The following is a 144,179-nucleotide window of genomic DNA, read 5'->3' as shown; positions in this document are numbered from 1 at the left end:
AGTCTATGTTGTTCATGAATGTATACCATGTAGCCATTCTCAAGAGATGCACAGATATAGATTTGGTGCTGACTGAAGTATAAAGGGAAGCTAGTCCTCAATAACAGTGTCTTCTGAACAATTATTGTTTAGCAATAAAGTTTGAGAGTAAAGGCAACTGTGTTACTAACGTTATGAATTTTGAACATGTTCTTGGTATGCTGAGAATTCTATGTTTTAAAATATGGACATTAATATATTTTTGCAGACATGATTGTAAAAATAAATTGATTATCATCAGTACTACTTGTTACCAAGCAATTCGAACAAGTGAAAAAAGATGAACGCATGGACTTGGTCAAGTCAAATGTACACATGTATAAAGAAGGTAGCATTTGAGTGGCACAATGACAGGACATTGTGTCTGCGAAATAAGAATTGTATATTATGGAAACCTACCTCTTCAAACGATATTAGGGGTAGAAAAACCAATTAAAAAATAACACAGATCTGCCTCTTCAACAACAATCAATTTTAATTGATATCAGTAGCTTGTAAAACGTTTTGACACATAGGCATGAAAAATACAGAAAAAAATACATACTTTTAATATTTTAAATGTATAAAATATCAACAAGGGTATAAACAAATACTTAATGCATCACTGTAGTAAACCAGCATTCTATAAATAAATCGTTATGCTTTAGGGCGTCTACAGTCCTCTCTATATATTTTATCACAGTGTGAAACACAACTGGACGGATTTTCACACAAATAAAATCAATAGGTGATAGATCCATGGAATGGGATTTGGCTACATAATGCTATGATAATGTATTGCATACCAGTAAAAAATCATATATATAAGAATCACATTTAAATAATTTACTTAAGATCTTCGAAAATCAGATCAATTCCGGTCAATTTACCTTAAGCAAAATCACTACTAAAACAGTCACAAGGAAAATCAGATCAATTCCGGTCAATTGACCTTAATCAAAATCACTACTAAAAAAGTCACAATTTGTAGAGAAAAATTCAAAACTCTCTAGCAAAGTCGCACTACATTGGTCTTTGTCATTTAATACGGCCATATAGTGGCAGTCAGTCCGCGCAGAGCCCACCTCATGGGCGGAATTCCCTCCTTCTTAATGTCGATTTCCATGATGGGGTCACGTGGGGCAATTCTGGACGCATACAAGGGACACTGGAAGGAAGGCTCCTGTAGGGCTGGTTTCTCATTGACTGGGTAGCACTGGAGATGGAGGACGGGGAGAGGGGCGTATCCCTGGCGTGAGGCCTGGTCCTAGAACTCATTGGTCGTCTTCTCGATGGAGCACCCCAATAGGTGGATTCCGTGGATGTAGACACCCTCTGGTGGGGGTTGGAGGAGCTATTAAAACAAGAACGTTAAAGTGGCTATTTATATTGATTTATATACCAGTACATGAATAAAACTTTCCTTGAGTAACATAGTCAGACAAATCAGTACTCTTTGAATCCCTTTTACCAAAGCAGTTACTGTTTTAAATTGACCTAAAGGATGCAAATTGTCCATTCATTTCCTAGAGCACTATTTGTGCTCTCATACTGATCAAATATACTTACATGTCCAAAGTCTCTGAATGTGGTGTCGGTTTGGAAGGTGAACTGTTCAAAGTTGCCTGACCTGTCCCCACAGTAGTTCTTAATGGCCTCCTGCTTCAGCAAAGCTAGGAGTCCTCTAGGATTGAAGAACGCTCCTAGCCAGTAGGCTGGCATTGCTTTTCTACCCTATAAACATTGAAATTAAAATTATGTTAAATAGAAATACATCTTGAATTGCAGTCATTGTCGCTAACTTAAACAACTTTAAATGTTGATATGGTTCCGATATTTCCAACCCCTCGACTTAAAAGTAAAATAACATTAGCCAATGAAATATTGGTAAATGTTAACACAAGCGGTGATATGTTTATTGCTCTGTACACTTAGTCTATAAGTTCTGCATATACTCTTATAATAAATTCATGCTTATAGCAGAGTTAGTTTCAATCCAGAAGTTTGGCTCAGAATATTTTTTTTAAAAATTTCAGTCATGATGACTTGCCATCCCTAGCACTTTTCTATAACAGTGATTTAATGTAAATAAAAGAGTAGTTTTTTTTACCATGCTGAGGATTTTTTCAAAGTGTTTCCAGCGGTCCTCCAGATCTCGGAGCCACTGGGCGGCATTGTAGGTATAGGGTGGTGCTGTGGTGCCGGTCATCTTACACCAGACCCTTGGAATCCTCAGGTGGTACAGGTCGTCCGCGGCGGACAGGTAATGGTCATTCAACTGGTCACCCATCACGTTGTTCTCACAGGCATTCCTTATTGTCTTGAAACCACAGCAGTTTTTTCGTAAAAATATGTTTGTTTTGAAGTAGGTATTTTCATATTTTCACAACTGAACATTTCATTGTATGGTCACGCTTTGAAGTTTAGAAACTTTAGGAAATATTTAAATTTAAGATCAAATTTGAAATTTAGATTTAAAGACTCTGTAATGAAAATATAAGCTTACTGTGAGGGTGTTTCTGACTTCAGTCAACAGTTGATGTAGAATCTCGCACTCCTTCATGATGAAGTCATTGAAGATCGGGTAGTCTCCTGGCAGCTTACGGATTTTCTCCACAACAAACTCGCGGAAAGACTGGAAGGATGAAATTATTTATATATATTTAAATAAATGTCTAATATTTCCTAGATATTAAACCAAGAAGATAATGCATGGTTATCTTGTACTAAGCAGTTTCATCATTATTATTGTTACTATATAATGATTAACAGATTTCTAAATTCTTGTCATCATTTGTCATTTTAACATATTAGATTCTAATTGTGTGTCCCTATAGATTTTAGGACAAAAAAGAAATGGTAACTTCAGAACAAGGAAAAGTATCGAAAATCAAATAGAAAGGTTGAACATTAATGTACTCCGATCCCTTGTCTATTGAGTACCTTGCTACTGTTGCCGATTTTGGGGGTTTTCTGCAGCAGGTCGTTGCAGATCTGCCACAGCTCTACGTCCTTGAAGCGGATTTTGTGGGTGGCATAGCTGGCGGTGGAGAAGACCCCCTGGTGAACCACGGATGGGTTGTTACTAGTTTTACTGATTCCTGCCTGGGCTGGGCCTGAAAATTGAAAGGTTAATCTTCATGAAAAACTCGTATTGTAAACTAAGTACTGTATTTTCCTTGTTTTAATGTTAGTATACTTAGTAATTGATTCTATGATTCTGCCATTTTTTTTATCATGTAGAATCCTAAAATATCTACCGGTAATTGCAAGTGCCAAACATTTTTGTAATGCAATATATATAGTTCACAACTGTCAGAAAAACTAAAGCCAGATTAAAAAAAGCTGTGTAGGGCATTTCTGGAAATTTTATGCATATGTCAATTCCTTCCTCAAATTAACAGAATCTAAATAGGAATTTATAGAACATGAGTACATGTACTTCAGATGCAGCACAGAACAAATAGTCCTTCACAATGTCTGGCAGATAAATCAAATAAACATGATAACTTACCGTCGAACGGGGTGGGTGGTCGCGGGAACATCTTGTGGGACAGGGTCAGCGTAGAGGGCATGCTGTCGAACACCTTGTTCAGCCGCGTGAACACGTACTGGTCATCTCCAAGCAGGGTCTGTCAGGGGAAAAAAAGCCATTTTTATTTCATTGCATGGTCAACTGCAGCTACATCAAACATTTGCTGCACAGCTTTTATTCTTTTTTTATTTCAGATGAATAATTGTCCTAATGAGGGCTATAGAGTCTATGTAAGTGCATTGAAATATGATATATGAAACATAATTTCAAAACACACTTTGCATAATATCTTTAATAGCTTTAATGCCTACTATATATCAAAATGTATACCATTAAATAAAATCATAGTGCTTTTAATGCAATGAAAAAAAAAAAATTTTAAAAAGCAGGTGACCACAATTGTGCATATTTATTATTTATACACTTTACACTGGAGAGAGAGAGAGAGAGAGAGAAAGAGAGAGAGAGAGAGAGAAATAAAGGAGACAGAGAGGGAAAGAAATAAAGAGAAAGAGAAGTAATTTTATCTTAAATTTGGACTCAATGAAAGTTAAATTCATCTAGTGTATAATTTTCATCCAAAATGCAAATTGTACTTGTCCGATATACATGTACATGTATTAAATAAATATAATTTTGTATGCTAATTTAAAAACACAATAAATACCCTTCATCCAATGAGTAAAATTGATGAAATCTTCATACATTAATTTTTCTATTAATTATAATCCTCTCCCTTAATCCTGTACCCAAATATAAATATTGAACATGAGAGCTATAATTAAAATACAAATTTACATATATTGACAGTTAATTACATACATAAATATAAACTGTTTAATCCGATGTACCATGATCTTCACCTCGCTAAAAATGCACAAAATTTAATTCCTAATCTATAACAATTTAATCTACAACTCGATCCTTTCATCGTGACAATCCTCGGGTTTGAGTACACAAACTTCCTCAATGTGAACTACACCTGGGTTGCCGAGGATGAAACTATGTACGCTACATTAGGAACTCTACATCATTTCTAAGTGTGATTGCATTCCTATAGATGAGTGTTCTAGAACACAACTCTCTGATTAAACTAGTAACTAAGGACTGCAAAGTCTACGAGGGTGTTTCTTGGAAAAGCCTAGGTGGGGTTACCTCTATTGGATGCGGGCCGCCCTGATATTGCAGCGTTCAAATAGACACAAAAATTTTCAAGTCAACAAAAACTCATTTCTATAAATGTATGTCTCCCAATTACCAGTGCATTGACAAAATTCTAAAATTTTCATTGATGGTAACTAAGATGGATTTTTCCCCCTATTCAAGCTAGCAATTTTTTTTTTACATTTATAAAAAGGATATTTCAAAAAGGAAAAAATGTACAAAATCTACATAAAAATAAGGGCACTAAACTTTTTGAACTACTGAATAGATTCAAATTTCAACTTGAAAATGAAATTATGGTACACATTGTATATGTACAAATACATGTACATATGTATGAAAAATTTAAGACAGATTGGAAAGGAACTCCATTAAATATACCTGGTCCAGTAATACAGTCAAGTGACATCAAAATGGCTATTAAAATTGTGAGCTTAAATATATAATTCCAAGCAAGTTGCATGCATTTAGCAGCCATAGTGATATACTGCAAGGAATAATTACACTGAGTGAGGCTTGTGTGATATATCAAAAACATTAATTTGTAATGATATATATATATATATATATATATATATATATATATATATATATATATATATATATATATATATATATATATATATATATATATATATATATATATATATTAAGTTAAACTCAGCTACAGTAGTCAGCAAGTAATATAGTAGCTCTGGGACCCAATCACTCCAAGACTGGCAGGCAGAGGATTACTGTGTTTGACATAAAAAGCAGATCAGTCAGCTGATATGTGAGACATAGAGGAATAAACTGTTTGCCTTTTGGTTGTATTTTTTCTCGAAAATGGGGGGTGGGGGTTGGGAGGGGGGGGGGGCTTAAATAGAAACATAGATTTTGGAAAATGGCTCTTGGAAAGAACCTCATGTACTCATGTGTTTCTGACATGACAGCTTAGATGAAAAGTTTAAATAATTATTTAACAAAGATAAAATGAAAAACAAAAATGTTTTACACATGAATACATTTTGTAATAAAAAAGAAATGGGATTGGGGTGGGAAATTTACTAGGATCACAGCATGAAGATTTTTTTTTTAATATAAAGTCTGTATATTCCCATTTTTCATGCAAAAATATGAAAATTCTAAGTGTTCACTGTTCATGCATTTTTTACCTATAACCAAATTGCAGGACTAGGAGGTATTAAATTTCTAAAAACTTTGGTATACTTCTAAATATAAAAAGTGCACAGACCCCTACCTTTCTTTTGAACTACAGGATTCAAATTCATAAAAATTAAAATATCCCCCGAAAAAATATTCTCTCTACTTGACATGTACATTGTACAAAATCAAAGTATAATTTAACGACAATTAAAAAAAAATCTCTCCAAATTCAGAATATCAATAATCTAATTTTACATTTCAATGAAACCATGTTCTATAAGTGAGAGGAAAAAAAATGAATAAAAGATCAGAGTCCAGTTGAAGGGATTCTAAATTTGCTGGATTAAGCTATGTTCTGGTTTCACCCATTGTGTAAAAAAATATCAACATGAGGTGATGAGTTAAGGGGAGTTAATCGTAGTAGTCACATGTTAAGAATTATTTTGGCTATGGTCACACTTTTTTGCACACTGTTATTTTGCCTACCGCACTAAGTTCATCCTGTTAGGCAAGGAAAAAAGACAAACAAATGAAAAAAAAATCATTCAATTCGATAAAAAAGCATAGAAAAAATTGCATTTCATAATTAATCAATACAATTAGCTCTACGTAATCTAAAAATTTAAAAAGTTAAATTTTTAGTGTCTTCTAAAAAAAAAATTTACTTACAAATTAGTATCATTTTTCAATTTTTATTTTTAGCTATGCTTATTTTCTTAAATAATTTCAATTCTGTGCACAGCTTGCAGGATAAAATGTACAAGTATGCATTAATAATAGACAAACCGTATTAATCAAACTCACAAGTGACTGTCGAAAATGAAATGAAATTTTTCCGATCTCAATGAAATAAAAAGTTAAACTATCTCTGGACAAAATTTGGATGAACGTATTTTCAAACAACAATTGTCTGGGTCTATAGATTAGTTCATTTCCCTCCACACCCCCCCCCCCCCAGTATAAACATAAAGGAAGATATATATAGATATATGTCAACAGAGCACCATGAAATAGCTGCTAGCCCCAACTAGAAGAGCTAGCCCCATTATTTCCACTGAATAATTGTCGAAAGAGTGAAAATGTTCGAAAGTGACTGATATGCAAACAGGCCAAAAACTGAATTAGTGATGAATAATTAGGGCGCATGACTTACCACGATGGTCTGGTGGATGTGACAGCCCTCGGGAACGTCCAGATTGTGATTCGGAGCGCTTTCTAGTGCCTGGATCAGGGTGTTCAGCCGAACGTTCGGATTAAAGAAAGCTTGTGGATGACGGTACTTCACTGCAACGATATGAATCAATTCATGATTACGTTAACAGCAGAAAAAGAAAATTCAAGAGGCAATGTGTCTGCTATCAAAAGATTAACTTAAAGGATCATGCACTGATTCAAAAATAGAATTACGGTAATAGAAATAAACATTTAAAACATCAATAAAGTTTTGTACATATGACAGCCACAGCCAAACAATACTAGCATTCTGGATGCAGACTGGCAGACAAATACTCAAGACTAATTTAAGGAGGCTGGCTAGTCAAAAATCAACCATTAGATTTGCCTTAAACTTTGACATACTATAATTTTGGCCATAAGATATCATTTAGTGAAGGAAAATTAAAAAAAATTAGCTTTTAAATATTTTCTATATTAATTTTCATACAGAATTCTTTTTCTTTAGGAGATTAAAATAGTCTAAAAAGGCCACAACCATCGAGCCTTCTTAAATAGCTTCATATAGGCAGGTCGTTAATTAAATTTATTGATAAACAATACAAAAGAACTTACGTCCTTTGACCCCAAAGTCCCTCTTGAGGGCCCCCGAGGACAGCCAGAAGTCCACCATAGCACACAGACTCTGCTGGTCGTAGAAGTCCGTCACATGACTGCCGTACACGATCTGTCTACGCGAAATGAATGATAAAAAAATTGCATGGGAAAAGCACACACAAAATTATTCTAGCGGCAAACTATATTCCATTGAGTAAGTAAACACACACAAATGTTCTTGTTCATGTAAATTCACAGACAGACTCTAATGCAATGGATAGGATTTAAAAACTACTGCAAAATATTATGGCCTTGCAGGGATTAACAATTTAAGGTTTACCATTAAATGTAAATTAAAAAGTCTCTTTCTAAATAAGCTCTACTGATCAACTGATAAACAATCAATCTTATAAAATTCATGTTTATCTAAGCTGGATCGAGAAAAAGTGGCTACCAACCTCAGCGACCATGTATCTGATGCCGTTGTAGGTGACAGAGCGAGAATTCCGGGAGCCGTCGGGCGCCACTGAGGTCAGTGGTTCCTTGAACTCATTCTGAACGATGGCAAGTGCCTCCTGTAAAAAGTTAAACAGTAAAATGTAAAACAACCTTGTTCTACAAAACAAATTAATCAATTATGAAAGAATATCCTCTCAAGAAATAAATTCACAGATGCTTGATAACCATTTTTTCTTTTGCCTATTTTTTTTGGTTTGCAAGAAAATTAAAACATGCCAGCTTGCGACCATTTATCAGTCTACCTGCCTTGTCGGTAAATTGGGAATAAAACAGCTGGCATTAGCAGTAGATGTCATTTCTGACAGTTGATCTCATACCTGACAGTTGATGTCTTACCTGTAGACAGCTGTAGCCAATGTTGAAGAAGTCCTGGGGACAGTTCCAGCCCCCCTGTCCAAACCTTGCCCTCAGCTGGATGGCTGCGTGGAGGAAGCACAGATTGTGCAGCATCACTGGCCACTCTGGGCGTGACGACTGTTTGAGTATGTCAGGCTCAAACCAGGAGAATGACCGAATCATGCTGTCCTTCATCACCTGTCAAGGTCAACCATGAAAGGTCAAGGTCAAATATGAAATTTATCATACATATATTACTGTACTTCATTATTTTTTAATCTAACACCTAGTTTTCATTGATTTCATTTTTGATTGAACTTGATTGACAAAATCAACTGTTTTTGATAAAGTAAGAAACATGTTTGGCCACACTTAAAATAGGACCATTCCCCACTATATTATGCACCCTTAAAACTCTGAATTTTGCATAAAGAGCCTAAAATTGATCTCCATGAATAAAAAATAAACCAAAGTATCATATTTATCATAATTTATATTTATTGTATCCTTAGGTTCAATCATAATTGAAAACTTCTGAAAATTAACAAAAATCATTATCAGTTGATTCCTGAGAACTTTAGGCAACTGTACCTTTGGTGTATCAACCACAGCCTTGATGGAGTTCTGGAGCAGTCTGACTGGGATGACCTCGGGGTCGGCCTGACAAGCCACCCACAGGCGGAATCCCTCGGGGTTGGGCTTCTCCACCAGGAATGACTCGAGATTGTTCAGGACGTTAGGCGCATTGTAGGCATTATGGAGGTACACCCAGGATCCCTGGAAGACAGGTTAAATATAGTGTCAATGTTAACTCAAGATTTTTAATGATGTTTTCATTGTGTAAAATACAGTGAACAAAATTTGGAATTTGTCCTTTCCTAGGCTAGGAAAGGACAGCCTGCGTTAAACCACTGCCCTGATCGGCAAGCACTGTCAATTAAGTATGAAAGTGGCAATCAGAAATCTAAGAGCTAATGACTTTCATTCATTTATCAAGAATTATAAACTTTAAATACCTAACAGGCAAATCAGAATGGAGCTAACATCAAAACTTTCAAACTGCCAACAACTAATGCTGAGTAGTGAATATGAAAGTTCAAATTGTTAACAATGAATTTCAAAGTCCAAACTGTGTCAGCATAATTTATTGAAATACACAGACAAGACACCCCGCCCCCTTACCTCTACGATGGCCTTCCTGATGGTTTTCCTGACCTTGCTGCGCGTGGCCTGGGAGTTGTCCGTGATGGTGACCATCAGTCGTGGTGCCTGTCGCCGCCCGGAGAAGTCAAGGAAGCGGCTCTGGGCGGCCTCTGCCTCGAAGGAGTAGAGCAGGAGGATGGGGAGGGAGAGGGTGGAGGGGGGGACAGGGGCGCTCTGTTTGTACATCACCGACAGGTCCAGTCCCATGTCACCATAGTACCTGTCACAGGTGTGAGACAGAAAACTCGTTGATTCCAGGCATTTTCATATTTTGTAAAATTTTAATCAATATTTAGTGCAATACAAGGCATTTTTTTTAATCTTGATTTTTTTTCTTTCCTGAAATAAGAAATGGATTCAATATTATTTAGATACAAAAATTAGTGTACCGGTGTCTTATAATACGGGTCTATTTTCTTTTTTATATTGAAAGAAAACATTGATCAAGTTTGCAATTAATCTCATGTACATGCATGTACACCATTGTAAATCAGATAGTTACATGTATGTTAACCAGTCTTTATTTCTGTGCAAGGAATTTTCACAATTTCATAAAATTCATGAAATGCGTCGCAAATATTTCTGATTGTAAAGAAGTCCTTAAATGCCCTAGCTTTTTAAAGCTTTAATTCTACTAATAAAGGTTCTGAAAATAAGTCACAACAAATCAGTTTGTCACTTGTAAATTGTAAAATAAAGTTGTCATGAATAAAACTTGGTTTACAGTATTATAGATCTGTTTGAAATGTAGCACTGATCCATTATACATATATTAAATCAATTTACCATTCCAAAAAATTGACTTCATTTAAGAGATCATCAATTATCAGGTTGATTAATACAGACAATTATTATAGTGAATGCATGTGCATGTACAGCAGCGTAAAGATGACAGTTAATTTATGTTAACATTGTACACAGTGCCACCTAGCAGGCCCGAGTGTTTGTAGATTTCTAAAAATTCCCCCACCACCCGTCTCTCTGTACTTTGTGGTTTGAATCACCCTACTAAGTTTTTTATCTAATTATTTTCGCATTCAATGAACTGATCATCAACATCACAAAATCTAAAGCACACATTTCCAGGAAAGGATTTCATATATAGCCACAAAGGAAGGAACTGCACTTTTGGGATTTTAAATTGTATTCAATTTGTAAAAATCCAATAAAAGCAATTAAATAGGTATATGTACACATTCAAAACTAAGCTGCAAGCAATTGAATTTGGAATTCAAATTTTTTACCTTAACATTGAAATAATTTAAGAATATATAAAACACATAATTTAAAAATATAAAACACATAAATTTCTCAGGAGATTATCTGAATCCTAAAGTCACTCAAAACACAAATCTACTCAAAAGTTTTCTAGCTTCAAGCTAAACAGTACGTAAAATCAAATCATTTACATTAACCCTGTAAAAAAAACAAGACTTTAATGCAACAGCAGACACGAGACAGATGCTATGCATTCTGGGAAGACAGTGTATTTTTTTTCTGGAGGGGCACTGTGGCTGCCCCTCCCATGCATCACACACCCAGCTTACCCCGTGTAATCCTGCTCTGGGCCCTGGAGAATGCTGATGAAAATAGCACAGGAATTAATCAATGATGAAGCTAATTATTAGTAAGCTATTAATATATCTTCCTGTTCACTCTCTCTCTCTCTCTCTCTCTCTCTCTCTCTCTCTCTCTCTCTCTCTCTCTCTCTCTCTCCACTGACAAAACAGCCAAAGTCTACAGATCTTTCTCTTCTTCTCTTCTCTCCACTTTGCTCTTTAAAATACAATACTTTAAGAACAGCATGACAACTAATTTTTATACTCTTCTATTATTTTTTTCCATGTCCATGCCTGTCAATTTTAATATGTTCTTGATCTTTATTTCAGTAATAATCCCAATATCTGAGGCTGTACGCCATATATTTACAATATGTTGTTATTGACAAAATTCTCAACATTTGTTTTAATTTTACAACATATACCGTAAATTCCTAATTAAATGCCAGGAATTAATATCCGGGTAAAATCACAAGAAGTATCCTTCGCAGATTTTAAAATCTCGCCATTACATGTAATTTCTGAGAGTTGAAAACTATAAGAAATAAGGTGAAAAGTTCCACGTTCGCGATTTAATATTCTCCCGATTGAAATTTGATACACACCAGCGGGATCGCAGAATTAAGAACTCGCGTAATATAAGGAATTTACAGTATCACAAACCATGCACAAAACCACTTAAAAACAGTTAAACCTTACTCAGGGGACCAACAGAGAAAATAAATCGTACAGCACAAAAATAAAAAAATCAAATTTGTGAGCATCACCCAAAAGTCTCTTCAACATTTTGTATTAAGACACTGGGGTCAATAAAACTTAACTGATAGAGCCAGTCTTCACCTCACTTTCCTCCACCCAAATATCTAACACGGTGTTAATGTTAAATCACCTACCCACTAAAGTCCTTCTTTAAACTTACATTAGACCAGATGAAAGTGCAGACACAGTGATCTTAATATAGGAATACAAAATATAGACCACTTGTTAAAGGTTTAATAGGCAGATAGATCTTTCTTTGTTTTGTTTTTTTTTTTGGGGGGGGAGGGGTTGGGGTTGAGTTGTTAGGTATAAAATGCTGAAATTTATTTTACAAGCATCTTGAAGGGAAAATTTTTTTTATTGTTCGTAGAATTTTCTTTTAGTTAAGAGGTTAATGGGGAAGGAGGGGTGGGGCTCAAATAGGGGGGGGGGTGAAAATTTTTAAAGCATATAAATTTATATAATTTTATATGGTGAGGTTACTTGACTATATATTGTAAAGCAATATAAAAAATGCATTCATATATATGTGAATTAAAAGTGAAAAAAAATAAAATAACTGTGAAACATATCAGAGAAATTAATGAGGATTCGATCATGCCCAATGTGGCGGCAACTTACTTCTTGCCGAGCACCCTGTGTATGAATACGGTGGAGGCCTGCATTAGACGGTCGCTCCTGACCGCACGCACCACCAGCAGACGCTTTATGGGGGCGAAGTCCTTGCTGTCCATCTTATCGGGGAGGGGCATGTTCTCCGGCTCCTTCTCTACGTTATCACACAGCATCCTCCACTCCATCTCGCGGCCATCTTTAGGCATGCGTTCGAATTTCTCCTGGAACCACTCGAAGTGCGTGGCGAGAACCTGGAGGTTGTGGAACTGGTCGTCGTGCATCCAGTCGAACGGCTTCTTCATCTGGACAATCTTGCTGTCTGGGGGTTGGGTGAAGCCAAGTTTAGTCATGACAACCGCGCTGTAGTTTGGAGAGACCAGGAATTCTCGCTCACCCGGTCCTATGTTACCAAGGGAATCCTCAACCTAAGATTGTAAAAATCAAAATTAAAAAAAAAAAATTGGATAACTAATGATGAAAAATCAGATAATCTTTTTTCCTAACATCAAAGATTACACTCAATTTTTGAAAAAATAAAAGTTTTGATGGAATCCTTCCCTAAATCTATCCTATTAGAATTGTAAATATCTTGCCATCCACCAGGGTTTAATTTTTAATGTGCTATTTCTTATAAATTTTTATTGACAATAGAAATGCTTATTACAGCTGGTTACCTCAATAGCCAGCAGCAGGGTGAATATGAATCTGTCTCTCTCCAACAGGCCCCGGGCGAATGTAGTGTACGCCATGTGTGTGATCTTCTCTAGAGTTTCCTCTGCTCTCTGAGCCCTAAAAAATTGAATATAACCATTATAGAATTGTAAAATGTGTGATGCAATATGATTCACCAATCTTTGGAACCCGCAAATAATTGCTAATAATTTTTTCGACGTCTATGGGTGCGTTGATTATTTCATTGATTTCTTAATATTATATGAATGTAAATAATAAAGATTATGTTTCATAATCCCTTGAGTATGGTAGCTATTGGTGATGCATGCCCATGAAATCAATGAAAGATAAATCATCACAAATGTCAACAATTTCACAAAGGGGTATATATTCTTTCATATTGTGCGATAAGTATTCACAACAATGAACATCAAAGTATCAAAATGTTCTTAATATGTACAGATCAACTAATCCTTGTGCAGTCAAAATGTACATGCAAATAGCTTCTCAAAGGGGGAAATTATTAGGGAATTATTGTGAAAAGTTTAGTATACTTTTGTTTAAATTTTTAAAGTCTTAGAGTTGATTTGTACATCAAATTTTTGTTCAAATCTACGGTACATGTAACTTTTGCAGATTAAATGTAAACATTAATTTTTGTCAGAAATGAATTACATGTTATTTTGAACATGCCAAATTGCATGCATTGCTAATTATGAACAATGAATACACATCTTGATAATTAACAATGAGTAGCACTCACTCAAAGCCCAGAACCAGCCACCTAGTGTTAGATAGTGGAGGGAGGGAATGACTGTTAGTAACGGATAGGGAACTATTGGCATGCACATATGTGACAATAAAAAAAAGGAATTATTCACCCAGAAATCTATTTTTAAAGATTATGCAAAAGCTAGGATTGATTTAATTTTCTCATATCATTGATTTGGTTTTTAAAAAAAGGCAAAATCAATTTTTCGAAGTTTTTAGAAAATCTTAATGATTATTATTACTGTGGATTAGAATTCTTAATTTCTCAAAATTAAACCACAAAACGAAATCAATGAACTTTTGTAAAAAAAAATAATAAAAGTTTTCAGAATCTGTAACATTCTGTAAATTAAATAACCTTACAAACAACCTTACAAAGACAACATTTCTCAAATTTTAATCAATATTGTATGAAACAAATTTTTAATTTAATTTCAAAGTAGAAAATTCATCGGGAAAATATGAGTTTATTTTCTCCTCCAATCAAAGAATTTTTTCATTTATTTTGAAGTTTTTGAGAAGATAAGCTCCGTTTTACCTATCCAGTGTTTTGTCGTACTGTTTTTTTAGTTCGGCCAGTTTTTTGGTGGCGGGGAGTTCGTTCATCAGTCGGATGTCGCTGGACAGACTCTCCAACATGGACTTCTCTAGTTTCTCCATCAGCTCCAAGTTCTCTTTCCTCTCCTGTAAAATAAACAAAAGGAATACATGAATTTCACTTTAAAAATCATTTCAATCACAACCATAAAATCTCAAATGATATTTCTTTCTCCCTCCCTGTCTCTACAATATAAATCTAGTATGTTACTAATTAAAAGTTGATCAGCTCCATGTTCCTGAACAGTTTGTTTCTAGGCATGTGCAGGCCATGGAACTCACACACCTACATGAAGAACTCGCCCATTCTCTTCCTGTTAAATGTAAAAATTTACCACAATTTACATTGTTGACAATTTTCAAAATTTCAGTAATGGCAGCAGACATTTCAAAGAATTAAATTTTACCTGCTGTATGACTTTACTGAAAATTTCATTATTTGATAATCTTTTTCTCATATTCCTTAAAAATTAAGAACGACTCTTTAGGAAGTAGCATTAAAATTAGAATTAAATTGAGGAGGCGTTTAGAACAAGACAAGTACTAAATATTCCTTATTTTATGCAAGTACTTAATCAAATCGCGAGATAATAAAATTGTAAACACCAAGTTTTTTTTATCATAGTTCTCTTTAGTTTATATTATTATGTGTCCAACAAATAAATAAAATCCGCAAGTTGTATTTCATGCGATTTAACGCGGATAAATGGGAATCTACAGTATGTAGCGTACCTGACGTCGATACTGGCGGGTCGGCAGTATGCCAGGAAGACTGAGGCGGTCACACAGTTGGCCACCAACATATCGTTACAGTCATTCTCCGTCACATGCTTCCTCCACGGCGCCTCCTGGGGCTTTAGACTGCAAAAAAGAAAAAGGCTCTCTCAGAAATGAACAAATTATTAAAACAGTGTAAAATATACTACATCACATTTACTACCATCCATTCAAATTTTTGTTAAATTGATTACAATACGAATCCCCAATATTAAAGTTTTAGAATTATTTGAAGTGATTTCAAGATGAATTAACAGCTTTCATCCTCTTCTTCCTATTTTCATAGAAAATGAAAAAAAAATTATGCTTATCTTTTAATATTGACAGAGATCTTAAAAATTGTTACCTGTCGACCATTTCTGTTGCGGCTTTGAGTCGTTCGTTCATGGACTGTAGCTCCATCTCCAGGGAGTCCTTCTCCACCACCGATTGGTCGAACTGTTTGTGGAGGCTGTTCACCGTGTCCTGTAGGCCGGGCAGGTCTGACTCTACATAGTCAGGCTCTGGCTCAGGGGTGGGGGAACGCTCCTCCCTCACCTAAAAGTAGGTCAGTGAAGTAGGTCAAACATAGAATAATAAAAAATTGTAATACATCTGATTCAAAACAAAGCCAAGCTGGAGAGAGAAGTGGCTGATTTGTTGTCCGGACTGACTATGAAGCTTCACCATCCGGCTGGATCTGGTCTAGAGGAATTCAAAGCTGACGAATCAAAACTCGATGAAGGCAAGAAAAAAGAACCAAGCCCAGAGCAAGAGGACAAAAAGGAGACCTGTGATGAGAATCCAGATTCATCCACAAGTATCCTGACATCAGACAGTGCCATCATATCTGCCAATAGCTCGCCTAGTCACGATCTCTGTGTGGAGGAGATGGAGAAGTTGAACTTGCGTGTGAATCAAGACCTTAGTTCAGCAGAGGAAGGGATATGAAGTCCAGAGGAGTACCTGTCCATGTTACAACAGGTGCTTCCAAACGTTACTTCCATCACCAAGCTCAAACATGGCCAACATGAGGATGTTGTACAGTGTGGAGTGGTGTCATTCATCACCCACACAAAGTGGCCTCCAGAGAACGGGGCGTCAATGAGGGAGGGTGCCATCCAGGTCATGTGTAGGTCAGCTGCTGAGGTTGTGAACGTGTGTGATTTGTCTGTAGCTGAGAATGTGGAGTTTCCTTGTAAGCTTCACACAGAGGAGGAGAATGATGTATGTGTGTGGCTGTCTGGTGAAGTAGTGGAGGAAGAGTGTACAGATCAGGATGAGTCTTGTTTCTCCAAGGATGATCTGGATTTACAGGAGGTGGGTATGAATAGGACAGAGGATCAACATAACTATTGTCTGAGTCAGAGTGATAGAGCAAGGTTGATCAGAGGTACACGTGATGGAAATATTCCTCGGGGATCTGTGACCAATGTTACAAAGAAACGCAAAGTCTTCTGTTTCTAAAAGTCTTGAAAATGAAGCACAAGTTTTCAAGTTCAAATTGTCTAAAACGTTGTCAAAATCTGAAGAGAAGCTGAAACATGCTGTAAACCTCCATGGAACAATAATACCAAAATGGATCATGGGAAATCTGGAATCCAGAATCCCCAAAGCCTACAAGAGCAAAACAGGCAGTCAGTCTAGTTTAAAACAGACACAGGATAAACCCAAGTCTTTGGAAACAAAGACTGAAAAGATTAACAAAGAAATGGATAGTGAAGTCTGCTCTGGCTATTCACTTTAAGGAATTGGGAATGATAAGAAACATCATTGTGCCAATAACAAGAGTACAAGTACAATAGAAGATGTAAAATCAAAGGGAATTCATCAGAAACATCAGTCTGCAACTCAGAGATCGGACAGCTAAAAAAACAAAGAAACCCAGAGCAAGCCCAGAAAGTGTTGTCTGAAATCGAGATGGGTAGATATCAAATGGATCAAGTGGAGAAAGCTGAAGGCTCCAAAGCAGACCCCAGTGTGCCACCAAGTGGATAAGTGGAGAACAAACAACCCAGGGCTGCAGACTCAGCCAAAGCTACACCCTGGAAGAGCAACAACGCCAAAAGGGCAAAGGTCGACAGAAATATCGTGTGTTAAATACTGAAGAAGCATATTTCAATTGTTATTGTGTATTATTTATGATTTTGAACGACTTTTCAATCCTTTTTTCAATCAGTATTATGCATAATAGATTCAGGGACAACATTGTATGAATACAAGTTTTTGTAGAAAGTTTTTTTTAGTAGTAAAATTAGTTTTTGCAAAAAAGTTGTTTGATTTTTTATGGGATTTACTTGGTGAAATTCATCTGATGTGAGGAAATGGAGGTAACATTGATACATGTATAAGCAATGTTTGAGAGCTTTTATTTGGGTGTATGAGCACAACTTCTTTTGAGTTTCAGGGCAATTCTTGACATTGAAATAGCGCATTGTAATACTGTAAGTTCCGTATTAAACGTGAGGAATGAATATCCGCGTTGATTTTAACAAATGACTATTTTTTAAGCACAGTTCGAACTATGAAATTTTAGCACATAAAATGGTGCTAGTGATTTTATTGTTACAATGTACTCGTGTAAAATAAGAAATCTACACTATTGAAATATATTGTGCTATGTATTCTATAAGGACTATATGACAAAAAGCAGCTTCAGATAATTAAAAGAACATCCCTAAATGGCATGCACATTGTATAGTAAGAATTAGGTACGCCTTCCGAATACACGCTAAATTGTTGAAAAATGATTTCCACCAAAAAATTATACGCACATACAGAAGTTGTTTTTTCAAAACAAAAAATAATGTCATGTTTTCATCAAGTTAAGTTTTCATTTTGATTAATCTTTTTTAAATAAAATAATGTTGAATCTGTTTTACATATGAAAATATATAAATTTTATTTTCAGATATATCAAGAGTAACGCCAATTTAAGACAGACTTGGGTTCGTTTCAGTTAATAATTTTACAGCCAGGCGTTTTACACTACAGTGAAAAAAAGATAAATTGAATCAGTCAAAACTAATGTGAAAGATAAGCTCTGTATAGTAAGGAAATCTGAACCTCTAGGAAATTATTGGGGGTCAAGTTAAGGTCAGACGACATGTTCCTTAATTTTATATAACATTTTCCAGGAATTGTTAATTGTTTACTACTACTTTGATAAGCTTTCTTGAAAAAAATTAGGATACCTTACCAGACATCTCTGCAAAATACTAGCGTATGCAATTTCCTATATAATCTTGTTGAAAATACACTGGAATTGCTGATATAAATTTAAATAAATATACAGCACAGCAAAATCCACAATATTAGAACTCTATCTCGGCCGGGGTCGGGCTTTGAACTCAGGCCTCTAGAATTTACGCTCCTGCCAGTGAGCGGCCACCGCTCTAACCACTCGGCCATCTAGGGATACATCCATTTATAAGTAAATTTTAATCAGTTCGCAAATAACTTAAAAATAATATTTTTTTGGAAGTCTTTTTTTGCGAGGATATACAAAAAGTTGCTCAAGGAACGTGTCGTCTTTCCTCAATGATATAAAAAATCACCGCTTCAACAACATTTATTTTTTTTATTGGAATCGGTATAGCTTGTAAATCTTATGACACGAAGGCAGAAAAATACATATATATATACATGTACTTTCAATATTTGAAATGTATAAATTATCAAAAATGGTGTAAACAAATACTTAATGCATTACTGTCAATGAAGTCCAACATTCTATTAATAAATCGTTATGTGTTATGGAGTATTTAAAATCTTTATCACAGTGTGAAAACACAACTCGACGGATCTTTGGAATGGCGATACAATGTACTGCATACCAGTTAAAAATTAATGCATGAATAATATATATGATATTGATGAAAAAATATTAGTATTCTTTAAATGTTTCATAGGACAGTTGTAGTGTTCCACATACTTTTATCTACCTGTGTAAAAGCTCGTTTAACCTACTCGAAGATTTTCTAAGGCTAAAAATAAAACACAAAAATCCCCAGCAATGGATTACTATAACGGGACAGAATAAAGGTAAGTTAGATTTTGTTGTTGAACAGAAACCTGTACGGTTCAAATTGTATTTTACTGCAATGAAAACAAACATGAAATATCGTACAAAAATATTTTAATTTTCAGTAAAATGGCTATTCAGAAGATATCTGAGTCGGTGTATATGGGAATGTGTCTCGAGATGGGGACCCCACAACAGGTGGCCTCCAGGAGAGATATACGGGACATTGTTGAGATGTTGAAGTATAACAAAATGTTAAATAGACCGTTCACAGTGATGCTCAGTGGGAGTGAGAGAGAGGGGTTCAGATTGAGTGGATCAGACCTGGACTACATGCGTTGGCAAAATAACCACCGAGTGATCTGGTACTTCTTTCAGGTACAGTTTTACAACACACAAGAACATGCACTGATTCTCTGTGACAGTTCTAAGAGTCCACCAGGATTCACTTTACTATGGTTACCATTAGAAACAGCTAACAGTAGAGTGATGTCAGCGTGTGTAAGGATGAATGGAATGCTCTATATATCAAGTTCAAAGTACAGAGAGGTCACGTGTTCTATTATTCTCTCTGATTCTACGCAACACGGACCATGTAGCAGTGGTTTATATGGTGGTGAATTAAAATACGACCATGCCCATTGCTTTGTCAGTGATTTCTGGCCTCCGTCTGCCTCCTCATGGATAGACAGGTGTCACTCATGGCCCCCACGTCAAGTTGTAAGCGAAATTATTAGAAATGGATGTCACTTTGTAGCAATAGGACACAAACTAGGAAACCATGCAGACAACGAATGGAGAATTTCTTTTTCTCGGGCGGAATACAAACTTGTGTATTCGATGAATCACACACAATTCTTAACATATGGATTGCTAAAACTATTCTTAAAGAAAATCATTAACAATGGATTAAGAGATGGAGATAAACTACTGTGTTCCTATCACATAAAAACTGCTGTTTTCTGGTCTATTCAACAAAATGCTCTACCTCACTGGCATCCAAAAAATCTCCTGCACGGTTTCTGGGTATGCTTTAAACTTCTACTTAAATGGGTGTACGAGGGAAATTGTCCTAATTTTTTTATCCCAGAGAATAACATGTTTCTGAGCAATATCTATGGTGAAGCACAAAGGATGTTGTTCACGCAATTGTATAAATTGTATGAGAAGGGCATAACATTGCTTCTACACAGTCCGTCCATCAATTCCTACATCATTAATGTTCTGTGTAATCCCAGACTCACAATCTGTACCGTTGAACACACTCTGATCTCTGAGGTTGAAGTTGATATGGATATTTTTTATGAAATGGGTTCTATTGATTCAATAGGCCGAGTAGAACTACGGATATGCAGAAAGTATCTACATGCTGTGGAAGAGTCAATAAGTTTACCCCTGACACAGTATCACATTGTTATGTTACAGAAACTTACAGCCACTATCTTTCAGTGCACTGCATTTATATTACACCGCATGTACACTTGCACGTGTACAGGTTCAAACAAACAGTTGTATATTGTAGAGAAAATGGCTTGTAACATGCTGAAAATAGCTGCTAGGTTTGGGTGTGTGTCTGATATGTTATACATTGCCATGTATTATTACAAAACATGCAAATACAGGGAAGCTTTATCAGTAATAGATATTACAAAGGTCAAGTTAGATCAGCCATATCTTATGTATCAGATTCATGTAGACAGAGATAGGTATATTGAGGCTGTAGGGGGGCAATCATTATCTACGAAGTTGAGACAAGCTGTAGCACAGGATATCCAACTTGACGTTGATATCTTTGATATCGATAAACTAAAACCAGAACAACAGTCTAGTAATCAACACAACGAGCCTATCTTGATAATCCCACCCCTCGTACTGTTGTATATGTTAGAGTTATTGTGCTCTAGACATGTTGGCACAATGAGAAAACAGAGAGCTTTAGATGATCTACAGGTCCTCGCCCACCATGATCAGGGACAGTTAGTACCTGCACACCTCAAAGACATCTACTGGGAGATCCTGGGGATATGTCAACAGATCACAGGGAACCCCCAGGCTGCCCTGTACTCATACCAACAGTCACTCAGACAAGATCCATACAATAGAATACAAACTGCTACCAGACAGAGAATTCAGAATCTACATATATGAACTTACTGACAAGCCCATAAAAAATTGCATGTCAAAATCTGACATTGTTAGTCGTATTTGTTCTAGTCATATTTGTAAAGTGGTGCATGTGAAGGGGAAGTGTTGCACCTATAAAATCTACTTAGAAAGTATAACCATGTAAATATGTGTATATTTAACTTAGTTTAGTTAAAAATTATTGGTCATTTTAGTCAAATTTGTTAACTGCACATCCCGTTTTTACAAAAAGATTACTTGTATACCGGTAATATGTTATGATTATTTCAACCTGATTAAAAATAAACAAAATTAACTAAATGAGTGTCATTTTTGAATACAGTGTGCTGTCTAATTCATTACAATGTAATTTGTTATAATTTTACAAGCATTTGTCAGATGACAATTTTGCATAGTATTACATGACTTTTCCCATTTACCAGAACTAAAATCATATATGGAAGATGAAAGATACATCAGGATGAGCAATGCATAATCATAATGGAATCATTGTTGTCAAAGAATAGTCTCTCCGTTGTATAGATGATTTACCAATGAAAGTGTAATAGAATAGGAAGAATGGCCACAAGTAGACTCGAACCCAAGACTCTTCTCTCCGATTGTTTAGATGGGTTACCAATGATATGTTGTAAACGACTGTATACCATGTTGCCATTCTCAAGAGATGCACATACATAGATTTGGTGCTGACTGAAGTATAAAGGGAACCTAGTGTAGTTTCTGGTCATCAATAACAGCGCCTTCTGAACAATTATAGGCTATAAAGTTTGAGAGTAAAGGCAGCTGTCTTACTAATGTTATGAATTTTGAACGTATTCTTGATATGCTGAGAAATCTATGTTTTAAAATATGGACATTAATACATTTTTTCAGACATAATTCTAAAAATAAATTGATTATCATCAGCACTGCTTGGTACCATGCATTTCGAACAAGTGAAAACAGATGAAAGATATTGACTTGGTCAAGAGGCAAATGTATACATGTATAAAGAAGGTGGCATTTGAGTGGCACAATGACAGGACATTGTGTCTGGGAAATAAGAATTGTATATTATGGAAAACTACCTCGTAAAATGATATTAGGGGTATAAAAACCATTTAAAAAATAACACAGATCTGCCTCTTCAACAACATTCAATTTTAATTGAAATCAGTTGCTTGTAAACCTTTTGACACGTACGCATGAAAAATACAGAAAAAATTTAAATACTTTCTATATTTTAAATATATAAAATATCAACAATGGTATAAACAAATACTTAATGCATCACTGTCAAGGAAAACCAACATTCTATAAATAAATCGCTAGGCTTTAGGGAGTCTACAGTCCTCCCTATATATTTTATCACAGTGTGAAACACAACTGGACGGATTTTCACATAAACAAAATTAATAGGCGATAAAACCATGGAATGGGATTTGGCTACATAATGCTATGATAATGTATTGCATACCAGTTAAAAAAAACATATATAAGAATCACATTTAAATAATATAAAACCATCAACAGTTTTTTACTAAAGATCTCGGAAAATCAGATCTATACCAGTCAATTAACTTTAATCAAAACCACTACTAAAACATTCACAATTTATAGAGAGAAAATTCAAAACTCTCCAGCAAAGTCACACTACATTGTTCTTTGTCATTTAATACGGCCATATAGTGGCAGTCAGTCCGCGCAGAGCCCACCTCATGGGCGGAATTCCCTCCTTCTTAATGTCGATTTCCATGATTGGGTCACGTGGGGAAATTCTGGACGCATACAAGGGACACTGGAAGGAGGGCTCCTGTAGGGCCGGCTTCTCGTTGACTGGGTAGCACTGGAGATGGAGGACGGGGAGAGGGGCGTATCCCTGGCGTGAGGCCTGGTCCTGGAACTCATTGGTCGTCTTCTCAATGGAGCAGCCCCATAGGTGGATTCCGTGGATGTAGACACCCTCTGGTGGAGGTTGAAGTAGCTATAATGAAACAAGAAAGTTAAAGTGGCTATTTATATTGATATATACACTAGTACATGAATAACATTTTCCTTCAATAACATAGTCAGACAAATCAGTACTTTCTGAATCCCTTTTACCAAAGCAACTACTGTAAAAATGACCTAAGGATGCAAATTGTCCATTCATTTCCTAGAACACTATTTGTGCTCTCATACTGATCAAATATACTTACATGCCCAAAGTCTCTGAATGTGGTGTCGGTTTGAAAGGTGAACTGTTCAAAGTTGCCTGACCTGTCCCCACAGTAGTTCTTGATGGCCTCCTGCTTCAGCAAAGCTAAGAGTCCTCTAGGATTGAAAAAAGCTCCTAGCCAGTAGGCTGGCATTGCTTTTCTACCCTATAAACATTGAAATCAAAATTATGTTTAATAGAAATCCATCTTGAATTGCAGTCATTATCGCTAACTTTAAATGTTTATATGGTTCCGATATTTCCAACCCCTCGCATTAAAAGTAAAATAACATTAGCCAATGAAATATTGGTAAATGTTAACACAGGCGGTGATATGTTTATTGCTCTGTACACTTAGTCTATAAGTACTGCATATACTCTTATAATAAATTCATGTTTATAGCAGAGTCAGTTTCAATCCAGAAGATTGGCTCACAATATTTTTTTTAAAAATTACAGTCATGATGACTTGTGATCGGTCATCCCTAGCACTTTTCTATAACCGTGATTTAATGTAAATAAAAGAGTAGTTTTTTTTACCATGCTGAGGATTTTTTCAAAGTGTTTCCAGCGGTCCTCCAGATCTCGGAGCCACTGGGCGGCATTGTAGGTGTAGGGTGGTGCTGTGGTGCCGGTCATCTTACACCAGATCCTTGGAATCCTCAGGTGGTACAGGTCATCAGCGGCGGACAGGTAGTGGTCACTCAACTGGTCACCCATCACGTTGTTCTCACAGGCGTTCCTTATTGTCTGAAAACCACAGCAGTTTTTTCGTAAGAAAATATGTTTAATTGTTTTGAAGTAGGTATTTTCATATTTTCACAACTGAACATTTCATTGTATGGTCACGCTTTGAAGTTTAGAAACTTTAGGAAATATTTAAATTTAAGATCAAATTTGAAATTTAGATTTAAAGACTCCGTAATGAAAATAAAAACTTACTGTGAGGGTGTTTCTGACTTCAGTCAACAGTTGATGTAGAATCTCGCACTCCTTCATGATGAAGTCATTAAAGATGGGGTAGTCTCCTGGCAGCTTACGGATTTTCTCCACAACAAACTCGCGGAAAGACTGGAAGAATGAAATTATTTATATATATTTAAATAAATGTCAAATATTTCCTAGATATTGAACCAAGAAGATAATACATGGTTATCTTGTTCTAAGCAGTTTCATCATTATTACTGTTACTGTATAATGATTAACAGATTTCTAAATTCTTGTCACCATTTGTCATTTTAACATATTAGATTTTAATTGTGTGTCCCTATAGATTTTAGGACAAAAATGAAATGGTAACTTCAGAACAAGGAAAAGTATTGAAAATCAAATAGAAAGGTTTAACATTAATGTACTCCGACCCCTTGTCTAATGAGTACCTTGCTACTGTTGCCGATTTTGGGCGTTTTCTGCAGCAGGTCGTTGCAGATCTGCCACAGCTCCACGTCCTTGAAGCGGATTTTGTGGGTGGCGTAGCTGGCGGTGGAGAAGACCCCCTGGTGAACCACGGATGGGTTATTACTAGTCTTACTGATTCCTGCCTGGGCTGGGCCTGAAAATTGAAAGGTTAATCTTCATGAAAAACTCGTATTGTAAACTAAGTACTGTATTTTCCTTGTTTTAATGTGAGTACTTAGTAATTGATTCTATGATTCTGCAATTTTTTTTATCATGCAGAATCCTAAAATATCTATCGGTAATTGCAAGTGCCAAACATTTTTGTAATGCAATATATATAGTTCACAACTGTCAGAAAAACTAAAGCCAGATTTAAAAAAATCTGTGCAGGGCATTTCTGGAAATTTTATGCAGATGTCAATTCCTTCCTCAAATTAACGGAATCTAAATAGGAATTTATAGAACATGAGTACATGTACTTCAGATGCAGCACAGAACAAATAGTCCTTCACAATGTCTGGCAGATTAATCAAATAAACATGATAACTTACCGTCGAACGGGGTGGGTGGTCGCGGGAACATCTTGTGGGACAGGGTCAGCGTAGAGGGCATGCTGTCGAACACCTTGTTCAGCCGCGTGAACACGTACTGGTCATCTCCAAGCAGGGTCTGTCAGGGAAAAAAACCCATTTTTATTTCATTGCATGGTCAGCTGCTGCTACATCAAACATTTGCTGCACAGCTTTTATTCTTTTTCATTTCAGATGAATAATTGTCCTAATGAGGGCTATAGAGTCTATGTAAGTGCATTGAAATATGATATATGAAACATAATTTCAAAACACACTTTGCATAATATCTTTGATAGCTTTAATGCCTACTATATATCAAAATGTATACCATTAAATAAAATCATAGTGCTTTTAATGCTATGAAAAAAAAAGTTTTAAAAAAGCAGGTGACCACAATTGTGCATATTTATTATTTATACACTTCACACTGGAGAGAGAGAGAGAGAGAGAGAGAGAGAAATAAATAAATGAGACAGAGATGGAAAGAAATAAAGAGAAAGAGAGAGAGAAGTAATTTTATCTTAAATTTGGACTCAACGAAAGTTAAATTCATCTAGTATATAATTTTCATCCAAAATGCATACTAAACTTGTCCGATATACATGTACATGTATTAATATAATTTTGTATGCTAATCTACAAACACAATAAATACCCTTCAACCAATGATTAAAATTGATTAAATCTTCATACATTAATTTTTCTATTAATTATAACCCTCTCCCTTAATCCTGTACCCAAATATAAATCTTGAACATGAGCTATAATTCAAACACAATTTTACATATATTGACAGTTAATTACATAACATTTTATATAAACTGTTTAATCCGATGTACCATAATCTTCACCTCGCAAAAAATGCACATAACTTAATTCCTAATCTATAACAATTTAATCTATATAACTCGATCCTTTCATCGTCGCAATCCACGGTTTTGAGTACACAAACTCCCTTGATGTGAATCACACCTGAGTTGCCGACGATGAAACTATGTATGCTACATTAGGAACTCTACATCATTTCTAAGTGTGATTGCCTTCCTATAGATGAGTGTTCTAGAACACAACTCTCTGATTAAACTAGTAACTAAGGACTGCAAAGTCTACAAGGGTGGTTCTTGGAAAAGCCTAGATGGGGTTACCTCTATTGGATGCGGGCCGCCCTGATATTGCAGCGTTCAAATAGACACAGAAAATTTCAAGTCGACAAAAACTCATTTCTATAAATGTATGTCTCCTAATTACCAGTGCATTGACAAAATTCTAAAATTTTCATTGATCGTAACTAAGATGGATTCCCTATTCAAGCTAGCAATTTTTTTTACATTTATAAAAAGGATATTTCAAAAAGAATAAAAAATGTACTAAATCTACATAAAAATAAGGGCACTAAACTTTTTGAACTACTGAATAGATTTAAATTTCAACTTGAAAATGAAATTCTGGTATCTGCACATATAGATATACATGCATGTACATATGTATAAAAAATTTCAGACAGATGGAAAAGGAACTCCATTAAATATAATACAGTCAATTTAGTGACATCGAAATGGCTATTAACTTGTGAGCTTAAATATTTATATAATTCCAAGCAAGTTGCATACATTTAGCAGCCATAGTGATATACTGCAAGGAATAATTACACTGAGTGCGGCTTGTGTGATATATCAAAAACATTAATTTGTAATGATATATATTTATATATATTTAAAGTGAAAATCAGCTACAGTAGTTAGCAAGTAATATAGTAGCTCTGGGACCCAATCACTCCAAGACTGGCAGGCAGAGGATAACACTGTGTTTGACATAAAAAGCAGATCAGTCAGCTGATATGTGAGACATAGAGGAATAAACTGTTTGCCTTTTGGTTGTATTTTTTCTCGAAAATGGGGGGTGGGGGTTTGGGGGGGGGCTTAAATAGAAACATAGATTTTGGAAAATGGCTCTTGGAAAGAACCTCATGTACTCATGTGTTTCTGACATGACAGCTTAGATGAAAAGTTTAAATAATTATTTAACAAAGATAAAATGAAAAACAAAAATGTTTTACACATGAATACATTTTGTAATAAAAAAGAAATGGGATTGGGGTGGGAAATTTACTAGGATCACAGCATGAAGATTTTTTTTTTTTAAATATAAAGCCTGTATATTTCCATTTTTCATGCAAAAATATGAAAATTCTAAGTGTTCACTGTTCATGCATTTTTTAACGATAATCAAATTGCAGGACTAGGAGCAATTAAATTTCTAAAAACTTTGGTATACTTCTAAATATAAAAAGTGCACAGACCCCTACCTTTCTTTTGAACTACAGGATTCAAATTCATAAAAATTAAAATATCCCCCGAAAAAAATATTCTCTCTACTTGACATGTACATTGTACAAAATTAAAGTAAAATTTAACGATAATCTAAAAAAAAAAAACTCTCCAAATTCAGAATATCAATAATCTAATTTTACATTTCAATGAAACCATGTTCTATAAGTGAGAGGAAAAAAATGAATAAAAGATCAGAGTCCAGTTGAAGGGATTCTAAATTTGCTGGATTAAGCTATGTTCTGGTTTCACCCATTGTGTAAAAAAAATATCAACATGAGGTGATGAGTTAAGGGGAGTTAATCGTAGTAGTCACATGTTAAGAATTATTTTGGCTATGGTCACACTTTTTTGCACACTGTTATTTTGCCTACCGCACTAAGTTCATCCTGTTAGGCAAGGAAAAAAGACAAACAAATGAAAAAAAAAAATCATTCAATTCGATAAAAAAGCATAGAAAAATTTGCATTTCATAATTAACTAATATAATTAGCTCTACGTAATTTTAAAATTTGAAAAGTAAAAATTTTAGTGTTTACAAATTAGTATCATTTTTCAATTTTTATTTTTAGCTATGCTTATTTTCTTAAATAATTTCAATTCTGTGCACAGCTTGCAGGATAAAATGTACAAGTATGCATTAATAATAGACAAACCGTATTAATCAAACTCACAAGTGACTGTCGAAAATGAAATGAAATTTTTCCAATCTCAAATGAAATAAAAAGTTAAAGTGTCTCTGTACCAAATTTGGATGAACATATTTTTTAACAACAATTTTTCTGGGTCACTCTATAGATTAGTTCATTCCCCCCTCCCCCAATATAACAAAAAGGAAGATATATATTGATATACATCAACAGAGCACCATGAAATAGCTAGCCCCAACTAAAAGAGCTAGCCCCAATAGTTCCACTGAATAATTGTCGAAAGAGTGAAAATGTTCGAAAGTGACTGATATGCAAACAGGCCAAAAACTGAATTAGTGATGAATATTTACGGCGCATGACTTACCACGATGGTCTGGTGGATGTGACAGCCCTCGGGAACGTCCAGATTGTGATTCGGAGCGCTATCTAGTGCCTGGATCAGGGTGTTCAGCCGAACGTTTGGATTAAAGAAAGCTTGTGGATGACGGTACTTCACTGCAACGATATAAATCAATTCATGATTACGTTAACAGCAGAAAAAAAAATTCAAGAGGCAATGTATCAGTTATCAGACTAACTTAAAGGACCACACAGAAATAGAATCACAGTACTCAATAAAAATAAACATTTAAAACAACCAATAAGTTTTGTACAGACGACAGCGGCAGCGAAACAGTACTAGCATTCCAGATGCAGACAGGCAGACAAATACTCAAGACTTATTTTAACGAGTCTGGGTAGTCAATTAAATTTTTTGATAAACAATACAAAAGAACTTACGTCCTTTGACCTCGAAGTCCCTCTTGAGGGCCCCTGAGGACAGCCAGAAGTCCACCATAGCACACAGACTCTGCTGGTCGTAGAAGTCCGTCACATGACTGCCGTACACGATCTGTCAACGCAAAATGAATGATAAAAAATTGCATGGGAAAAGCACACACAAAATTATTCTGGTGGTAAACTATATTCCATTGAGTAAATACACACAAATGTTCTTGTTCATGTAAATTCTAAGAGAGATTCTAATGCAATGGACAAGATTTTAAAACTAAAGCAAAATATCATGGCCTTGCAGGGATTAACAATTTAAGGTCTACCATTAAATGTAAATTAAAAAGTCTCTTTCTTAATAAGCTCTACTGATCAACTGATAAACAATCAATCTTATAAAATTCATGTTTATCTAAGATGGATCAAGAAAAAGTGGCTACCAACCTCAGCGACCATGTATCTGATGCCGTTGTAGGAGACGGAGCGAGAATTCTGGGAGCCGTCGGGCGCCACTGAGGTCAGTGGTTCCTTGAACTCATTCTGAACTATGGCAAGTGCCTCCTGTAAAAAAATTAAACAGTAAAATGTAAAACAACCTTGTTCTACAAAACAAATCAATCAATTATGAAAGAATATCCTCTCAAGATATAAATTCATATAAATTGCTTGATAACCATTTTTTCTGGTTTGCAAGAAAATTAAAACATGCCAGCATGTCACCATTTATTAGTCTACCTGCCTTGTCAGTAAATTGGGAATAAAACAGCTGGCATGAGTAGTTGATGTTATATCTGACAGTTGATCTCATACCTGACAGTTGATGTCTTACCTGTAGACAGCTGTAGCCGATGTTGAAGAAGTCCTGGGGACAGTTCCAGCCCCCCTGTCCAAACCTGGCCCTCAGCTGGATGGCTGCGTGGAGGAAGCACATATTGTGCAGCATCACTGGCCACTCTGGGCGTGAAGACTGTTTGAGTATGTCAGGCTCAAACCAGGAGAACGACCGAATCATGCTGTCCTTCATCACCTGTCAAGGTCAACCATGAAAGGTCAAGGTCAGATTTGAAATTAATCATACGTATTTTACTGTACTTCATTATTTTTTATCTAACACCTTATTTTCACTGATTTTATTTTTGATTGAACTTGATTCACAAAATCAGCTGTTTGTGGAAGTTAGAAACATGTTTGGCCACACTAAAAATAGGACCATTCCCCACTATTTCATAATGCATCCTTAAAACTCTTAATTTTGCAAAAAGAGCCTAAAATTATTCTCCATGAATATAAAATTAACCAAAGTATCATATTTATCACAATTAATATTCATTGTATCCTTAGGTTCAATCAAATTTGAAAACTTCTAAAAATTAACAAGATCATTATCAGTTGATTCCTGAGAACTTAAGGCAACTGTACCTTTGGTGTATCAACCACAGCCTTGATGGAGTTCTGGAGCAGTCTGACTGGGATGACCTCGGGGTCGGCCTGACACGCCACCCACAGGCGGAATCCCTCGGGGTTGGGCTTCTCCACCAGGAATGACTCGAGACTGTTCAGGACGTTGGGCGCATTGTGAGCATTATGGAGGTACACCCAGGATCCCTGGAAGACAAGTTAAATATAGATTCAATGTTTACTCAAGATTTTTAATGTTGTTTTCATTGTGTAAAATACAGTGAACAAAACTTGGAATTTGTCATTTCCTAAGGACAGCCTGCGTTAACCCACTGCCCTGATCGGCAAGCACTGTCAATTCAGTATAAAAGTGGCAATCATAAATCAAGAACTAATGACTTTCATTCATTTATCAAGAACTATAAACTTTAAATTCCTAACAGGCAAATCAGAATGGAGTATAAATAACATCAAAACTGTTCAAACTGACTTCAACTAATGCTGAGTTGTGAATATGAAAGTTCAAATTGTTAACAACTAGACTTTGACCCGTGCGTGCACGGGTTGACATTGCATATCAGACATTTACGAAATAGGTACATCGACACACCTTAGTATTGACATTTACATAACACCGCTATAAGCCTACAATAATGCTATTAATTTCACTACACTTTCCTTAGTTTGTAATCTAACTGTGTCTCGGGAAAGGGCCTCACCACAGTTAGAATGCCTCCCTTATGTACATGTACCCGTAATGTAGCAGAAAATTGCAGAATCGCTCCGGAACGATTTTGCAGAAAGTTAATGAAGTTGCCTTGAAAATAACAGTCAAATTCATCACAAAGAACCTTTTTGAGACTTCAAATACCTTTCAGCTAAACATTTTAATCCATAGAATGGAAGAATTCAACGCTTTTTCACCAAAGTACACGTAGTTTCTTTGTAAAACTGTGTCCGTATGACATTATTCATTTTTACGATAAAACATATTCCATCTTCACTCTCCTAACAAATATAATGTAACTTTTTTGCATGAAATCAAATATTTTTCGTCATCACGAAGACAAAAGTAAGTACTTAGTTGAAATGTATATTTGTTATTTTATACTTTCTTTCATAAGAAATGATTAATATATAATTATGAACAGAATATATAGCAAAAGTCCAATGAAAATTTACGCGTATTTGTGTTATCATTTCTGAGTTTATTCATGCAGATGTGATATTGTGGAAACATAAACTAAAGACCCCGTTAACGTGAATGTATTGCGCAAGCGCAAGATTGTAAAATCCAAAAAATCCAGGTGATTTCCGGGATTTTTTGAGCAATTTTTGTTGATAATTAATTAGCGAAGCGTAACTGAGAAAAAATAAAAACAAATTGGTAATCTTCAAGTCCCAATGATGTTTAAAATATGTAAAACAAAAGACAGTATTCTTCCGATTTCTCGGTATTAAAGACAAAAAATTCGAGTCTGTTATTTTAATATAGTAGTATAGATGAATTTCAAAGTCCAAACTGTTTCAGCATAATTTATTGAAATACACCGACAAGACACCCTGTCCCCTTACCTCTGCGATGGCCTTCCTGATGGTTTTCCTGACCTTGCTGCGCGTGGCCTGGGAGTTGTCCGTGATGGTGACCATCAGTCGCGGTGCCTGTCGCCGCCCGGAGAAGTCCAGAAAACGGCTCTGGGCGGCCTTTGCCTCGAAGGAGTAGAGCAGGAGGATGGGGAGGGAGAGGGTGGAGGGGGGGACAGGGGCGCTCTGTTTGTACATCACCGACAGGTCCAGTCCCATGTCACCATAGTACCTGTCACAGGTGCGAGACAGAAAGCTCGTTAATTCCAGGTATTTTAATTTTAATCAATAATTATCACAATACAAGGCATTTTTTTATGCTTGATTTTTTTTCTTTCCTGAAATAAGAAATGGATTCAATATTATAGATACAAAAATTAATGTACCGGTGTCATATAATACCGGTCTATTTTTTTTTTAATCTTAAAAGAAAAACATTGCTCAAGTTTGCAAATATTCTTATGTACATGCATGTACACCATTGTAAATTAGATACATGTATGTAAACCAATCTTTATTTGTGTGCAAGGAATTTTCACAATTCTAAAATTCATGAAATGCATCGCAAATATTTCTGATTGTAAAGAAGTCCTTAAATGCCCTAGCTTTGTAAAGCTTTTCTACTTTTAAATTAAGGCTCTGAAAATAGGTCGCCAAAAATCAGTTTGTCACTTGTAAATTGTAAATAAAGTTGTCATAAATAAAAATTGGTTTAAAGTATATTATAGATCTGTTTGAAATGTAGCACTGATCAATACATATATTAAATCAATTTACCATTCCAAAAAATTGACTTCATTTAAGAGATCATCAATTATCAGGTTGATTAATACAGACAATTATTATAGTGAATGCATGTGCATGTACAGCAACGTAAAGATGATAGTTAATTTATGTTAAAATTGTACACAGTGCCACCTAGCAGGCCCGAGTGTTTGTAGATTTATAGAAATTCCCCCACCACCCGTCTCTCTGTACTTTGTGGTTTGAATCACCCTACTAAGTTTTTTATTTAATTATTTTCGCATTCAATGATCTGATCATCAACATCACAATATCTAAAGCACACATTTCCAGGAAAGGATTTTATATATAGCCACAAAGGAAGGAACTGCACTTTTGGGATTTTAAATTGTATTCAATTTGTAAAAATCCAATAAAAGCAAATAGGTATATGTACAGTACAGCTCACGAGTATCCCGACACCCACCGTGTAAAAAACACGGTGGGAAACGGTCTGTGTCGCACCGTGTACACGGTGTGACACCGTGTATGTGTATTGGAAAATTCAAGAAAAAGCACCGCGTCGCACCGTGGCCGCCTGTGTAACTCCTTGGCCACTGTGTTACTCCTTGGATATCGTTACCTGAGACGTTGATAGAAATAGCGTATGTTCAGAAATAAAGAAATTATGGCTAAACAAGGGTTGAAACATATTTATCCTTTTCATATTAAAAAAAAAAGAATGTCGACTTAAGTTGCACGGACCCAGAAAGTTGTCGAGGCTGTCAACGTGAAGTTAATTTTTTGTGATCTGAAAACTCGACGTAAATGGATACCTTTTAATTCATTTGTTCTTAAATAAATTGAAATAAATTCACCAAAAATATTTAATAATCAATTAATATAATCAAAATTCAAATCAATTAAATTCATCTTGTGTTTTTTTTTCTAAACACACGTGATGTTGTAACTGACGATCCTATTAAAATGTCGGGAGTTTAAACGTCTTATTTCTGTTATCTGTAAACACTTTCTGATTTATAAATTAATTTACAGCCTTACTTTTAACCAATTAAAAATGAGAAATGAAAACATTTCAGATCATGTTTTTCTAAAAACATGTGCTGTTGATGTGCTGTACTAAATAACAACCCCATATTACCGGTGACTAAAATAATTTGGACTTCAGCTATTAATGTAGCAATAAATAAACAAAAAATCACTTTTATATTATAAATAAATACATGTACAAACTCTTTTTAAATTATATTCAAGCATTGTACATGTATTAAAAATATACCCGCATTTCATAAAATAATTTTCAACTTTATTTCCGTATAGCTCGTAATTGCCTCGTGATTTCACATGGAAAAATCACTCGTGCGATGTACGGAAGCTGATCAGATACACAGCATTGTCTTTCATCTTGGGTTCTATACACAACAGGTGTTATTGTCTGTCTTGTTAGGTGTCATTGGAATTTACAACTATCTGTGTGTATATTTGGACGTCTGAACAGGTGTATTCGAGATGCCGTTATTCACACCTTTCCGCGAACACCTGTTTGGTAACTCATCACAACCCGTCGTGTGTATGGTCTGAATAAATCTTACTTCTACTTTGTTAGTTCAATGATTTTTCCTAATCTCTAACAAACAAAAAAATTGTCTGTAGATATGTACACAAACAACTACACGTAAGACTATCGGCGCGTGGATCCGGGGAACAGTTCAGCAACTCTATAAATGCGGGAATTTCACAAAGTATTAACTTGCGATAAGAAATTATTTACCGGGTACACATACATGTATGTTCAAAAAAACCTGATTGATTAAAAAGATGAATGAGATAATACCGATAACTTTTTGCAAGCATTTATAATAAACACAACTTTATTGATGTGAAATAGCGTCGAAATTTTAACGAAAAATCTTATTACATCGTGAACTTTACAAACTTTTAGTCATTGTGTTGAAATCGTTATTAAAGCCATGGATCTAAAATAAATGAATTAAATTCATACAAATAGAATTCAAAAAAAGTTGCACAAAAGTACACACACAGAGAGAGAGAGAGAGAGAGAGAGAGAGAGAGAGAGAGAGAGAGAGAGAGAGAGAGAGAGAGATTTTACAACGTAATATTCCTCCCCTCATGCATGCAGTATAAGAATGAAGAAACTAAACATTTCAAACACTGAATACGTCATTGTTAAACATTTTTCTATTTTGCGGACTTAAAAAAACAATAGAACGACATTTTTTCCATATCATGGAAGGAGCACGTGGTCTATCTCGCGGGCTGATTTGATTGACAGGGATAGCACGTGGACCCTGACTGCATATATTCTATCGCAATTTTAGGGAAAATGGTTCAATACAATGGAAACTATAAATCTAACTTATTACACTGAATTACAAGTAAAATGTACTTAAATTAAACTCATACTGGTATTCTCTCTCTCTCTCTCTCTCTCTCTCTCTCTCTCTCTCTCTCTCTCTCTCTCTCTCTCTTATGACGATCATTAAACAATCAAACAGTAATTATTGCAATACTGAGAGTAGTTTCTTGGAACACAAATAATTTCTAAACTCAAGTTGCTATAAAGATAAAATAAAATTTTTTTCAAGAACCGATCCACGGATTCTTAGCGCAATGAATATGTACCGTGCGGTACTACACGGACAGGTACATCACACATATGTATAAAAGAAAGAAAATTTGAAAATATATTAGATATAAAGCTGTATAATTATATTATTTAGAGAAAGTGCATTTGTTTTCAACAACCAGTTAGATTTGTTATCGTTAAATAGAGTATAAGTGAGAAAAGATCACAGTTATGGTTCTATGCACTATTGAAACTGCCAAACTACAGTAACTACGATTACTACTACGTTTAAAAACGGACTGAAACAAAAACTTATAGAACCGTTTATTTGAATTTTAAAAAGGAAAAGAAAGTGTTAGTGTTTTAATTGATCAAACCTTTATGTGGGCGATATCGATTTTTGATAATAACAAAAATCAACCGTGTCAATCGCATACGTCAGAAAATCGCGTGCATAAAAATTTTATTTATTTCTATTTCTTTGTCTTTTTCTTTGATTCTCTTACGTACATCAATAGATATTTTATTCTTTATAAGTTTTATTCCTAAATCCACCTTTTTTCACAGGTAAATACTGCGTGTTACACCGTGTTACTGTCTGTGTTGCATCGCGTTGCACCGTGTAGCACCGTGTTTTTTCTCGTTCTGTGGCCGTAACAGAGAACAATAGATCAAAGGTACCGACACTTCCACGCTCAGCGTGGACTTTCAAACACGGTGGTCGGTGTTTTTGTCGGGATACTCGTGAGCTGTACTGTATACATTCAAAACTAAGCTGCAAGCAATTGAATTTGGAATTCAAATTTTTTTCCATAAAATTGAAATAATTTAAGAATATATAAAACACATATTTTAAAAATATAAAACACAAAAATTTCTCAGGAGATTATCTGAATCCTAAAGTCACTCAAAACACAAATCTACTCAAAAGTTTTCTAGCTTCAAGCTATACAGTACGTTAAATCAAATCATTTACATTAACCCTGTAAAAAAAACAAGACTTTAATGCAACAGCAGACACGAGACAGATGCTATGCATTCTGGGAAGACAGTGTATTTTTTTTTCTGGAGGGGCACTGTGGCTGCCCCTCCCATGCATCACACACCCAGCTTACCCCGTGTAATCCTGCTCTGGGCCCTGGAGAATGCTGATGAAAATAGCACAGGAATTAATCAATGATGAAGGTAATTAGTAGGCTATTAATATATCTTCCTGTTCTCTCTCTCTCTCTCTCTCTCTCTCTCTCTTTCACCTCTCTCTCTCTCTCTCTTTCACCTCTCTCCCTCTCTTTCACCTCTCTCTCTCTCTCTCTCTCTCTCTCTCTCTCTCTCTCTCTCTCTCTCAATACAATACTTTAAGAACAGCATGACAACTAATTTTTCTACTGTTCTATTATTATTTTTCCATGTCCATGCTTGTCAATTTTAAGGTACTTCACTACACCGAGACTTATACTTTTTAAGACACTACGTCACAAGATGGCGATTTCAATGTATTGTTAAACTGTTTGTATCAATCGATTCAGATGTATATCGTCATAGCTCAGTGGTTAAAGTATCAGGCTTGTGAACCGCAGGTCATGAGTTCGAATCCACATGGGGCTTTTGTTAATGTTTACTGAATGAAATTTTTGAAAATATCATTTTTTAACTAAACTTGCACATTTTTTCGCCTATTTGACATATATACTTCTTATCCTTCATGCTTTCTATCATAATCAAGTAATTGTCTGCTGATTTGAGAAACTTTTTCAAGGTGTAGTGAGGCACCTTAATATGTTCTTGATCTTTATTTCAGTAATAACCCAAATATATGGGGCTGTACGCCATACAAGTACAATATGTTGTTATTGACAAAATTCTCGACATTTGTTTTAATATTACAACTTATACTGTAAATTCCTAATTAATCCGCGTAAAATCACGAGAAGCATCCTTCGCAGATTTTAAAATCTCGCCATTATTTTCTGAGAGTTGAAAACTATATGAAATAAGGAGAAAAGTTCCACGTTTGCGATTTTATATTCTCTCGATTTGATACACACCAGCGGGATCGCAGGATTGAGTACTCACGTAATATAAGGAATTTACAGTATCACAAACCATGCACACAACCACTTAAAAACAGTTAAACCCTACTCAGGGGACCAACAGAGAAAATAAATCGTACAGCACAAAAATAAAAAAAATCAAATTTGTGAGCATCACCCAAAAGTCTCTTCAACATTTTGTATTAAGACACTGGGGTCAATAAAACTTCACTGATAGAGCCAGTCTTCAACTCACTTTCCTCCACCCAAATATCTAACACGGTGTTAATGTTAAATCACCTACCCACTATAGTCCTTCTTTAAATTTACATTAGACCAGCTGAAAGTGCAGACAAAGTTATCAAAATATAGGAATACAAAATATAGACCACTTGTTAAAAGTTTAACAGGCAGTTAGATCTTCCTTTCTTTTTTTTTTTGGGGGGGGGGGGGGTAGGGGGTTGAGTTGTTAGGTATAAAATGTTGAAATTTATTTTACAAGCATCTTGAAGGGAAATTTTTTTTTACTGGCAGTAGAATTTTCTTTTGGTTAAGAGGTTAATAGGGAAGAAGGGGTGGGCTCAAATAGTGGGGTGAAAATTTTTAAAGCATATAAATATATATACAAGTTTATATGGTGAGGTTACTTGACTATATATTGTAAAGCAATATAAAAAATGCATTCATATATATGTGAATTAATAGTGAAAAAAAAAACAACGAAAAAAAATAAAATAACTGTGAAACATCATAGAAATTAATGAGGATTTGATCATGCCCAATGTGGCGGCAACTTACTTCTTGCCGAGCACCCTGTGTATGAATACGGTGGAGGCCTGCATTAGACGGTCGCTCCTGACCGCACGCACCACCAGCAGCCGCTTCATGGGGGCGAAGTCCTTGCTGTCCATCTTGTCGGGGAGGGGCATGTTCTCCGGCTCCTTCTCTACGTTATCACACAGCATCCTCCACTCCATCTCGCGGCCATCTTTAGGCATGCGTTCGAATTTCTCCTGGAACCACTCGAAGTGCGTGGCGAGAACCTGGAGGTTGTGGAACTGGTCGTCGTGCATCCAGTCGAACGGCTTCTTCATCTGGACAATCTTGCTGTCTGGGGGTTGGGTGAAGCCAAGTTTAGTCATGACTACTGCGCTGTAGTTTGGAGAGACCAGGAATTCTCGCTCACCCGGTCCTATGTTACCAAGAGAATCCTCAACCTAAGATTGAAAAAATCAACATTATCCAACCAAAAAAATGGATGATTTATTTAATGATGAAAAATCAGATAATCTTTTTTCCATACATCAAACATTACACTAAAATTTTGAAAAAATAAAAGTTTGGATGGAATCCTTTCCCAAGCCTTTTTCAATGGGAATTGTAAATATCCCACCATCCACCAGAATTTTATCTTTTATGTGCTATTTCTTATATATATTTAAATAGAAATGCTTATTACAGCTGGTTACCTCAATAGCCAGCAGCAGGGTGAATATGAATCTGTCTCTCTCCAACAGACCCCGGGCAAATGTAGTGTACGCCATGTGTGTGATCTTCTCCAGAGTTTCCTCTGCTCTCTGAGCTCTGAAAAATTGAAAATAACCATTATAAAATTGTAAAATGTGTGATGCAATATGATTCACCAATCTTTGGAACCCGCAAAAATAATTGCTTATAATTTTTTCGATGTCCATAGGTACGTCGATTATTTCATTCTTAATATTACATGAATGTAACGAATAAAGAATCATAATCTGTTGAATATGGTAGTTATTGGTGATGCATGCCACGAATGTCAACAATTTCACTAAGGGGGTATATTCTAACATATTGTGTGATAAGTATAATTCACAACAATGAACATTAAAATATCAAAATGTTCTTAATATTTATGTACAGATCAACTAATCCTCGTGCAGTCAAAATGTACATGCAAATAGCTTCTCAATGGGGGATCTTATTAGGGATCTTAATTAATGTTATAAGTTTAGTATACTTTTGTTTAAAATCTAAGTCTAAGAGTTGATTTGTACATCAATTTTTTTTTCAAATCTACGGTACATGTAACTTTTGCAGATTACATGTAAACATAAATTTTTGGCAGAAAGAAATTGCACGTGTTATTTTGAACATGCCAAATTGCATGCATTGTTATTATAAACAATGAATACATATCTTGATAATTAACAATGAGTAGCACTCACTCAAAGCCCAGAACCAGCCACCTAGTGTTGGATAATGGATGGAGGGGTTGACTATGATATGAATAGGGAACTATTGGCATGCACATGTATATGTGACAAGGAATAAACAGAATCATTCACCCAGAAATATATTTTAAAGATTAATTTGGTTTTTAAGAAGGGGAAAATCAATTTTTCAAAGTTTTTTGAAAATCTTAATTGATTATTATTACTGTGGACTAGAAAATTAAACCCCAAACAAAATCAATGAACCTTAAATGAAATTAAAAGTTTTCAGAATCTGTAACATTCTGTAAATTAAATATTTTAATTTCTGCAGCTATTAACTTAAATCACTGGTGGTCAATTTTCAAACAAATTGTAAAACATAGAAAAATTTAATTATTTAATTAATTCACACTCAGCAGATTGACCTACCTCTCAGAGTGGGCAATGGCGGAGTCGTAGAGCTGCTGGAACTGATGGTAGGAGACCTGGTATAGAGGGTTCACCTCGCGTAAGTACTGCATCACATGGAAGCACACTGCTCCCCTCCGTGCAAACTCGCGCGACAACTCTCGGTTCCTGGTGTTTGTGGCCTCGTTAGACTCGACTCGCTCTTGGCTGAAAAATGTTAAATTCTCGTTGATGAATTTGCCTTTTAAAAACCCTTCTGACTGATATTTCAATAGAAGCAGTCTCAGAGAAATAAACAAAAAATTTAAATTCTTATAGTTGATTTGTACATCAAATTTTTGTTCAAATCTACATGTAACTTTTGCAGATTACATGTAAACATAAATTTTTGGCAGAAATGAATTGCATGTTATTTTGAACATGCCAAATTGCATGCATTGTTAATTAAGAACAATGAACCTTACAAAGACAAAATTCCTTGAATTTTAAACAATATTGAATGAATAAACATAAAATTCAGTTTAACAGAAGAAAACTAATTGTAAAAAAATATAGTTTAAATTTCTTTTCTTTTCGAATCAAAGAATTTTTTTCATTTACTTTCATTGGAGTTTCAGACTTCACATACATTTAAGAGAAGATAAGCCGTTATTACCTATCCAGTGTTTCGTCGTACTGTTTTTTGAGCTCGGCCAGTTTTTTGGTGGCGGGGAGTTCGTTCATCAGTCGGATGTCGCTGGACAGACTCTCCAACATGGACTTCTCTAGTTTCTCCATCAGCTCCAAGTTCTCTTTCCTCTCCTGTAAAATAAACAAATGGAATATATGAATTTCACTTTAAAAATCATTTCAATCACAACCAATAAAATTTAAAAGGATATTTCTTTCTCCCTCCCTGTCTCTACAGTATAAATCTAGTAAGTTACTTATTAAAAGTTTTAAAAGTTTCTAAATCTGATAAACAAATGATTTTCCAAATAGATTTTCCCTCCAGTTCTTTTTTTTTGAATGAAATCCCATCCAGTTTACCTGAAACATGGACACCCTTTCTTCCTCCAGTTTGGATTTTTCCTGGAAGATGAATCTGTCCAGCAGAGTTTCCTCGATGTCCGCGCGGGATCGCTGGAAGAAAATGACCGAGGTGTACGCCGCGAGATGTGGTGGTACAATGTGTGGCTCCACCGTTATGTGCAGGAACAGGCGGAAACGTGGATTACACTCCACTTTATGATCTTCCACCTAAAACAGAATAAATAATGGAAAAATTCAATCATTCTCGTTAATATTTTACTTTGGCCAATAATTACTCCATATTCTTTTTTTTTAATCTTTTTTTTTTCGGAGTCCATTATATTTTTAAAATTAAAAACTTTGACTTAAAGGTAGGATTTTTTCATGTTCGATAAGGATAATGACAAAAAACCCTAACATAATTAAAACGCATTTTATAGTTTAACATGGATGAGCAGATTTCCTCCATAATTATGTACATGTTGTGAATAAACTAATACTTGTTTGATAGACTTACAGTGATCTTGAACTTGAGTTTGCCGTTGATAAACTGTTTACAGCTCTGGATGGCGTCACGGAACCGCTTGTCCTTGGCCAGCTGTTTGGTGTCGCAGTCGGTCACCAGAAGGGGGCAGCCCTCCGCTAGACAGTTCTCAAACTGAGACCGAATCTCCTACAAACACGGAGTAACAACAGATAATGACCCCCCAAACTGAGATTGAATCTATTACATGTACATATGTTAAATATACATGTAGGTCTTAAGAGTTACACATCCTGAACCTAAACTTTCAACTAGTATTGTGACTTTTTAATCAATAAAGCATTTTGAATATCAGGAATATAGGCTGATCAATAAATTCATCCTTTTTGCCACAGAAACACTTAGCAGTACAAACTTTTAGAACTTGCTACACTTACATGTCTTACAGTGAATTCAGTTTACGGTAACTTTTCTGGATCTAGACCCCCTTTTGTACTTACAGAGTACTTGACCTCCACGAGTCCGGTGTTTCCAAAGAAGTTCCGGAGCGAGAGAGAGAGAGAGAGAGAGAGAGAGAGAGAGAGAGAGAGAAATGGAAAGAGAGAAATGCATAAAGACAGAGACAAGGAATTATAGTCAAATTACACAACTAGTCGAAAAATCCAATTTTTTAAAGAAATTGACAGTTGCTACGGTAACTTACAGGTTTGTACTGGAAGGTGATCAGCTCCATGTTCCTGAACAGTTTGTTCCTGGGCATGGGCAGGCCATGGAACTCACACACCTGCATGAAGAACTCGCCCATTCTCTTCCTGTTAAATGTAAAAATTTACCACAATTTACATTTTTGACAATTTTCAAAATTTCAGTGGTGGCAGCAGTCATTTTAAAGAATTAAATTTTACCTGCTGTATGACTTTACTGAAAATTTCATAATTTGATAATCTTTTTCTCATATTCCTTAAAAATTCAGAAAGACTCTTTAGGAAGTAGCATTACAATTAGAAGTAAATTGAGGAGGCGTTTAGAACAAGACAAGTACTAAAAATTCCTTATTTTATGCAAGTACTTAATCCCGCAATTCAACAGTTTTGCATCAAATCGCGAGATAATAAAATTGTAAACACCAAGTTTTTTATCATAGTTCTCTTTAGTTTATAATATTATGTGTCCAAAGAATAAATAAAATCCGCAAGATGTATTTCATGCGATTTAACGCGGATAAATATGAATCTACAGTATGTAGCGTACCTGACGTCGATACTGGCGGGTCCGCAGTATGCCAGGAAGGCTTAGACGGTCACACAGTTGGCCACCAACATCTCGTTACAGTCATTCTCCTTCACATGCTTCATCCACGGCGCCTCCTGGGGCTTTAGACTGGAAAAAAGAAAAAGGCTCTCTCAGAAATGAACAAATTATTAAAACAGTGTAAAATATACTACATCACATTTACTACAATCCATTCAAATTTTTGTTAAATTGATTACAATACAAATCCCCAATATTAAAGTTTTAGAATTATTTGAAGTGATTTCAAGATGAATTAACAGCTTTCATCCTCTTCCTATTTTCATAGAAAATGAAAAAAAATTCTGTTTATCTTTTAATATTGACAGAGATCTTAAAAATTGTTACCTGTCGACCATTTCTGTGGCGGCTTTGAGTCGTTCATTCATGGACTGTAGCTCCATCTCCAGGGAGTGTTTCTCCACCACCGATTGGTCGAACTGTTTCTGGAGGCTGTTCACCGTGTCCTGTAGGCCGGGCAGGTCTGACTCTACATAGTCAGGCTCTGGCTCAGGGGTTGGGGATCGCTCTTCCCTCACCTAAAAGTAGGTCAGTGAAGTAGGTCAAACATAGAATAATAAAAAATTGTAATACATCTGATTCAAAACAAAGCCAAGCTGGAGAGAGAAGTGGCTGATTTGTTGTCCGGACTGACTATGAAGGTTCACCATCCGGTTGGATCTGGTCTAGAGGAATTCAAAGCTGACGAATCAAAACTCGATGAAGGCAAGAAAAAAGAACCAAGCCCAGAGCAAGAGAACAAAAAGGAGACCTGTGGTGAGAATCCAGGTTCATCCACAAGTATCCAGACATCAGACAGTGCCTTCATATCTTCCAATAGCTCGCCTTGTCACGATCTCTGTGTGGAGGAGATGGAGAAGTTGAACTTGTGTGTGAAGCAAGACCTTAGTTCAGCAGAGGAAGGGAGATGTAGTCCAGAGGAGTACCTGTCCATGTTACAACAGGTGCTTCCAAACGTTACTTCCATCACCAAGCTCAAACCTGGCCAGCAGAAAGATGGTGTACAGTGTGGAGTGGTGTCATCCAGCACCCACACAGAATGGCTTCCAGAGAACGGGGCGTTAATGAGGGAGGATGCCACCCAGGTCATGTGTAGGTCAGCTTCTGAGGTGGTGAATGTGTGTGATTTGTCTGTAGCTGAGAATGTGGAGTTTCATTGTAAGCTTCACACAGAGGAGGAGAATGATGTATGTGTGGGACAGTCTGGTGAGGTATTAGAGGAAGAGTGTACAGATCAGGATGAGTCGTGTCTCTCCAAGGATGATCTGATTTGGAGGACGTGGGTATGAATAGAGCAGAAGATCAACATAACTATTGTCTGAGTCAGAGTGATGGAGCAAGGTTGATCAGAGGTACACATGATGGAAATATTTCTCGGGGATCTGTGACCAGTACTACAAAGACACGCTGTAACTCTGCAAAGTCTTCTGTTTCCAAGAGTCTTGAAAACGAAGCACAATTTACCAAGCTTAAGTTGTCCAAAACATTGTCGAAATCGGAAGTGAAGCTGAAGCATGCTGTAAAACCTCCATGGAACAGTAATACCAAAGTGGATCATGGGAAAGCGGGAAGTGTTACACACTCCAGAATCCCCAAAGCCTGCAAGAGCAAGACAGGCAGTCAGTCTAGTTTAAAACAGACACAGGATAAGTCCAAGTCTTTGGAAACAAAGACAGAAAAGATTAACAAAGAAATGGAAGGCGAAGTCTGCTCTGGTGATTCTCTTCAAGAAATTGGGAATGGTAAGAAATATGATCGTGTCAATAACAAAAGTACAAGTACAATAGAAGATATCAAATCAAATGAAAGTAATCAGAAACATCAGTCTGTAGCTCAGAGATCGGACAGCTCAGAAAAACGAAAAAACCCAGAGCAAGCCCAGAAAGTGTTGTCTGAAATCGAAAAAGGTAGATGTCAAATGGATCAAGTGGAGAAAGCTGAAGGTGCCAAAGCAGACTCCAGTGTGCAATCCGTCCCAACAAGTGGAGGAGTGGAGAACAAAGGACCCAATGCTGCAGACTCCACCAAAGTTCCACCCAAGTGGAAGAGCAAGAACGCAAAAAAGGGCAAAGGTCGGCAGAAGAATCGTTGGTGAAATAGTGGAGAAACATACATTTCGGTTGTTATTGTGTATTATTTATGATTTTGAACGACTTTTCAACCCTTTTTTCAATCAGTATTATGCATAATAGATTCAGGGACAATTTTGTATGAAATCAAGTTTTTGTAGAAAGTTTTTTTTGGTTAGTAAAATTAGTTTTTGGAAAAATGTTGTTTGATTTTTTATGGTATTTACATGGGGAAATTCGTCTGATGTGAGGAAATGGAGGCAACTTTGTTACATGTATAAGCAATGTTTGAGAGCTTTTATGTGGGTGTATGAGCACAACTTCTTTTGAGTGTCAGAGCAATTCGTGCCATTGAAAAAGCACATTGTACATGTAATACAGTAACTGTAAATTCCTTATTAAGGACACAGGAGACGTTCCTCAATTTTATATAATTTTCCTTTATTTATTATCCCTTATTAATTAACATTTAAACTTGTTACTTCCCAAAACTTCAGGGTACATTACCAGGCTTTTTTCGGAGCTAGAATATTTAGAATTTTCCATAAAATAGCATGCAAAATGCATTTTAATGCTTATTAATAGTCATATTATATATTTTCAATTGAACACTTTGTATTTTAATTTAAAAAGTATCATATAACATGAAAACATAATTATGTGATTACTTAGTGGAAATCTTCAAATTGTGGAGATGGGAAAAAATATGATATATTTTGAAGATATGTCGCGTCTGAACTTAAACGTGAGGAATGAATATCCGCGTAGATTTTAACATCTCACTTTTTTAGCACAGTTTGAACTATGAAATTTAACCCCCCCCCCAAAAAAGTGCTAGTCATTTTATTGTTACAATGTACTCGTGTAAATAAGAAATTTTACACAATTGAAATATATTCTGCTATGTTGTATTCTATAAAGACTTTTTGACAGAAAGCAGCTTCAATTCAGATACCGGTAATTAAAAGAACATACCATGGCATGCACATTGTATAGTAAGAAGTACGCCTTCCGAATACACGCTAAATTGTTGAAAATTGATTTCCACCAAAAACTTATACGCACATACAGAAGTTGTCTTTCAAAACCAGAAATACTGTCATGTTTTCATGTAGTTAAGTTTGGATTTTGATTAATTTTTTTTTAAATACTGTAGAATAATGTTGAAGTTGTTTTACATAATTTATGCAAGTAGATAAGTTTATTTTCATTATTATATATCAAAAGTAACGCCAATTTAAAACTGACTTGGATCCGTTTCAGTTAATGATCTAACAGTCAGGCGTTTTACACTAAAGTGAATAAAAGATAAATTGAATCAGTCAAAACTAATGTGAAAGATAAGCTTTGTATAGTAAGGCAATCTGAACCTCTAGGACAGTATTGCGGGTCAAGTTAATAACGACAAAAATCACCACTTCAACAACATTTAATTTTTTATTGAAATCAGCATAGCTTGTAAATCTTATGACACGTAGGCAGAAAAATACATATACATGTACTTTAAATATTTGAAATATAAAAAATATCAACAAGGGTGTAAACAAATACTTAATGCATTGCTGTCAGTGAAGGCCAACATTCTATAAATAAATCGTTATGTGTTGGGGAGTATCTAAATCCTTTAAATAAAAGAGTGAAAACACAACTGGACGGATTTTTTGAATGGCTACATAATGCTATGATACAATGTTTTGCATACCAGTAAAAAATCAATGCATAAATAATAAATATAAAATTATATGATATTGATGAAGAAATATTAGTATTAAATAAATGTTACATAGGACAGTCCTAGTGTTCCACATACTTTTATTTCTACCTGTGCAAAAGCTCATTCAATCTATTCGGGGATTTTCTAAGGCTAAAAATAAAACACAAAAATCCCCAGCAATGGACGACTATAACGGGACAGAAAAAAGGTAAGTAGACATTGTTGTTAAACAGATACCTGTACGGATTTAAATTGTATTTTACTGCAATGAAAACAAACACGAAATATCGTACTAAAATACTTCAATTTTCAGTAAAATGGCTATTCAGAAGATATCTGAGTCGGTGTATATGGGAATGTGTCTTGAGATGGGGACCCCACAACAAGTGGCCTCCAGGAGAGATATACGGGACATTGCAGAGATGTTGAGAAACAACGAAATGTTAAATAGACCGTTCACAGTAATGCTCAGTGGGAGTGGCAGAGAGGGGTTCAGATTGAGTGGATCAGACGTGGACTACATGTGTTGGCAAAATAACCACCGAGTGATCTGGGACTTCTCTCAGGTACAGTTTTACAGCACACAAGAACATGCAATGATTCTCTGTGACAGTTCTGAGAGTCCACCAGGATTCACTTTACTATGGCTACCATTAGAAAGAGCTAGTCATGGAGTGATATCAGCGTGTGTAAGGATGCATGGAATGCTTTATATATCAAGTTCAAAGTACAGAGAGGTGACATGTTCTATGATTCTCTCTGATTCTACACCACACGGACCATGTAGTAGTGGATTATATAATGGTTAATTAGAATACGATGCTGCCCATTGCTTTGTCAGTGATTTCTGGCCTCCGTCTGCCTCCTCATGGATAGATAGGTGTCACGCATGGCCCCCACCTCATGTTGTAGACGATATAATTAGAAATGGGTGTCACTTTGTAGCTATAGGACACAAATCGGGAAATCATACGGACAACGAATGGAGAATTTCCTTTTCTCGGGCGGAATACAAACTTGTGTATTCAATGAATCACACACAATTCTTAACATATGGATTGCTAAAACTATTCTTAAAGGAAATCATTAACAATGGATTAAGAGATGGAGATAAACTACTGTGTTCCTATCACATAAACACTGCTGTTTTCTGGGCTATTCAACAAAATGCTCTACCTCACTGGCATCCAAACAATCTCCTGCTCGGTTTCTGGGTCTGCTTTAAACTTCTCCTTAAATGGGTGTACGAGGGAAATTGTCCTAATTTTTTTATTCCAGAAAACAACATGTTTCTGAACAATACATATGGTGATGCACAAAGGACATTATTTAAGGAAGGAGTCTTCTCGTTATCAAACATACTTCTTATAATAAGAAATTCATGAAATTTTGACAGAGTCAAACGGATCATATTACAAAATGATTCTATCAGTTTTATCAAATTTGACCTTTTTGTTTTCGCCTAAGAGCAGGTCAAGGTCACTACCTTTTTCCTCAACGTAAAGGATGATGAAAACAAGTGTAGCTCTTTGTAGTTCTGTAGTCATTCATTTAAGATATGAAGATTCTATTCTTCAATGAAATGATAGAATATTGGAATGTCTATCAGCTTATTCTACTAAATTGGAATAACTATTTATACTAAAACTGATATTGCTTAGCCCGCATTTCCTCTAATTTTCTTAAATTTTAATGGAATTTTTATTATTTTTTCATGCTTCCAATAATAAAATATTTATTATTTTTATGTATAATAAAGACTTTATTAAAAGATATAAATTGACAGAAAAGCTAATATATTGACCATTTAATAAGAGAGAAAAACTTATTTTAGTGATTTTTTCACAAAAATCAGTGTATAGAAGGGCATTTTAAAAAGCCTATAAAAATGTAGTTTGATAGGCAAATCATATCTTAAACACATATTCTGAAACCCAAGAATCATATCATTAGTTTACATTAGTGAAAAAATCCAACATTAATGTTATTATTTTTAAAATGCTAAACCGGACTCATTAATCTGCAGCAATTCTGAATTGCGCAATATATGATATTTTCCTACGCCAATATTACGCCAAAAATATAGTCCTTGTTAGATTCTAAACTTTGATTACTTTTTCTATGCCAAGTTGTTCGATAATAAAAAAAGAAAGAAAAATACTCTATTATAATTTCCTTTCATCTTGATTAAATGAACAATTAATCAATTTTACGTTTGACAAGTCGAAAACCATAAAAGACTCCTTCCTTAAGCAGCTTTATAGATTGTATGAGAAGGGTATAGCATTGCTTCTACACAGTCCCTCCATCAGTTCCTACATCATTAATGTTTTGTGTAATCCCAAACTCACTATTTGTACCGTTGAACACTCTCTGATCTCTGAGGTTGAACGTGATACGGATATTTTTAATGAAATCTTTAGTAATGATGCAACAGGCCCAGTAGACCTACGGATATGCAGAAATTACCTACATGTTGTGGAACAGTCAATAGGTTTACCCCTGACACAGTATCACATTGTCATGTTACAGAAACTTACAGCCACCGTCCTTCAATGTATTGCGTTTATATTACACAACTTGTACACTAACACAGGTTTAAACAAACAGTTGTATATTGTAGATAAAATGGCTTGTCACATGCTGAAAATAGCTGCTAGGTTTGGGTGTGTGTCTGATATGTTATACATTGCCGTGTATTATTACAAAACATTCAGATACAAGGAAGCTTTGTCAGTTATAGATATCACAAAGGTCAGGCTAGCACAGCCATATATGATGTATGATAGACATGTAGACAGAGAGAGGTATACCGAGGCTGTAGGGGGACAGTCCTTGTCTACAAAGATGAGACAGGCTGTAGCACAGGATATCACATTTAACAATGATATCTTTTATATCAATGAAATAATGCCAGAACAACATTCTAGTAAACACAATTGGCCTTTCTTGTCTATTCCACCCCTCGTAGTGTTGTATATGCTAGAGTTTTTGTGCTCTAGACATGTCGACACAATGAGAGCACAGAGAGCTTTAGATGATCTACAGATCCTAGTTCACCATGATCAGGGACAGTTAATACCTGTATTATGCAGAGACGTCTCCTGGGAGATCCTAGGGATCTGTCAACAGATCACAGGGGACCTTCAGGGTGCTTTGTTCTTATACCAACAGTCACTAAGACAGAATTCATTCCATAAAATACAAACTGCTACCAGACAGAGACATTTATGAACTTACTGACAAGCAATTATGAAAAAAAATGCATGTCAAAATCTGACATTGTTAATCGTATTTGTTCTGGTCTTAATTTGTAAAGTTGTGTATGTGTAGGGGAGATGTTGCACTTATGAAATCAACTTATAACCATGTAGATACGTGTATATTTATCTTTTATTGGTTATATTAGTCAAAATTGTAAAACTAACATCCCGATTTTTACAAAAGATGATTTATATATGTAAGTTATAATTATTTCAACGTAGTTAGAAATAAACAGTTTACTAAATTAGTGTCTCAATTTTAAATATACACTTGTAATATGCTGCCTAATTCATTACAATGTAATTTGTTGTAATTTTACAAGCATTGGTCAGATGCCGATTTTGCATACATGCCTTTTTCTAGTTTGTTCTCGACCCTCCCATTTATCCAACATATTTAAGATCATGAAATAAACGTTTTTTAAATGATGCACACTTATATAAGTGGGGCTATATAGGTTGGGTGGGGGCATTCAGCGTGCCCCCTCCCCTAGAAATGTTTAAATAGACGTAAATTAAACTCTTTTTCGCAGGTTGTGAGTCTTATTACTAATCAATTCTTTCAAAACCTATGAAATGTTTCTACATAAGATAGATTTTTAGAAGAAAGAAGAAAACCCTTTGCTGTAATCATGTTTAAGTTAGAAAACCCATTTCATTCATGCTCTCCAATGGTTCAAATGTGACCAAGCAACCACCTTGGAGTTTTCAGATTATGGTCTTGTGATAAAACTGGCATGTTTAATTTTTTTTTTAAACTGTATTTACATCATTCAACAAGACTTTATTTTGTTAGAAGCTGTTTATTTAGATCCATTTTCAAAGGTATAAGGATCTCTGCAAAGTAGAAGCTTTTGTTGGGTTTTCGATCGATTGATTGTTATTCGATCAATTTTTAAATATAATCACGACAATAAATATCACAAAAGTCTAGCTTTGAAGACTTCATTTTTACCTGCTAGCCTTTTTACCATACAAAATCTCTAGGATCCAGAACTTCTGCCTACGATCTTCCACTGTCAATGGATGTAAATATAATTCGTGTACATTAGTTGTCCTTCAATTAATACCAGAACTAAAATCATATGTGGAAGATGAAGGTTACATTGGGACGAACAATGCATAATGGAATCATTGTTATCAAAGAATAGTCTCTCCGCTCTATAGATGGGTTACCAATAAAAGTGTAATAGAATAGGAAGAATGGCCACACTTAGGCTCAAACCCAGGATTCTTCTCTCCGATTGTTTAGATGGGTTACCAATGCTGGTATGTTGTTTATGACTGTATACTAGTGCCATGTTGCCATTCTCAAAGATGCACAGACATGGATTTGGTGCTGACTGAAGTATAAAGGGAACCTAGTGTAATTTCTGGTCATCAATAACAGCGTCTTCTGAACAAGTATTGTTTAGCTATAAAGTTTGAGAGTAAAGGCAACTGTCTTACTAATGTTATGAATTTTGAACGTATTCTTGATATGCTGAGAATTCTTTGTTATAATATATAGACATTAATATATTTTTGCAAACATGATTCTAAAAATAAATTGATTATCATCAGTTCTGCTTGGTACCAAGCATTTCGAACATGTGAAAAAAGACGAAAGACATTGACTTGGTCAAGAGGCAAATGTATACATGTATAAAGAAGGTAGCAATTGAGTGGCACAATGACAAGACATTGTGTCTGGGGAATAAGAATTGTATATTATTGAAATCTACCACTTAAAATGATAACATGGGTAGAAGAACCAATTAGAAAATAACACAGATCTGCCTCTTCAACAACATTCAATTTTAATTGAAATCAGTAGCTTGTAAAACTTTTGACACATAGGCATGAAAAATACAGAAAAAATATACATACTTTTAATATTTTAAATATATAAAATATCAACAAGGGTATAAACAAATACTTAATGCATCACTGTCAAGGAAAACCAACGTTCTATAAATAAATCGCTAGGCTTTAGGGAGTCTACAGTCCTCCCTATATATTTTATCACAGTGTGAAACACAACTGGACGGATTTTCACACAAACAAAATTAATAGGCGATAAAACCATGGAATGGGATTTGGCTACATAATGCTATGATAATGTATTGCATACCAGTTAAAAAAAACATATATAAGAATCACATTTAAATAATATAAAACCATCAACAGTTTTTTACTAAAGATCTTGGAAAATCAGATCTATACCAGTCAATTAACTTTAATCAAAACCACTACTAAAACAGTCACAATTTATAGAGAGAAAATTCAAAACTCTCCAGCAAAGCCACACTACATTGTTCTTTGTCGTTTAATACGGCCATATAGTGGCAGTCAGTCCGCGCAGAGCCCACCTCATGGGCGGAATTCCCTCCTTCTTGATGTCGATTTCCATGATGGGGTCACGTGGGGCAATTCTGGATGCATACAAGGGACATTGGAAGGAGGGCTCCTGTAGGGCTGGCTTCTCGTTGACTGGGTAGCACTGGAGATGGAGGACAGGGAGAGGGGCGTATCCCTGGCGCGAGGCCTGGTCCTGGAACTCATTGGTCGTCTTCTCGATGGAGCAGCCCCATAGGTGGATTCCGTGGATGTAGACACCCTCTGGTGGAGGTTGGAGGAGCTATTAAACAAGAACATTTAAGTGGCTATTTTTATTGATCTATATACCAGTACATAAATAAAATTTTCCTTGAATATCATAGTCAGACAAACCAGTACTTTATGAATCCCTTTTATTAAAGCAGCTACTGTTATGAAACGACCTTAGTATGCAAATTGTCCATTCATTTCCTAGAGCACTAGTTGTGCTCTCATACAGATCAAATGTACTTACATGTCCAAAGTCTCTGAATGTGGTGTCAGTCTGGAAGGTGAACTGTTCAAAGTTGCCTGACCTGTCCCCACAGTAGTTCTTGATAGCCTCCTGCTTCAGCAAAGCTAGGAGTCCTCTAGGATTGAAAAACGATCCTAGCCAGTAGGCTGGCATTGCCTTTCTACCCTATAAACATTGAAATCAAAATAATGTTAAATAGAAATAAATCTTGAATTGCAGTCATTGATGCTAATAACTTTAACTGTTTATGTACATGGTTCCAATTTTTCCAACCCCTGCTCACGCATTAAAAGTAAAATAACATTAGCCAATAAAATACCAGTAAATGTTAACACAGGCGAAGGTGATATACTAACTGCTGTGTAAACTAAAAGAACTGCATATACCCGTACTCTTATAATGATTTCATCCCTAATTATAGTCAGTTTCAATCCTCTAGCATGGCACAAAATGATTTTTGAAATACTTACAGTCTTGATGAATTGTATTGGTCATCCCTAGCACTTTGCTAGAACAGTGTTTTAATATAAATAAAAGAGGAGTTTTTTTACCATGCTGAGGATTTTCTCAAAGTGTTTCCAGCGGTCCTCCAGGTCGCGGAGCCACTGGGCGGCGTTGTAGGTGTAGGGTGGTGCCGTGGTGCCGGTCATCTTACACCAGATCCTGGGAATCCTCAGGTGGTACAGGTCGTCCGCGGCAGAAAGATAGTGGTCACTCAACTGGTCACCCATTACATTGTTCTCACAGGCGTTTCTTATTGTCTGAAAACCACAGCAGTTTTTTTCGTAACAAAATATGTTTATCCATGTTTCGAAAATCTTATTGCGACAGCTTGTTACCTGAAGCTATATTTAGTAACAGGTAATTTCCGTTCAAACACAGGTGTAGGCGAAATAATGGGAAAAGGCGCTATACCTCTTTACACAATTGAAATATATCCTGCTATATATTCTATAAAGACTTTTTGACAGAAAGCAGCTTCAGATAATTAAAAGAATATCCCTAAATGGCACATTGTGAAGTGAGGAGTACGCCTTCCAAATCCACGCTAAATTGTTGAAAAATGATTTCCACCCAAAAGGTATCTACGCACATACAGAGGTTGACTTTCAAAACCAGAAATACTGTCATGTTTTCATTAAGGACGTTGGATCCTGCGATTAAAAGTCTTAAGTTTTTTTCTAAAGTATTTTTTAAATATCTACACACATATCTAAACCAAAATTCAAAACAAAATTTTGGGGTCTATATGCTCCTTTCGGTGCTACGGTGTATTTAATATGACCTTTCTGCACTGAGAATGCAAATTGCACATAAATCGCTTTTCCCTCTATAATTTTTTATCGAAATGAACCATGGTATCAAATACAAATTTACATTATTTAGAATTAATAAAATTAAAATTGTCGTAATGAAAAAGTTTGCATTTTTTCACCTTATTGATATTTTGACCTTTTTGCACTGAAAAAATACTATTTTTATTCATAAACGATTCAACATGCAATTAAATAATTTAAAAGTCTCAAACTTTTTCTCAAACTATGACAGACTTGTCAAAAGAAACTTAAATATTCAGAAAATAAAACCAAAAGTATGGGTCTATGATGTAAATTTTGAGATATGGCATGAAATAAGATAATTTTAGGGGGAAATTGGAGTTGAATTTTTCTTTACTTTTATGAAATATCACTTAAACATGCCAATATATGTCGATAGAAATATTAAAATATTGTTGAAATATGTTCTTTGAAACAATACGAAGATACCCCAATGCATAAACTATCTGAAAATAAGAAAGCTAAAATTACGGTACTCTAAAACAACTGAGTTATGAAAAATGTTCATTTTCTTCTTAAAAACCTTCCGCCACAAAATATAGTCCCTTACTACACTCTCTAAATATGGAATTTTTTCTTCACTATTTTATTCAATAGAGTTTATTTGGCATTGTAAAAAAGGAATTTACAAGTAGAATTCATATATGACACAGAATTTCCAGACTAAAGGTAACACAAAATGGTTACCCAAAATCAGAGGATCGAACCTCTTTAAGTTAAGGTAGTCCTATACTCGGCACTAAATGGGCTCAATCATTAAAAGGTTAGCTTGAAATGATAAATATACATTCTAGCAATACAGATACAAAAGAAAATATGTATGTTTACATGCTAGTTTGTTTGTTATCACCTCTCAGACGGGTGTACCCCCTTGCACAAATTATTGACAATTATGAAATTTGCCAGACGTCCGTTTTTCGTAAAAATAATTACCAATTTTGGGAAAATTAGAACTGAACATACAACATAGAGTATTAATATTTATTTAAGCCATATCTCATCAATAATTTTGCGCAAATTTTTGTATGTGAGTACGCTTTATGGACTTGATGTATCAAAATAGAATACAAAAAATGCAATGCTAGTATCGCGTTTTGTATTTTTTTTTTTTACTATTTTATGGACTCAAACTTAAATTCATGGTGTTTATTCTGTAGATTGACATCTTAGAAAAAAAGATTTGGTAAAATAAATTATATTTTGACGGATTACTTTTCACGCTATAAGCTCTAAACCAAGTAGGCCCTGACGAAAAAATCCGGAAAAATCGCATTTTGCTACTGTTTTCTGCCTAGATCTGTCAACAATGTTAGATATCATTTAAACATCAATTAATTGACGATTGATTAAATTCGAAATAGCTTCTGTCTCTTAATTTAAACCGGTTTAAGTAAAAGAAAAAGAAGGGGGGGAGGGGGTCAAAACAAAGAAGATATAAGCATACCTGAGATCCTGGTTAATCAGAAACTTCGTTTTTCATTTTACTTTAACAGAATCGAGTTTCTCAACATTAATCATTTCTGTCTCTCATAGAATACATATATTACCGTTCTAATTGCTTATTATTGCCATTGTTTGCGATGTAGAGCAAAATCAATACCGGGTATCAAAAACGCTTTGTAAAAGTCAAACCAATATTGTAAAATCCGTATTATGACGTAGTGCGATACTCGGACTACTTTAAATTGAATTTTGATTATTATTTTTTATATACTGTAGTTTTACATATGCAAATAGATAAATTTTATTTTCAGAAATATATCAAAAGTAACGCCAATTTAAAACTGACTTGGGTCCGTTTTAGTTAATGATCTTACAGTCAAGCCTTTTACACTAGAGTGACAAAAACATGGATTGAATCAGTCAAAACTATAATGTGAAAGATAAGCTTTGTAAAGTAAGGCAATCTGAACCTCTAGGAAAGTATTGGGGGTCAAGTTAATAACAACAAAAATCACCATTTTAAAACAATATTTAATTTTTATTGAAATCAGTATAGCTTGTAAATCTTTTGACACGTAGGCAAAAAAATACATATACATGTACTTTCAATATTTGAAATGTATAAAATATCGAAAAGGATAAAAACAAATACTCAATGCATTACTGTCAATGAAGTACAACATTCTATAAATAAATCGTTATGTGTTGGGGAGTATTAAATCTTAATCACAGTGTGAAAACACAACTGGACGGATTTTCACATATAAATCTTTGGAATGGTTACATAATGCTATGATACATTGTGCTGCATACCAGTTAAAAATTAATGCATAAATAATATATATGATATTGATGAAAAAATATTAGTATTCTTTAAATGTTACATAGGACAGTTGTAGTGTTCCACATACTTTCATTTCTACCTGTGTAAAATCTCGTTTAACCTACTCGGTGATTTTCTAAGGCTAAAAATAAAACACAAAAATCCCCAGCAATGGACGACTTTTAGTATAACGGGGCAGAGTAAAGGTAAGTTAGACGTTGTTGAACAGAAACCTGTACGGATTGAAATTGTATTTTTACTGCAATGAAAACAAACACGAAATATCGTACATAAATACTTCAATTTTCAGTAAAAAAAAAATGGCTACCCAGAAGATATCTGAGTCGGTGTATATGGGAATGTGTCTCGAGATAGGAACCCCACAACAGGTGGCCTCCAGGAGAGATATACGGGACATTGCAGAGATGTTGATGTTCAGCGAGATGTTAAATAGACGGTTCACAGTGATGCTAAGTGGGAGTCGTAGAGAAGGATTCAGATTGAGTGGATCTGACCTGGACTACATGCGTTGGCCAAATAACCACCGAGTGATCTGGGACTTCTCTCAGTGTCAGTTTTACAACACACAAGAACACGCACTGATTCTCTGTGACAGTTCTGAGAGTCCACCAGGATTCACTTTACTATGGTTACCATTAGAAAGAGCGAACAGTAGAGTGATGTCAGCGTGTGTTAGGATGAATGGAATGCTCTATATATCAAGTTCAAAGTACAGAGAGGTCACGTGTTGTATTATTTTCTCTGATTCTACACCACACGGACCATGTAGCAGTGGATTATATAATGGTGAATTAGAATACGATGCTGCCCATTGCTTTATCAGTGATTTCTGGCCTTCGTCTGCCTCCTCATGGAAAGACAGATGCCACTCATGGCCCCCACGTCAAGTTGTAAACGAAATCATTAGAAATGGATGTCACTTTGTAGCAATAGGACACAAATCGGGAAATCATGCGGACAACGAATGGAGAATTTCCTTTTCTCGGGCGGAATACAAACTTGTGTATTCGATGAATCACACACAATTCTTAACATATGGATTGCTAAAACTATTCTTAAAGGAAATCATTAACAATGGATTAAGAGTTGGAGATAAACTACTGTGTTCCTATCACATAAAAACTGCTGTTTTCTGGGCTATTCAACAAAATGCTCTACCTCACTGGCATCCAAAAAATCTCCTGGTCGGTTTCTGGGTCTGTTTTAAACTTCTCCTTAAATGGGTATACGAGGGAAATTGTCCTAATTTTTTTATTCCAGAAAACAACATGTTTCTGAACAATATCTATGGTGAAGCACAAAGGACATTATTCACGCAACTGTATATATTGTATGAGAAGGGCATAGCATTACTTCTACATAGTCCCTCCATCAATTCCTACATTATTAATGTTTTGTGTAATCCCAGACTCACAATCTGTACCGTTGAACACACTCTGATCTCTGAGGTTGAACTTGATACGAATATTTTTAATGAAATATTTATTAATGAGTCAATACGCTCAGTAGACCTACGGATATGCAGAAAGTATCTACATGCTGTGGAAGAGTCAATAGGTTTACCCCTGACACAGTATCACAATGTCATGTTACGGAAACTTACAGCCACCATCCTTCAACGTACTGCGTTTATGTTACACAACTTGTACACTAACACAGGTTCAAACAAACAGTTGTATATTGTAGAGAAAATGGCTTGTCACATGCTGAAAATAGCAGCTAGGTTTGGGTTTGTGTCTGATATGTTATACATTGCCATGTATTATTACAAAACATTCAGATACAGGGTAGCTTTATCAGTTATAGATATCACAAAGGTCAAGTTAGCACAGCCATATCTGATGTATAGGAGTCGCGTAGACAGAGAGAGGTATATTGAGGCTGTAGGGGGACAGTCCTTGTCTACAAAAATGAGACAGGCTGTAGCACATGATATCAGACTTGACAATGAAATCTTTTATATCGATGAATTAATACCAGAACAACAGTCTAGTAAACAAAACAATGAGCCTTTCTTGATTATCCCACCCCTGGTACTGTTGTATATGTTAGAGTGTTTGTGCTCCAGACACGTTAACACACTGAGAGCACAGATAGCTTTAGATGATCTACAGGTCCTAGCCCACCATGATCAGGGACAGTTAGTACCTGCACACCTCAAAAACATCTCCTGGGAGATCCTGGGGATCTGTCAACAGATCGCAGAGAACCTCCAGGCTGCCCTGTACTCATACCAACAGTCACTCAGACAATATCCATACCAAAAAATTAAAACAGCTACTAGACAGAGAATTCAGGATCTACATTTATGAACTCACTGACAATTAAGGAGTATGGAATTCCTGTATTTCAAACACTGACATTGTTAATTGTGTTTGTTCTGGTTGGTTTTCTCTAAGGTTGTCTTGTGTCTGTGTAAAGGGGGGGGGGGGTTACACTTATGATTTGTATAACCCAATAAATAAGTGTATATTTATCTTAGTCTAATACAAATTTATTTGTTAATTTAATCAATATTGTAAACCTAAAATTTACCAGACAGAGAATTCAGGATCTACTGTAACATTAATTTTATGAACTTACTGACGAGAACGTATATATATATATAAAATGGCATGTCAAAATCTGACATTGTTAATCGTATTTGTTCTGGTCATTTTTTGCTAAGTTGTGTATGTGTAGGGGAGGTGTTGCACTTATGAAATCTACGTTTGATGTATAATCATGGAGATACGTGTATATTTATCTTTAGTTTGTATAGTTAACATTTATTGTTTATTTTAGTCAAAATTGTAAAACTAACATTCCAAGATGATTTATATATATACGTTATAATTATTTCAACGAAGTCAAAAATAAACACAATTAACTAAATCGGTATCTCAATCTTAAATATAATATGCTGCCTAATTCATTACAATGTAATTTGTTATAATTTTACAAGCATTTGTCAGATGCCAATTTTGCATACATGACTTATCCAAGTTTGTTCTCGACACTCTCGTTTGTCCAACATATTCAAAATCATGAAATAAACGTCTTTTAAATGATGCATACTTATATATGTAGGGGTATTTAGGGTGAGTGGGGGCATTCAGCTCGCCCTCTCCCCTAAAAATGTCAAAATAAAGTTATATCATAATCTTTTTGGCTGCTTGTGAGTCTTACTAATCAATTTTTTCAAAACCTACGAGATTTTTCTACATGACAGATTTTAACGGTATATTAAGAAAAAAAACCGTTGCTTTAATGATGTAACGTTTAAGTTAGAAAACCCATTTCATTCACGCTCCCCATGGATTCAAATGTCACCAAGCAACCACCTTGGAGTATTAAGATAAGGTCTTGTGATACAACTGGCATGTGTTTATTATTAATATAAAAAAACTTCATTTACATCATTCAACAAGATTTTATTTTCTCTAAAAGCTGTTTATTTAGATCCCTTTTCAAAGGTAAAAGGATCTCTGCAAAGTAGAAGCTTTTGTTGGATGTACTGCATAGATCTATAAACCTTTAAAAAACTTGTAATTCGATCATTTCTTAAATACTATCCTGACAAGAAATATCACAAAAGTCTAGCTTTGAATACTTCAATTTTATCATACAAAACCTCTAGAATTCAGAACTTCTGCCTACGATCTTCCACTGCTAATGGATGTAAATTTAATTCGTTTACAGTAGTTGTCCTTCGATTAATACCAGAACTAAATTTGTTTGTGGAAGATAAAGGATACATTGGGACGAAAAATGCATAATGGAATCATTGTTGTCAAAGAATAGTCTCTCCGTTGTATAGATGGTTTACCAATGAAAGGGCAATAGAATAGGAAGAATGACCACAAGTAGGCTAGAACCCAGGATTCTTCTCTACGATTGTTTAGATGAGTAACCAATGATGGTATGTTGTACATGAATGTATACCATGTAGCCATTCTCAAGAGATGCACAGACATAGATTTGGTGCTGACGGAAGTATAAAAGGAACCTAGTGTAATTTCTGGTCATCAATAACAGCGTCTTCTGAACTATTATTGTTTAGCTATAAAGTTTGAGAGTAAAGGCAGCTGTCCTACTAACGTTATGAATTTTGAACATATTCTTGATATGCTGAGAATTCTATGTTTAAATATGGACATTTATATATCTTGGCAGACATACCCCCCTCCCCCCGGTAATTCTAAAAATAAATTGATTATCATCAGTACTGCTTGGTACAAAGAATTTCGAACAAGTGAAAAAAGATGAAATACATTGACTTGGTCATGTGGCAAATTCATACATGATTGTATCAAGAAGATAGCATTTAAGTGGCACAATGACAGGACATTGTGTCTGGGAAATAAGAAATGTATATTATGGAAATCTTCCTCTTCAAACGAAATTAGGGGTAGAAGAACCAATTAAAAAATAACACAGATCTGCCTCTTCAACAACATTCAATTTTAATTGAAATCAGTAGCTTGTAAAACTTTTGACATGTACGGTACGCATGAAAAATACAGAAAAAAATATATATACTTTCAATATTTTAAATATATAAAATATCAACAAGGGTATAAACAAATACTTAATGCATCACTGTCAAGGAAAACCAACATTCTTTAAATAAATCGTTAGGCTTTAGGGAGTCTACAGTCCTCCCTATATATTTTATCACAGTGTGAAACACAACTGGACGGATTTTCACACAAACAAAATTAATAGGTGATAGATCCATGGAATGAGATTTGGCTACATAATGCTAAGATAATGTATTGCATACCAGTTAAAAAAACACATATATAAGAATCACATTTATATAATATAAAACCATTAACAGTTTTTTACTAAAGATCAGATCTATACCAGTCAATTAACTTTAATCAAAACCACTACTAAAACATTCACAATTGATAGAGAGAAAATTCAAAACTCTCCAGCAAAGTCACACTACATTGTTCTTTGTCATTTAATACGGCCATGCAGTGGCAGTCAGTCCGCCGGAGCGCACCTCATGTGTGGAATTCCCCCCTTCTTAATGTCGATTTCCATGATGGGGTCACATGTGGCGATTTTTGGCAACGTACAGGGGGCACTGCAAGAAGAGCTTCTGTAGGGCTAGCTTCTCGTTGATTGGGTAGCACTGGAGATGGAGGACGGGTAGAGGGGCGTATCCCTGGCGCGAGGCCTGGTCCTGGAACTCATTGGTCGTCTTCTCAGTGGAGCAGCCCCACAGGTGAATTCCGTATGTGGCGTCGGTCTGGAAGGTGAACTGTTCAAAGTTGGCTGATATGTCCCCACAGTAGTTCTTGATGGCCTCCTGCTTCAGCAAAGCTAGGAGTCCTCACATTCATACTATGTTTAGAATATTAACTAGTACTAACTGTACATGTGATTAAGGTTAAGTGCACTACATTTTCAATTACTAAATAACAGTAATTTTTACTTGAAAAATGAATTTCTGGTACCTGGCTTGTGCATATAAGCGTGTACATATATGAAAAATATTAGACAACTGCATGAAAAAGGAAATTCATTTATACCATACTGAATCCGATAAATTAAAATTGGCCATTTGTGAGCTTTAAAAGCTGATTTTAAGCATGTTACCTGCATTAATCAGCCATTACGATATACTGCAATAATAAAATGTATATAATATAAGAATCAACTTTTAAAGCCTAGTCAGCAAGTAATATTAACTTATATATGTAGTAGGTACATGTATTACATGTGTAATTTGTAATTGTCAGTAAAGGCAATATTAAAATGTAAGACATGCTTTTTCATTCTTATTTGCTTTGCCCAGCCGTCTATGAGTTTAAACAACCTTATAAATTTTCGAAATCAATCCGTAAACACCCCGATAAGTAATTCTATTGATATATGACAATTTGTGAAAAAATTCCACGGTGTCTGTTCCAGAAAATGTCAGCTCGACGCCCATGGGGCCGTTCTGGCCTTTGGTTCTTATCATAAGATTAAAAAAAAATGATTTTTCTAGCCGACCACGGTGGAACAATAGCGATACAGTGTGGAAATTTAAAGTGCATGTTGATAAATGTTATTGATTTTCTATCGTTACATATACATTTTCGGATAGTCAAAGTTAATGTTGTTTTTAGTCCTATTCACACAAAGTATGATTTTCATCGATAAGGTCGATATATCTTGTACGAAGTATAATAAAATACCTATTTTTTGCATTCCAATTCACTTTTAGTTAGGTAATTTTTTTTATTATAATATCGGATTTACTATGTCCATTTAAAGTGAGAAGTGTGCTAGTCATCTATCTGACTTATTAGCATGACGTGCATAATCTTAATTACACGCAAGTGTTTAAGGACGAATGAAAAAAATATTCCATCGTTGTTATTGATAACTATCTATTGTATGTAATAGACCTTTGATCACAATGTTATTTTTCATTTTTAAACAAGTAGGTTATTCACCTATTTTTGCGTCAATGGCCGTTATATTTGAAAAAATTAAGTAATATATCTCTTAAAACTTTACATTATGATTGAGATTTTCTTAGTTGTAAAAAGATAACAAATAATCAAGCTATTCGGAAAATGAGGCACATTGAATAAATGACGGTTGGCACTGGATATATACAAAGCATTCAGTGTTCAGAGACAATTTCTCAAAATATTCCAGTTTGAATTTCCTCCGTCAGATTTCAAATCCCTAACCTTTTTGAATGAATTTAACAAAACCTTTAATGATGATAATGCAAAAACATTTTATTTAAAAGTAGTTAACTACAATGTACTTGTATCGCGCTCATTCTGCTGACATAAAATCTAAATGAAGTCAATTATCAACATTTTGAGATACGGTGGCTTTTATCTATTAAGCATTTTTCAATAGTTTGCATTTTGTGCCATACGATTATATCAATGAACAAGTGATATTAAACGAACACAAAATATGCAAAAATATATAGACTAACAAATGAAATCTTAATTTTTTATATTATAAATATTAAAAACATGTTTTAAAAAATGTTAAAAAGACAAAATCTGAGAAATTAAGCCGAATTTCCTGTGTTTTGCTACAAGTCCATTTTCGTTTGAGCCTAATTCCGTAATACATTCAAACTATCGAATGTTATATTTATAATAATTTACTTCATAAATACTTTTTGTATGTTTTGTGCTTTTAAGCAATTTTCAATTATTGCATTGTGTGCCATACGATTATATTAATGAACAAGTGATATTAAACGAACACAAAATATGCAAAAATATATAGACTAACAAATGAAATCTTATAACTTTTTATATTATAAATATTAAAAACATGTCTTAAAAAACGTTAAAAAGACAAAATCTGAGAAATTAAGCCGAATTTCCTGTGTTTTGCCACAAGTCCATTTTCGTTTGAGCCTAATTCCGTAATACATTCAAACCATCGAATTTTATATTAATAATATTTTACTTCATAAATACTTTTTGTATGTTTTGTGACAAAGTTTACTCATGACAATGAACTTTATAACAATTAGATTTTGACAACTCAAACCCCGAGTAAACGAGATCCTTTTTAAAATGATACATATGATGGTATATACATCTACAAAGGCTGATTTATTATTATAAATAGCACTAGTTTTAATCTCAAGCAAACAATTAATTTTTATATACGAAACTTGATTTCCTGAATCATAAACAGTCGAAGAAGTTTCCAGACAAACGGTGCTTTGTTGGACTAATAGTTTATTCCCAGTATACCTATGTGAGCAATTTATTTTCGCCGTGTAAATAAAGGCTTAAGCTTTGGAAGACATATCAAAAGGCAAGGAGAAAAGAAAGTATGTAGAGGTTTCGAATTAAAAGCCACTGAAAAGGTATGTCACGGGATTTAAACATTCACAATGACGTAACATTTTATTAATATTTTACGAATTCTTTTAAAAATCAATGTGAACTCTATTGATTTACCTATAATTAAAACAAACGTTTACTGCCGTGATGTTGCTAAACATTGTTAATTTTGGGATTTAAAATTTTTTTTCCATTATTTTGGGACAAAAAGTTGAAATGTCAACCTTCCATAGTAATACATAATATATTTAGTAATATTAAAGTATCATCAGTATATTAAAAAAGTTTCAGTGTTAAATAAATGCTGTACCTGTGTAAAATCTCTTTTAATCTAATAGGGGTTTTCCAAAAATAAAAATAAATCACAAAAATCCCCAACAATGGATAACTCTAACAGAGCAGAGCAAAAGTAAGTTGAACTTTGTAAAACACAAAAAATTAATACGTATTAAAATTGTATTTTATTGCAATGAGAACAGACATAAAGAATGATACTAAATACATTTTACTTTCGGTAGGATGGCTGTTCAGAATATATCTGAGTCAGTGTATGTAGGAATGTGTCTCAAGATAGGGACCCCAAAACAGGTGGCATCCAGGAGAGATATAATGGACACTTTTGAGATGTTGGTAAACAACGAAACGTTGAATAACGCGATCACAGTGATAAAGAGTGGAAGTTATAGAGAGGGATTTAGATTAAGTGGATCAGACCAAGACTGTATGTGTTGGCCCAATAACCACCGCGTGATTTGGAACTTCTCCCAGGTACAGTTTTACAACACATAAGAACACGCGTTGATTCTCTGTGACACTTCAGAGAGTCCACCAGGATTTACTTTACTCTATTTACCATTAAAAAGAACTAGTCGTAGAGTGATGTCAGCGTGTGTAAGAATGAATGGATGGCACTTTATATCAAGTTCAAAGTACAGAGAGGTCACATGTTCTTTAGTTATATCTGGTTCTACCATCCATGGACCTTGTAGCAGTGGGACATTTTGTGGCGTAATAGAATACGATGATGCCCATTGTTTCGTCAGTGATTTCTGGCCTCCATCTGCCTCCTCGTGGATCGACAGATGTCATTCATGGCCCTCATCTCATGTTGTCAACGACATCGTCAAAAATGGATGTCACTTTGTAGCAATAGGACACAAACTTGGAAGTCATACAAACAACGAATGGAGAATTTCTTTTTCTCAGGCGGAATACAAACTTGTGTCTTCAATGAATCACACACAATTTTTAACATATGGATTGCTTAAATTGTTTTTAAAGGAAATTATTAACAATGGGTTAAGAGATGAAGAAAAACTACTGTGCTCCTATCACATTAAAACTGCTGTTTTCTTGGCGATTCAACAAAATGCTCTTCCTAACTGGCAACCAAAACATCTCCTGGTCGGTTTCTGGGTCTGCTTTAAACTTCTCATTAAATGGGTGTACGAGGGTGTGTGTCCCAACTTTTTTATTCCTGAAAACAACATGTTTCTGAGCAATATCTATGGAGGAGCACGAACGAAGTTATTCACGCGACTGTATAGGTTGTACGAGAATGGCATAACATTACTGTTACACAGTTCCTCCATCAGGTCCTACATCATTAATGTTCTTTGTAATCCTAGACTTACAATTTGTACTGAAGAACACACTCTGATATCTGAGGTTGAATTTGATAACAATGTTTTAATGAGATGTCTAGGCATGATTCAATAGACCCACGGGTATTAAAGAAATACTTCCATGCATTAGAACTGTTGATAAGTTTACCTCAGACACAGTATCAGAAGGTCATGTTACAGAAACTTACAGCCACCGTCCTCCAGAGTACCGCATTTGTATTACACAACATGTACACTAACACAGGCTCTAACAAACAGCTGTATATTGTTGACAAAATAGCCTGTCATTTTCTAAAATTAGCAGCTAAGTTTGGGTTAATTTCTGATATGTTATACATTGCAATGTATTATTATAAGACATTGCGGTACAACAATGCTTTATTAGTAATAGATTTAACAAAGGTCAAGTTCGCACAGCCATATCTAATGTATGAGAGACATGTAGACAGAGAGAGGTATACTGAGGCTGTAGGAGGGCATTCCTTGTCTACAAAGATGAGACAGGCTGTAGCACAGGATATCACGCTTGACAATTATTTTTTTTACATCGATGAATTAATGCAAGAACAACAGTCTAGTAAGCTAAACAATTGGCCTTCATTGCACATTCCACCCCTCGTACTTTTGTATATGCTAGAGTTTTTGTGCTTAAGACATGTCGACACAACGAGAGCTAAGCAAGCCTTAGATGATCTTCAAGTTCTAGTGCATTATGATCAAGGGGACTTAGTACCAGTATATCTTAGAGATATTCCCTGGGAGATCCTGGGGATATGTCAACAGATCTCAGGGAACCTCCAGGCTGCCCTGTACTCTTACACACAGTCCCTCAGACAAAATCCGTTCCATAAAATACAAACCGCTACCAGACAGAGAATTCAGGACTTACATATATGAACTCAATGTTGTATAAAAGTCGTCAATGTCAAACACTGATATGTTAATTTTATTTGATCTGATTTTCTATAAACTTGTCCTGTGCTTATGAGTGTAGAATAGGGTTTAAACTTATGATTTCTACAGATATATGTATATTTATCTTACTTTGGTTAAAACTTCTTTGCTAATTTAGTCAAAATTGTTACCCTATTGAAAATTCCATTTTAAAAATGATGATTTGAATATGTTGTGATTATTTTAGCGTGGTTAAATAAACGCAATTTACTGAATTGGTGACTCAATTTTTGATACAGTCTGATGCTTAATTCATTACTATGTAATTTATTTAAATGGTCTTACAACCATCTGTCAGGTGCCAGTTTTGCATACATGACTTTTGCCAGTTTGTTCTTGACCCTCACTCTCATTTATTTACACATACCCTAAAATCTTCAAAATAAGCTTATTTTAACATTTGGTAAGAACGTAGGGGCTTATTTTCAAAATTGTCTTATTTGCAAGTCATAGCTTATTATCAATGCAACAATTCCGATCATAATCACGGCTTATTATTAAAACAGTATAAATAGGAACTGATCAATTGTGAATTATTTGACTGTTCCAAAAATGTTTTATCCAGATTAACACCGTAAGAGTAAAATGAATAGTGGTTAGTGTTAATAATTCAATTTTATTTTATGTATTGGAATAGTTATGCACTCTGACCACTGAACCTTGCATCTGTCAAGATGTAGCAAATATCAAATATCGCCATTACGTAACCAGGCACTTGTTGACTCATCGCGTTATCAATGTTTGTTGAAAGCTGACATGAATCAATAAATACGCATTATTTCCCTTTTATCTCCGACTAAAAGGGAGTCGTTTTTTTGTGCAAACAAAAAAAATTTGTTTGCACACACCTTTGCAGTTATGAGACTATATCTTTCAAAAATAAGGATTTAATGATTATATTTACATTTTTTACATTCTTGCCTTGTACGCAAATGCGAATTATACCTCAAAATTACTGTACTATCCTATGGGTAAGTTTAAATTAATGGAAGAGCCACTGTAACAGCCACAAGCGTGATTTTCGCTTGTGACGTTGTATTTATCAGCGTTCAACGTTTGTGACGTCACAATTAAAGTGCAGAGGAACCTTTATACAGTACCTTATTATAACATACAATTTTAGTAATCCTTTCTGACAAGACTTTAAAGGGACATGTTCACGATTCTGGTCAAAATTTTTTTTTCCGATTTTAATGTTTACAATGCTTCTGGCATTTTTAATAGGCAACAAAATTTTTAGCGTCATTCGTTGAGTTATAAGCGAGTTACAACGCTTTCAATTCTTTGCACAGCTTTGTTAACATTTTAAAAGTTGAAGTGAAAATTCCAGTTTTAGACCTAAAATGAATGTGTTAAACGTTAGAAACGTTTTTTTATGCTTAAAAGAAATAAGAAGATAAACAAATCAGCTTGAAAAAGATTTTTTACTGGTATATCGAACCTAAATTTGTAAACAAAAACAGGGCACAAGCCTTGTTTACATGACAAAGAATTGTGAACCCTGTATTTTGCTTCTAATTCTAAGGCTGACTCTTAAATTTCATTTATTCCATAGAAATGAAATCTGAAAGCATTGTAAATGATAAACACAAAAAAAGAAAATTTGACAAAATCGTGACCATGCCTCTTTAAAATGAATAAGAAGATAGACAAATGAGCTCGAAAAAGATTTTTACTGAGCAGTATATTGAACCTATTTAAACAGATACGGGGTTCAGTCCTTGTTTACATGACAAAGAATTATGAGGCTTGTATCTTTCTTATAATTCTATTACTGACTCTTAAATTTTTTTCAGTCATTGGTAAGCATTCCTAAAACATAGTAAATAATAAAAACAGAAAAATAGAATTTGACCAAAACGTGACCATGTCCTTTCAAGTTAAATTGCTTTACTATTTTAATATTAATGAAGTGAAGATATATATTTCATTTCACCTGTCTCTTTGTCAAGTTGCCAACTAAAACATTTGCGACACGTAATGTATTCTTTACATTTGGCCATGTAATGGCTTAAAGATGGAGATCAATAGAGGTCAAAGGTCACTGTCAATGATAGAGGTTAAAGGTCAACTCTGCCTATCTGAACTTTGCCATGAAAACAGTAATCTTGCTATTCAGTTTGTTTACTGTTCAAAATTGCATGCTTTGGTTGGGTTTTGTTAAAACAGTTGAAATAAGAAATTTTTTGTATGATATCATAGATATGATGAGATTTGTGTCCTTTTAATTTCAGTCATTTGCCAAGACTTGGAAGCAACAGTTCCAAAGAAAAGAAAAAATGGCAGAGTAGAAATGAAAAGTATGTATTACTGAAAATATAACCTTTTTTAAAAAAAAAATATTATTAGTTATCCAGGTCCAATGAAGGGTGAATGGGAAATCACCCGGTGTTGTAGCAGTCCTCGGGGTGTATGGAATTTAACATGGGGCAAATCCCCGTACAACCTTGAACCTGGCTAACAAATTTATTTCCTATGTTATACAAATTGTAAAATGACAATGTTTTACCAGTGCTTTGCAACTTGAAAATCTGGTCTAAAGATCACTCAGAATAAAGATAAATACATCTTATAGCATGTGCTATATTTTATTGATTAATCATTATAAACAATGTATTTCAATTCAGTTGTTAAACATGAATTTTTACACCCATTTTAAAACAGTTCTTTTTTCAAAAAGATTTTCAATTAGTTTGTAAATGATGTTAACGGAAACAAAAACTTATTGATATTAATTAAAATTTGATAAAAATTATTTATTTATACAATAGAATAGGGATTTTGATAAATTATTTACTAGTATTCATTTACTTCATCTAACGTTACATTTTTTTTGCGACGTCACCTTTTATTTACACATGGCTTCAGCAGGTGGTACAGAAATTTACACCCAACTTGTTAACCAATCAGATCTTGCGTTACAAGTGACATAGGAAATAATATTACATGTTTATCTCCATATGCATTGGATACCACTCGTGTAATAAATTTTGATATTCCATTCAGTATTCTTACTAAATGTTACGTCATAGCTAAACATTATATATGTTTAGGTGTTTGATTGACGTATGAAAAAAAATCAATTCAATTAATAATTGTAGAGTTGTGAAGCATTTAATGCTGTTTAATTATTTTTTCATGAATTAATTAAAATGTGATTAAAAATGAAATGTTTGTTTGTTAATCTTTAAGGAATTTTTTTCCATGCGTAAAATTGTTCTTTTCTTGTACTATATGTGTTGTGCAGCTCACAGTTATAATTTCTTCAGGAAAGATTGAGGTTTTAAAAAAAAAACCTAGTTAAACGTGATAAAAAGAATCTCTCATGATTTGCAGTGGTATAGGATTTTTATCTAACTTTTTGTGTGTTTTCTTTTACTCTGCGATAGAAAACACGAAACTTGTTGGATAAAAATCATCTACCATTGCAAATCACGAGAGATCCTGTATATAATGGTGGTGACTTTAGCAAATTTCAGTAAAAATGGTCTTTCCACAATATAAAAATATTGTTTTAAACAATTATTTTGTAGAAGATGGCAGAAAGAGTCTAGTGGCATGTGTCGAGATGTTCGACTGAAAAATGATCCATCAATAGAAGTGGTCAGAGAAAACGCTGCTGACAACAAGGTTGATGGGGATTATCAAAATGGCGGGGACTCTCATAGTGAAAAAGAGGAGGTCAATGCCATTTCAGAGGGGGTTAAGGAAGGAAAAGTTGAACTTGGAGATGGTGAAGAAAGTGAAGAAAAATGTAGTGCTCAGTTGGAAGAACCATCAAATAAGGACAAAAATAGTGAAAGGGAGACAGACAGTGCTAAAGAGAATGGTGCTTAACTTCACAAGGAACATAAAACCGGGGACAGTTTAAGTGAGAAAGAAAGAAATGAAAGAAGAGATAAACCCAAAGAAATTCCTAAAGCAAAAGCAAAAAAAGAGAATTGCAAACAAAGCCATGAGGAGGATGAGATAGGAGGTGGTGTTTGTGATAAGCAGTTGGAGTTTGCGAGGCCCAGGAAGAAGTTGTCTCCGTGTAAGAAAGGGAAGACTGAAAGCTAGGGAGATAGATACTACTGTAGCAAGAAGGGAAGGAGTGGAGACGGACAAAATGGACTCTGGTTCCCATCATGGAAGAGAGAGAAGAAAGTCAGACTTGTACGACAAGAGAAAGGATCGGCTAGATGACAGTGTGGCAAGGGATTCCAAGAAACCCAAAACAGAACAGGATTCTACTGAAGGAAAGTTGGAGCAGGGAGATGAAGAAAGTAAGGTGGAGAATCAAGTTCTGGCCAAGGAAGTGGAAGAGTATGCTAAATAAATCATTCAGTCCAGCATCAATGCACTTTCTCTTGAGGAGAGCTCCGTTTCAGCTGAAACAAAGTTAGCTGATCAGAAAGATGCAGGTGTAGATGAACCTGTGATTAACACAGTGCCAAACCTTTCAGAATTGTGTAGGAGTTCAAAAGTGTCTTCAGAAGAAGGAAAACTCAGGATTGAAAAAGAAACTTATGACGAATGCTGCGAACCACCCAGTTCTGATTATGTGTCTGCTTCAGTTATACCTGAGACAGATGTCCCACAGGCTTTGTTTGATTGCAAGGCAGAAAATATGGTTTCCAGTCTTTCAAGATTTTCAGAAGCAGACACTGATGGTAGTCGGTTTCTAAGGAAAGATTCAGGAAAGGAAATGCTGACCTCTGCTTTTGAGTCTTCACCTATAGAGGCAAAAATTGTAGGCTCACCATCATCAGAGAAGGAAAAATGTGACGTTTTTGAGGAGAGTGATGATGACATTAAAACAGAGAATTTTATTGAGCCTGAAGTGAGCAGCCTTCCGGGAGCTTTGTTGGTAAGTCCTGACTGTGTGATGACGCCAAAGTTTGAAGTTCCCCCAAACACCCCAGCATCTGGATATGCAGAAAAACTTCAGCCGTCGATGGTAAAGAACATAAATCTGATTCAAAACAAAGCCAAACTGGAGAAAGAAGTGGCTGATTTGTTGTCCGGACTGACTATGAAGCTTCACCATCCGGTTGGATCTGGTCTAGAGGAATTTAAATCTGAGGAATCAAAACTTGATGAAGGCAAGAAAAAAGAATCAAGCCCAGAGCAAAAGGACAAAAAGGAGACCTCTGATGAGAATCCAGATTCATCCACAAGTATCCAGACATCAGACAGTGCCATCATATCTGCCAATAGCTCGCCTAGTCACGATCTCTGTGTGGAGGAGATCGCGGGCATGTTAAGGCTTCCCGATGCGATATGTAGAAAGTCACTTGTCTGTACTTCATACGATATGACGTCATAATTAACTTTGACGTCACGATCTGCATTCCTGTCGATAGTTCTCAGGGAATGTATCTTAACGTTAAAAGTGAATTATATCAAACCAGTATAATACCGCATGTTTCCTTTATATAGATGTTGCAGTTAATTCTAGACGTACAGAATTCATTCATACTAAAAACCAGTATCAAATAATCGGCAGTTTTAAAGCTTCGTTTTAAGTTAAAGACTATTTATAAACTAGTGGTTTGGAGACTCTCCCTGCTACGTGTAAACAACTGAATGAAGAAATTTTAATGCATGTAAAACCAGCTTGGCGCAGGTGAAAGATCAACACAATTTTAGAATATTTTACGTAAAATTGGTAGAGAATATAAGTACCAATGTGAATCGTGCTGCGGAAACCTACGGATTTACCCCATTTTTTTGTAAATCGCTTTTGATTAGTAAAAATGTGCATTATTTTGATGATTTTGTGGAATGTTTCAGCAATATCTTCTATAAACGAAATATCTATTTCTTTCCCAAGCAAGAACTTCAAAGTTTATGACTTAACAAAGGATTTTTCTTAAAAATATGTATGATTTAATGTCATTAATCACCTGCGCCGATGCGTTTTAACTAGATCATTTGCAATATTAGGATTCGCCTGTCACGTGATTACGAAGTACATATGACGTCACAAAAATGCATCAAATATAATGTTTAACATCGATGTCAATAAATGTAACATAGATGTAAAGAAATACTCCCGGTAAAATTATTTTTGCCATGATTCAAATAATATCGTTTTCCAGCCGTATTTTAGCATCGGGACGCCTTAACAATGCTGCGATGGAGAAGTTAGACCTGTGTGTGAAGCAAGACCTCAGCTTAGCAGAGGAAGGGAGATGTAGTCCAGAGGAGTACCTGTCCATGTTACAACAGGTGCTTCCAAACGTTACTTCCATCACCAAGCTCAAACCTGGCCAGCAGGAGGATGGTGTACAGTGTGGAGTGGTGTCATCCAGCACCCACACAGAGTGGCCTCCAGAGAACGGGGTGTCAATGAGAGAGGGTGCCACCCAGGTCATGTGTAGGTCAGCTGCTGAGGTGGTGAACATGTGTGATTTGTCTGTAGCTGAGAATGTGGAGTTTCCTTGTAAGCTTCACACAGAGGAGGAGAATGATGTATGTGTGAGACAGTCTGGTGAAGTAGTGGAGGAAGAGTGTACAGATCAGGATGAGTCTTGTTTCTCCAAGGATGATCTGGATTTGGAGGACGTGGGTATGAATAGAGCAGGGGATCAACATAACTACTGTCTGAGTCAAAGTGATGGAGCAAGGTTGATCAGATATACACATGGAAATATTCCTCAGGGATCTGTGACCAGTGCTACTAAGAAACGCTGTAACTCTGCAAAGTCTTCTGTTTCTAAGAGTCTTGAAAACGAAGCACAATTTACCAAGCTTAAGTTGTCCAAAACATTGTCGAAATCAGAAGAGAAGCTGAAGCATGCTTTGAAACCTCCATGGAACAGTAATACCAAAGTGGATCATGGGAAAGCGGGAAGTGTTACTCCATCCAGAATCCCCAAAGCCTGCAAGAGCAAGACAGGCAGTCATTCTAGTTTAAAACAGACACAGGATAAGTCCAAGTCTTTGGAAACAAAGACAGAAAAGATTGATAAAGAAATTGCTGGTGAAGTCTGCTCTGGTGATTCACTTCAAGAAGTTGGGAATGATAAGAAACATCATCGAGCCAGTAACAAGAGTACAAGTACAATGGATGATGTCAAATCAAAGGATGTTCATCAGAAACATCAGTCTGTAGCTCGGAGATCGGACAGCTCAGAAAAAAGAAAAAACCCAGAGCAAGCCCAGAAAGTGTTGTCTGAAATCGAGAAAGGTAGATGTCAAATGGATCAAGTTGAGAAAGCTGAAAGCGCCAAAGGAGACTCCAGTGTGCAACCCGTTCCAACAAGTGGAGGAGTGGAGAACAAAGAACCCAATGCTGCAGACTCCACCAAAGCTCCACCCAAGTGGAAGAGCAAGAACGCCAAAAAGGGTAAAGGTCGACAGAAAAATCGTTGGTGAAATTGTGGAGAAACATATTTCAGTTGTTATTGTGTATTATTTATGATTTTGAACGACTTTTCAACTTTTTTTTTCAATCAGTATTATGCATAATAGATTCAGGGACAATTTTGTATGAATACAAGTTTTTGTAGAATTTTTTTTTTGGTTATTAAAATTAGCTTTTCAAATATGTTGTTTGATTTTTTATGGCGTCGAGCGAAGCTCGAAAGCCATCTAGGGATCGAACGTCCGGAAGTTTGCAAATTTTTAAGGAGCCAAACAACTCAAATAAGTGCAAAGTTTTCTTATGTGTTTGAAGAAAAATAGATGACATACTTCAACTTCGAGCAGAACTGTACGTCAACAAAACGAGTTGGCAGATACGAAATGGTTGATGTCTTTGAAAATGTTCATATTTTATTGTAAACAGTATGTCTGGGTTTCAGCGGACGAATACACTTGCACGGAGACACATGCGATAGTTAGGCCTACATACTCAATTTGGTTATGAAATATACCAGCCTGCAAAACAGATTATTTTGTATCCATATCGAATATTGACAATGAACAAAAGTTTGATCTTTTAGAAACAAAACTTCATACATTGAACGATAAGTATATCTACAACCAAGAGTTATTTTTAACCAACTTGTGAACTACTTTCACTTTGTAAACAACGTGAATAGGTGCCTTTTCTTTCTACCCCTGATCTTTTCGGCCCGTGTCATTTGGACCCATGTGCATTTTAAATCATTGATAATAAGAGACAATGTGTTTATCAGCAGTAATCAAATTACAATATATAGAATTAAACACAATGATAATTTAAATATTTAATTCTATATGAATAGAGAGAAAAAATCTAAAAAAAATTTAACTCCTAAGATATTTCTAAACTTAGATTTTTAATTGTCCCCCGCCGCGACGCGGTGCGGGGACATAGAAATGCCGGGCGTCCGTCCGTGTGTCCGTCCGTTACACTTTTTTGTAAGCGCTCTCATGCCAACAAATTTTGACGGATTTTCATTAAATTTATACCAAATGTTTATACCTCTAATACCTTGGTCAAGTTCGAAAATCAGCATTGGTCAATACTTTTTGTTGGAGTTATGGGACTTTGACCACAATAATGACTCCGTTTCATCCTAAAATTGACCTTGTAAGCGCTCTCATGCCAACAAATTTTGACGGATTTTCATTAAATTTATACCAAATGTTTATACCACTAATACTTTGGTCAAGTTCGAAAATCAGCATTGGTCGATACTTTTTGTTGGAGTTATGGGACTTTGACCACAATAATGACTCCGTTTTATGCAAAAGTTGACCTTGTAGGCGCTCTCATGCCTACAAATTTTGACGGATTTTCATTAAATTTAAACCAAATGTTTATACCACTAATACCTTGGTCAAGTTCCTAAATCAGCCTTGGTCGATAGACTCGATACTAGTATACTGCTTGACCGGCGGGGGACCCAGGAATTCTATTCTTGTTAACATTCAAATTTTTTTTAAGAATTCGGTGTGACAATTTGTAATGAATTGTAATTTAATTAGTTATGTGATAAAAAACACAATTTTTTTTTATTTTTGAAAGTTGACTAATGTATTTGTCTTTATATTTGTTTTTAGAAAGTGAGTATAATTGATACCAATTTCTAAATGAATGGTCAATAACCAAATCAGAATGATTTTTGAAAATATTAAAGAAATCACACTTAATTTTAATATTTGTATTATTTTTGTTGACTGCGTAAAATCTATATTAACGTCATTTTTGTTAAATTGACCGCCCAACTCAATTTTTATAAAATTAATCTCCAGAAAACAACAAGAAAAGTTGGTCTCGTGTTAAGTACACACATTACTAAGAGTTACAATATCAAACTTTGTTAATCTACAGTACCTAAGTGTACATTTGATCAATGAAGGAGAACCATAAATAACACAAATAAAAAATATATGCATTTTTGTAATAGTGGAGATTATTTTGACTTAAAAAAAATTATTTAGATTTTTATTCTTCAAATTAACTTTAACTCGACACCATTGTGGCCCTTCAGGCCTTTGATTATGGTACATGTTTTTACTTGGTGAAATTCATCTGATGTGAGGAAATTGAGGCAACTTTGATACACGTATAAGCAATGATTGAGAGCTTTTATATGGGTGTATGAGCACAACTTCTTTTGAGTTTCAGGGCAATTCTTGACATTGAAATAGCGCATTCTAATACTGTAAGTTCCGTATTTAACGTGAGGAATATCCGCGTTGATTTTAACAAATGACTATTTTTTAAGCACAGTTCGAGCTATGAAATTTTAGCACATAAAATGGTGCTAGTGATTTTATTGTTACAATGTACTCGTGTAAAATAAGAAATCTACACTATTGAAATATATTGTGCTATGTATTCTATAAGGACTATATGACAAAAAGCAGCTTCAGATAATTAAAAGAACATCCCTAATGGCACGTACATTGTATAGTAAGAATTAGGTATGCCTTCCGAATACACGCTAAATTGTTGAAAAATGATTTCCACCAAAAAATTATACGCACATACAGAAGTTGTTTTTCAAGACCAGAAATAATGTCATGTTTTCATCAAGTTAAGTTTTCATTTTGATTAATTTTTTTTAAATAAAATAATGTTGAAGCTGTTTTACATATGAAAATAGATAAATTTTATTTTCAGATATATCAAGAGTAACGCCAATTTAAGACAGACTTGGGTGTGTTTCAGTTAATGATTTTACAGCCAGGCGTTTTACACTAGTGAAAAAAGAAAATTTGAATCAGTCAAAACTAATGTGAAAGATAAGCTCTGTATAGTAAGGAAATCTGAACCTCTAGGAAAGTATTGGGGGTCAAGTTAAGGTCAGACGACATGTTCCTTAATTTTATATAACATTTTCCAGGAATTGTTAATTGTTTACTACTACTTTGATAAGCTTTCTTGCAAAAAATTAGGATACCTTACCAGACATATATGCAAAATACTCGCGTATGCAATTTCCTGTATAATCTTGTTGAAAATACACTGGAATTGCTGATATAAAAATAAATAGATATACAGCACAGCAAAATCCACTATATTAGAACTCTATCTCGACCGGGGTCGGGCTTTGAACTCAGGACCTCTAGAATTTACGCTCCTGTCAGTGAGCGGCCACCGCTCTAACCACTTGGCCATCTAGGGATACATTTATAAGTAAATTTTAATCAGTTCGAAAATAACTTAAAAATATTTTTTTTGGAAGTCTTTTTTGCGAGGATATACAAAAAGATGCTCGAGGAACGTGTCGTCTGACCTTAGAGATATAAAAAATCACCGCTTCAACAACATTTAAAGAGACAGTACGGCGTATCTTATCGAAAAACCGACTTGAGAAAATTTTCCAATCGGGTTCGGTATTTTTGTACTACTCATGAATGTATAAACTTTCAGAAAATTACAAAGTTCTCCATGCAATAAATCTAATTATTTCATTAAAATTAATAATTACGTATAACCTATCACATAAATACATCGCAACGTGTTCGGGGTTCAGCCTTCTATACTATTACGCATGCGTATTTACTGTAAACAAAACACATGCAGGGCTCGCGAAAAATCTCCTGGACAGGTTTGTTGATAAAAATATGTCTTTCCTACTTCTCATAGGTAATAACTGTTCAAAGTTTTTTAAACAACCACATTTATTATTTTGTAAGCATGTATTTTTCGTGTTTATCATAGGAGTTGCTACAACCTAAATCTATTTTTATAAATGAGGCCCCTTGAGGGGTTATTTGACATATTTATGTCTATTCATTTTAAAATGAACCTAAATTGGTAAACCATTTATAAATTATCGAGTAAGTAAGGATGTGTTTCATTTAGAGAATCGCTTAAACCTCGTTTTCCATGATGACCGTAGTGGGACGAAGATCTTGTAGTTTTCAGCACGTGTCAATTACTGTCAATCAAAGTCCACGTGGTACAAATAAACGATATAAGATTATTCCGGTTTGTACGGCCCTTGAATTTCCGGAAGCTCATAATTACGTTATTTAAATATGTGAAAGGGATTTTCATGTATTTCAACTATTACAAGAAACGTTATTTTTTATTTTCTACGGATACAATAGGTAAATCTGAAGTTATTTACACATGTGTTTTCAGCTGTACTGTCTCTTTAAATTTTTTTTATTGAAATCAGTATAGCTTGTAAATCTTATGTCACGAAGGCAGAAAAATACATATATATATACATGTACTTTCAATATTTGAAATGTATAAATTATCAAAAATGGTGTAAACAAATACTTCATGCATTACTGTCAATGAAGTCCAACATTCTATTAATAAATCGTTATGTGTTAGGGAGTATTTAAAATCTTTATCACAGTGTAAAAACACAACTCGACGGATTTTCACAGATAAATCTTTGGAATGGCGATACAGTGTACTGCATACCAGTTAAAAATTAATGCATAAATAATATATATGATATTGATGAAGAAATATTAGTATTCTTTAAATGTTTCATAGGACAGTTGTAGTGTTCCACATACTTTTATCTACCTGTGTAAAATCTCGTTTAACCTACTCGGGGATTTTCTAAGGCTAAAAATAAAACACAAAAATCCCCAGCAATGGACGACTATAACGGGGCAGAATAAAGGTAAGTTAGACATTGTTGTTGAACAGAAATCTGTACGGATTTAAATTGTACTTTACTGAAAGAAAACAAACATGAAATATCGTACAAAAATACTTAAATTTTAGGTAACATGGCTATTCAGAAGATATCTGAGTCGGTCTATATGGGAATGTGTCTCAAGATAGGGACCCCCCAACAGGTGGCCGCTAGGAGAGATATAGTGGACATTGTAGAGATGTTGGAGTCCAAAGAAATATTAAATGGACCGATCACAGTGATGCTGAGTGGGAGTCATAGAGAAGGAATGAGATTGAGTGGATCAGACGTAGACATCATGCGTTGGCCAAATAACCACCGAGTGATCTGGGACTTCTCTCAGTGTCAGTTTTACAACACACAAGAACATGCAATGATTCTCTGTGACAGTTCTGAGAGTCCACCAGGATTCACTTTACTATGGTTACCATTAGAAAGAGCGAACAGTACAGTGGCGTCAGCGTGTGTAAGGATGAATGGAATGCTCTATATATCAAGTTCAAAGTACAGAGAGGTCACGTGTTCTATTATTTTCTCTGATTCTACACCACACGGACCATGTAGTAGTGGATCATATTGTAGTGTGGAATACGATCATGCCTATTGCTTTGTCAGTGATTTCTGGCCTCCGTCTGCCTCCTCATGGATAGATAGGTGTCACGCATGGCCCCCACCTCATGTTGTAAATGATATTATTAGAAATGGGTGTCACTTTGTAGCAATAGGACACAAATCGGGAAATCATACGGACAACGAATGGAGAATTTCCTTTTCTCGGGCGGAATACAAACTTGTGTATTCAATGAATCACACACAATTCTTAACATATGGGTTGCTAAAACTATTCTTAAAGGAAATCATTAACAAAGGATTAAGAGATGGAGATAAACTACTGTGTTCCTATCACATGAAAACGGCTGTTTTCTGGGCTATTCAACAAAATGCTCTACCTCACTGGCATCCAAAAAATTTCCTGGTCGGTTTCTGGGTCTGCTTTAAACTTCTCCTTAAATGGGTATACGAGGGAAATTGTCCTAATTTTTTTATTCCAGAAAACAACATGTTTCTGAACAATATCTATGGTGAAGCACAAATGACATTATTCACGCAACTGTATATATTGTATGAGAAGGGCATAGCATTACTTCTACATAGTCCCTCCATCAATTCCTACATTATTAATGTTTTGTGTAATCCCAGACTCACAATTTGTACTGATGAACATACTCTGATCTCTGAGGTTGAACTTGATATGGATATTTTTAATGAAATGTTTAGTAATGCTTCAACAGGCTCAGTAGACCTACGGATATGCAGAAAGTATCTACATGCTGTGGAACAGTCAATAGGTTTACCCCTGACACAGTATCACAATGTCATGTTACGGAAACTTACAGCCACCATCCTTCAGCGTACTGCGTTTATGTTACACAACTTGTACACTAACACAGGTTCAAACAAACAGTTGTATATTGTAGAGAAAATGGCTTGTCACATGCTGAAAATAGCAGCTAGGTTTGGGTGTGTGTCTGATATGTTATACATTGCCATGTATTATTACAAAACATTCAGATACAGGGAAGCTTTGTCAGTTATAGATATAACAAAGGTCAAGTTAGAACAGCCATATCTTATGCATCGGAGTCATGTAGACAGAGAGAGGTATATAGAGGCTGTAGGGGGACAGTCCTTGTCTACAAAGATGAGACAGGCTGTAGCACAGGATATCAAACTTTACAATGAAATCTTTTATATCAATGAAATAATACCAGAACAACAGTCTAGTACACAAAACAATGAGCCTTTCTTGATTATCCCACCCCTGGTACTGTTGTATATGTTAGAGTGTTTGTGCTCCAGACACGTAAACACACTGAGAGCACAGATAGCTTTAGATGATCTACAGGTCCTAGCCCACCATGATCAGGGACAGTTAGTACTTGCACACCTCAAAGACATCTCCTGGGAGATCCTGGGGATCTGTCAACAGATCGCAGGGAACCTCCAGGCTGCCCTGTACTCATACCAGCAGTCACTCAGACAAGATCCATACCATAATAAAATACAAACTGCTACCAGACAGAGAATTCAGGATCTACATTTATGAACTTACTGACAAGCCCATAAAAAATTGCATGTCAAAATCTGACATTGTTAGTCGTATTTGTTCTGGTCATTTTTGTAAAGTGGTGTATGTGAAGGGGAAGTGTTGCACCTATAAAATCTACTTGGAATGTATAACCATGTAAATATGTGTATATTTAACTTAGTTTAGTTAGAAATTATTGGTCATTTTAGTCAAAGTTGTTAACTGCACATACCGTTTTTACAAAAAGATTACTTGTATACCGGTAATATGTTATGACTATTTCAACCTGATTAAAAATAAACAAAATTAATTAAATGAGTGTCTCATTTTTGAATACAGTCTGCTGCCTAAATCATTTCAGTGTAATTTGTTATAATTTTACAAGCATTTGTCAGATGCAAATTTTGCACACATGACTTTTCCCATTTACCAGAACTAAAATCATAATTATATGGAAGATAAAGGATAGATCAGGATGAACAATGCATAATCATAATGGAATCATTGTTGTCAAAGAATAGTCTCTCCGTTGTATAGATGTGTTACCAATGATCATAGTGTAATGGAATAGGAAGAATGGCAAGACGTAGGCTCGAACCCAGGATTTTCCTCTCCGATTGTTTAGATGGGTTACCAATGATGGTATGTTGTACATGACTGTATACCATGTAGCCATTCTCAAGAGATGCACAAACATAGATTTGGTGCTGACTGAAGTATAAAGGGAACCTAGTGTAGTTTCTGGTCATCAATAACAGTGTCTTCTGAACAATTATTGTTTAGCTATAAAGTTTGAGAGTAAAGGCAACTGTCTTACTAATGTTATGAATTTTGAACGTATTATTGATCTGCTGAGAATTTTGTGTTTTAAAATATTGACAAATATGATTCTAAAAATAATTTGATTATCATCAGTACTGCTTGGTACAAAGAATTTCGAACAAGTGAAAAAAGATGAAATACATTGACTTGGTCATGTGGCAAATTTATACATGATTGTATCAAGAAGATAGCATTTAAGTGGCACAATGACAGGACATTGTGTCTGGGAAATAAGAAATGTATATTATGGAAATCTTCCTCTTCAAACGAAATTAGGGGTAGAAGAACCAATTGAAAAATAACACAGATCTGCCTCTTCAACAACATTCAATTTTAATTGAAATCAGTAGCTTGTAAAACTTTTGACACATAGGCATGAAAAATACAGAAAAAAAATGTACATACTTTTAATATTTTAAATATATAAAATATCAACAAGGGTATAAACAAATACTTAATGCATCACTGTCAAGGAAAACCAACGTTCTATAAATAAATCGTTAGGCTTTAGGGAGTCTACAGTCCTCCCTATATATTTTATCACAGTGTAAAATAAAACTGGACGGATTTTCACACATACAAAATTAATAGTCGGTAAATCCATGGAATGGGATTTGGCTACATAATGCTATGATAATGTATTGCATACCAGTTAAAAAACATATAGATAAGAATCACATTTAGATAATTTAAAACCAACAACAGTTTTTTATCAAAGATCTTGGAAAATCAGATCTATTCCGGTCAATTAACTTTAAGCAAAATTACTAAAACATTCACAATTTATAGAGAGAAAATTCAAAACTCTCCAGCAAAGTCACACTACATTGTTCTTTGTCATTTAATACGGCCATATAGTGGCAGTCAGTCCACGCAGAGCCCACCTCATGGGCGGAATTCCCTCCTTCTTAATGTCGATTTCCATGATTGGGTCACGTGGGGCAATTCTGGACGCATACAAGGGACACTGGAAGGAGGGCTCCTGTAGGGCCGGCTTCTCGTTGACTGGGTAGCACTGGAGATGGAGGACGGGGAGAGGGGCGTATCCCTGGCGTGAGGCCTGGTCCTGGAACTCATTGGTCGTCTTCTCGATGGAGCAGCCCCATAGGTGGATTCCGTGGATGTAGACACCCTCTGGTGGAGGTTGGAGGAGCTATAATGAAATAAGAAAGTTAAAGTGGCTATTTATATTGATATATATACTAGTACATAAATAACATTTCCCTTCAATAACATAGTCAGACAAATCAGTACTTTCTGAATCCCTTTTACCAAAGCAACTACTGTAAAAATGACCTAAGGATGCAAATTGTCCATTCATTTCCTAGAACACTATTTGTGCTCTCATACTGATCAAATATACTTACATGTCCAAAGTCTCTGAATGTGGTGTCGGTTTGGAAGGTGAACTGTTCAAAGTTGCCTGACCTGTCCCCACAGTAGTTCTTGATGGCCTCCTGCTTCAGCAAAGCTAGGAGTCCTCTAGGATTGAAGAACGCTCCTAGCCAGTAGGCTGGCATTGCTTTTCTACCCTATAAATATTGAAATCCAAATTATGTTTAACAGAAATACATCTTGAATTGCAGTCATTGTCGCTAACTTTAAATGTTTATATGGTTTCGATATTTCCAACCCCTCTCACTAAAAGTAAAATAACATTAGCCAATGAAATATTGGTAAATGTTAACACAGGCGGTGATATGTTTATTGCGCTGTACACTTAGTCTATAAGTACTGCATATACTCTTATAATAAATTCATGCTTATAGCAGAGTCAGTTTCAATCCAGAAGTTTGGTTCAGAATATTTTTTTTTAAAAATTACAGTCATGATGACTTGTGATCGGTCATCCCTAGCACTTTTCTATAACAGTGATTTAATGTAAATAAAAGAGTAGTTTTTTTACCATGCTGAGGATTTTTTCAAAGTGTTTCCAGCGGTCCTCCAGATCTCGGAGCCACTGGGCGGCATTGTAGGTGTAGGGTGGTGCTGTGGTGCCGGTCATCTTACACCAGATCCTTGGAATCCTCAGGTGGTACAGGTCGTCCGCGGCGGACAGGTAGTGGTCACTCAACTGGTCACCCATCACGTTGTTCTCACAGGCGTTCCTTATTGTCTGAAAACCACAGCAGTTTTTTCGTAAGAAAATATGTTTAATTGTTTTGAAGTAGGTATTTTCATATTTTCACAACTGAACATTTCATTGTATGGTCACGCTTTGAAGTTTAGAAACTTTAGGAAATATTTAAATTTAAGATCAAATTTGAAATTTAGATTTAAAAACTCCGTAATGAAAATAAAAACTTACTGTGAGGGTGTTTCTGACTTCAGTCAACAGTTGATGTAGAATCTCGCACTCCTTCATGATGAAGTCATTAAAGATGGGGTAGTCTCCTGGCAGCTTACGGATTTTCTCCACAACAAACTCGCGGAAAGACTGGAAGAATGAAATTATTTATATATATTTAAATAAATGTCAAATATTTCCTAGATATTGAACCAAGAAGATAATACATGGTTATCTTGTTCTAAGCAGTTTCATCATTATTACTGTTACTGTATAATGATTAACAGATTTCTAAATTCTTGTCATCATTTGTCATTTTAACATATTAGATTCTAATTGTGTGTCCCTATAGATTTTAGGACAAAAAGGAAATGGTAACTTCAGAACAAGGAAAAGTATTGAAAATCAAATAGACAGGTTGAACATTAATGTACTCCGATCCCTTGTCTAATGAGTACCTTGCTACTGTTGCCGATTTTGGGCGTTTTCTGCAGCAGGTCGTTGCAGATCTGCCACAGCTCCACGTCCTTGAAGCGGATTTTGTGGGTGGCGTAGCTGGCGGTGGAGAAGACCCCCTGGTGAACCACGGATGGGTTGTTACTAGTTTTACTGATTCCTGCCTGGGCTGGGCCTGAAAATTGAAAGGTTAATCTTCATGAAAAACTCGTATTGTAAACTAAGTACTGTATTTTCCTTGTTTTAATGTGAGTACTTAGTAATTGATTCTATGATTCTGCCATTTTTTTTATCACGCAGAATCCTAAAATATCTACCGGTAATTGCAAGTGCCAAACATTTTTGTAATGCAATATATATAGTTCACAACTGTCAGAAAAACTAAAGCCAAATTAAAAAAATCTGTGCAGGGCATTTCTGGAAATTTTATGCAGATGTCAATTCCTTCCTCAAATTAACGGAATGTAAATAGGAATTTATAGAACATGAGTACATGTACTTCAGATGCAGCACAGAACAAATAGTCCTTCACAATGTCTGGCAGATTAATCAAATAAACATGATAACTTACCGTCGAACGGGGTGGGTGGTCGCGGGAACATCTTGTGGGACAGGGTCAGCGTAGAGGGCATGCTGTCGAACACCTTGTTCAGCCGCGTGAACACGTACTGGTCATCTCCAAGCAGGGTCTGTCAGGGAAAAAAAGCCATTTTTATTTCATTGCATGGTCAGCTGCTGCTATATCAAACATTTGCTGCACAGCTTTTATTCTTTTTCATTTCAGATGAATAATTGTCCTAATGAGGGCTATAGAGTCTATGTAAGTGCATTGAAATATGATATATGAAACATAATTTCAAAACACACTTTGCATAATATCTTTGATAGCTTTAATGCCTACTATATATCAAAATGTATACCATTAAATAAAATCATAGTGCTTTTAATGCTATGAAAAAAAGTTTTAAAAAAGCAGGTGACCACAATTGTGCATATTTATTATTTATACACTTCACACTGGAGAGAGAGAGAGAGAGAGAGAGAGAGAGAGAGAGAGAGAGAGAGAGAGAAATAAATGAGATAGAGATGGAAAGAAATGAAGAGAAAGAGAGAGAGAAGTAATTTTATCTTAAATTTGGACTCAACGAAAGTTAAATTCATCTAGTATATAATTTTCATCCAAAATGCACACTAAACTTGTCCGATATACATGTACATGTATTAATATAATTTTGTATGCTAATCTACAAACACAATAAATACCCTTCAACCAATGATTAAAATTGATTAAATCTTCATACATTAATTTTTCTATTAATTATAACCATCTCCCTTAATCCTTTACCCAAATATAAATCTTGAACATGAGCTATAATTAAAACACAATTTTACATATTGACAGTTAATTACATAACATTTAATATAAACTGTATAATCCGATGTACCATAATCTTCACCTCGCAAAAAATGCACATAATTTAATTCCTAATCTATAACAATTTAATCTATATAACTCGATCCTTTCATCGTCGCAATCCACGGTTTTGTGTACACAAACTTCCTTGATGTGAATCACACCTGGGTTGCCGACGATGAAACTATGTATGCTACATTAGGAACTCTACATCAATTCTAAGTGTGATTGCCTTCCTATAGATGAGTGTTCTAGAACACAACTCTCTGATTAAACTAGTAACTAAGGACTGCAAAGTCTACAAGGGTGGTTCTTGGAAAAGCCTAGATGGGGTTACCTCTATTGGATGCGGGCCGCCCTGATATTGCAGCGTTCAAATAGACACAGAAAATTTCAAGTCGACAAAAAACTCATTTCTATAAATGTATGTCTCCTAATTACCAGTGCATTGACAAAATTCTAAAATTTTCATTGATCGTAACTAAGATGGATTCCCTATTCAAGCTAGCAATTTTTTTTACATTTATAAAAAGGATATTTCAAAAAGAATAAAAAATGTACTAAATCTACATAAAAATAAGGGCACTAAACTTTTTGAACTACTGAATAGATTTAAATTTCAACTTGAAAATGAAATTCTGGTATCTGCACATATAGATATACATGCATGTACATATGTATGAAAAATTTCAGACAGATGGAAAAGGAACTCCATTAAATATAATACAGTCAATTAAGTGACATCGAAATGGCTATTAAATTGTGAGCTTAAATAATTATATAATTCCAAGCAAGTTGCATGCATTTAGCAGCCATAGTGATATACTGCAAGGAATAATTACACTGAGTGCGGCTTGTGTGATATATTAAAAACATTAATTTGTAATGATATATATTTATATATATTTTAAGTGAAAATCAGCTACAGTAGTCAGCAAGTAATATAGTAGCTCTGGGACCCAATCACTCCAAGACTGGCAGGCAGAGGATAACACTGTGTTTGACATAAAAAGCAGATCAGTCAGCTGATATGTGAGACATAGAGGAATAAACTGTTTGCCTTTTGGTTGTATTTTTTCTCGAAAATGGGAGGTGGGAGTTGGGGGGGGGGGCTTAAATAGAAACATAGATTTTGGAAAATGGCTCTTGGAAAGAACCTCATGTACTCATGTGTTTCTGACATGACACCTTAGATGAAAAGTTTAAATAATTATTTAACAAAGATAAAATGAAAAACAAAAATGTTTTACACATGAATACATTTTGTAATAAAAAAGAAATGGGATTGGGGTGGGAAATTTACTAGGATCACAGCATGAAGATTTTATTTTTAATATAAAGTCTGTATATTTCCATTTTTCATGCAAAAATATGAAAATTCTAAGTGTTCACTGTTCATGCATTATATTTACCTATAATCAAATTGCAGGACTAGGAGCAATTAAATTTCTAAAAACTTTGGTATACTTCTAAATATAAAAAGTGCACAGACCCCTACCTTTCTTTTGAACTACAGGATTCAAATTCATAAAAATTAAAATATCCCCCGAAAAAATATTCTGTCTACTTGACATGTACATTGTACAAAATCAAAGTAAAATTTAACGACAACTTTAAAAAAAATCTCTCCAAATTCAGAATATCAATAATCTAATTTTACATTTCAATGAAACCATGTTCTTTAAGTGAGAGGAAAAAAATGAATAAAAGATCAGAGTCCAGTTGAAGGGATTCTAAATTTGCTGGATTAAGCTATGTTCTGGTTTCACCCATTGTGTAAAAAAAAATATCAACATGAGGTGATGAGTTAAGGGGAGTTAATCGTAGTAGTCACATGTTAAGAATTATTTTGGCTATGGTCACACTTTTTTGCACACTGTTATTTTGCCTACCGCACTAAGTTCATCCTGTTAGGCAAGGAAAAAAGACAAACAAATGAAAAAAAAAATCATTCAATTCGATAAAAAAGCATAGAAAAAATTGCATTTCATAATTAATTAATACAATTAGCTCTACGTAATCTAAAAATTTAAAACTTTAAAGTTAAAATTTTAGTGTCTTCTAAAAAAAAATTGGCTTACAAATTAGTATCATTTTTCAATTTTTATTTTTAGCTATGCTTATTTTCTTAAATAATTTCAATTCTGTGCACAGCTTGCAGGATAAAATGTACAAGTATGCATTAATGATAGACAAACCGTATTAATCAAACTCACAAGTGACTGTCGAAAATGAAATGAAATTTTTCCAATCTCAAATGAAATAAAAAGTTAAAGTGTCTCTGTACCAAATTTGGATGAACATATTTTTTAACAACAATTTTTCTGGGTCACTCTATAGATTAGTTCATTCCCCCCTCCCCCCAATATAAACATAAAGGAAGATATGTATATAGATATATATCAACAGAGCACCATGAAATAGCTAGCCCCAACTAGAAGAGCTAGCCCCATTAGTTCCACTGAATAATTGTCGAAAGAGTGAAAATGTTCGAAAGTGACTGATATGCAAACAGGCCAAAAACTGAATTAGTGATAAATATTTGGGGCGCATGACTTACCACGATGGTCTGGTGGATGTGACAGCCCTCGGGAACGTCCAGATTGTGATTCGGAGCGCCATCAAGTGCCTGGATCAGGGTGTTCAGCCGAACGTTTGGATTAAAGAAAGCTTGTGGATGACGGTACTTCACTGCAACGATATGAATCAATTCATGATTACGTTAACAGCAGAAAAAGAAAATTCAAGAGGCAATGTGTCTGCTATCAAAAGATTAATTTAAAGGACCATGCACTGATTCAAAAATAGAATTACGGTAATAGAAATAAACATTTAAAACATCAATAAAGTTTTGTACATATGACAGCCACAGCCAAACAATACTAGCATTCTGGATGCAGACGGGCAGACAAATACTCAAGACTAATTTAAGGAGGCTGGCTAGTCAAAAATCAACCATTAGATCTGCCTTAAACTTTGACATCCTATAATTTTGGCCATAAGATATCTTTTAGTGAAGGAAAATTTTAAAAAATTAGCTTTTAAATGTTTTCTATATTTTCATACAGAATTCTTTTTCTTTAGGAGATTAAAATAGTCTAAAAAGGCCACAACCATCGAGCCTTCTTAAATAGCTTCATATAGGCAGGTCGTTAATTAAAGTTATTGATAAACAATACAAAAGAACTTACGTCCTTTGACCTCAAAGTCCCTTTTGAGGGCCCCCGAGGACAGCCAGAAGTCCACCATAGCACACAAACTCTGCTGGTCGTAGAAGTCCGTCACATGACTGCCATACACGATCTGTCAACGCGAAATGAATGATAAAAAAATTGCATGGGAAAAGCACACACAAAATTATTCTAGCGGCAAACTATATTCCATTGAGTAAATAAACACACACAAATGTTCTTGTTCATGTAAATTCTCAGACAGACTCTAATGCAATGGATAGGATTTAAAAACTAATGCAAAATATCATGGCCTTGCAGGGATTAACAATTTAAGGTTTACCATTAAATGTAAATTAAAAAGTCTCTTTCTAAATAAGCTCTACTGATCAACTGATAAACAATCAATCTTATAAAATTCATGTTTATCTAAGCTGGATTGAGAAAAATGGCTACCAACCTCAGCGACCATGTATCTGATGCCGTTGTAGGAGACAGAGCGAGAATTCTGGGAGCCGTCGGGCGCCACTGAGGTCAGTGGTTCCTTGAACTCATTCTGAACGATGGCAAGTGCCTCCTGTAAAAAATTAAACAGTAAAATGTAAAACAATCTTGTTCTACAAAACAAATTAATCAACTATGAAAGAATATCCTCTCAAGAAATAAATTCACAGATGCTTGATAACCATTTTTTCTTTTGCCTATTTTTTTTGGTTTGCAAGAAAATTAAAACATGCCAGCTTGCGACCATTTATTAGTCTACCTGCCTTATCGGTAAATTGGGAATAAAACAGCTGGCATGAGCAGTTGACGTTATATCTGACAGTTGATCTCATACCTGACAGTTGATGTCTTACCTGTAGACAGCTGTAGCCAATGTTGAAGAAGTCCTGGGGACAGTTCCAGCCCCCCTGTCCAAACCTTGCCCTCAGCTGAATGGCCGCGTGGAGGAAGCACAGATTATGCAGCATCACCGGCCACTCTGGGCGTGACGACTGTTTGAGTATGTCAGGCTCAAACCAGGAGAATGACCGAATCATGCTGTCCTTCATCACCTGTCAAGGTCAACCATGAAAGGTCAAGGTCAAATATGAAATTAATCATACATATATTACTGTACTTCATTATTTTTTTATCTAACACCTAGTTTTCATTGATTTCATTTTTGATTGAACTTGATTCACAAAATCAACTGTTTTTGATAAAGTAAGAAACATGTTTGGCCACACTTAAAATAGGACCATTCCCCACTATATTATGCACCCTTAAAACTCTGAATTTTGCAAAAATAGCCTAAAATTGATCTCCATGAATAAAAAATAAACCAAAGTATCATATTTATCATAATTTATATTTATTGTATCCTTAGGTTTAATCAAAATTGAAAACTTCTGAAAATTAACAAAAATCATTATCAGTTGATTCCTGAGAACTTTAGGCAACTGTACCTTTGGTGTGTCGACCACGGCCTTGATGGAGTTCTGGAGCAGTCTGACCGGAATAACCTCGGGGTCGGCCTGACACGCCACCCACAGGCGGAATCCCTCGGGGTTTGGCTTCTCCACCAGGAATGACTCGAGACTGTTCAGGACGTTGGGCGCGTTGTGAGCATTATGGAGGTACACCCAGGATCCCTGGAAGACAAGTTAAACAAGGTGTCAATGTTAACTCAAGATTTTTAATGTTTTCATTGTGTAAAATACAGTGAACAAAATTTGGAATTTGTCATTTTCTAAGGACAGCCTGCGTTAAACCACTGCCCTGATCGGCAAGCACTGTCAATTAAGTATGAAAGTGGCAATCATAAATCTATGAGCTAATGACTTTCATTCATTTATCAAGAATTATAAACTTTAAATTCCTAACAGGCAAATCAGAATTGAGCTTAAATAACTTCAAAACTGTTCAAACTGCCTACAACTAATGCTGAGTAGTGAATATGAAAGTTCAAATTGTTAACAATGAATTTCAAAGTCCAAACTGTGTCAGCATAATTTATTGAAATACACAGACAAGACACCCCGCCCCCTTACCTCTGCGATGGCCTTCCTGATGGTTTTCCTGACCTTGCTGCGCGTGGCCTGGGAGTTGTCCGTGATGGTAACCATCAGTCGCGGTGCCTGTCGCCGCCCGGAGAAGTCCAAGAAACGGCTCTGGGCGGCCTCTGCCTCGAAGGAGTAGAGCAGGAGGATGGGGAGCGAGAGGGTGGAGGGGGGGACAGGGGCGCTCTGTTTGTACATCACCGACAGGTCCAGTCCCATGTCACCATAGTACCTGTCACAGGTGTGAGACAGAAAACTAATTAATTCCAGGCATTTTCATATTTTGTAAAATTTTAATCAATAATTAGTGCAATACAAGGCATTTTTTTATGCTTAATTTTTTTTTCTTTCCTGAAATAAGAAATGGATTCAATATTATTTAGATACAAAAATTAGTGTACCTGTGTCATATAATACCATTGATCAAGTTTGCAAATAATCTCATGTACATGCATGTACACCATTGTAAATCAGATACATGTATGTTAATTAGTCTTTATTTGTGTGCAAGGAATTTTCACAATTTTAAAATTCATGAAATGCATTGCAAATATTTCTGATTGTAAAGAAGTCCTTAAATGCCCTAGCTTTTTAAAGCTTTTCTACTTTTAAATTAAGGCTCTGAAAATAGGTCGCCAAAAATCAGTTTGTCACTTGTAAATTGTAAATAAAGTTGTCTTAAATAAAAATTGCTTTACAGTATTATAGATCTGTTTGAAATGTAGCACTGATCCATTACATATATTAAATCAATTTACCATTCCAAAAAATTGACTTCATTTAAGAGATCATCAATTATCAGGTTGATTAATACAGACAATTATTATAGTGAATGCATGTGCATGTACAGCAACGCAAAGATGACAGTTAATTTATGTTAACATTGTACACAGTGCCACCTAGCAGACCCGAGTGTTTGTAGAGAACTAGAAATTCCCCCACCACCCGTCTCTCTGTACTTTGTGGTTTGAATCACCCTACTAAGTTTTTTATCTAATTATTTTCACATGCAATGAACTGATCATCAACATCACAAAATCTAAAGCACAAATTTCCAGGAAAGGATTTTATATATACAGCCACAAAGGAAGGAACTGCACTTTTGGGATTTTAAATTGTATTCAATTTGTAAAAATCCAATAAAAGCAATTAAATAGGTATATGTACACATTCAAAACTAAGCTGCAAGCAATTGAATTTGGAATTCAAATTTTTTACCTTAAAATTGAAATAATTTAAGAATATATAAAACACATAATTTAAAAATATAAAACACATAAATTTCTCAGGAGATTATCTGAATCCTAAAGTCACTCAAAACATAAATCTACTCAAAAGTTTTCTAGCTTCAAGCTAAACAGTACGTAAAATCAAATCATTTACATTAACCCTGTAAAAAAAACAAGACTTTAATGCAACAGCAGACACGAGACAGATGCTATGCATTCTGGGAAGACAGTGTATTTTTTTTCTGGAGGGGCACTGTGGCTGCCCCTCCCATGCATCACACACCCAGCTTACCCCGTGTAATCCTGCTCTGGGCCCTGGAGAATGCTGATGAAAATAGCACAGGAATTAATCAATGATGAAGCTAATTATTAGTAAGCTATTAATATATCTTCCTGTTCTCTCTCTCTCTCTCTCCCCTCTCTCTCTCTCTCTCTCTCTCTCTCTCTCTCTCTCTCTCCACTGACAAAAAAGCCAAAGTCTACAGATCTTTCTCTTCTTCTCTTCTCTCCACTTTGCTCTTTAAAATACAATACTTTAAGAACAGCATGACAACTAATTTTTATACTCTTCTATTATTTTTTTTCCATGTCCATGCCTGTCAATTTTAATATGTTCTTGATCTTTATTTCAGTAATAATCCCAATATCTGAGGCTGTACGCCATATATCTACAATATGTTGTTATTGACAAAATTCTCAACATTTGTTTTAATTTTACAACATATACCGTAAATTCCTAATTAAATGCCAGGAATTAATATCCGGGTAAAATCACAAGAAGTATCCTTCGCAGATTTTAAAATCTCGCCATTACATGTAATATCCGAGAGTTGAAAACTATAAGAAATAAGGTGAAAAGTTCCACTTTCGCGATTTAATATTCTCCCGATTTAAATTTGATACACACCAGCGGGATCGCAGAATTAAGTACTCGCGTAATATAAGGAATTTACAGTATCACAAACCATGCACACAACCACTTAAAAACAGTTAAGTTAAACCTTACTCAGGGGACCAACAGAGAAAATAAATCGTACAGCACAAAAATAAAAAAAATCAAATTTGTGAGCATCACCCAAAAGTCTCTTCAACATTTTGTATTAAGACACTGGGGTCAATAAAACTTCACTGATAGAGCCAGTCTTCACCTCACTTTCCTCCACCCAAATATCTAACACGGTGTTAATGTTAAATCACCTACCCACTATAGTCCTTCTTTAAATTTACATTAGACCAGCTGAAAGTGCAGACACAGTGATCATAATATAGGAATACAAAATATAGACCACTTGTTAAAGGTTTAATAGGCAGTTAGATCTTTCTTTCTTTTTTTTTTGGGGGGGGGGGGGTTGGGGTTGAGTTGTTAGGTATAAAATGTTGAAATTTATTTTACAAGCATCTTGAAGGGAAAATTTTTTTTACTGTTCGTAGAATTTTCTTTTAGTTAAGAGGTTTATGGGGAAGGAGGGGTGGGGCTCAAATAGGGGGGTGAAAATTTTAAAGCATATAAATTTATATACAAGTTTATATGGTGAGGTTACTTGACTATATATTGTAAAGCAATATAAAAAATGCATTCATATATATGTGAATTAAAAGTGAAAAAAAAAAACCAACGAAAAAAATAAAATAACTGTGAAACATATCAGAGAAATTAATGAGGATTCGATCATGCCCAATGTGGCGGCAACTTACTTCTTGCCGAGCACCCTGTGTATGAATACGGTGGAGGCCTGCATTAGACGGTCGCTCCTGACCGCACGCACCACCAGCAGCCGCTTCATGGGGGCGAAGTCCTTGCTGTCCATCTTATCGGGGAGGGGCATGTTCTCCGGCTCCTTCTCTACGTTATCACACAGCATCCTCCACTCCATCTCGCGGCCATCTTTAGGCATGCGTTCGAATTTCTCCTGGAACCACTCGAAGTGCGTGGCGAGAACCTGCAGGTTGTGGAACTGGTCGTCGTGCATCCAGTCGAACGGCTTCTTCATCTGGACAATCTTGCTGTCTGGGGGTTGGGTGAAGCCAAGTTTAGTCATGACAACCGCGCTGTAGTTTGGAGAGACCAGGAATTCTCGCTCACCCGGTCCTATGTTACCAAGGGAATCCTCAACCTAAGATTGTAAAAATCAAAATTAAAAAACAAATTGGATAACTAATGATGAAAAATCAGATAATCTTTTTTCCTAACATCAAAGATTACACTCAATTTTTGAAAAAATAAAAGTTTTGATGGAATCCTTCCCTAAACTCTATCCTATTAGAATTGTAAATATCTTGCCATCCACCAGGGTTTAATTTTTAATGTGCTATTTCTTATAAATATTTATTGATAATAGAAATGCTTATTACAGCTGGTTACCTCAATAGCCAGCAGCAGGGTGAATATGAATCTGTCTCTCTCCAACAAGCCCCGGGCAAATGTAGTGTACGCCATGTGTGTGATCTTCTCTAGAGTTTCCTCTGCTCTCTGAGCCCTGAAAAATTGAATATAACCATCACAAAATCATAAAATGTGTGATGCAATACGATTCACCAATCTTTGGAACCCCCAAAATAATTCCTTATAATTTTTTCGACGTCCATGGGTACGTCAATTATTTCATTCTTAATATTACATGAATGTAACGAAAAAAGATTATGTTTCATAATCTGTTGAGTATGGTAGTTATTGGTGATGCATGCCCATGAAATGAATGAAAGATAAAACCATCACAAATATCAACAATTTCACAAAGGGGTATATTCTAATATATTGTGCGATAAGTATTCACAACAATGAACATTAAAATATCAAAATGTACTTAATTATGTACAGATCAACCAATCCTTGTGAAGTCAAAATGTACATGCAAATAGTTTTTCAAAGGCGGATCTTATAAAGGATCTTAATGTAAAAAGTTTAATATACTTTTGCTAAAAATCTAAAAGTCTTAGAGTTGATTTGTACATCAAATTTTTGTTCAAATCTAGGGTACATGTAACTTTTGCTGATGACACGTAAACATAAATTTTTGGCAGAAATGAATTACATATTATTTTGAACATGCCAAATTGCATGCATTGCTAATTATGAACAATGAATACACATCTTGATAATTATTAATGAGTAGCACTCACTCAAAGCCCAGAACCAGCCACCTAGTATTAGATAGTAGAGGGAGGGGTTGACTATGTAATGAATAACTATTGGCATGCACACATGTGACAAGGAAAAAAACCAGAATCATTCCCGCACAAATATATTTTAAAGATTATGCAAAAGCTAGGATTGATTTAATTTTCTCATTTTATTGATTTGGTTTTTAAGAAGGGCAAAATCAATTTTTCAAAGTTTTTTGTAAAATCTTAGCCTAATGATTATTATTACTGTGGATTAGATTCCTTAATTTCCTAAAATTAAATCACAAAACAAAATCAATGAACCTTTGTAAAAAAAAAAAAAAACATTCTGTAAATTAAATATTTGAATTTCTGTAGCTATTAACTCCAATCACTGGTGGTCAATTTTCAAACAAATTGTGTAACATTGAAAAATTAATTCACGCTCAGCAGATTGACCTACCTCTCAGAGTGGGCAATGGCGGAGTCGTAGAGCTGCTGGAACTGATGGTAGGAGACCTGGTAAAGAGGGTTCACCTCACGTAAGTACTGCATCACATGGAAACACACTGCTCCCCTCCGTGCAAACTCGCGCGACAACTCTCGGTTCCTGGTGTTTGTGGCCTCGTTAGACTCAACTCGCTCTTGGCTGAAAAATGTTAAATTCTGCTTGATGAATTTGCCTTTTAAAAACCTTGACTGATATTTCAATAGAAGCAGTCTCAGAGAAATAAACAAAGAATTTAAAAGTCTTAGAGTTGATTTGTACATCAAATTTTTGTTCAAATCTACATGTAACTTTTGCAGATAACATGTAAACATAAATCTTTGGCAGAAATGAATTGCATGTTATTTTGAACATGCCAAATTGCATGCATTGTTAATTAAGAACAATGAACCTTACAAAGACAAAATTCCTTGAATTTTAAACAATATTGAATGAATAAACATAAAATTCAGTTTAACAGAAGAAAACTAATTGTAAAAAAAATATGGTTTAAATTTCTTTTCTTTTCGAATCAAAGAATTTTTTTCATTTACTTTCATTGGAGTTTCAGACTTCACATACATTTTAGAGAAGATAAGCCGTTATTACCTATCCAGTGTTTCGTCGTACTGTTTTTTGAGTTCGGCCAGTTTTTTGGTGGCGGGGAGTTCGTTCATCAGTCGGATGTCGCTGGACAGACTCTCCAACATGGACTTCTCTAGTTTCTCCATCAGCTCCAAGTTCTCTTTCCTCTCCTGTAAAATAAACAAATGGAATAATTATATGAATTTCACTTTGAAAATCATTTCAATCACAACCATAAAATTTCAATGGATATTTCTTTCTACCTCCCTGTCTCTACAGTATAAATCTAGTAAGTTACTTATCAAAAGTTTCTAAATCTAATAAACAAATCATTTTCCAAATAAATCTTCCCTCCATTTATTATTTTTTTTAATGAAATCCCATCCAGTTTACCTGGAGCAAGGACACCCTTTCTTCCTCCAGTTTGGATTTTTCCTGGAAGATGAATCTGTCCAGCAGAGTTTCCTCGATGTCCGCGCGGGAGCGCTGGAAGTAGATGACGGAGGTGTACGCCGCAAGATGTCGTGGTACAATGTGTGGCTCCACCGTGGTGTGCAGGAACAGGCGGAAACGTGGATCACACTCCACTTCATGATCTTCCACCTAAAACAGAATAAATAATGGAAAAATTCAATCATTCTCATTAATATTTTACTTTGGCCAAAAATTACTCCATATTTTTTTTTTTAATTTTTTTTTTTTCGGAGTCCATTATATTTTTAAAATTAAAAACTTTGACTAAAAGGTAGGATTTGTTCATGTTAGATAAGGATAATGACAAAAAACCCAAAAATAATTAAAACGCATTTTATAGTTTAACATGGATGAGCAGATTTCCTCCATAATTATGTACATGTTGTGAATATAATACTTGTCTGATGGACTTACAGTGATCTTGAACTTGAGTTTGCCGTTGATGAACTGTTTACAGCTCTGGATGGCGTCGCGGAACCGCTTGTCCTTGGCCAGCTGTTTGGTGTCGCAGTCGGTCACCAGTAGGGGGCAGCCCTCCGCTAGACAGTTCTCAAACTGAGACCGAATCTCCTACAAACACAGAGTAACAACAGATAATGACCCCTTAAACTGAGATGGAATCTACTACATGTACAATCACAAGGCTCCTCTATGTTACATCAAGGTCTTAAGAGTTACAGATCATGAATCTAAAATTTCAACAAATATTGTGACTTTTTAATCAATAAAGCAAATCAATATTTGAATATCAGGAATATAGGCAGCTCAATAAATTCTTCCCTTTTGGCCAGAGAAATACTGATCACTTTTCATACTTACCAGTACAAACTTCTAGAACTAATTACTACATTTACATGTATAACTGTACACTTATTTCAACTTTTCTGGATCTAGATCCCCTTGTGTACTTACAGAGTACTTGACCTCCACAAGTCCGGTGTTTCCGTAGAAGTTCCGAAGCCAGTCCAGGACGCGACTGGTGGGGTCACAGATGAGGGGCCAAGCCACCATGCTGTCCCGCTGCATCAGGAAGCAGGCGTTCTCCAGCATCAGCTTAGTGATGGACAGATGCATCGTCTCCATCCGAATCACATCCATCTGGCAAAGATTTGGTGTTCATTAAAGTTATTTTCAAGTCTAATCATAAATTTAAACAAGGATTTAAAAAAAAATAATTCTACAAAAATTCGATGAAAGGTAGATTGTAAAACAGTGATTGGAATTCGTTTAGCACCCATTTCCCAGATGCTTTTGAGAGAGAGAGAGAGAGAGAGAGAGAGAGAGAGAGAGAGAGAGAGAAGCAGTTATAGACAGAGACAAGGAATTCTAGTCAAATTACACGACAACTAGTCAAAAAATCCAATTTTTAAAAGAAATTGACAGTTGCTATGGTAGCTTACAGGTTTGTACAGGAAGGTGATCAGCTCCATGTTTCTGAACAGTTTGTTCCTGGGCATGGGCAGGCCATGGAATTCACACACCTGCATGAAGAACTCGCCCATTCTCTTCCTGTTAAATGTAAAAATTTAGCATGATATCTAGTGTTGACAATTTTCAAAATTTCAGTGGTGGCAGCAGACAATTTAAAAAGAATTAAATTTTACCTGCTGTATGACTTTTCTGAAAATTTCATTATTTGATATTTTTTTTCTCAAATTCATTAAAAATTCAGAAAGACTCTTTAGGAAGTAGCATTAAATATAGAAGCAAACTGAAGAGGCATTTAGAACAAGACAAGTACTAAAAATTTCTTATTTTATGCGAGTACTTAATTCCGCAATTCAACAGTTTTGCATCAAATCGCGAAAATATACAACTGTGAAGGCCAAGTTTTTTTTTATCATAGTTCTGTTTAGTTGATATGTGTCCAAAAAGCACGGTAAATAAAATCCGCAAGATATATTTCTTGCGATTTAACCCGGATATTAATCCTCGCTTATAATTAGGAATTTACAGTATGTAGCGTACCTGACGTCGATACTGGCGGGTCCGCAGTACGCCAGGAAGGCTGAGGCGGTCACACAGTTGGCCACCAACATTTCGTTACAGTCATTCTCCTTCACATGCTTCCTCCACGACGCCTCCTGTGGCTTTAGACTGGATAAAAGAAAAAGGCTCTTTCAGAAATGAACAAATTATTAAAACAGTGTAAAATATACTACATCACAAAAAAAAATAAATAAATAAAAATATCGACATTGATCTTAAAAATTGTTACCTGTCGACCATTTCTGTGGCGGCTTTGAGTCGTTCGTTCATGGACTGTAGCTCCATCTCCAGGGAGTGTTTTTCCACCACCGATTGGTCGAACTGTTTCTGGAGGCTGTTCACAGTGTCCTGTAGACCGGGAAGGTCTGACTCTACATAGTCAGGCTCTGGCTCGGGGGTGGGAGAACGCTCCTCCATCACCTAAAAGTAGGTCAAAGAATTCGAAGTAGGTCAAACAAGGAATAAAAAAAAATTGTAATTAAAAATGTTTCAATTATATTTTTGATCCACACCATGTTCATAAAGTGAAAATGAACAAAATATAAAATGAGTAACTTTTCATGAAATGAATTTGACAAAAAAGGTTTTCCGTCATCTGTTGTCATATTTAGATGCTTTTTTATTGAAGAGATATAATATAACTTTGACATATATAGTCTACTTCTTAAAAAGTTTTACACTTATATTGTTACACTGGTATACATTCATGCAATACCATATAGACGCTTAATTTCTAGACACTAAAAGACAGCAGAGAAATAGAGGTTGGAGTTGGTAATATTTCATCTATCAGTAAAAGGAGATTTTCAAACTTTATAATTGCAGTAATACAATCTAATTTCTCATTTACACACTAGAGCTCATCTTTATTTCTACCATACCTACAAAAGATCATTCAAGGCTGGTATTTTTCTCTATTTGTAAATTGTACTTGTCAATGGATGCTTAAATACTTCTGTAACTACAGCACAATCTTCATTTTAACTACGAATTCTGAACACTAATTTCACAACTTAATCAATGCAGATAACCCAAATTTAAAATGTAGCTCTTTGCATTCAGCAAAACATATATCACTACGTGTTAAGGTGTCATGCAATGGGTTTCCGATTCCAGCAGGCTGTTCAACATAGCTGAGCCTCTTTTAGTTTAATGCAAACAGTTTTACTAATACAATATATCTACTCTACTAATGAAGACAACTTTGTTACACCACCCATACTGGGCAAGACTATAGTTCAGAATAATTTGTCCAATTCCTAAAGTTGGAAGAGTGGTTTTTAAGTACCGGTATCTGAACTAATCCCAAATTCTCAATTCCAGAGATTTTTACTGCATGCACACTATGTTTCATTAAAGGAACACTGTTCACTCAGACCATATTGGTCCCAATGATGAGTTGATAATCGATAGTGCAGTTTATAATTCTACAGTAAAATTGTTATACATCTAAATTCTATGACCACCAGATCAAACTAGTTTGGACCAGACTGTTTCAGTGCATGCGTACTGACACTTACGCTGACCTGTATTTCAACTGCAGCAGGCTTATAAATCAAGCAACAAAGTTTTAATTAGAATTAAAATTTAAAGCAAAAATTGCAATGAATGAAAATAAACAAATAATTTACCATCATTTTGTCATTATTTACAATTTTACTATGATAATTAAATATCTCAATTTCAATGCGAACCTTGTAATCATATTATCTCAATATCAATAATTTCTGTAGATGATGTAGTGTAAAGCTGAGTATATTACCAGTTAACAAATATACGTCTAATTTAATATATGATTATATCTAATAACTATCAACACTTATATATTTACCTTTAATTCTACAGACAATTACAGAACCTTATGTACACCACAATAAGGTAAGTGGCCTGATAATTTAACTCTATGTAACTGTCTAAACAATGGAAGAAAAATCTAAGCAAAAATCATTATATTGATTTGCTATTTTCTTTTTTTTTTTGGCTATTTGAAACCTGTTTCAAGGATTTTTGTTAGTTGATCAACGAAAATCAAAGGAAAGCACATGGAACAAAATGAAACATTCACACAAACTAAAAAATTGATTTTTTTGACAATCTCCTATAAAATGTCTCAAACAATTATCAACGATGACACTTAATTTACACAACAAGAACAATTTCACATGTAGTGATGTACTAAACACACATTAGTCTATAACTGAACTAATTTTAATGCAAGATGCACCAGTCCTCAATCAATATTTACGAATAATAGAAACGAACAGTCAAATCTCTACATACATTGTACAGTACCTAAGTTAGCTACCACTCAAGAAGTTTCAAATACTAACAATGCAAAATTTTAATTGTACTTTAACACTTTTCTTAAATTTATTTAAATATATCCATTTTTTTTTTTTAAATTTTGGAAAAAAAAATAAAAATAATCACATCACATCTAAATTCTAGATTCAAAAGCAGACAGATGTGTTTGTGGTTGAGTTGAGAGGTCGGCAGAAATTTTGTTAGAATTAAAGTCAAATTTCAAAGTTGAAAAAATATAAAGCAGAGAGGAAATAAAGGTTTTTAAAAAAATTGAGATGAACCAATTTGCAAAAATAAATCTTATATAACTTAGGTTTCATAATTGTCAACCACTGATATTGATTTCTTGAAATATTGACCTGATTTACAATTTGAAGTCAAGGTCATATTACCCTAAATCATGTGACTTTTAATGACCTCCTCAAGGATAAATGGAAATATTGACCATGAATTTAATTAGTTTTACTCATATATAGAAAATTTTCTATCTGAATTTATTACATGAAAAAGAGAGACTTAACCTGCATTTAACCAATAACCTTGACCTATATCTTATTTGATAAGGAAGTTTTCATTTCTATGTCAGATGACTCAAAACAATTTTCCTGAGGTACCAGATATTTTATATGTTTATTCTTGGTATAAATTTGCAATGACATATATTTTACCTTAAATTATACGACCTTGACATTGTAAGTATTTTATCTGAACACATACTACATGTACAAGAAATCTTTCACAAAATTTGGTGGTTCAACTCATTTAGCAATCAGACAGAGTAACAAATTTGCAGACAGAATTTACGGAATTGGGAAAAATCAAGCAATTAAAAATTTCAAAATAATGAAGAGAAAACATAATTTTTTTAACAGAATTGTGAATTAAAATGTGATGTACCTACAAGAAAACACAAGAAATGAAAAAAACCTTTCATTTTACTTATATCTAAGAAAATAAAATAAAACCAGCATTGCTTACTTAGTGACATGTATAAAGGTCAAAGGTTACAACAAAGCTACAACAGGTTTAGTTTCGTATTAGCAGGTGAACATGCCCACAAACCTTTGACTGTGGTTTAGGTGACGGTGTCAATTTTGACCTCCGAAGTCGCTGTTACACAGGAAAAATTACAGAGTACACAGGTCAGTATTAGTTCTGGTTGATTAGGCATACCCTTCTTTTTTTTTAACACCAAGTGGGTAAATAATGTATTATTATATTATAAAGTCTGAAATGTGATTATTACTAGGGGGTATATGACAATATCATACCATCACCTGTGTTGTGATTTTAGTGTAAATAAATAATAATACACTCTTATTAATCCTAATTTTTGATTGAACTTAATGTTGGATTGAATATCGTTCATTAAATATATAATACTAGATATAGGCCTAGCTGAGGTTTTTTAATGATAGGTGATTCAATTTTTTGAGTTTGATTGGGTCGCACATATTTGATGAAGTCACCTATCATCTACAAAATCTAAAAAAAATCATAGGGCAGGGATTTTCAATTTTTACTAATATAAAATCTATTAAACAAATTTTTACCATGATCATATTTTCCTTCTGGTTATTTTAATTTGATATTTCATCTTTTAAAATCTAATCACAAGGGAATTTACCGAATATCCGGTTTTTTTCCATGCGTCACAAAATTTGCAAAAAAGGGGAAAATGGGGAACATTTTAAATTTGCATATCATATTTTGTGATTTATAAAGTTACATATAGAAATTTGGGGGGATATATTTTCTGCATATTCAATAAATTGCGATTTAAAGTCGATCTTGAAAAATGCGAAAATTAGATCATCATTAAAATCAGCGGATACATATACGGTATGTGATCAATGTAAAGAACTGGAGGAAGAAATTTTGAACATTTGAAAATTTCACACTGAAATTCCATGAAGTTCCAAGATTTTCAAATCCATCTTATCAATCTATGAGTAATTTAATCAAATTATTTTCCTATTCACATATTAAGTATTAAGTTTAAAAATCTTTCAAGTTTGTTTGGAAACTCATATGACAGATGTGTTTTGAGTACCGATATGTATCAGTGTTTTAAATGGTACACATATTAGGTTCAAATATTAATACTGATTTAATTTGTTAAGTGAATGTTAAACCCCTTCACCTCGATTACTGATTTCTTATATGAAAATTTCATTAATAGAATTATGAATTCAAAATCAAAGAAACTAAAAACCAAACAGCCAAATTCTGGTCAAAGTTAACGCAAAATTTCAATTACCCTTTTTCTGCGTGGGAAAGGGGATGCTCTCTATGCAACATTTACCAAATATCAAATTAATAAAATTTGCTATCAATTGTGTCATTTGTTGTTATAATAATTATATATGAAAATTTTGATAATTCTGAAATTATAAGGTTTTGATTTTGTTTAATCCTTCATTTGACTAAATAAAAGATGGAGTAAACAATGTAAATTTGCCCCTAGGCTAGCTGACTATATATACATCATTTTTTCGAAAAGTGTTTATGATTTTTAAATAATTTTCAGGTAAAAATTGAGATAAAGAATTTAATTTTTTCATTTCACAGCAATATTCTCATAAATAATTTCATCCTAAAATGTTGCCTCCTTAATATAATGTTGACATTCCAAAAAGAAGGTGCATTAACATAAATATTTCAAAACATGTACTGATGACTGTGAATTGAATATTCTACCAGACTAATAGCCAAATTAAGCCATACCTCTTCTTGACTCTCCTTCTGCAAGCGCTCGTTTTCCTCGATCTCTCGCTCCAGTTCGTGCAGTTTTTCGAGGGACCCCTTCAATGGTCCACAGAGGCGGGTGTACTCCACAATGGCAATGGTATACTGTACGAGGGTGGCGCAGTCCTCGCTGCTGTACTTGGCGCTCGCAATGGTGATACCCTTAGTGCCATCCGGAGAGGGAGTCCGCTTCTTGGCAGCAAATGTTGTTTCTAATGGAAGAGAAAAAATGAGAGAGAATTAAGCCAGTTTTCAAATAATAAAATCAGGACCAATCAAACCATGATAAGCTTGAGATCAATCCTTTAATTACATTACGGTTGATGATCGTTTTTATTAAACTTCTGAAATTAAAATGAAATCCCTTTTCATGCAATTATTTCTTACAACTCGATGAAAATTATTCCGTAATTGAATTTGAACAACTGATAATCAACAAGGCTTTAAAGCTCATAATTAAAAAGAACTGTCTAATGGATGTTCATGACGATTGTGTTCTTTTTTAACACTTTTATGCATCTTATACTGCAACAAATTAATCTACTTACCCTGAGCATGGTCCAACAGAGTTCCTTCCCCTGTGACCCCAAGTTGACCTTCCCTAGAGACAGCCAGATAGCTCTCGACAGCTAAATAAAAAAATATTTAAACATAAATTATCCTATTAAATGTTTTGTAATTTGCTTTAAAAACCTTTTGGAAATTCAAACTTTTGTGAATTTTCATTTGTAAGATTTAATTACCCCTTAGAACATCATCTGATAGGCCATCTTCCCATGATACATTGTGCAACATGTCAACAAATTTGGGCGTGTCACTCATGGTCTGCTGCATGGCTTTCCATTGGGCGCGATCGAACTTGTCACTACCATCTTTTTTACCTGGAAGAATTTAAATCAAATTTATTTTTTTTTGAAAACTATGAAAATCAGAAGATGAATCCAGGTGACTCAATGCTTGCTGAGAGAATGCTATTTCTGGGTGTATTTTTTTATTGTCACCTTATATGTATGTATATAGGCCATAATTCATGATATTAAATAAAGTGAAATGCATTGATTGTCATAATCAATATTAGATAATATTGTACAACAAAATTGCTGTATTTTACCAGTACATGTATATGCATATGTATACACTAACAATCAATGGTTTGGCATGTGGATATATAAATATGTATAATATCACTGCACACAGTATACCAGTTACCCAGATAAACTAATGGTGCACACAGTATAATTATCAGTTTGCCAGTCACCAGCAAAATCAACTACTCATCATTCCCAAAATCTTGTCACCAGTAGAGTCCTAGGACTAACACATTAGTACTTTATGTGCAGAGTCACACTCCTACATTTACATATTGTCTAAAAAACCCAGTCAGCCTCACATATGCTTACTGATCACCAGGCAGACTCATTGAATTTTTCTCGTTCTCATGAATAATTCATGCTCCATTCCTATTGGTTTCTTCACAGTTTTGTGAAGGAAATCTCACCCATCCTGATAAATAATGCTTCCTCATGTATCTATCAACAATTATGGCATGTTTTCTTAACTTTAAATACTAAAGTTTCGCATTCTCATTGGTGAATTGAGATTAATGAATATTCATGAAAACAAGAAAATTTTAAAGAGTTTACCCAAGGTCAGTAAGTATATATATGCAAAATTGACTAAAACTTGGTTTCAGACTGACATTTTCAAGAACGTTTCCTCCATCCTTCATGCATTTTAGTTAGCTTTAGTTATTTGTTTTTAAAACTGGGATTGGGAAAATATCTTTTACAACTATCAGCTATTTCAATAATCTACCAACATTTTCACTTGAATACAGATTCTATCTACTGGTATCCTAATTTCAGACCCACTGGAAACTATATATTCCACAAAGTTTTGATGGTTTTGATATCATCAATGGAGAAAATGAACAAGAGGGTGCATCTAAACAAACATTTTGTTGCTAAAGATAGAGATCACAGAAAATCCGTGCAACAATGAAGTTGTTGGTGCTGAATTGGAGCATTTACTTGCATTCAAGAACTTTTAAATAATTGTCATTTAATTCATAAAATAACTATGATTATATTTAAAGTTTAACATATATCTCTCAACTATTGTTTTTCTAAAACCCTTTAAAATATCTTTTCTATGATTCAAAACTTGTATCATAATTACAATTATATTGAAAGTTTAACATTTCTCAACTATGCATGGTTTTCTACACTTTATTTTAAAAAAATATATATTTTTTTTTATAATCTTTTCTATGATTCAAAACTTGTATAACAATTACGATTATATTGAATGTTTAACATTTCTCAACTATGGTTTTCTACACTTCATTAAAAAAAAAATCTTTTCTATGATTCAAAATTCTTTCATGTTATTGTATAGTCACATCAAATATTAAACTGTTTTATATAAATACAAGTTGAGAGAAGGTAAGCCCCATAATCTAAAACGACATTTAATAATTCATATAATTTAACTTGAAATAATATATAAATAAATTTTGACAAACAATATAATGATACACACATATTATCAGGTACATGTATATAGTTATAGCATACATGTATTATATGTATTTTTTAAAATAGCTCAACATAATGTATTCATTAATCAACATAGTCAACAAAATTAAATAGCTCAATAGAACGTCAAATCACAAGTAATAACAAAAACACAAAGGTATAAATAGTTCTCTACGTCAATCTCAGCTAGCGATTACCCATAATACCTTGCGGGGCGGTTCCTGCAGAACTACGAGCCGATTTCTTTCGGTCTGCGGAGAAAGTAAGAACTGTTTGACCCCCAGCACACATGTCAACCAATACCAAGTGACAGTTCAAAAAAGTTCAGTTCAAAAAATTGAAATTAAAAATTCAACCAGAAACCAAGGATATAATGTGCATATTGCAAGTATGTTTCATAAATTTATTCAATAAATTTCAGTTTTCATTCCAATCCTTTTTTTAAGTTCTTTTTTTTTTTTCAAAACAATGTACTGAGTGTCTCCTTAAATTTTGTTTGGTATATTAAAATTCACCTATTTTATTCAAACCTGGATTAATTTGAGGTCCATTAAGTGGCATCTATATATTAATGAATTATAGAACAAATATTCATACAGCCTTTAGTAACTAATATTTTCTCCCCTAAAATCATTATTTTGCAATTAATTATTTAAATCTATGACATGCTAGTATCTGCATGACTGGACAAATTCTGTTATCATAATTATTTGATAATTATACTGATAATTAGGAAAATTCATATTTATTTAATTTTCAATTACAACTTAAATTAAAATGAAAAACACAAATTCTGCTCGTTTCTTAGAGTTTGTAAAATCTAGCAAGCTAAAAATCAAAACATTGAAACATTTGCCTTAATATTTATAAATATTCTAGCGTGATGATATGATATGCTACTAATGTGTTCATTGACAATAAAATCACATTTTTGGGGTGCTGACAAAATAGTACTGTAGTAGATAAATAAACTTGTGAGGGTGTGAAAAATATATGTATAATGGTAAAAAAAAATCTTCCCTGTCTAGAACTTGATAGAGATGAACCATAGCAAAATGGGTGTAGATACAAAGCTATACAGAGAGTGAAATGTTTATATATCCTTAACTCAATCTTTTTCATACCGTATCCAATCTGGTTTTCTAAATTAACACAAAAATCAGGTCACAAGTGAATAAAGTAAGGCAAATTTGCTTGAAATATTTTTTGGAGATCTAAAACTCACTATCATTGACAATACTACATATGCATTAATTAGCAGATTCATAAACAAAGACAAAATTCCTAGGTGTTAAAACATTTTCACAACTGATAGACATAAAATATACTTAATCACTAACATTTCAATAATGGTTTATGATAAATGAATTTTCGTTATATCATGATGTATTAATGAATGAAATTTAATAGGAAAAAACGTTTAAGTGACCCACCTTTCTTGACACCGATCCTGGTGCTGCTGGAGCTTGATGACATGCGGCTGGACATTTCCTCTTTGCCTGTCAGCTCCCGAGTTTCGTACAGTCGCTGGGACGGCAGACGCTTGCCGATCAGTATCATCACCATCTCCATCACCTGGCCGACCAATGTTGGAGGATTGCCAAATCCGCGCAGCCTCTCTATGCAGGCCCTGTCCACCTTGCCTTTCCAGATGATGACCTTTTGTCAGAACAAAAAACTTTTCTAACTTATTTAACATCACAGAGTTCCAGATATCAATATGTAAAAACCTATATTCTTATAACAAATATTGGTGTACAAGATATTAAACTTTTGACCTAAGACTTTCAATGACCTTCACCCCTGACCCCTGCGGTAACCAACCTGTTGCCTTGCATACTCCAGGTTCTGCCTGCACTCCTCCACAGTTTTCTGGGCCTGCACATACTCGTCCTTGGCCACAGCCTGTCGATTCTTCAACTTAGCCTCTCTCATCTTGTCAAACTCCTTGTCATAATCATCATACTCTTCTTGCAGAAGTATCCTCCTCTTCCTCGTCTTCGCTCTCTGTCATGTATAGTTTCATGTGGGCCTCGAGGTCTGTGCCCTGTGTGACACGAGACTTCAGTTTCTCCAGCGCCGTTGCTTTGGTTGTGAGCTGCTTCATCAGGTTGCTGGTCGTCTTCTTGGCATCTTCAAACTTGGAGGTGATGGTTTTAATGGCCTTTTTCATGATTTTGGCATCGTGGCGGGTCTGATCAAGAGTGTGGAGAACTCTCCTGTAAAAAGAGGTTAAAACATTCTAGAATTCTCCTGTAAGATTGGAAAAAAAATAAACTTATCAATTTTAAATTTCATTTTAATATTTTTTTTTAAATTGAAAATTGAATTATTTTGATTGATTTATAAAACTTCTGAATTTCAACTTATAACAGAAAAAGATTAGAACTCTTTTAATAGAACTTTGATGGGATGGGGTGTCAAAAATTCAATTCCAGGGGAAGTACTGACTTGAGTTGGTCAACTGTCTCGGTCCTCTCCTGGGACTTGAGGTTGTAGAGGTACTTGAAGGTCTCCATGAAGCGCCTGAAGGTGGTGGGACCTACGTAGGTCTCATTCTTAGCCTTCATGTTGTCTGATCTGTGCTGTAACCTAAAACACAACAATGACCTAGTCAGTTAACCATGAACCTGTATCATAGATAACTTCAGTAGTGATTAGACACTTAAAGAACATGAATACAGTAAAATACTTTTTAATAATAGGACAATCATGTTTTTAGAAGTTTCTGACTTTATTAGCAGATTTTTTCTTGCATGATACATAATATTGAATGGACTAACCTTAATCAAGTGTAAATTTTTTCAATTAACCAATGAAACATCTTGTTACAAACAAGTTGTGATGGACTTACTTGATCCTTTCCTGCAGCAGGACCTTGGAGTAGGGCAGGTTAGGTACCTTGGCCGGCAGGAACTTGACGATCTGCTGGTCCTTCTTCTTCTCGACCTTGACCTGATTGATGTTGATCTCCTCGCTGAGGTCGCCAGCCCAGGGGAGCTGGGCGCAGTCCCTCAGGACGAAGCTGTGGATGTTGGCCAGGCAGGAGGTCACCTTCTCACTGTGTATCACAAAATAATGTTGACTTCATAGAATTTTATTATTTCTGTCATTTGCCATGTCTTGTTCCTTATGACCTCAGAAAAGTCAATTGAAAGGTTATGCGAGTACTGTACATTTTTGCATATAAAAATATATTTGATATTTTTTGACAAAATGAAAAGACAAATTGAATGAAGTTTGCATTTAGCGACATGAATATCAATTACAAAAAATATCTTATTATTTCCCTCATGCATAATGTACAAAAATAATGAATATTCAAGAGTTATGAATACTGATGGTTTTGATTAATATGAATTCAAAATGCAAATGTATACCTGAGATTCTCAAACTCCTCTGTGAGTTGATAGCGGGTGATGAAGTATGACGCCTCTCCCAGCAAAGCTTCTTGTGGCCAGTCACACATCCAATTGATGGCACAGCCACTCAGCATACCAGGGTACTGACTGCAAAATGGAACAGCCAACTTGTCAATCAAAACAATAGTTAAATAAAAAGCTATGCTCTCTCTCTCTCTCTCTCTCTCTCTCTGCTCAGCTTCAAAAACTTAATAATGTCTATGTTTTACCTGGCAGAGAGTTTCAGAAGACTGTTCATTGGCTGCAGACACATCACAATATGCAAATTACTCTTCACTCTGGCGACGAAGAATTTCATTGGATCCACAGACAGACTGGGGAACTCTCTCTTCATGGCTGGACCAATGGCCTGAAAGATTGTGAGAAAAAATGTATAATTTTCAAAAAGGCACTCACATACCTGCAGGCACTGATTATAAAGGTACTGGTAAAAAAAGCTTTAATAATACAAATGAGTAAGTATGTTTGTTTTCTGGCTCTGTCAGTTTTATTCTCTTCCCTCCTCTCTCTATCCCTCTGCTGTTTCTTAGTCTGTCTGTCTGTCTAGTATTTTATTTACCTGTAGCAGCCCCTCCATTTCATCGTTAGTAAACAGGTGTGGATATTCCCCACTGATCAGCAAACTGTTAATGGCGTCTAGATAAACTGGATCCTCCAAGTCACGCGCCTGTCAAATAAATAACCAACACTTAATTTACAATTAATACATAGACATCCTTATAGAAGAGTATAAAACCTGGTTGCATTAATTATTTTGTTTCATCATCTTCGATTAACATCGTAATATACAACTGTCATGTGTCATCTTTAATTGAATTCAATTAATTTCAATTTTAATTATAACTTTATTCAAATCGGACGAAATTTGAACTTTTAGGACTACAACTCTCTTGAATAGAATGTTACGTCTACAAAACACTTACAGTGAAGAGTAGGGCCAGGATTTTCCCCTCTGATCCACACAGTCTGACAGCAGACCTCAGTTCATCAAAGAAGTTGCTCCGCATGGAGGTGTCCATCTTGTGGATAGGGACATCAGCCACGTGGAGAGCCAGCTTACACAATGTGGAGAGGTGGGACCCTACAGTTCCTATCAACAGCATGTTACCACTGCAAGGAAGGAAGGGTTATATTGTTATTTATTTTAAGTTTAATAATTTATTTGTTTTTCAACTTTGCTGAGTAAATCACTTATCAAGTCAAAAAATTTTCATCTGTTAACAGTTAACTTTTTCTTTAACTATAAGTCATTAACAACAAAGTTAAGTAAACATTTTTGAAAACCTCTTGCATCACTTAGCTTTTAATCTTTAAAAGGAAATTCCCTATATATTCAGTTTAAGAGATGACATTTCAAGCAAAAGACATTTTTACACCATTAATTACTTGTACATACCCGTGATGGAAGCTGAGAACTCTGTGCATCCTGATGACGTGTGAGATGATGAAGTTAGACAGCATGACGTCCAGGCGGACGTTCCCGAACTCCTCGTTGTAGCGGGTCAGGTGGGTGTTCAAACAACTGTGAACGTCCCTCAGGTTCTCAATCGGCTGCAGGGTCACCTACAAAAGTCAGGAGAAAAATGGTGAACAGTTCATATCAATCGTTTCAATACAATTAATTCATACATCCACTAGCTGTGATATTATAATGACAATAATCACATATCAAACTGCAAAGGCTGTAAAAATCATTTGGTCCTAAATATTATTTTTTTTAAATTTGTAATTCCCTTTTTTTTTCAAAATAAGGATTTTTAAAATTAAAAGAAATCTGAGCTTTAAATAGCAATATACCCTACTACATTGAATTTAGACCTACAAATATACAGTTTCAACAAACTAATGTTTGATCAACTTTTGATACCGATCATACAAAACAAGCTAAACCTGAGGTCTCCGGTGCATTTTTTGGGGAACAATAGACCTAGAACTGAGGTCTTCTGTGTGGTTTTTTAGGTGTAGCCTTTACCTTGATGTGTTTGGTGCCCACAGACGTGACTGGTCGCTGGTACAGCCTGGCATCCATTGGGATAGTCACAAAGTACTCCAGGAAAGACTCCTTTAGGTTGGGCCAGGTCTGAAAACCAAAAAAAATTGGAATAAACACTCAGATAATCTTTTACAGACCAGTTGTATTTTTTTATAGGTTTCATATTAAATATGTTATTAACAAGCATTTTTCATCTCCCTCTCTTTGATTAGCAAGAAGATATTTTCTCATTTTTGTTCATCAAATTATGCCCCAGATTTTGTAGCATGAATAGGAAATTCTTTCTGTGTAAGAAAATTGAATAGACAATTTTGTAATTTTTCCCTCGTATACTAGTAAAGATTCACCTGTTCAATAATCTCTTGAATTGTTGTGTCAAACCAAATCAGGTCAGAAGTTCGACTCAGACGATCTCGGATGATTCGGTGCATCTCGTGTCACCATAGAGATATAACAGGTATCAGTGTCTCATCAGCCCGACTCTCTTCTGGTAATTTCTTCACACACTAAAATTAAAAAAAAAAAACATATGATGAAAAAAAAGAAAACAATTATAATCATTTGGGTGCAATTTTCTTTCAATTAATTAGAGGTCTCTAATATTATCAAATATTGAACAAACTTCCGTAATTCCAATCTTCAGTTAATATTTTTTACACACAGGTAAACAATCTGACAATGAAATAATTCATTTATAAAAACCATTAAAAGTTAATGCATTTCATTTTTACTTTTTCTTTTCTATACAAAATTAACTTTTTACTTGTCAACATTTACATCTTGATATATTCCAAGTGTGGTAATTTAATATTTACTTGGAAGCAGGTGGTGATGTCTTTGAGTGTGAAGAGATAGTGTCGTCTGCCGTGCATGGGTGAAGGTCGCAGGACGTTCTGAAGGGCCTTCAGCAGTTCACAGGAAGCCTTGACCAGCCCATTGTGGAGGTCAATGTCAAGGCCAGGCCTGTCGCCATCCGTCATGTTCACCTGGGGGGTAAAAATCAGAATGTTTTTTAACACGGAAATACATATACATGTATGTATATCACTAACCTAAAAGAATTCAAATTAGGCAGAATATCTTTCATCAATCAAACCATTAATTTGAAATCAAAATGTATGATCTATAAGTTGAAATGATATCCATTTCAAAGTTTGCTTTGCAAGAAAATGAAATTTCTGTTCAGTCAATTGTGATAAAAGAGTTTCCAAAGCTGTGTAGAAGGCTACAAATCACTGAATCACTTACATCTAAGATGCCATGTACAATGCTCTTCATTGCATCGTCCTGTGGGGTTGGCAGATTGAAGACTGCAAAATGTCTCTGCAACAACAATGCCGAATTATCAACAACTTTAACTTGTAGTTACTAAAAGAATTCATATTTCATTGTTTAACTGGAAGTGATTCTTTTATTTAATCATACGCAGTGTCCATGAGAGAAAGATAGGCCATATTTAATATAACCTATCTCGTAAGATCAATTTAAAGCAAAAAATAAAAACAAATTTGAAAAAGTAATTTCCAAATCTTTGATATTGGGACAATCTTGATGTTTTATTGAACTGACCAGCAGCCTGTCGGAGAGCTGTCGGCTGCTGACGCTGGCCTGCTCCGACATAGACATGGCCGAGATGATGCTGAGTCCTTCCACTGTCTTCATCTCAAATGGCTTCTGTAGCTTACACAGAATCTTGTCATCCAGCAGTTGTCGTAGCAACTGAAAAACAAACAAACAACAATAAAACTATAGGACAGTATCACAGATTTTTAGAAAAACGCTAAAGTTATTTTTGAATGAATAATATAGACGTTTTGGGAGAAAATATATTTTAAAGTGAATAGGTAAAAAGATGACAAAGCTAACCTCATTACATCTCTGTACATCGTAGTCGTCAGGAACTGGCAGGTTGACGTCGTCAATGAACACCTTCAGTTTCTTCTTGTCTTTGGCTCCGTACACAAAGCCTGGAGAAGTAAATAACACACTCAATAAGACAACAAAGCTTAGACCTCAAGAAGAGGAGGAAAATAAACCAGATCCAGGCACATATCAACCTTCTCTTCGAAGGAGAAGGGCTTGACAAAGAGGGGAGGGACCAAATGGTTTGTTTGTATATTTTCATTTTGTAAATACATTATAAGAAAAGAATGGAACATTCAAAATAAGTAGTAGGACCAGACTTCCTGCCTCCACGTCCTTTGGTTGTAATGTGCCTGAGATCAAAGTTCATATTTTACATTGCTGCATATTCCAAGTAACTCTTACCTTGTCTGTGGTAGATGTTGGACTCTAGGAATGACTGTAGCTGTTTGGCCGTGGAGGCTCCGGAGAATACCAGTCTCTTCCACACTGCAGCCTGAGGGTCTGAAAAAAAAAAATCAAAACTGTAAGCAACCTGTGCTCTAGTAGAATTCTGCCATTCTCATAATAGCTCCTGACCTGGTAAGCCAAGCATGTCAAATTTTGATGCTGATTTTTTTTTTATGAAGGTCAACATTCCTGTCATAATTAAATATACATGTTTCTATCAAAATTGGGCTTCTACCACCAAAATACTACTGAGGCAATTAAACATGTTCATTCATCAAACCCTATCAGACATACCCAGTCTTTCCATGTAGTCAATGAACTCTTCAATAAGCTTGGTTTTTCCGGATCCATTGGCTCCGACAAGCAGCACATTAAGGCCAGAGAAGGAGGCAAACTCCATCAGATTCCTCGTTCTGATCTGTGAAAGAAAAACGTTTGAATTTAAAACACTGCAAGAGGAATGATTAAAACTTTTAAATTCCATCAATTGTTCTGATATTGCGATTGAGAAAGAAAATCATCATGTGACTTACTGTGTCTACAGAGGGTACAAACACCTCCCCCAGCATGTCCTGGTTGTCTGCATACACAGCCTCTGGCAATCTGAGTGAATGAAAAAATATATTGGTTAAGATTTCACATAACATTTCAATTCCATCAGCCTATCTTTAATCTCGAAAAGATACTTTTTAATAAGTAACTGCCAGTGGGATTTCAGGTAATGGAAATCTGACTTTGAAAAAAAAACCTCAGGCTGAAGATTTCCAATCAAGGGGGAGTAACTCACTTTGAGGTCCATGGATCCCATTCTCCCGACTCATCTACATAGTAATCAAACGCACAGATGTCTCGGTCATCATCTGGCAGGCTATGAATTCAAAACAATTATAAAGGTTACAGAACAATCCCATGTACATGTTTTAGCTTAATCTAAAAATCCTTTAGTTCAGATATTCTGATTTATTGATTGATTGATTGATTACATTTTGTTGCATGTCCTTTTCACATATCTTTATCACATACTGTATACATATTATATTTAGTGTGTACGATGTTTGGCAGAAATGATTTTTCAATAAGTTAGCATTCAGCCAAAAATGCTAAAAAGAATATCGGTACACAACCAAATGTAATATGTTTACAGTATTGAAATATTTTGAAATTATAATTTTTTCTTACTGGAATTATTCAATAAAAGATGCACTTTATAAAAAACTCCGCAAAGAATTTATCACGAGACTATATAAAAACACAATTAAGTTCAAGATCTTACGCATTAGACAGGTTCTTCAGGATGTCACTGAACGACTTCCTGTCCGCGCTGTCCAGAAGTCCACCAAACGTCCAGATGAGGCAGAATAAGTATAGCCTCTCGATGTGCAGCTCACCGCCGATCTCGTTGTTGTTGGCCAGCATCGAACTAAGGAGGCCCAGGCAGGTCTTGAACATGCCCACCAAAGACAGGGACAGGCGGGGCCTAAAAGGGGCAGTAATAGCAATTAACTATAAGTACTCTCTATGGAGAAGTTGGGATCAAAGAGAGATGCAGATAAAGCAGTTTTATAATTGTATTGCTAATGACTCCTTGCAAAGATTAAGGGGTCTCAAAAGAATCAGAAATATTTAACACAGTCTCTCTAAATGCAGTAAAATCAACAAAAAGGCATCATCATGGGAATTTATTCTTTCAACATAACTTAAAATCATTCTTTATGGAAAACTAGAGTCTAAAACTGGACAGATCACAATTGGCCCCTTACCTAGCCTCATTGAGGACAAACTGGGAGATGGGGTCCAAAGTTTTGGCAAAAGCTCTCTGTAGAACCTGTAGTGAGAATAAAACAGATGCCTTAGATTAGACAGCCACATTTTTAACATACTGAGTTCTCAGTTGGTTAATTATCAAATTCAATTGGGTGAACTTTAAAACTTCTTAATAGAAAACTTAAATTTATCAAATGAAAACAAACCATTAGATAGTGCTTTTAAAATTCATATTCTATCAGTGCTTGACACTCTAACTATATAACACTAAGGTGTAATATACACATATCTTGCAACACAAGTGCTCACAGATTTTCATGATATCAAAAGTGAATCAACCTTCCTACCCTAAAATCAGCAAAAAAAAAAAAACTTATGCAGATTTGCCTTTTATAAGCCCTATTGCCCATTTTCCCTTTTTGTGCCTCTTTTAATTTAATATAACCTTCTGCCATACTTCACAAAATAAAATTAATCCTTAAGCCACTAGCTACTAACAGAAGGATCAGCCAAAAAAAATATAATCATATTTCTAAAGACAGTTTCATTCAAATCAGTCAGAAAACAAATTTCCACCTCACTGCAACCCCAACACAATTGTTGCCGATTTTTTATATATTTTATTTTTACCCCTTCCACAGTTTTGATTGGTTCTGGCTCATAAGAATCTGTCTCGGGCTTTCTCTGATACTGTCCAAGGCGAATGATAATTAAGATTTAAAAAGAAGAAAAAAAATGAAAAATTGAAAAATTTTTCTATGTGTAATATTCAACTCACACAGGACAAGGGAATAGAGATTGAGTGTTTTCTAGCAACTGAACACAAGGAGGATTCAATTATAAATCATTACACAAAAAACATTGGAAATTACAAGATATCATTTTCATGAGACAACTAACATTTGGAATGGGGAATCTACAAGATTGAGAAAGGGGACTTCTAAATACAATCTATAATACTATTTTACAATGAGATAATCATAGTATAACTAACTTCATCTTCGCTAGCCAAGGGTTTTCGGTCCACTTTGCTCCATTATGGGGAGCAAAGTGGACCGAAAACCCTTGGCTAGCGAAGATGAACTAACTTGGAGTCTTAGGATTAAAAATCAATTCTGCATCTGGTTAAATAAACTTTAATTTAATTTCTAAATGAAAATTTAACTTTAAGCTGCAAAAACTATGATTCAGAATTAACAGAAAGACTAATTGCCATTGCATTGTTTTCAATTTCAATTTTAATTCTTTCTATTTACTTTTTATAAACTAAATGGTCTGCAAAGATTTCTTTGAAAAAAACGATGTGTTATCTGCCATCACCGAGATGGTAAAATGAATGAAAATAAGGGAATAATGCTGTGCACAAGGTAAAAGAATGATTGTCAATGGAGTGTTTACTTTTGGAATTTTCACGGCTAAACAGAGGACGAATATAAGTGAATGAATCGAGTCTCAACACCCAAGGCCACTGCATGCACCATCTCATGCATGATCATGAGCACGTTTTTGAAAAAGTAAGTGAAGTAATGAAAATATATTCGTTGAATGGCAGTTTAAACAGTTTTTGGAATATAAAATGAAAGACGGTGATCTTTTATAATGAGTTTAACAGTTTAAGGCCGTCCGGGTGTCGAATCAAGCAAAAAGCTCGTTATTGACATCGTTGTGATGCATGAAAAAATAATTTGAATTCAAAATGTATTTAAACAAATGTAAATAATTTAGATAGTTATCATTACATAGTGTATAAGTACATTTTATATGACTTTCCAAAATTCATGTACTACTCACATAGTCAGAGTTAGTATTGCAAATTTGTAGCCATATAGTATATACTGATAGAGATTAATAGATGGAGTAAGTATGATATATATATGATAGGCTAACTTGTTTTTCTTAGAAAGTGCTTTAAATTTGAAAAAAAAATGTGCTTATATGAAATCCATTTATCTTCCCAATAGGTGTCTGCCCTGGCTACCGGGTTACACAGACCTAAAGAAAACCTTGCATGAACAACTAACCCACTGATTTTATGATCAAACTATGCAAACAAAAAAGAGTGAAAACAGAATTTGTGTAAGACTACGTAGAAAGGCATATAAAGAACAGTGCTGAAGTCTGACCATTCCATTCATGATAGTGGACATTATTGTGATATTCGGCTATTTGTGTGATATTGTTTATGTGTGAAATTAAATCGGAGAGCACATACAGGAGACTGTCATAAAAAAGACATCAAGAATGCCTTAAAGATTGCCGTGATTAATTGTAATACATGTATGACCAGTGACCTTGCAAGGCTTAATTGAGAACTATATGGTTTGAACTTCGCTCATTGTGAACTTTTGTCCAAGTCCATCTGTGCATGCATGTTGTGATCAAACTGCATTCAAGTTTATCAATCTGCAGCAACAAATCATCACCGATTGGTTGAGTACTATTAGTCAAATTTCATTATGGTTTGTTCATCAATTTTGTGTTTATTTTTGAAATTTATAAAATGTGCAACATTCAAAGTTATTAATTTTTACTTGTGTCCTTTATCTCAAATTTTGCTGCAACTGTTTAAGTTAAACATCTTTGTTAATCACCAGTAGAAGTTATTTGTATATTGATTAAAAAGCATAGTACATGTATGAGTAACTCTGACATGATTAAATAATTATAAGTGTTTATTAATTGTTTTTATGTTGTAATATCTTAAAGTTGCTATGTTTATCTGTAAGCTTGCGGTAACTGTTTGTTGCAAATTTGCAGCAAACTCTCTGCAAATTTGACGTTTCATTAACATTTTGTACAAATTAACATCATTTTATTAATTAATGGGCCTTATTTTCTGCTTTAAGTTGTTAAATATAGATAGAATTATCTGGAATCAATTTAATTTCTTCCTAGGTATATCTATTTTTTCCTTATTTTTATTGTTTTATATGGTTACTTATATTTCCGTGCATGTTTGATTGTTTACAATGTACATATAGTTGTGAGTCATTACGTATTTTGCCATGCATATCCTGCAAAATGTTTAAAAATGCAATGTTGAGGTATGTTTTACAACTAATATTTTGGTTGTTGTGAAGGAAACGAGAGAATTTCCTTTCAAGTGTATATAAAAATGTGAAATACGATTTTTCTATCCATTATTTTTTATTTCAGTAAAGGTTTAAATTGCAATTATTACCAACAGAATTTCTGTATACTGTAGCTTTTTTAAAGAACTTTCTTATCTGGAAAAATAATAGCAATGCTTATGATTGCTTGAAGTAATTACTGTTTTCTCTCAAGTGCACATTTGTTGTAAATCCAAGCTAGTCAATTTAGCAACCTTGTACATATAACATTTTGTTAGCCAGTTTATTTATACATGTATATGTGTTATGGTATTACAGATTTATTGATTTACACAGTTGTCTGGTGTTTTTTTCCCTAAAATTTTCTTAGTTCACAGTTATCAGCACGTGCAAGGAAACAGAATTTTAGACGTTCAATTTTTAAAAACAATGTGATATAATATTTTGAGAATAATATGTCTACAACAAGTAAAAAACAAATGGGTAAACCATATTGGTATGAAATAAGTAAATTATTTAGATAAAATAAGTATTGCTTTTACTTAATTAGAGAATATTTTAAAATAAATGAATTTGATTACTTGAAATGAGAATTATATTGAGTTAATAAATAACAAGTATTTATATACATTTTAGTAATTGCAAAAAAAGGAAATAGTGAGTAATAAATTTGTCTACTACAAGTAATTAAATTACCTATAACAAACCATATTAGATAAACTAATGAAAATAAATGAATTTGATTACTTGAAATGAGAATTATATTGAGTAAATAAAAACATATTTATATACATTTTAGAAATTGCAAAAAAGTAAATAGTCTACTACAAGTAATTGAATTACTTAAAACAAAATGATTTTGATTACTTAAAATAAGTATTAAATTGAGTAAATAAATAACCAATCTGTATATACATTTAAGTAATTGCAGAACTGATGAGTAAAATAAATCATAAGTAATTGTATTAGTGGTATTTACTAATTACGATTCTAATTACTAAACGAGATTGCCTTTTACTTGCTATTCTGACTAATTGTATTACTTTTAAGTATTAGTAGTTCCCGTACGAGCCTAATATCAAGTACTAAATAAAGTGTCGATGAGTTCAAGGGCCTTATATCAAGTACTCTATAGGGTGTAGATGAGTTCACGAGCCTCATATCAAGTAGAGAGAGAAAAGCACCCGACTGGACCAAATACTATGTGATGATGGCACAAGATAAGCCAGACTGCATGGTTACAGCGAGCAACATTTCTAAGAGAGATTATGAAGGATGGACATTTTGATAATGTGAACTCTAGTGTATTGTATACCAGATGGCCATGTTGAACATTGTTTCATCATTGCAGTAAGTCAATTTTAAAAACATGTATATATTCTGTTTTTTATGCCATTTTATGCCGTATTTCTCCGTTGAATAACGCGGACGTCATTCCATAACCGGGGGGAGATTGTAATAGTATGAATATTATGAATATCATATTATTTGAGTACATAGATTAAGTACTATATAGATTTTAAGATAAAACCAACCAAATCTGACACACATTTTAAATACACACCACACACACTTAGATCCACCCTGTACCTTTATACACCTGTATATAAACCCCAGGGGCAGTGATTTGGTAAACATTTGTGTGCATGAGTTTTATTGGTCAGATATTTGTTAGGGTTGTTGTGGTTGGTTTATTGATCTGAGTATGATATTTTGCCGCCAATTAAGTTTTGTCAATCTTTGTTTGGTCAGCCAGAGGGTATATATATATATATTTGAACTAGCTGAATAATTATGGCCACTTGCATATGTTTGGCTTAAGTCTGGATCAAGGTAATCTAGGCTTAAGCCAGGCTAAAAAATTTCAAATCACTTGCACACCTCTCTGATTTATCTGAGTAGAGCTCAGAACTGAGGCTTATTGTAAACCAGGTAATGGGCAGGTTTAAAGGAAGGTTTATAGTGATGGAGCATTATTTTGATGAGATGGACCAAATTTATTTAGTGGAAAGACTGATAAGGCGAGAGAGAATAGTAAGAGACAGGACAAACCCTTTTTTGAATTACTCCGAAGAGGAATTTATTGACAGATTTCGATTAAGAAAGGAATGTGTACTTGAATTATTGAATGAGATTGGGGAACATCTTGAGCCAAAACAAATGAAGGTTTCATCAATATCACCTCTTAATCAACTACTGATAGCTTTACGGTTCTATGGAACTGGGTGCTTCATCCGAGTTTGTGGAGATCTATTTGGAGTTCACGAAAGTTCAGTTTCTCGCATTGTGAAGAGAGTATCATCTGCACTGGCATCGCTTTACAAGAATTATGTAGTATTTCCATCGGGAAATAGAGTAACTGAAATCCAAAGGGGTTTTATGAACCATAGTGGTATTCCAGGAATAGTGGGTGCAATAGACTGTACCCATATCCCAATACAATCACCTGGAGGTGACATGGCAGAGCTGTTTCGAAACAGGAAAGGATTTTTCTCCATCAATGTGCAAGCAATCTGTGACAATGATTTAATGCTGACAAATGTGGTTGCAAGATGGCCGGGAAGTACGCACGACAGTCGGATTTTCGAGAATAGTAGTGTCTGTGCTCGTTTCGAAAGAAGAAATATTCCTGGGATTTTGATTGGAGACAATGGATACCCTCTCAGGTCTTATTTAATTACACCCCTTCTTACTTGCCGGACACCACAAGAGAGGCGCTTTAATTTTGCGTTGAGTAACAGTAGAGTTAAAATTGAAAATGTATTTGGCATTTGGAAAAGACGCTTTCCTTGTCTACGTAACCAATTAAGATTCAAGATTTCCTCAACCTTGCATATCATTATTGCTTGTGCAGTATTGTACAATATTGCCAGGAAAGCTGCCATCCCGGTACCAGATGATGACTATAAAGGAGATATTGCAGTTCCAGTTCCGGTACTACCAAATGCAAACCAAGGCGGACAGGCTTTAAGAGCAGTTTTAATACGACATTTTCAGTAAAAAAAAAACAACAGGTAAGTTTAATTAATTAATTGTAAATTTATTTCGTTTTAATCTCATATTTTTAATGTACGCATATAAGCAATATAATAATTATTGTGCATATGGCTGCCAGAAATATCCACTGTTGTTGTTTGAATCTGTACCCAGGGGTCCCCCACATGTACTGGGTTGAGGCATAGGCAAATCACGTTCACTTAATTTTATTTCATTCTCTAGTTTCTGTTTCTTTAATTTCAAAATGTCTTCCTTCAACTGGAGGATTGTCATCTTCTTACAATGTTCTATTTCTGCCATTTCCAGGAGCCTATTCTTGACTTGGTCTTGACGTCCAGGACAAGCAGCTTTTCGTTTGTTAGCAGAAGCTATGGATGCTGTTTGCGGCTGTTTAGCAGACTCTTCTGACATTCTCGGCGCTTCCTCCTGAATTGTGTTGGTGGTCATTATCTGTGAACCGAAGCATTAATTGTAATCATTATGACTAAATAAATGATATTATGATATTGATATAATGGTTTTGTCAAATTAAAAAAATAAAGCATGCACACCGTAAATTACTCATGAAACGCGAGGAATTAATAACACTGTAAAATCGTTAAATTCTATTTTAACGTATTTAAAACACTTTTATTTTAATAGCATTGACGGAGATATTGAGTTTGCGGCAATACCTACATGCACATTTAAAATATAAGAAATTTACCATGTATGCAAAGAAATTTGAATTTAAATTTTTGATGCTAAATTATTGCAAAATTTACCTCGTCGTTATCATCTGAATCTTCATTGTCATCATCTGGTTCATCCCCATGGAGACATGCATCATCGTCGTACTGATTTTGCAAGCTGTTAATTTGCTGCGGAAGCATTTCCGAAATTGTGCTGGCAATTTTATCTAAGCTTTTCCCAGCTGGTCCGCCACCTGTCTTCTTCTTCTCTCTCCTCTCTTTAGCAACAGCAGACTTTGTTCTGGCTTTAAGATTTTTCCATAAAGATTTCAGCTGGGTTATGGTTCTCTTATTAACGCCGTGTCTTGAATTAAATTCCTTCTCAATATTTGTCCATTCTGTGTTCTTCTTACTAACCATTCTGCCATCATTCTGCTTGTTTTCTATGATATCCCTCTTAGCATGAATAAGTTCTAGCAAAATTTCTTTCTCTAGTTCAGAAAAATTTGCTGACTTCTGTCTTGCTGCCATTGTTTTCAATGAATGAGAAAAGCTTAAGCTGTAATCAGGTAAGATAGACTTGAGTCACAGGTTTGCAACCCAACTACTTCTCACCTGAGTACAGCTTAAGCCAGGTTTAAGACAGGGTTACTTGATCCTCAGATCACCTGTTAAATCAAGGTTACCTGAGCTACAGGTGTGCAAGTGGCTGGTCCTGTAACTTTAAGATACCTGTAGCTCAGGTAACCTTGATTTAACAGGTGATCTGAGGATCATAAAGTTTGACAACAGACCATTTCTCATTCTGGTTAGTAACATTTAAACTAATATCCCATGTATTTAATGAAATAGCATTTTTAGTATTCTGTTAATTGAATTACAGATAAACAAATAACCATTATAACTCATCATAGAATGAATAGAGGAATTTCAAAGCTTATTCCCATAGAATGGTGAGACAATTTCTAATGAATAATGTGTCTATTATATTTTTAATTGCAACCTATTTTTATGATTATTATGGGAGAAGTGCATATACATTGAAATTGTAAGAGTTACCTCCCTTTTATTGCTTTATGTAATTGTATAAAATGAATTATGATTTCGCTATGATATTATGTGATAATTCAAATCTAGATGGAAATTAAGTAAATTATCATAGCATGAGGATTATTATTTTATATTTGCAGGGCTCTCTATCATTTGATTTACCACTGTCACTGTGTCCACAATAAACATTCGAACCCTCAACACGTGTTTTTTTTTATAAGTAAAACCTGTAACACTATATAGAACGTCAATGAGTTCACGGGCCTCGTATCAAGTACTCTATAGGGTGTCGATGAGTCACGAGCCTCATATCAAGTACTATCTAGAGTGTAGATGAGTTCACGGGCCTCATATCTTGTACTGTATAGCTAGGGTGTCGATGAGTCACGAGCCTCATATCAAGTACTATATAGAGTGTAGATGAGTTCACGTGCCTCATATCAAGTACTATATAAAGTGTCGATGAGTTCAAGGGCCTTATATCAAGTACTCTATAGGGTGTCGATGAGTCATGAGCCTCATATCAAGTACTATATAGAATGTAGATGAGTTCACGAGCCTCATATCAAGTACTCTCTAGGGTGTCGATGAGTCACGAGCCTCATATCAAGTACTATATAGAGTGTAGAAGAGTTCACGAGCCTCATATCAAGTACTATATAAAGTGTCGATGAGTTCAAGGGCCTTATATCAAGTACTCTATAGGGTGTCGATGAGTCACGAGCCTCATATCAAGTACTCTATAGGGTGTAGATGAGTTCACGGGCCTCATATCATGAACCGCATAGGGTGTCGATGAGTTCACGGGCCTCATATCTATCTAAGTACTATATTATAGAGTGTAGATGAGTTCAGGAGCCTCATATCTTGCACAGGTGCTTGTGGACTGGACCGTGCACTACCACCCCCCCCCCTTTCTATTTTTTTTTCAAAATTCTTTTTTTTTATTTCTTTTATTGATTATCGTTAACATCCCCTTATACAGTGGAGCCTCATTCATTCATTCCGGACGCCAGATATCCGGACGCTTCACTTTCCGGTCGATTTTTATTGGGAACGGAATTCTTACACAATAATTTGTCTCGTTTATCCAGATATCCGGACGCTTCACTTTCCGGTCGATTTTTATTGGGAACGGAATTCTTACACAATAATTTGTCTCGTTTATCCGGAATTCCGCGTTCCGGATCCGGACGGTCAAATTTTACCACATAATACAGTTTTCCTTTAAATTTTACCTCATTTAACCGGACGGTCACATTATAGTGTTCGGGGGCACAAAAGTTTTTTATGTGCAAGTGCAAATTGGTGTAAAAACAAGACACTGGTTGTTGGTTTTAAACAATGCCTTCGTCCGGTAATCGGGGTCACCTGTGTCACGCTATGTACTCGCAAGAGGATATTACGATAACCATGGATGCGACATGTTTAATTGTCGCAATTTAACTTATGAACTCTTATTGTTTGATTAAAATGTCATGAAAATTGTTAAATTTGTGTTTTAAAAAGTCATCTATTGATTGAATTAAAATTCTATTAATCGTAGTGTGATTAGATTGTTCGTACGCCTATTCATTTTAAAACGTAATTGAAATGAAATATTTGATAGTTTGAGTTCTGTTTACGATAGTTATTAAGACCGCTTGGGATGTTCAGGGTATCGACATTAATTTTATAGCGTGTGTTCAATTAACAGTGTAATAATAATTTATGCGAAACATGGCGTGGATGAGTGTTCACGCTACTTGTAAATATCGCTTGGGTGCAATTAACTTTATAGAAACCCAACCTCGAAGGAAGTTTTCGTCTTCTCTTTCTACAAACACTACAGTACTGTACAAGTTCAACTGTATCTGCCAATAAGTTAACATGTCATCACACTAACGTCACACTCAAGTTTTACAGATACGATGTTATCGAGAACGCGGCTGCTATTTAAAAGAGAAAGGACATTGAATGACGTATGCGATTTTTATGTACTTGACTTCACAGGCTTCCGGTTGTTTAAGATCACGATTCTCTACTCGGGATTTTCCAGGGCTAAAATTAAAACACAAATATCCCCAGCAAAGGACGACTCTAAGAAGGGCAGAACAAAAGTAAGTTGAACTTTGTTTTAAAAACAGAAACTTGTAAGAAATTAAAAATTGTATTTCACTGTGATGAGAACAGAAACATATTATTAGTATTACCCCTAAATACATGTATATAGATTTTATTTTCAGAAGGATGGCTGTTCAGAATATATCTGAGTCAGTGTATGTTGGATTGTGTCTCAAAATAGGGACCCCACAACAGGTGGCCTCAAGAAGACATACAGTGGACATTAGGGAGATGTTGGCAAACAACGAACCATCAATAATGATGCTGAGTGGGAGTTGTAGAGAAGGATTTAGATTGAGTGGATCAGACCTGGACTACATGCAATGGCCAAATAACCACCGAGTGATCTGGGAGTTCTCTCAGTGTCAGTTTTACAACACACAAGAACACGCACTGATTCTCTGTGACAGTTCTGAGAGTCCACCAGGATTCACTTTACTATGGTTACCATTAGATAGAGCATACAGTAGAGTGATGTCAGCGTGTGTTAGGATGAATGGAATGCTCTATATATCAAGTTCAAAGTACAGAGAAGTCACGTGTTCTATTTTTCGCTCTGATTCTACACCACACGGACCATGTAGTAGTGGATCAGATGGTGAAGTGGAATACGATATTGCCCATTGCTTTGTCAGTGATTTCTGGCCTCCGTGTGCCTCCTCATGGATAGACAGGTGTCACTCATGGCCCCCACCTCATGTTGTAAACGATATTATTAGAAATGGGTGTCACTTTGTAGCAATAGGACACAAACTAGGACATCATACAGACAACGAATGGAGAATTTCTTTTTCACAGGCGGAATACAAACTTGTGTATGCAATGAATCACACACAATTCTTAACATATGGATTGCTAAAACTATTCTTAAAGGAAATCATTAACAAAGGATTGCGAGATGAACAGAAACTACTGTGTTCCTATCACATGAAAACGACTGTTTTCTGGGCGATTCAACAAAATGCTCTACCTCACTGGTGTCCACAAAATCTCATGGTCGGTTTCTGGGTCTGTTTTAAACTTCTCCTTAAATGGGTGTACGAGGGAAATTGTCCTAATTTTTTTATTCCAGAAAACAACATGTTTCTGAACAATATCTATGGTGATGCACAAAAGACATTATTCACGCGACTATATAGATTGTATGAGAAGGGTATAGCATTGCTGCTACACAGTCCATCCATCAGGTCATACATCGATAATGTTTTGGTTAATCCCAAACTCACTGTTTTTACCGTTGGACTCAGTCTGATTTCCGAGGTTGAACTTGATAAAGATATTTTTTATGAAATGTTTATTAATGATTCAAAAGGCACACTAGACCTACGGATATGCAGAAAGGACCTACATGCTGTGGAACAATTAATAGGTTTACCCCTAACACAGTATCACATTGTCATGTTACAGAAACTTACAGCCACCATCCTTCAGTGTACTGCGTTTATGTTACACAACTTGTACAATAACACAGGTTCTAACAAACAGTTGTATATTGTAGACAAAATGGCTTGTCACATGCTGAAAATAGCTGCTAGGTGTGGGTGTGTGTCTGACATGTTATACATTGCCATGTATTATTACAAAACATTCAGATACAGGGAAGCTTTATCAGTTATAGATATAACAAAGGTCAAGTTAGAACAGCCATATCTGATGTATGGTTGTCATGTAGACAGAGAGAGGTATATTGAGGCTGTAGGGGGGCAGTCCTTGTCTACGAAGATGAGACGGGCTGTAGTATATAATATCAAATTGGGCAATGACAATGAAATCTTTTATATCAATGAATTAAAACCAGAACAACTGTCTAGTAACCAAAACAATGGGCATGTCTTGTTTATTCCACCCCTCATACTGTTGTATATGCTAGAGTTTTTGTGCTCTAGACATGTCGATACACTGAGAGCACAGAGAGCTTTAGATGATCTACAGGTCCTGGTCCACCATGATCAGGGGGAGTTAATAGATGTTGACCTCAGAAACATCTCCTGGGAGATCCTGGGGATCTGTCAACAGATCGCAGGGAACCTCCATGCTGCCCTGTACTCATACCAACAGTCACTAAGAGAATATCCAGGTAATAAAATACAAACCGCTACCATACAGAGAATTCAGGATCTACATTTATGAACTTACTGACAAGCAGTATGGAATTCTTGTATGTCAAACACTGACATTGTTAATTGTGTTTGCTCTGGTTGGTTTTCTCTAAAGTTGTCTTGTGTCTGTGTAAAGGGGGGGGGGGTTACACTTATGATTTGTATGACCCAATAAATAAGTGTATATTTATCTTAGTCTAATACAAATTTATTTGTTAATTTAATCAATGTTGTAAACCTAAAATTTACCAGACAGAGAATTCAGGATCTACTGTAACATTAATTTTATGAACTTACTGACGAGAACGTATATATATTTAAAAAAATGGCATGTCAAAATCTGACATTGTTAATCGTATTTGTTCTGGTCATTTTTTTGTAAAGTTGTGTATGTGTAGGGGAGGTGTTGCACTTATGAAATCTACGTATGATGTATAATCATGGAGATACGTGTATATTTATCTTTAGTTTGTATAGTTAACATTTATTGTTATACTTTCATGTTAAATACTGAAATCTGATTGGTTAAGACGCAGTTAATAATATTTACTATTACCCTCAGCGTTAGCAACGCACTTGGCAACGGGTAACATTAAAACATGTTACATGCGCGAAAATTATGCGCGTACGGTTCGCTGTAGAATTCACGTTATTCCTATATAAAAGCAGTACAATTTTCTTAAAAATTTTAAAAAAGACATTCAGTATAACAAAATAAATAGTGCCTGTTTGGGAGGATAACAGTTGAAATTGACACCCCTCGAAAACCATTGTCAACTCCGCTTCGCGTCGGTTGACAATGGTTTTCTCGGGGTGTCAATTTCAACTGTTACCCTCCCAAACAGGCACTATTTATATATTGTTTATTTTAGTCAAAATTGTAAAACTAACATTCCAAGATGATTTATATATGTACGTAATAATTATTTCAACGAAGTTAAAAATAAACACAATTAACTAAATCGGTGTCTCAATCTTAAATATAATATGCTGCCTAATTCATTACAATGTAATTTGTTATAATTTTACAAGCATTTGTCAGATGCCAATTTTGCATACATGACTTATCCAAGTTTGTTCTCGACACTCTCGTTTGTCCAACATATTCAAAATCATGAAATAAACGTCTTTTAAATGATGCATACCTATATATGTAGGGGTATTTAGGGTGAGTGGGGGCATTCAGCTCGCCCTCTCCCCTAAACATGTCAAAATAAAGTTAAATCATAATCTTTTTGGCAGCTTGTGAGTCTTACTAATCAATTTTTTCAAAACCTACGAGATTTTTCTACATGACAGATTTTAACGGTATATTAAGAAAAAAAACCCGTTGCTTTAATGATGTAACGTTTAAGTTAGAAAACCCATTTCATTCACGCTCCCCATGGGTTCAAATGTGACCAAGCAACCACCTTGGAGTATACAGATTATGGTCTTGTGATACAACTGGCATGTTATTATCAATTTTAAAAAACTTCATTTACATCATTCAACAAGATTTTATTTTCTGTAAAATCTGTTTATTTAGATCCCTTTTTCAAAGGTAAAAGGATCTCTGCAAAGTAGAAGCTTTTGTTGGGTGTACTGCATAGATCTAAAAAGCTTTAAAAACTTGTAATTCGATCATTTCTTAAATATTATCCCGACAAGAAATATCACAAAAGTCTAGCTTTGAATACTTCATTTTTACCATACAAAATCTCTAGGATCCAGAACTTCTGCCTACGATCTTCCACTGCTAATGGATGTAAATATAATTCGTTTACAGTAGTTGTCCTTCGATTAATACCAGAACTAAATTTGTTTGTGGAAGATAAAGGATACATGGGACGAAAAATGCATAATGGAATCATTGTTGTCAAAGAATAGTCTCTCCGTTGTATAGATGGTTTACCAATGAAAGGGCAATAGAATATATAGGAAGAATGACCACAAGTAGGCTCGAACCCAGGATTCTTCTCTACGATTGTTTAGATGAGTAACCAATGATGGTATGTTGTACATGAATGTATACCATGTAGCCATTCTCAAGAGATGCACAGACATAGATTTGGTGCTGACGGAAGTATAAAAGGAACCTAGTGTAATTTCTGGTCATCAATAACAGCGTCTTCTGAACTATTATTGTTTAGCTATAAAGTTTGAGAGTAAAGGCAGCTGTCCTACTAACGTTATGAATTTTGAACATATTCTTGATATGCTGAGAATTCTATGTTTAAATATGGACATTTATATATCTTGGCAGACATAAACCCCCGGTAATTCTAAAAATAAATTGATTATCATCAGTACTGCTTGGTACAAAGAATTTCGAACAAGTGAAAAAAGATGAAATACATTGACTTGGTCAAGTGGCAAATTTATACATGATTGTCAAGAAGGTAGCATTTGAGTGGCACAATGAAAAGACATTGTGTCTGGGAAGTAAGAATTGTATATTATGGAAATCTACCTCTTCAAACGATATTAGGGGTATAAAAACCAATTAAAAAATAACACAGATCTGCCTCTTCAACAACATTCAATTTTAATTAAAATCAGTAGCTTGTAAAACTTTTGACACATAGGCATGAAAAATACAGAAAAAATATATACATACTTTTAATATTTTAAATATATAAAATATCAACAAGGGTATAAACAAATACTTAATGCATCACTGTCAAGGAAAACCAACATTCTTTAATAAATCGTTATGCTTTAGGGAGTCTACAGTCCTCCCCATATATTTTATCACAGTGTGAAACACAACTGGACGGATTTTCACCTAAACAAAATTAATAGGTGATAGATCCATGGAATAAGATTTGGCTACATAATGCTATGATAATGTATTGCATACCAGTTAAAAAAACACATATATAAGAATCACATTTATATAATTTAAAACCATCAACAGTTTTTTTTAATAAAGATCTCGGAAAATCAGCTCTATACCAGTCAATTAACTTTAATCAAAACCACTACTAAAACAGTCACAATTTATAGAGAGAAAATTCAAAACTCTCCAGCAAAGTCACACTACATTGTTCTTTGTCGTTTAATACGGCCATATAGTGGCAGTCAGTCCGCGCAGAGCCTCACCTCCTTTTTGATGTCGATTTCCATGATGGGGTCACGTGGGGCAATTCTGGATGCATACAAGGGACATTGGAAGGAGGGCTCCTGTAGGGCTGGCTTCTCGTTGACTGGGTAGCACTGGAGATGGAGGACGGGGAGAGGGGCGTATCCCTGGCGCGAGGCCTGGTCATTGAACTCATTGGTCGTCTTCTCGATGGAGCAGCCCCATAGGTGGATTCCGTGGATGTAGACACCCTCTGGTGGAGGTTGGAGGAGCTATTAAACAAGAACATTTAAGTGGCTATCTTTATTGATCTATATACCAGTACATAAATAAAAGGACTATGTGCGGTATGGTCAAATATCTGCCCCCGATTTCAACCAATTTTTAAATTGTATCGTATAAAAATAAAATCTTCACAAATCATTGTATAGAGGATTCCTATAACTTTGATGTTGATTTTAGTCATCATTGCTCATTCGCTGTTTATCTATGACGTCACCTAAATGACCCAATTCCCGCAAATTTGAAAAACAAATGAAAATATTCTAATTTTTGCTCTATATTTTGCATTCGGAAGTATAGAGCGCAGGTCTGCTCAAGTGCGATTTTAACATATGTTTTTCTTCAGATAGTTATACACATTATACTAAAAAATGGTACTTGAGCAAGCCTGCGCTCGATGTTTCCTAGTCGAAAAACCATCGGAAAACACCCATATTTTGCCACAAATCATCAATTTATCAAAATAACGCAATCTTCATGACGTCATTTCTACATTATGACGTCACTGTGGTGATAACCTTTTACACATTTATTTCCAACATGATTTTAACTATCTTTCACCTTATTTTTAAAACTTTGATTTTGGGGGCAAAAAATGCATAAAACCGCACTTAGTCCTTTTCCTTGAATATCATAGTCAGACAAACCAGTACTTTATGAATCCCTTTTATTAAAGCAGCTACTGTTATAAAATGACCTAAGTATGCAAATTGTCCATTCATTTCCTAGAGCACTAGTTGTGCTCTCATACAGATCAAATGTACTTACATGTCCAAAGTCTCTGAATGTGGTGTCAGTCTGGAAGGTGAACTGTTCAAAGTTGCCTGACCTGTCCCCACAGTAGTTCTTGATGGCCTCCTGCTTCAGCAAAGCTAGGAGTCCTCTAGGATTGAAAAACGCTCCTAGCCAGTAGGCTGGCATTGCCTTTCTACCCTATACACATTGAAATCAAAATAATGTTAAATAGAAGTACTTCTTGAATTGCAGTCATTGATGCTAATAACTTTAACTGTTTATGTACATGGTTCCAATTTTTCCAACCCCTGCTCACGCATTAAAAGTAAGATAACATTAGCCAATAAAATACCAGTAAATGTTAACACAGGCGAAGGTGATATACTAATTGCTCTGTAAACTAAAAGAACTGCATATACCCGTACTCTTATAATGATTTCATCCCTAATTATAGTCAGTTTCAATCCTCTAGCATGGCACAAAATGATTTTTGAAATAATTACAGTCTTGATGAATTGTATTGGTCATCCCTAGCACTTTGCTAGAACAGTGTTTTAATATAAATAAAAGAGGAGTTTTTTTTTACCATACTGAGGATTTTCTCAAAGTGTTTCCAGCGGTCCTCCTGGTCACGGAGCCACTGGGCGGCGTTGTAGGTGTAGGGTGGTGCCGTTGTGCCGGTCATCTTACACCAGATCCTGGGAATCCTCAGGTGGTACAGGTCGTCCGCGGCAGACAGATAGTGGTCACTCAACTGGTCACCCATTACATTGTTCTCACAGGCGTTTCTTATTGTCTGAAAACCACAGCAGTTTTTTTTTCGTAACAAAATATGTTTAATTGTTTTGAAGTAGGTATTTTCATATTGTCACAACCGAACATTTCGTTGTATGTTCCCCCATTGACATTTAGAGACTTAAGGAAATATTCAAATTTAAAATCAAATTTCAATCTACAGGTCTCTGTTATAAAAATATAAACTCACTGTGAGGGTGTTTCTGACTTCAGTTAACAATTGATGTAGAATCTCACACTCCTTCATGATGAAGTCATTAAAGATGGGGTAGTCTCCTGGCAGCTTACGGATTTTCCCCACAACAAACTCGCGGAAAGACTGGAAGAATGAAATTATTTATATATATTTAAATAAATGTCAAATATTTCCTAGATATTGAACCAAGAAGATAATACATGGTTATCTTGTTCTAAGCAGTTTCATCATTATTACTGTTACTGTATAATGATTAACAGATTTCTAAATTCTTGTCACCATTTGTCATTTTAACATATTAGATTTTAATTGTGTGTCCTATAGATTTTAGGACAAAAAAAATGGTAACTTCAGAACAAGGAAAAGTATTGAAAATCAAATAGAAAGGTTGAACATTAATGTACTTTGACCCATTGTCTAAAGAGTACCTTGCTACTGTTGCCGATTTTGGGCGTTTTCTGCAGCAGGTCGTTGCAGATCTGCCACAGCTCCACCTCCTTGAAGCGGATTTTGTGGGTGGCGTAGCTGGCGGTGGAGAAGACCCCCTGGTGAACCACGGATGGGTTGTTACTAGTCTTACTGATTCCTGCCTGGGCTGGGCCTGAAAGTTGAAAGGTTAATCTTCATGAAAAACTCGTATTGTAAACTAAGTACTGTATTTTCCTTGTTTTAATGTGAGTATACTTAGTAATTGATTCTATGATTCTGCCATTTTTTTTATCATGCAGAATCCTAAAATATCTACCGGTAATTGCAAGTGCCAAACATTTTTGTAATGCAATATATATAGTTCACAACTGTCAGAAAAACTAAAGCCAGATTAAAATCTGTGTAGGGCATTTCTGGAAATTTTATGCAGATGTCAATTCCTTCCTCAAATTAACCGAATCTAAATAGGAATTTATAGAACATGAGTACATGTACTTCAGATGCAGCACAGAACAAATAGTCCTTCACAATGTCTGGCAGATTAATCAAATAAACATGATAACTTACCGTCGAACGGGGTGGGTGGTCGCGGGAACATCTTGTGGGACAGGGTCAGCGTAGAAGGCATGCTGTCGAACACCTTGTTCAGCCGCGTGAACACGTACTGGTCATCTCCAAGCAGGGTCTGTCAGGGAAAAAAAGCCATTTTTATTTCATTGCATGGTCAACTGCAGCTACATCAAACATTTGCTGCACAGCTTTTATTCTTTTTTATTTCAGATGAATAATTGTCCTAATGAGGGCTATAGAGTCTATGTAAGTGCATTGAAATATGATATATGAAACATAATTTCAAAACACACTTTGCATAATATCTTTGATAGCTTTAATGCCTACTATATATCAAAATGTATACCATTAAATAAAATCATAGTGCTTTAAATGCTATGAAAAAAAAAGTTTTAAAAAAGCAGGTGACCACAATTGTGCACATTTATTATTTATACACTTCACACTGGAGAGAGAGAGAGAGAGAGAGAGAGAGAGAGAGAGAGAGAGAGAGAGAGAGAGAGAGAGAGAGATTGAGAAATAAAGGAGACAGAGAGGGAAAGAAATAAAGAGAAAGAGAAGTAATTTTATCTTAAATTTGGACTCAATGAAAGTTAAATTCATCTAGTGTATAATTTTCATCCAAAATGCAAATTGTACTTGTCCGATATACATGTACATGTATTAAATAAATATAATTGTGTATGCTAATTTAAAAACACAATAAATACCCTTCAACCAATGAGTAAAATTGATTAAATCTTCATACATTAATTTTTCTAGTAATTATAATCCTCTCCCTTAATCCAATACCAAATATAAATATTGAACATGAGCTATAATTAAAATACAAATTTACATATATTGACAGTTAATTACATACATAAATATAAACTGTTTAATCCGATGTACCATGATCTTCACCTCGCAAAAAATGCACAAAATTTAATTCCTAATCTATAACAATTTAATCTCAACTCGATCCTTTCATCGTGACAATCCTCGGGTTTGAGTACACAAACTTCCTCAATGTGAACCACACCTGGCCCCGCGGTTATAAAACTTTTTTGAGTACGATCTCGTACTCCAAATCGTACTCCTACTCAAGATATCGAGGTTATAAAACTTTTTCATACTCCTACTCGTACTCCGGCTGAGTACAAAAATGCGATTTTCTGAGTAAGCTTTGAAGCTTTCTCAAAGTCGTACTCAAGACATTTAATCTAAATAAAATGCAGTGCAAACATATAATATTGTTCATATTGTAACATTGTTGTATTATACGCTCTAATTTAATCATATTTACATGTATATGAATTAAAATGGAAAGTTTTTATCATTTTATTAATGACATATCTAGATATAAAGGAGGTGAATTTAAGAGTAAGGGCGAACTGCAACCAAGATTATCAAAATAACTTTTAGATAGTTTGCTTCATTGTCAAATACAACCCATACACCCCATCATTTAAAACAAAGAAATCAATGTACATGTATCGTTATTAATCAATTTCAATCAGATGTACTTGCTGGGTCCATTGTTTGATTATAGTGAAAATGTAGGTTAGTTCTAAACATTACAAAGGATGGGGGATGCATAAAAGTCTAACGCTTTCTATTACTTACTTATTAATCAATTATCATTTATGTTGCATGTCACAAAACTTGGAAAGAGAAACATTTTATAGAATAAGCGGTAAATCAGTGGCGGAGTAAAGGAGGTCGCACCCGGCGCCCCCCCCCCCAGCCCTAAAAAAAATGTCCAAATAAAGTTAAATCATACTCCTTCTGGCAAAGAAAATGTACAACTTGCGAGTATTAATTATCTTTTTTTTTACCTTGAGGGATTTCTCTACATTAGACTGTTTCAATGGTGCAATATGAAGAAAACGCGTGTGTTCAATGGTGTAACTAAAAAAACCCAGGAAAAAAACATTTTGGTTACGCTGTCCTTGGGTTCAAATATGACCAGTCACCCATATACCCACCTTTAAGTAATTGGTTATGCTAACTAGTGTTTTAACGACTCTTCCATTGTTATTATAATATAAGCTGGTATATATAGTTATCTTTTATTAAAACTTCATTAATTTACATTGTCCCATTGAACTTGGTTTTTAAACTGATTAATTTACAGTCATTCGAAAGAAAAAAAATAAAAGGATATGTATCTTGGATTTCTACAAGACAGAGGAATTTGATGACTGTAGGTCTTAAATCTACACACCTTTAAAAATTGTAAATAATTTTATTACTTTAAGTATACCGGTAATCACGAGAAGAAATATCTCAAACGTCTATTTAAAGACTTCCTTTTTACCCTACAAAATCTCTAGAATCCTGGATCTTCCGGCTGTTTGCGGCTGTTTAGCAGACTCTTCTGACATTCTCGGCGCTTCCTCCTGAATTGTGTTGGTGGTCATTATTGAACAAGGTTCATTTCTTTTTATCTCGAAAAATCGATAATAAAAACCTATTTTGAAAGTTAACAAAAAGCAATCTTACTTGGAAATGTAGAAAGTAATCAAGAATCAGCAGTAAGTAATTAAAACGCAGATTAAAGGGCGTTAGATGTAAACATAAAGATAATATTTCGAATTTTTAAGTTTTGTATTGGCAATATTTTAAAATTATGACGTACATATTTGGCTTCCTAGGTGACCATATATACTACAGGTAGCTGCAGAGATCTAGATGTGTTCTTTGTCTAATATAGACCGCAACTTCTTTTTAATTTTACTGCGGGAAGGTAGATTGTCCATTCCGAACCATCTACCAGTAATTGATTTTTATTTTCCAAATATTAAAGAAATTTTACCATGGAACATCACCTACCTTACGATCTTTATTATTTATTTCGAATTAAAACATCAAGAGCATAGACATGTCTAACTATACGTAAGGTGAAATGCAATGTTTGGTTTAACATTTGATTATAAACGCTCGAATATAAGGATGGTGGGTCCCGGTGACCCCATAGTCTTAAGTATTATATTAGTACCTTTCTACAAATAAAATTTGGTGTTATGACATCAAATTTTATTCTTAAATACACAGTTATGGAAAAACATTAAGTATGATCGACGTATATATTCTGCTTGAGAATTAGGGTAATTTAAAGTTAATTAAAAGCTTGTTTATGTAAAAAAAAGAAAAAAAAGATAACACTTAAATTAATCATAACCCGCATGATAAAAGCTAGAATTTATGAGAGAGAGAGAGAGAGAGAGAGAGAGAGAGAGAGAGAGATTTGAAGGGGATTATTGTTATTCTATGCAATCGATTGAAAATACATGTACTACTTAAAATAGCTTCTTCGCATTTTCATGTGAGAGATTTTTCTCTATTTAGCTTAGCTGTGGGAATATTCATCTCTTAAATTGTTTAATTTTATTAGCAAGTAACTATTTAGATAATTCATATAGCTATTCCTTTTTTATCTAAAGTAATCAAATATCTATGTCAAATGCATCAAAATTAACACATGTATTTCGAATTTTAAAGATGAATAGGAAAAGGCTTGCTCAAAAATATCAATGGACGTTACTTAAGATTAAAAATGACACAGTATGTATATATAAATTCTAAACACACATTTTCAAGCCTTGACTAAGTGAGAAAAACTTGAACCATCAATAAAACCCCACAAAAAGGGGTACAGCAACTTTAGTACACAATTTCCTTGAACACGTTGTTTCGGTTTAACGTGGTCCTCAAATTGGAAATTTCAAAAATATTTCAATTAGTGAATTTTCTTAAACTCTCGTGCACATTCCCAAAAATATTAAAATGAGAAACTTTACGTGTGTCCTTGGCTTTTGGCATATGTTCATTGATGCAATTCCAACACCCACCCCTACCCCACCCCTTCAAGATATTAGATGTTTTTTTCTCACAAGAATTTTAAAAGGCAAATATAGTACTAAGTATGTTGCAATTAAATTGGAATACCCATATAATTTCCTTAGTGTATACTATATGAGTGTAAAAATAAACGGATTTCTCAGTATTTTTGTGATTTTCTCAAGTATATGTTCCTATTTTTGAATTAAACTCTTCCCTGTTTTCCCTAATACAGGAACTGCTCACTAAATATCTTAAGAGATATCCACTTGGGGGCAGTGACTTTCCAGTTTTGTATTGGCGTCGTTTCTGACCTTTTCCTGGCATGTAAAATATCAAAATCGTATAAAAGCCAGGAAAACTTAAGATACATCGAACTAAATTCTATGTTGAAATACTCTCTTCATATCCGTGTAAATTCTTACTTCTTTCTTTTATATTCATATCGTTCCTTACAACATAATTATACTTAATCATCACATGCATGAATCACTATCTGAGTCTCATGAGAGAGAGAGAGAGAGAGAGAGAGAGAGAGAGAGAGAGAGAGATTTGACATAAACACAATTTGTTGATAATTTTACCAATTACACTGGATTTATCGTCTCTGTTGCTCAAAAATTCATAAGTTATAGATGCAGACACATCTCCATGCTTGCAGATGGAGAAGGTAATAAGTACATGTAAATAATGTGTTACATTTTGTTAATAAATAATTAATCTGAATACATGTACAGTTTGCCTACATGCCAGGAATATTTACATGAATTACCGTTCTCTGTCTTTCTTCAGAGACGTAAAATTTCATCGATCGGCTTTTGGAGCATACTCCAAATAGTACTCAGCGGAGAACGTACTCCAAAACTTTTATAACCTCGGTTTTTTAAGTCGTACTCAGTGGAGCACATACTCGGAGTACGGAGTATGAGTATGAGTACGAGTATGAAAAAAGTTTTATAACCTCGGGGCCTGGGTTGCCGAGGATGAAACTATGTATGCTACATTAGGAACTCTACATCATTTCTAAGTGTGATTGCCTTCCTATAGATGAGTGTTCTAGAACACAACTCTCTGATTAAACTAGTAACTAAGGACTGCAAAGTCTACAAGGGTGGTTCTTGGAAAAGCCTAGATGGGGTTACCTCTATTGGATACAGGCCGCCCTGATATTGCAGCGTTCAAATAGACACAAAAATTTTCAAGTCCACAAAAACTCATTTCTATAAATGTATGTCTCCCAATTACCAGTGCATTGACAAAATTCTAAAATTTTCATTGATCGTACCTAAGATGGATTTTTTCCCCCTATTCAAGCTAGCAATTTTTTTTACATTTATAAAAAGGATATTTCAAAAAGGAAAAAAATGTACTAAATCTACATAAAAATAAGGGCACTAAACTTTTTGAACTACTGAATAGATTCAAATTTCAACTTGAAAATGAAATTATGGTACACATTGTATATGTACAAATACATGTACATATGTATGAAAAATTTAAGACAGATTGGAAAGGAACTCCATTAAATATACCTGGTCCAGTAATACAGTCAAGTGACATCAAAATGGCTATTAAAATTGTGAGCTTAAATATATAATTCCAAGCAAGTTGCATGCATTAAGCAGCCATAGTGATATACTGCAAGGAATAATTTCACTGAGTGAGGCTTGTGTGATATATCAAAAACATTAATTTGTAATCATATATATTTATATATATATATAGATTAAGTTAAACTCAGCTACAGTAGTCAGCAAGTAATATAGTAGCTCTGGGACCCAATCACTCCAAGACTGGCAGGCAGAGGATTACACTGTGTTTGACATAAAAAGCAGATCAGTCAGCTGATATGTGAGACATAGAGGAATAAACTGTTTGCCTTTTGGTTGTATTTTTTCTCGAAAATGGGGGTGGGGGTTGGGAGGGGGGGGGCTTAAATAGAAACATAGATTTTTGAAAATGGCTCTTGGAAAGAACCTCATGTACTCATGTGTTTCTGACATGACAGCTTAGATGAAAAGTTTAAATAATTATTTAACAAAGATAAAATGAAAAACAAAAATGTTTTACACATGAATACATTTTGTAATAAAAAAGAAATGGGATTGGGGTGGGAAATTTACTAGGATCACAGCATGAAGATTTTTTTTTTTAAATATAAAGCCTGTATATTTCCATTTTTCATGCAAAAATATGAAAATTCTAAGTGTTCACTGTTCATGCATTTTTTTTTACCTATAATCAAATTGCAGGACTAAGAGCAATTAAATTTCTAAAAACTTTGGTATACTTCTAAATATAAAAAGTGCACAGACCCCTACCTTTCTTTTGAACTACAGGATTCAAATTCATAAAAATTAAATTATCCCCCGAAAAAATATTCTCTCTACTTGACATGTACAGTGTACAAAATCAAAGTAAAATTTAACGACAACTTAAAAAAAAAATCTCTCCAAATTCAGAATATCAATAATCTAATTTTACATTTCAATGAAACCATGTTCTATAAGTGAGAGGAAAAAAAATGAATAAAAGATCAGAGTCCAGTTGAAGGGATTCTAAATTTGCTGGATTAAGCTATGTTCTGGTTTCACCCATTGTGTAAAAAAAAATATCAACATGAGGTGATGAGTTAAGGGGAGTTAATCGTAGTAGTCACATGTTAAGAATTATTTTGGCTATGGTCACACTTTTTTGCACACTGTTATTTTGCCTACCGCACTAAGTTCATCCTGTTAGGCAAGGAAAAAAGACAAACAAATGAAAAAAAAATCATTCAATTCGATAAAAAAGCATAGAAAAAATTGCATTTCATAATTAATTAATACAATTAGCTCTACGTAATCTAAAAATTTAAAAAGTAAAAATTTTAGTGTCTTCTAAAAAAAAAATTGGCTTACAAATTAGTATCATTTTTCAATTTTTATTTTTAGCAATGCTTATTTTCTTAAATAATTTCAATTTTGTGCAGAGCTTGCAGGATAAAATGTACAAGTATGCATTAATAATAGACAAACCGTATTAATCAAACTCACAAGTGACTGTCGAAAATAAAATGAAATTTTTCCAATCTCAAATGAAATAAAAAGTTAAAGTGTCTCTGTACCAAATTTGGATGAACATATTTTTTAACAACAATTTTTCTGGGTCACTCTATAGATTAGTTCATTCCCCCCTCCCCCAATATAACAAAAAGGAAGATATATATTGATATACATCAACAGAGCACCATGAAATAGCTAGCCCCATCTAAAAGAGCTAGCCCTAATAGTTCCACTGAATAATTGTCGAAAGAGTGAAAATGTTCGAAAGTGACTGATATGCAAACAGGCCAAAACTGAATTAGTGATGAATAATTAGGGCGCATGACTTACCACGATGGTCTGGTGGATGTGACAGCCCTCGGGAACGTCCAGATTGTGATTCGGAGCGCTATGTAGTGCCTGGATCAGGGTGTTCAGCCGAACGTTCGGATTAAAGAAAGCTTGTGGATGACGATACTTCACTGCAATGACATGAAATAATTCATGAATATGTTAAAGCATAAAAAGCAAATCCAAGAGGCAACGGAATGTATCAATTTTCAAAGACTAACTTATAGGACCACACATTGCTTCAGAAGTAGAATTACAGTACTCAATAGAAATAAACATTTAAAACATCAATAAAGTTTTGTACATGTCACAGCTGCAGCCAAACAATACTAGCATTCAGGATGCAGACGGGCAGACAAATACTCAAGACTAATTTAAGGAGGCTGGCTAGTCAACATATCAACCATTAGATCTGCCTTAAACTTTGACATATTATAATTTTTGCCATAAGATATCATTTAGTGAAGGAAAATCCAAAAAATCTAGCTTTTAAATATTTTCTATATTTTCATACAGACTTCTTTTTCTTTAGGAGATTAAAATAGTCTAAAAATGGCCACGACCATCGAGCCCTCTTAAATGGCTTTATATAGGTAGGTCGTTAATTGAATATTGATAAACAATACAAAAGAACTTACGTCCTTTGACCTCGAAGTCCCTCTTGAGGGCCCCCGAGGACAGCCAGAAGTCCACCCTAGCACATAATTTGCTGGTCGTAGAAGTCCGTCACATGAATGCCGTACACGATCTGTCAACGCGAAATGAATGATAAAAAATTGCATGGGAAAAGCACACACAAAATTATTCTGGTGGCAAACTAAATTTCATTGAGTAAATAAACACCCACAAATGTTCTTATTCATCTAATTCTCGCAGAAATTCTAATTCAATGGATATGATTTTAAAACTTATGCAAAATATCATGTCCTTGCAGGGATTAACAATTTAAGGTTTATCATTAAAATCAATGTAAATTAAAAATTCTTTTTCCAAATAAGCTCTACTGATCAACTGATATAAACAATCAATCTTATTAAATTAATGTTTATCTAGTAAACTGGATCTAGAAAAAGTGGCTACCAACCTCAGCGACCATGTATCTGATGCCATTGTAGGAGACAGAGCAAGAATTCTGGCAGCTATCGGGCGCCACTGAGGTCAGTGGTTCCTTGAACTCATTCTGAACAATGGCAAGTGCCTCCTGTAAAAAATTAAACAGTAAAATGTAAAACAACCTTTTTTCTACAAAACAAATCAATTATTAAAGAATATCCTCTCAAGAAATAAATCCACAGATGCTTGATAACCATTTTTTCTTTTGCCTATTTTTTCTGGTTTGCAAGAAAATTAAAACATGCCAGCATGCGACCATTTATTAGTCTACCTGCCTTGTCAGTAAATTGGGAATAAAACAGCTGGCTTGAGCAGTTGATGTCATTTCTGACAGTTGATCTCATACCTGACAGTTGATGTCTTACCTTTAGACAGCTGTAGCCGATGTTGAAGAAGTCCTGGGGACAGTTCCAGCCCCCTTGTCCAAACCTGGCCCTCAGCTGGATGGCCGCGTGGAGGAAGCACATATTATGCAGCATCACTGGCCACTCTGGACGCGACGACTGTTTGAGTATGTCAGGCTCAAACCAGGAGAACGACCGAATCATGCTGTCCTTCATCACCTGTCAAGGTCAACCATGAAAGAACAAGGTCAGATTTGAAACTTATCATACGTATATTACTGTACTTCATTATTTTTTATCTAACACCTAATTTTCACAGATTTTTTTTGATTGAACTTGATTCTCAAAAATCAACTGTCTGTTGAAGTTAGAAACATGTTCAGCCACACTTAAAATAGAACCACTATTTTATGCATCCTTAACACTCTGAATTTTGCAAAAAGAGCCTAAAATTATTCTCCATGAATAATAAAAAAACAAAGTATAATATTAATTAGATCATGATTTATATTTATTGTATCCTTAGGTTCAATCAAATTTGAAAACTTCTAGAAATTATCAAAATCATTATCAGTTCATTCATGAGAACTTAAGGCAACTGTACCTTTGGTGTGTCGACCAAAGCCTTGATGGAGTTCTGGAGCAGTCTGACTGGGATGACCTCGGGGTCGGCCTGACACGCCACCCACAGGCGGAATCCCTCGGGGTTGGGCTTCTCCACCAGGAAGGACTCCAGACTGTTCAGGACGTTGGGTGCATTGTGAGCATTATGGAGGTACACCCAGGATCCCTGGAAGACAGGTTAAATATTATAAATGTCAATGTTAAATCAAGATTTTAAATGATGTCTTCATTGTGTAAAATACAGTGAACAAAATTTGGATTTCGTCGTTTCCTAAGGACAGCCTGCGTTAAACCACTGCCCTGATCAGCAAGCACTGTCAATTAAGTATGAAAGTGGCAACCATAAATCTAAGCGCTAATGACTTTCGTTCATTTATCAAGAATTATAAACTTTAAATTCCAAACAGGCAAATCAGAATGGAGTTTAAATAACATCAAAACTGTTCAAACTGACTA

The 144,179-nt window shown here is 34.8% G+C and overlaps 10 protein-coding genes, 1 long non-coding RNA gene and 7 pseudogenes across 15 annotated transcripts; 8 read left to right on the top strand and 10 right to left on the bottom strand.

Annotated features, from left to right (window-relative positions):
- The window catches only part of LOC128183572 (dynein axonemal heavy chain 5-like), a 25,961-nt pseudogene extending 12,552 nt beyond the window's left edge, over window positions 1–13,409 (bottom strand).
- LOC128183578 (dynein axonemal heavy chain 8-like) lies at window positions 497–2,629 on the bottom strand (annotated as a pseudogene).
- A 6,005-nt stretch (window positions 13,410–19,414) lies between the features above and the next one.
- On the top strand, window positions 19,415–21,766 carry LOC128183574 (uncharacterized). Its single transcript, XM_052852649.1, has 2 exons — window positions 19,415–19,464; window positions 19,570–21,766. The coding sequence occupies exon 2, from the start codon at window positions 19,574–19,576 to the stop codon at window positions 21,590–21,592; it is 2,019 nt and encodes a 672-aa protein (XP_052708609.1). The 5' UTR covers window positions 19,415–19,464; window positions 19,570–19,573; the 3' UTR covers window positions 21,593–21,766.
- Window positions 21,767–22,806: 1,040 nt separating this feature from the next.
- On the bottom strand, window positions 22,807–41,224 carry LOC128183571 (dynein axonemal heavy chain 5-like). Of its 5 annotated transcripts, XM_052852644.1 has the most exons (19): window positions 41,082–41,224; window positions 40,448–40,633; window positions 39,296–39,410; window positions 38,625–39,043; window positions 38,131–38,166; window positions 36,912–36,944; window positions 32,457–32,697; window positions 30,903–31,088; window positions 30,313–30,510; window positions 29,928–30,044; window positions 29,493–29,604; window positions 29,077–29,207; window positions 28,437–28,451; window positions 25,715–25,832; window positions 25,145–25,317; window positions 24,708–24,836; window positions 24,306–24,515; window positions 23,767–23,931; window positions 22,807–23,552 (listed from the first exon to the last, which is right to left on the bottom strand). In XM_052852644.1, exons 1-19 carry the CDS (start codon window positions 41,201–41,203, stop codon window positions 23,241–23,243), a joined length of 3,018 nt encoding a protein of 1,005 aa, XP_052708604.1. In that variant the 5' UTR covers window positions 41,204–41,224; the 3' UTR covers window positions 22,807–23,240. The 5 variants fall into 5 exon arrangements, with proteins under 5 accessions (XP_052708604.1, XP_052708605.1, XP_052708606.1 ...); XM_052852645.1 differs by lacking the exon at window positions 28,437–28,451; XM_052852646.1 differs by lacking the exon at window positions 36,912–36,944.
- Window positions 41,225–41,279: 55 nt separating this feature from the next.
- LOC128185166 (uncharacterized) lies at window positions 41,280–42,213 on the bottom strand. The gene is made up of 5 exons (XM_052854832.1): window positions 42,210–42,213; window positions 42,151–42,161; window positions 41,955–42,110; window positions 41,456–41,665; window positions 41,280–41,327 (listed from the first exon to the last, which is right to left on the bottom strand). Exons 1-5 carry the CDS (start codon window positions 42,211–42,213, stop codon window positions 41,280–41,282), a joined length of 429 nt encoding a protein of 142 aa, XP_052710792.1.
- Window positions 42,214–42,624: 411 nt separating this feature from the next.
- On the bottom strand, window positions 42,625–43,746 carry LOC128183580 (uncharacterized). The gene is made up of 3 exons (XR_008243628.1): window positions 43,560–43,746; window positions 43,173–43,301; window positions 42,625–42,733 (listed from the first exon to the last, which is right to left on the bottom strand). It is a non-coding gene; the product is annotated as an uncharacterized LOC128183580 (long non-coding RNA).
- Window positions 43,747–47,158: 3,412 nt separating this feature from the next.
- LOC128185165 (uncharacterized) lies at window positions 47,159–50,249 on the top strand (annotated as a pseudogene).
- Window positions 50,250–52,054: 1,805 nt separating this feature from the next.
- LOC128183579 (dynein axonemal heavy chain 8-like) lies at window positions 52,055–53,866 on the bottom strand. Its single transcript, XM_052852653.1, has 3 exons — window positions 53,663–53,866; window positions 53,112–53,276; window positions 52,055–52,898 (listed from the first exon to the last, which is right to left on the bottom strand). Exons 1-3 carry the CDS (start codon window positions 53,840–53,842, stop codon window positions 52,587–52,589), a joined length of 657 nt encoding a protein of 218 aa, XP_052708613.1. The 5' UTR covers window positions 53,843–53,866; the 3' UTR covers window positions 52,055–52,586.
- Window positions 53,867–56,786: 2,920 nt separating this feature from the next.
- Window positions 56,787–59,346, top strand: LOC128183575 (uncharacterized). Its single transcript, XM_052852650.1, has one exon. The coding sequence runs from the start codon at window positions 57,035–57,037 to the stop codon at window positions 59,045–59,047; it is 2,013 nt and encodes a 670-aa protein (XP_052708610.1). The 5' UTR covers window positions 56,787–57,034; the 3' UTR covers window positions 59,048–59,346.
- A 1,857-nt stretch (window positions 59,347–61,203) lies between these two features.
- On the bottom strand, window positions 61,204–62,198 carry LOC128185164 (uncharacterized; annotated as a pseudogene).
- A 2,870-nt stretch (window positions 62,199–65,068) lies between these two features.
- Window positions 65,069–67,324, top strand: LOC128183570 (uncharacterized; annotated as a pseudogene).
- Window positions 67,325–69,145: 1,821 nt separating this feature from the next.
- On the top strand, window positions 69,146–74,660 carry LOC128185163 (uncharacterized; annotated as a pseudogene).
- A 4,588-nt stretch (window positions 74,661–79,248) lies between these two features.
- On the top strand, window positions 79,249–81,496 carry LOC128183569 (uncharacterized). The gene has a single exon (XM_052852643.1). It carries the CDS (start codon window positions 79,252–79,254, stop codon window positions 81,262–81,264), a length of 2,013 nt encoding a protein of 670 aa, XP_052708603.1. The 5' UTR covers window positions 79,249–79,251; the 3' UTR covers window positions 81,265–81,496.
- Window positions 81,497–82,384: 888 nt separating this feature from the next.
- LOC128185162 (dynein axonemal heavy chain 5-like) lies at window positions 82,385–117,089 on the bottom strand (the record flags this gene model as incomplete). The annotated part of the gene is given in 53 exon segments (XM_052854831.1): window positions 82,385–83,221; window positions 83,436–83,600; window positions 83,975–84,184; window positions 84,377–84,505; window positions 84,814–84,986; window positions 85,383–85,500; window positions 88,118–88,132; window positions 88,786–88,916; window positions 89,417–89,528; window positions 89,856–89,972; window positions 90,253–90,450; window positions 90,844–91,029; window positions 91,429–91,669; window positions 92,959–92,991; window positions 93,868–93,903; window positions 94,362–94,780; window positions 95,029–95,143; window positions 96,232–96,417; window positions 96,865–97,010; window positions 97,234–97,443; window positions 97,729–97,884; window positions 98,227–98,412; window positions 98,715–98,823; window positions 99,283–99,411; window positions 99,533–99,723; window positions 102,670–102,717; window positions 104,335–104,567; window positions 104,904–104,984; window positions 105,099–105,236; window positions 108,017–108,034; window positions 108,326–108,551; window positions 108,717–108,876; window positions 108,878–109,111; window positions 109,344–109,484; window positions 109,747–109,953; window positions 110,273–110,401; window positions 110,524–110,663; window positions 110,874–110,981; window positions 111,238–111,424; window positions 111,711–111,877; window positions 112,287–112,394; window positions 112,655–112,813; window positions 113,123–113,293; window positions 113,556–113,630; window positions 113,877–114,026; window positions 114,174–114,274; window positions 114,576–114,674; window positions 114,915–115,038; window positions 115,154–115,223; window positions 115,408–115,488; window positions 115,894–116,097; window positions 116,381–116,445; window positions 117,015–117,089. Coding segments are annotated over 53 exon segments (7,722 nt in total), but the record flags the coding sequence as incomplete, so codon positions are not given.
- Window positions 117,090–121,390: 4,301 nt separating this feature from the next.
- LOC128183568 (putative nuclease HARBI1) lies at window positions 121,391–122,457 on the top strand. Its single transcript, XM_052852641.1, has one exon. It carries the CDS (start codon window positions 121,391–121,393, stop codon window positions 122,453–122,455), a length of 1,065 nt encoding a protein of 354 aa, XP_052708601.1. The 3' UTR covers window positions 122,456–122,457.
- Window positions 122,458–122,548: 91 nt separating this feature from the next.
- On the bottom strand, window positions 122,549–123,827 carry LOC128183567 (myb/SANT-like DNA-binding domain-containing protein 3). The gene is made up of 2 exons (XM_052852640.1): window positions 123,217–123,827; window positions 122,549–122,902 (listed from the first exon to the last, which is right to left on the bottom strand). The coding sequence occupies exons 1-2, from the start codon at window positions 123,652–123,654 to the stop codon at window positions 122,549–122,551; spliced, it is 792 nt and encodes a 263-aa protein (XP_052708600.1). The 5' UTR covers window positions 123,655–123,827.
- A 2,569-nt stretch (window positions 123,828–126,396) lies between these two features.
- LOC128183566 (uncharacterized) lies at window positions 126,397–129,124 on the top strand. Its single transcript, XM_052852639.1, has one exon. The coding sequence runs from the start codon at window positions 126,403–126,405 to the stop codon at window positions 128,404–128,406; it is 2,004 nt and encodes a 667-aa protein (XP_052708599.1). The 5' UTR covers window positions 126,397–126,402; the 3' UTR covers window positions 128,407–129,124.
- Window positions 129,125–130,882: 1,758 nt separating this feature from the next.
- Window positions 130,883–142,848, bottom strand: LOC128183565 (dynein axonemal heavy chain 8-like; annotated as a pseudogene).
- Between the last annotated feature and the right edge of the window lie 1,331 nt (window positions 142,849–144,179).

This window comes from Crassostrea angulata, chromosome 5 (genome assembly GCF_025612915.1).
Source record: "Crassostrea angulata isolate pt1a10 chromosome 5, ASM2561291v2, whole genome shotgun sequence".
NCBI classification, from domain to species: domain Eukaryota; kingdom Metazoa; phylum Mollusca; class Bivalvia; order Ostreida; family Ostreidae; genus Magallana; species Magallana angulata.
This window is presented reverse-complemented; position numbering and strand designations above follow the sequence as displayed.

What these genes read in the sequence shown, in the direction of transcription:
- LOC128183574 (XM_052852649.1), top strand. Translation starts at nt 19,574, where the DNA reads ATGGCTATTCAGAAGATATCTGAGTCGGTGTATATGGGAATGTGTCTC.
- LOC128183571 (XM_052852644.1), bottom strand. Translation starts at nt 41,203, where the DNA reads ATGGAGAAACTAGAGAAGTCCATGTTGGAGAGTCTGTCCAGCGACATC. An exon ending in TCGGCTACAGCTGTCTACAG is followed by an intron (nt 30,045 to 30,312) that starts GTAAGACATCAA and finishes ATTTTTTTACAG; the next exon opens with GAGGCACTTGCCATAGTTCA. An exon ending in TCAGATACATGGTCGCTGAG is followed by an intron (nt 29,605 to 29,927) that starts GTTGGTAGCCAC and finishes TTGCGTTGACAG; the next exon opens with ATCGTGTACGGCAGTCATGT.
- LOC128185166 (XM_052854832.1), bottom strand. An exon ending in AACTCAAGTTCAAGATCACT is followed by an intron (nt 41,666 to 41,954) that starts GTAAGTCTATCA and finishes ATTCTGTTTTAG; the next exon opens with GTGGAAGATCATAAAGTGGA. An exon ending in AAAGGGTGTCCATGTTTCAG is followed by an intron (nt 41,328 to 41,455) that starts GTAAACTGGATG and finishes TTTATACTGTAG; the next exon opens with AGACAGGGAGGGAGAAAGAA.
- LOC128183579 (XM_052852653.1), bottom strand. Translation starts at nt 53,842, where the DNA reads ATGGGTGACCAGTTGAGTGACCACTATCTTTCTGCCGCGGACGACCTG. An exon ending in TTGAGAAAATCCTCAGCATG is followed by an intron (nt 53,277 to 53,662) that starts GTAAAAAAACTC and finishes CAATGTTTATAG; the next exon opens with GGTAGAAAGGCAATGCCAGC. An exon ending in CATTCAGAGACTTTGGACAT is followed by an intron (nt 52,899 to 53,111) that starts GTAAGTACATTT and finishes CTTGTTTAATAG; the next exon opens with CTCCTCCAACCTCCACCAGA.
- LOC128183575 (XM_052852650.1), top strand. Translation starts at nt 57,035, where the DNA reads ATGGCTACCCAGAAGATATCTGAGTCGGTGTATATGGGAATGTGTCTC.
- LOC128183569 (XM_052852643.1), top strand. Translation starts at nt 79,252, where the DNA reads ATGGCTATTCAGAAGATATCTGAGTCGGTCTATATGGGAATGTGTCTC.
- LOC128183568 (XM_052852641.1), top strand. Translation starts at nt 121,391, where the DNA reads ATGGGCAGGTTTAAAGGAAGGTTTATAGTGATGGAGCATTATTTTGAT.
- LOC128183567 (XM_052852640.1), bottom strand. Translation starts at nt 123,654, where the DNA reads ATGGCAGCAAGACAGAAGTCAGCAAATTTTTCTGAACTAGAGAAAGAA. An exon ending in ATTCAGATGATAACGACGAG is followed by an intron (nt 122,903 to 123,216) that starts GTAAATTTTGCA and finishes TTCGGTTCACAG; the next exon opens with ATAATGACCACCAACACAAT.
- LOC128183566 (XM_052852639.1), top strand. Translation starts at nt 126,403, where the DNA reads ATGGCTGTTCAGAATATATCTGAGTCAGTGTATGTTGGATTGTGTCTC.